Source organism: Plectropomus leopardus, chromosome 20 (genome assembly GCF_008729295.1).
Source record: "Plectropomus leopardus isolate mb chromosome 20, YSFRI_Pleo_2.0, whole genome shotgun sequence".
Classification (NCBI taxonomy): Eukaryota; Metazoa; Chordata; class Actinopteri; order Perciformes; family Serranidae; genus Plectropomus; species Plectropomus leopardus.
Window position 1 is genome coordinate 21,046,746 of NC_056482.1, and position 127,987 is coordinate 21,174,732.

The following is a 127,987-nucleotide window of genomic DNA, read 5'->3' on the forward strand; positions in this document are numbered from 1 at the left end:
CTTTTAAGACAACTTACCCCTAGACACTGGCCATTTCACTGATACTTCCACATCGCTGCAACGCCAGATATGGTCCTATGCAGCCTCAGAGATTCCTCGGCTCTGACTGGTGCACTAGGAGCACTAGGAAGAGGCAAAGAGACATCATTTTTTTTCACAGATCATCTGTCTCAAATATTATTGTCAGGATATAGTAACAATTTAAACAAACATGACAATCTTTTTTTAAAGTTTCAGACTGTAGTTTACTGTGCACTTACCCCCAAACAGCTGAAAAAAAATGCCTCTTGAATGACATGACAGTACAGAATAACTTAAGTGGAAAACAAATAAGATCATATTGACACTGAATTTCAAGGAAATACACACATTGCACTAGGGAAAAAGAGCAGACAGACACAAATTATAGATACTTCTCAAATACTTTATACAAAATTCACTAATCAGAATGTTTACATGGTGACAATTACATTTCAGAGCAGTGACAATAAAAAGAAAACACCACTGATATACTGTACTTGTTAACTATTGCAGTGATTTAGTGAAAGTGCAAGGGTTAACAAATTTAGAAAATACAGAAATAAAAAAAAAAAAATCAAAAAGTGAACACTTTGAACTTGGCACAAGGAACATGTATATTAAAGAATGGCTATGAAACATGTATTTACAAGGGATCATGTACTGTAACAAAGAGGAATCTGGTTTCTAAAGAGTGTCATCGGTTTAAAAATGTGCACACGTCGAAGTTCTCTTATTAAAGCAACATCCATCCTTCCTTAAAAGCTACATTTTAATATTCTTCCATCAGTTAGAAACAAATTCACTGGCACACATTGCACTGTATATAACTCCTCCTGTCCATAAAACATCATTTAATTGACATTATTCCTATTAAAAGACGATTTAAGGGAAACATTTACAAAACATCAGTGGACAAATAACACAAAATATAACAGACTGCAAAGAAAGCCCAGTCTAGATACAGTTACTTTTGCAATATCATCAAAGATAAAAGTAGAAAATGATAAGGAACATCACTTGGAAAACTTATTTGTATCTTTAAAACTTATGGGCAAAGAAGTGGTTAAAACCTCATTGCTGAGGGCCAAAGCAAATACAAGGATTAAAAAAAAATAAATAAAAAGAAATACACACTATGTTTTTTTATTCACCAAAGTAAGGCCACTGATAGACAAAGCAGGAAGATGTATGTAAACCATAAGTAATTCTACACTCCTTATCGACTTGGCAGCTGAGGAGCTTGAGTTCAAATGTTCAGATATATATATATTTTTTTGGAAGATAAAGTTGTTACCTGAAAGTTCAACATGTAATATTAATTTACTATAAATGAACAAAAGACAGTGATCACTACTGTCAGTCAAGGACACAACTTTGTTATTAATTTCATAACAAAATACTAGGTTGTCACTTTATACTGAGGGCGTTTATCTCATTTTATAAAGAAACTCTTCAGTTACGCTGCAGTTTATGTGTAACACGCTGCAGCAGCACCTCATTCAGACTGTGCAAATACTCAAACACACTGTTCTGGCAAACCCCGGCAGTAAACAACATTTTAAATCATGGGCTTTGAAAAGCACAGACACAAATAAATACGTATAAAAATATAAATAAAATGTCTGCACCATCATGGTTACACTATTACTTGACTTTGTACTTAATAAATATGGCCAAAACAGGTTCACCTTTCACATACATTGTCCACACTGCTGGTCCCATTTGTAATTTAAATGATATTGTTGAGTTCACCACTTGAATTATACACTGATCATATGACTGTTGTCTTTAGTAGAGAATGGAAAACTTAACATGGCAAGGCACACATTTAAATGATCATTCCTCTACATTAAGGGGCACGATTAAGGGTTATTAGTTGAAGTACCTTCCTCTGAAACATTAACTGTACATATTTCCTCAGCATCACTACTTTTTAATAATCAACAGACCTTAAAAACTAGGACTGTCTCCTAGCTACCAGCCATTCGGTCATTAAAAAGAAATGCAGTGTTTTCATATTTACTAAAACCAAACAGTGGAGCTACAGTATTCGGGCATTCAAAAGACTTTTTTTTTTTTACTTCACACATTCACAGCTCTCAGATGTAAGGCATCAAACACATGGCCACGGTTCAAAGGGGTTCAGGTGGGGTTATTGCACAACAACACTGGGGAGGTGTGGGAACTCGTTTTGGCCCTCCAGCGGGGCCTGGTGTCCTCTGTTCCCTCGAGGCTGTGGCGTGCTCACTGTGCCACTCTAGCTGATGACAAGAGTGGGAAACAGAGGTTAAATAACAGAGTAAGTGGTCAAACAGCTGGCGAGTGTGGTTGAGTGAGCCCGTGTCTGTGTGGTCGTGTGCTGTGCAGTCGCTTGGTTAATAACGTGAATGATTGAGGAACAAAAACAGTGTCCAAAATACCCAGTGTGAATGTGACAGTGTGCCGGTGATCTTTGCAAGGTGCCACCAAACAGTCGACAGCAGCTAAGAAACATCCAAGGTCTAAGAAAGAGACCATATGGCCATCTATGGAAGATATTCCCCGCTTTTTGTAAAGGCTGTGAAATCAGCAGAACCTTCCATCCTTCTGTCTCTCTCTATCCCCCTCCTGCTCTCCTCATCTGCCCTCCTCAGCTGAGCGAGTTTCTGATTTCAGCCTCACAAACTCCTTGGCCACGTCATCGTTGGAACGCTGAGAGAGAATTCGCATAGCGGTGAGGCCCGTATCGTCCATATGGATGCGTTCGCCAAGTGGGCACCAGCACGCGCAGTTGCCTCTCCCCATGATGTCTCTTAACTGTATAACGGCCAAACCGACCACTCTGTCCGCTCGGCCAAAGCAGTAATCTTTGACGCAGACCTGCAATTCGTAGCAGTCGAAGCCATCCTCTTTACCCAGAACACTGTGGGGCGAGAACACAGAGGTTTAGGCATTCAGTCATTCAACACTGCAGCAGGTTAGTCAAATTAAACCTGCACTCAGCAAGAACTTTCTTTCAAAATACACAGATATGGTAGTGTCTTAACAAAGCATCCCAACCGTGACTTACAGTGGATGTGCTAGAGTTAAGTACAGCTGCAAGTGATATACTTTCTAGGGGCGTGGAAAACAATTCATACAGCATAGTATCATAATAGTTTTTCCTGAACAAAATTGTATGAATGCATGGCTGCAAATGAAATTTTCATTACATAAATAATTAACATTGCAAATACTGATAAAACTTTGTATCCTACAGAAATAATAGAATCAATTGCTTTTTCATAACACTAGATACATTTTGCTGGAATAAAAAAAAATGTTGAGGTGAGATGAACAGACTGAAAATTTTATACAAAATGTTTATAATCATGATGATATTGTAGTGTGACCTAAGTACCGTTATAATATGGTATTGTAGGGCCTGGTGATTCCCAACCCATATTCCACATTTATTAGTCAGTCAACAATTTCATAGATTCATCTTTTAGTCTTAATATCTTTTGCACTATTTTTTTTATTGTTTCATGTATTTATTTATGTTTTAATTTGTTAGTTTATTTGACTGTGCAATGCAAATCATCATAATAGACAAGTCATATATTGCATATAGTTAGCTAAGGCTTATTTGTGACCCCTGTTCCTAGAAAAGCTTTTCACGTTATTAAAGTTGTAATATATGCAAAAAGTTGTTGTACATTTAAAAACAAAACAAAGTAAACATAAAATATTAACAAAAGTATGAGCAAAAGATGGAAAAAAAGCCATTCACAATCTACACAAAATATATTCACTTTACTGTCATACATGTCAAAGAAAAGCATTTTGATTTGAGAAGCTGAAACCAGCAAACTTGTCATTTTTGCCTAAAAAAATCTGGGGGTAAAATAGATACAGCCACTATAAAATGTATTGCTTCTGCATCGCAAAGGCACTTATTATCTTAAATATCTTTACTGTTATTTTGCATAGTTGCAGAGTAACATTCTGTCCATTGACTAATAGATTTACTGATTAATAGAAAAATCGTTTGCAGCTCTGGATTTAAGTATGAAATCCAAACCCTGAACCAGCTGCAAAACATTACACATGGGCCAGTTTTTGGGGAACATTACCATTACTGATGTTGAGTACTGAAGGTCAAACTCTTTAAATATTTGACAAGGCACACAAACAGCTGAATGTATCCTGTACACAGACATGATATAAGGACAGACAGAGCTACAGCAAATTATGCTGTTGGATAGCAAAAATAATAATGACACAAAAAATAAATATTTCAATAAAAGATTGTCAAATATTAAGTGGTCAACAACTGTAAAACTCAAAATATATATATATTTTTTTTAATTAAAAAAAAAATGCAGTACTTACAAGTGGAAGGTCTCATTAAACTTGGGAGACCAGCTGTTATTCTTGGACTTGGTCTGGAATTTGCGTTTCTTGTCGCTGAGGTGAGGCCCGATCATAGTGATCTCCACAAAGGGTCGGAACATGCCGGATGTCTGCCATTTTAAATCATTGGCTCCTATCACTAAATATGCAAAAACACATCAAAACACAGGCACACACAGACAGAGGAAGCGGAAGATGAGAACACTTAACTGAAAATTCCCCATATTTAGCATCATATTCTGAAAACTCAAACAGACCTTTGACAGTAACTTTCCGCTCCCCGTTCCCAGGGTGAGTGTGCAGCTCAGTCTGGACAGACACTTCACCTATTGGCTTGTCCACGCCTGGACCTAGTTTAACACATAGCCAGAAACATGAATGAGCTCACATTTGACCCGACAAAGGTTAAAGATAAACTTTGATTCATAATGGTGAATCAGTGTGAGAAGGGGATGCAGGTGAAAAGGTTGGATTAGGGTTGACCCACCTTAGTGGCACAGAATGACAAAATATACAAAGACAGAGCATGTGAGGAAGGAAAGGAGAGCTGACAGATGATTTCAATGGAACCTACCCCTGCTGGGCTGTATTTTTTCATTGGGAGTTAACCTAATACCCTTTCCATTGTGCACTGGCACAGAGGCAGCACAAGAGATAAAGAGAAGACAGCAGCAACTTATCATCAAATTCCAGCATTAAAAACACTTTACATAATAAAAAAATACAGGCACAAACCAAAAAGAGGGAACATTGAGAGAAAAGCTTTGCTCATCAAAAACACACATAGTGCCCTCTCCTGGTCTAAAGAGGGAAATGCATTCTTCCTATTCCCTGTTAAGATGTATCATTAGGCACCAGTCTGACCTACCTTGTGCATGTTGGGTGGTCACAAAGGTCTTGATGAGTGTGTCTGTTGTCTGAGTGTAGAGGGACAGAGCGTGGCGTAGTGAGGAGAGCTCAGGACTTTTCTCCAGGAATGCCTTCTTCAGCCCGTTGCCTCCTGCATGGAAGTATTGCTGTGGAGGAAACAGAAAGCATACAAATGACTTGAGGAGCAAACTGAAGGTTTACTATGTTTTCTTGATGTCATGAGTAAAAGGTATCTTTAATGTAAAAACATTACTATATCCTGGTAATTCCTTTTTTGAACCTACAGAGCAGAGGTAATGTTTTGTTTAGTTTTAGTTTTTTTTTGGTTTGTTTGTTTGTTTTCAGTTTAATTTTAGTTTTCACAGTGGGCTTACCTGTTTCAGATTATACTATTTTAAAATTTTAAGTTTTTTAATTAGTTTTTACAAGTTCCAGTATTGTTTTTTTTTTTCATTATTATAAAACAAGGGACAAACATTTAATCAAGGGACAAGATTTAAAAAGTTCAGAATAGGTATAACAATACATAAACAACACTTTGTGAGGGCAGCACAGTCACGTAAATGTCCCACTTAGTAAATTACAATAATATTGCTACAGAGCAAAAACTCAGAGTTAATCATTTTGTATTTTTCCAAAATGATCTAGCTCCCTTGCTAAATCCTCCTTTGTAAAAACCATTTTACATAAGCTTTCAGGGTACTTGATTCATGGATGAATAGTTGATGAAGCTAATTTGACCCTGCATCCTAATGAAACCAAAACCTGCAGTATAAACTGACCTTGATCGTGTCTAGTGCCACATCCATGACAGCACACTGCCTGGGAGACAGGCTTTTAGCCTCCCCTGCCATGTGATCCTGCACAGTCGAATGATGAGCAAAGAGATGAGTTAATTCCACAAAAATAGATTCACATTCTCAATGAGTCATTTTGTGGTAATCTTTTTCGAGTTTGGTAGCACTGAGCCCCAGCAGGGAACTTATTAGTGTGTAAAACATATGAAGGCGTTATGATACCTTGAGCTTGGAGAGCTGACCCAGTTCTTTTGCAGCTGAGAGAATCTGTGCACCCTGAAAAAAAATAGAGTTGTGCAATTTCATTTATGCTCTTAAAGGTCAAATCCCTTAACAGTATGTACAAAAGCTGATGCAAACAAGAAAATATTAGATTGATTATGTTGAACAGTGTTTAGCTTACAAAGGTGCTGCCCTGTGGCAGGACAATAGTCTTCTCCAGGCTGGTCATTACGATCCTCCATAGCTCCTTGAGCACACGCTTCAACACAGTCTTCTCACATACAGTGGCAAACAGTGTGAGCCTGCAAAATGCATACGCACAGATACATTTATACTCAAGCTGATAAGACTTAAGGACCACAGAAAGTGCCGGAGCATGTTAACTTTTACTGACCAATCCCAAGTCATGCCCCCTTTAATTACTGTTGCTAGGTTAGACAAGCTTGACAAAGAGAAATTTTGAAGCATCATTGTAGTTTTGGGGAAGTTTTGGTCTCCAGATACTGCTGAACCCTGGGTGCTCTTGAGTGTCATGCTAATCTTTGGTTATAGGGAGAGAGAGACTGCACTCTAGGCTGAAGAAGTGACACATTTACAGCTTACAGCAAGTCCATAGGATACATTCTCTGGTTTTTGTCTGATGCCTAGTATCGGCAAAAAATGTTGCACATTTACGACCCATCATTAGCGCCATTAGCTTGTATATTACATGAATGCTGCTGTCACACTGAACGTGCCGTTCAGCCTGTTAAAACTTTCAAACTTTATATATAAAACAAACTAATCATCCAATGTTTGTATTTAACAGCCAAATCTGATTCAGCTGGCATAATTCTGAGACGGATAGAGCTTTGACTGACTTTTGGTCCACTACCTCATAAGAGCCTCATTTTTGCAAAATACTGAGCATATGATTAGATAAATGAGACTTGGATGATGCTGCAAGAGTTGTGTGTGAGTTTGTAAACAGATGTATTCATATAGTTTTGTTGTAGCTGAAGGCGATCTCCTATGACTTAAATACGTCAAGAATTTCTTCAATCACCAGAGGCATGAGAGAAAAACATTTTCTTCAAAAATTCAGTGTAGCACTGGATAACTATCTGATATACTTTAATTCATCCACTCACTTTCCATCAAGGAAATCCATGAGTGGCCGTAGCATGGTGTCAGAATCGGCCTCCACCTGGTTTTTGTTGCTGGCGTTGATCTGTCCTTTGATCTGGTTAAGCAGAGATGCCATCTGCCGCATGCAATCATTGATATGGCTCTGAAAACTACAAAGAAAGAAAATTATCAATCAAGACAAATGTCTGCATCTACTTTAACTGTAAATGTAAGTATAAGCGTGTGTCTGTCTCTAGGTCAGGATTTGGCTACCTGTTCCCAAATGTACTGCTGAGATCATCCAGCACGTTGTTCAACTTCACCTGCAGGTCGTTCAGTAAGTCACTGGCCTCGGTGTCCATCTGCAGAAAGGCAAGCAGACAAAAATCAAAGGAGTGTGTTTGTTAGAACAGGATTGAGGGTGTTGCATTTAAAAAAAGTTCAAAATATGTCAACTCAACCCAAAAACTTGACAATGCAGAGAAAATATTCTTGACAGAGGATGTGTGTGCCTCTGGGGACACAGCACTCTTTAACAGCAATTCATAAAAGACTTTCATTATTCATTTTCGCAGCTTTTAGCCAAAATACTCCAAATTACCCTAAAAAGCCTCACTTCAACACAAAGGCTAGAAGCTAAGAAATGCCAGCTAAAATGTGCAAAATAACTTAAAGAATCATCTAATTACAAGAAATGCATGGCGGCATAGCCCGTCTGTCTGGCTTCATACCAAAGGGATGACAGAGAAAGGTTGTTTTGTAATGTACAGGGTTCTAAAACATTTTCATGGACAAAATTTCAAAACTTTTCCATAACTTCTCAAGGACCCATAATACGTAAAAGAAAGAGAGAGACAGAGCAAGGGGAGGAACTGAAGAAAGGAACATCATGGTAATCAAAAAGTCAAACATCAATGCATATAAGAGCATCTTTTCGTCAACAGCTACAGAAAATAAATTGGCGGCTACGATACGTCACACGAAGTTATCGAGGAAGGTCACCGTAACAATTACATTACACATGACAAAAAACGATGACATTTTCAATTGCCAATTCCTTGACTTTTCCAGGCATGGAAAATAAGATTGGGAACCTGCATGATTTTCCAGGTTTTATATGACTATGGGAACCCTTGATGTATATGCATGATGCATGATATTTGATATTTTGCTGATGTCTGATATGCCGATATATATAAACTCAATGGTCTGACAACCCATATCAATTTTGATATAACCATTTTCCCCACTTAATTTTAGTGATCATCAAGTCTCCTCTGTAGTGGAATTAACATCATATTAAGCATACTCTTATAATGAACGTGCACCAGCAGATGAAGACATGAAATACATATAAATAAGATTTTCAATGTATGTAATATTCATTAATTGCGCAAATAAGAGGAAATATTTCAACTTAGAGTCTTTGTTGTGTCAAGTTCACTTTGCCAATTACAAAAAACAAACAAAAATAAAACAGTTTATCATATCGGCAGAAATCAGCATGTTGGCTGATTTCAATATTTCATATAAAAACCGATATCTGCCTATGCCAATGGCATGCCAATATCATACATCCTTAATATTTTATGCATGATTGCACTACGTTAAGAGTTTAGAAGTCAACACATACATCCAAGTAAAACCCACCTTTCTCCCAGCAGTCTCCAACTTTGGGAGGGAACATATTGAAAAAAAAAGTTTAATACTGCAGGAGATGTTTGTCTTACAAGTCTCACAAACACAGGGTGAGGGAACAAGTAGGAAAGGGAATCATCTCCAGTATACCTAACACAGGTATACTGTGGCATCATCTAAATAAGCAGGGCCTGCAGGGGAACTAAGCCATATGGATGAAGCCATGGTTTGGCTCATGAAGTCAATGATCCAATGGCCTTTTGAATCATGGCCTGTCGGGGTCGCACAACACCATTAGTGAGGAGAGACTGAGACGTTTCTGCCAAGCAGCACAAAGGGAAGGCTTCAGGGAAGAAAAGGCAGCTAGAAATGGATTGTTTCTAACGTGTTCTGCCTGAGAATATTTTTATGAGCATAGGGATTTTAATATTCATGAGTCTGTACACTCACCCTCTTATCTTCAAATGTATTTTCAGTCTATGACAGCACAGACAGGTGGGGGGTAACACAAGACATCCTCAATTAACTGTCGTTTCCCATTTGGAAATGAACTTTTATTTATGTTATAATGACTACAGAGGATCGATTCTCATTATACAAAGTGCTGTGACTGCAGATACCAGCATGCATGTGACATACCTTCTCAACTGATTCATCCATCTTTGCATGGTGGATTTTTTTGAGAGAAATAAAAATGAAAAAACGGTTTTGTTGTATCTGTATTGCTTGAAATTAAAATGTAAATAACATCAAATAGTGCAATTTTTTTTCCAGATTAGAAAGAAAATGCTGTATTTCTAAAACAAACACCCACCTTCTCCGTTTCAGTCTATTGCAAAAAAAAAAAAAAAGAAATACAAAGAAAATACAAATTAAAGAAAAGAAACAGACAAGATGTTTGTGAATAACCTTTGTTTTAGGAAAAATGAGTGACCAGTTTGGTGGAAAGGTCAGGGGTAAATTCAAGGTAGAAATCACCACAGATGATGTGATTCAAACTTCATACAATAAACTCCACCATGACAGTGATGTTTTGTTTGAAAAGGACTGAGTATCATTTTGATGTTGCTGTGAATAGGAAACACAGGGCAGAATGACTTGGGCTTGAATGATAAAACCGCTTTAGACTGCAACAAACCTCAAACCCATTTTTCTCCCCTTCTTCCCCTTCTTCCCCTACTTCCTCCTCCTCCTCACTCTCCTCAAACTAGGAGTGGCAGTGAAAAGACAACACAACACCATTAAGCCTCATTACCACAAGCATATTCAAGAAAATTTGTACTGAAGATGATTTCTCCTCCTCCATTTCATGAAAAAAAAGTGTTGCAATATTTAATTTGCAGAGATGAACATATTCAATATATGCAGACATGCATTAAAAAACATGTTTGCATATACAGGGCACTTGCCTGCAACGCTAGCATTCTATTGTCGTGCTAGAAAAGAGAGGAAAAGCAAAATTTTGACTTCACTCTTCCAAAAAATACATTTAGTTAATTAACATTACATTCTTCAAAGGCAAAATGCAGTAAATACATATTTGGTCAAAACTGATTTAAGACCATTGCACTCACTGTCAGTGACATAACCAACTACAGAACTACAACCGAAGGGCCACATCAAGTAAAAACTACCTGGTTAGAGAGCCAGAGTTAACCTTTGCTAAAGCTACAACCAGTTTCCATGGATCGATTTTTTGCTGGTGGTCAGCTGAATCCCAGAAAGGTGGGAAAAACACTCCTGTAAGGGTAATTAGGTTAGCATAACTCAGCTACCGTCTCAACTTAGTCTCCAGTGGATTTTATGTGATCTGTTGTGGTTGAGCTACCTTTAAATCAAAATATTATACTGAGGTCATTGTAAATATTAATAGTACTTGGACAGCCAGTTTTTTTTTCTTTTTCACAAACTACTTAAAATGAATGAGAAAGCTGAAAGCAGCAATTCTAGTGGTAGATATCGCATTTCACTGTTGCCAACTTGGCGACTTTCTTGCTATATTTAGAGACTTTTCAGACTCTCTTCAGGACTTTATTTAAAAAAAAAAAAAGCCACTAGTCCGCCGCTCTTCTACCAGCAGCACATGGTCTCTCCCTCTCCTCTTGCACAGTGAGCAGGCAGTCAGTAGGTGTGTTGAAGGCAGGAGAAGAGCAGACTTTGCTCACAACAGAATTTGGAATTTAGTTTTAGTGACTTTCTATGGTCAACTTACATTGACACTCTTGCTCTCTTGGTTTGAAAGCACAAAAAAGTGGGTGCATTTAACTATGAGTGCCATAGCACTCATGCCATTCAAATGTATTGGAGGATTTTTCTATTGAATCTAATTTAGTCAAGTTAGAATGCTTCAAAACCCTAAATGCAAATGAATGTGGCGTCACCAATGTGCACTCATTCATGCTCCCCCGAGGATAAATTTGGTGATCTGCTGATGGCTCATTCAGCACCATCACCAGGTCAATATTTTCATTTGTCCAAAACTTGGTTTACAAAGAAACACTAGCAAAACAAATGGCATCCTATCCCAAAGTTACTGCACTAGAACAGTTAATCTACTGTAAATATTAAAGAGGGATCTAAAACATGCTACTATTAATGAATCTAATCTGCTATCACCCACAGCACCCACCAGAGCCTTTGCCTCCCCATCCTCAGTTATGACCTGCTGTCCGAGCCAGGGAAAGAGGAAAATAGTCAATAAAGTACATTAGTACACACCATTAAACTGATTAAACAACCAAAATACGTACTCTAATATGGACAGATATCTGCCTGTATCAGCCCTGCTCAGACAATGATTAACACATACCTCCTCCTCTCCTGCCTCCTCCTCCTCTTCCTCCTCTTCCACCAGTTCATTTTGCTTTAATGGTGAAGTGAACACACTGGTTGAAACTTTAGCTTCATCATTTAGCAGCTACAATCCAACAACTACTAAAAAAATACACTACAGCTACAATAAATAGGATCAAATTCTCCATGCAAAGGCATGGTGGGGATGGAAGCGGGTGGAGGTCACAGCTGACAGAGAAGCTATTGATCGTCTTCACTGTAGCTACACTAAGGACACTAATCGAGGACACGATTTAATTGATGTAAGTCTCATTATGCTCTAGCCTATGAGGAAGCACAGTCTCTAATCTCTGTCAGTATGGATCTATGCGTATGTTTCCAATGATAACATCACATCAGACATTGGGACCGCATATAGACCTTTTAAATAACTTTCACTTTGGTCTTGTTAGGGGTCAAGACTATGTCACACTCCAGCACTATCAGCCATCTACTTCACATGCTCTCAACTAAAACGACTGTTCATACCTGGGCTTCCTCTGTTGCAATCTGATGCACGAGAGACACAAATACAACTATTGTACAAGTAACCACCCCGAGAATATGTACTGTACTTTCCATGCTCTAGTAACAAATGTGAGTTTGTTTTTATGAACCATTAAGGCATTAACAGTGTCATACTGGTATTGTCAACCAACCAGTATGATGCCATAGCACATCATCTACTCCTTTGTCCTTTACACTTACTTGTTTGGCACCCATCGACTCAAACATCTTCTCCAGCTGGATTCTTAACTGCTGCACGTTATTCATCAGGACACAAGGCTACAAGAGAACAAAGGATATAAGATTACACACATGTAGCAGGAACTCTTCAGCGTCTTCAGCTGAGTGCAATCGCTGCTGTGTACAGTATTTAGTATTCATTTATGTAATAATTCAACTTTTGAAGAGGTGTCAAACTCCATAATGTGATTGGATTTATACAACACATTATATAGGATGTGAAGCAAAAAATGTAAATTGATAATTAACTATCACTAACCATGTCAGTGATTTAAAAATGTCTGATTTAAGTATGTAAAGCACAGATGATGGCATGCGAACAAGTGTGATGATGAAGTGTGAACAACTTACAATCTTCTCTTTGTCGATATAAGAAGGAAAACTCTTGGTCAGAATGGCACTGTACTGCAGAAGAACTTTGCCAATAGTCTGTAAAGAGAAAGGGGAAGAAACACAACTGTGTGGAACAAAATTTATAACAATTTAAAATCCAATTACTTATTTCTCATAAAACCCTTTCTTGAGGGGACTGCATTACACTTCCAGGGAGTATGCCCGAAAGATCTCTCCAAACTATGATTAGAAACATCCCCAAATGTCCAGTAATACATTCACTGGCATGCAGGAAAGCAAATCCCAAAACGCAAAACTGTGCTGTCCCTCCGTCCCCCAGGAGGGGAGTTTTATGTCCAATTTAAGATGTCTTTTTAATGAGAAAATATCAAATTCCCTTTGTAAAAGTGAATTTCCCTCCAGACAATGATGTTGCTGTTTTGCAGCTATATGATCACTGACAGTCAATTCATTATCAAATTTGGTAATTGTAGACCCAAATCCACATGCTTCATGTAGTAAAGCTACTGTGAGTTCAAAGCGACAGTTCTTTGCTGTTTTCCCAAGTCAAATCCTTTTAAAATGTGACTTTCCTGAGTGTAGGTTTTAAGGTTTCACCATACAGTGAGGTGGGTTTACCTTGGAAAAGCGGCGACTGTACTGAGCCATGACGTTAGGGTCGGGACATTCCAGTTTCTTGATGATCTCAAAGCTCTGGTTGAGCTGGGTGAAAATGTCCACCACAGAGCAGGAGAACAGAGCGTGCTCAGATGTCTGCTGGAACTGAGATGTAGTAGAGTGGCAATGGGAAAAACACCAATACATAAACAAGACTTAGTTATAAGAGTTAAAAAATACATGCTATAAAAGAACTTCCGAAGCTCATTTGCTAATATTATGTGGAAAGAAATGGATTTTGATTGCCTTACTCCGTCTTTCTTGTCTCTCTCTAAGGCTCCATGCATAAATTCCATAGATACATCCTCATTTTCATCCAACCACTGTAGCACAAATTGTAGGAACCATCTGCAAGGGAAAATAAAGACATCCTGAGTTATTTCTCTAAATTTATCTTTATTTTATTGGTATCATATCCCTAGCACTACCTTCGTTATCAGCCAATTTGATAATCAAAAAGAAGCTTTTCAAAAATGATTGAACAAGTGAAAGCACTTACGATGGGTAGTCAGGAACGACGCCTTTAAAGTTTGGCAGCTCCTTGACATATTCATTGTAAAGCCACTTGACCTTGAAGTGCAGGTTCATGTAGTCAGTGCTCTTACACAGCCTGTGCTTCTCGTGCTCTACATACACAAAGAGATGAATCGCCAGTGAGCATTCTAATGAGTCTGTGCAACTTTCATCTTCGTTTCACCCACACCAAAAATAATCCTAATTTTAAAACTATAAGATGGATTCACTTTTCTTTTAAACTATGTCTTAAAACAAAACTCACATACCCATATGTGTGTTTGTCCTCCAATGGTCCTAGACTCAAACAAAGACTTATCCTATTTTATATTTTTGCCAACAGCTTTATGTCACATCACTGTGACAAATACTCTTGTAAATTATCCTACGAGTCAGTACTTTTTGTGCTTACATATACTTTTGAGCTTTAATTGCAATGTCTACAATGAGACCATGTTTTCAAGTGAAACTTGATTTTACCTGCTGCTACTGATGCAACTGCAGCTGTTTTCATATGAGCTGAGGATACGCTCATAGGAGGTAAGTGGAAGAGTTTTGCACAAGTTTAATGAATAGCTCAAACATAACCAGGAACTCGAGTATCTTTTTAGTGACCTACTGAAAACTACTACAGCTCTTAAATTTGAAGTATGCTTTGGTATAGTGCTTCTGAGGCAAAATCTCTCAGGGCTCCATCTCTGAACACATTTTCATCCCTTTTTATATTAATGCAGATTGAAAATGAAGGGGCCACCACTTCTCTGCAGTAGTATGTGAAACAGATATTTCACAGTGATAGTCTCTGCAGAGGACTCATCTTGAGGACAGGGGCTGGGATAAAAGCTGACTGCCTCTGGGGAATGGTGCTGCTGTACAGTACAGTAGAGCTGAGAAAAATCACAGTGAGGCTCCTGGGAGACATAAGCAGCTTTCAAACCCTGCACAGTTATTATTTCATTTTTTCACTTCCTCTATGCCACTGCGTTGATTCTACCCCCAAATTTCTCTACTCTTCGGGCTATTTCTAGTTTTATCAGAGCTTCTCTTTGACTCATTTTTACCCTCTGATCCTTCAGGTTTTCCCTTCACTTCTTGCACATAAAAAATATTTATGAATACTATAACAAGTCTACGGTATTGCTCCACAGGAAACGACAGAAACACACATGTAAGTACCGGGTATGACCATACCTTCCATAGCATACTTCATGTCTTGAGCGAACAATGTCCACATGACCTCCGCTGACACCTTCCCTACGTTCAGTTCTTGAGGGAATCTGAGAGAGAGAGAGGTAACAATTTGACAATGATCAGGTGTTCTTAACATCTGGAAAGTACTAAAGACATTTCCTCCTCCCTTCAACACATTAGAAATGAAAATCAGGAAAACTGTTCAACATTTATTTAAGCTGTCTTTATATTTCCTGCAATTCCAAAAGTAGTAAGGATAAAGGGAGTGTGTGCTAATTACTAACTGGTTGAGCACTGGTGTGTAGGAGTTCCTGTCCTCCTCAATGATGGACACGATGAGCATGATGAGTTTGGGCCAGAAGTCCAAATTCTTGATGCTCGGACCCTGCTCCTCTAAGGGGAGCTCCTCTTTGTTCTGAATTGGAACAGAACACAGTCAGTCACAAAAAAGAGACTAAAACAGAATCAGTATAGTGGTTTTTCTGCTTAAGGGGACATGTAGCCACTATAATAGCTGGTAAATATGCTCGAGGTAGTTTATATAGCAGTTATAGATATTATTGTCCCCAGTTGTCTTGATTTGATTAATCGGTTTGTTTAAATGGATATTTTGGATCTTTTTAGGTCAGGTTGTATGAGCAATTTATCCATAGCCAACATATAATGTACAGTAGATGTTGGTCCACACACCCTGAGTTTGGAGAAGCAAATAGGAGTACTGACACATTGTAGACTGGGTCAGCAGTTAAATATATATTAACCACCTAAAAGAGTCCCACCTAAGAGAAAAATCAAAATCAATTTAAGTTTAGCTATATTTAGAATATTTTAGAAAAAATATTTAGAAAAACAGCAATTTACCATCACTGAACACAGGAGGTGCTGGTCTACTGGTCCTACTGCTACCTCGAACAGCTAATTAATTTGTTATTGTTTGGCTTTAGCGTTTTAAAGGGTTATTTCGGATTCACTAAGGTCATAAAAATAACTCAAACACACAAACTGATCTAGGCAGTGGTAGACCAGTATCTCCCATGTTCAGTGAGCTTAAATTACTGTTTTTGTCAATGGACTTTGGTAGTGTTGAAGAGAGCATAGATAGGGAAGTGAAGCCATTACTGGCCTTTTCATTAACAAGCATGGTCTGTAGCAAGGTAAAATGCTGAAAATATCCTAAATAGGGCATACATTTAAAGTGATATTGATATCTTAAGGTGGTTTCTGTGGTACTTCTGTCTGCTTCTCCATACATGGGGCATCCTTACAGCCATCTACTGTATGTAATACACTGAATATGGATAAGTACCTTATACAACCCCAATTCAAATGTTCTAAACTACCCCTTTAAGTGAAGAGAAGGAGACGTGAAGTATTTACTTGGCCTTGCAACACTTTTACTTCCTAATGCAGCTGCCACAGTTGAATAATTAGCATGTGACTTACCGTGTCATTAGGATGGTATTGTCTGCTGTACAGCTCGTGACAATTATTGAAGATATAGTCGTATGTGGAGTTGAGGCAGGCCTTGACACAGTCCCTCACCACCTGGCTGGCTCTAGGAGGAGACTGTAACTCCTGGACCTGAACACGAGATGGATATGGCAACATTGGAAGTAAATGAATGCTGACATTCATTTACAACTTGTACAGTACATGACAACTGGGTTACCTTTTACAAGCAAGGTAAAACATAGAATACTGTGCATCTAATTTATGAGGTGGTGAATTCCTGGCCACATCTATGGCAACATATCCCATTTAGAAATTAAAGGTAACCATTTACTGAGATTCTACAGAAAGCAACTACAATAAAAGATAAAATACACTGTTCCTACCTTCATCCTGAAGAAGGTGATGCTAGTTAGAAGGTCCACGGTGGATTTCAAATCCTGCAGGCGATCCTTGCTGCTGGCAGGAAAGTGGTTCTGCAAAGGAAAAACAAAGTTTAACTATTTAATTTATTTTACTAAATTATTTATAATCAATGACCATTAAAGACATATGGTACTTATTAACCAGGGCAGCATTCTGTTTAAGACTGCACATCTGATTTATGTTTTGTCAAGTAGCTCATGTTCACAGCTATTGACTAGACTTTCCTAGGCCATGGGAATAACATATTGGCATATTGGAATTCTTAATTCAGGTGGTGTTCCCCTTTGACGTTTGACAGCAACATCTGGCATTAATAGCAGAGCTATGTATTTAGTACAATCAGAATCTTACCCTGTATGTCGAGAGGTCAATGCGCAAGGAGTTATGGAGCTGGTCTAAAAGCTTGACAAAGCGTTCTTTCTGTACGGTGAATAAAAGAAAAAGGAAATGATGAGAGATTATATATGAGTATTAAATGGAATAAAGACTTGAAGACAAACTCCAGAGAGAAAAGAGAGAGGCTGAATGTGTTTATGTATAACTAGCAAAGAAAGCAAGAGAGACACATTTGGGTATGTGTGTGTGCTATAGAAATACAAACCCCAAAATTGGACGCAGCAAAGCGGTCGGAAGCGGACACATTGGTGGAGGCGGTTGTGTGGGCGTAGAAGGCATTGATATTGGCCAGCAGGGTGCTCATCACTGCAGGAACGCCGGGACACATGTACTTAGACGACAGACAGGCAAAGTGCCTGCAAAGATGAACACAGGGAAAGCTTCATAAAGACCCGGGCGGCGTCTTCTTACTTCCATTTTATCATATGTACAAACAAATTTTTCACTGTCACAGAGAAAAGGTTTTGTCAAAGCAATGCGGGCATACACTGGGAAGAATTGTGCCTTTATTTAGTCAGCCCCTTTAGTCCTCTCAGGGGTCTTTTTTTCCAAACTAATGAGCCCTATTAGGAATGGCCATTTCATCTGCCCATCAGTTAGCTGGCGCGCTTAGGCTGAGGGATGGCCCCATTGGAGTGTGCTTTCTGTGAATGATGGGCCAAGCTAACAGGCATCTGTATGGAGCATGACATTTCATGGAGACAAATCCATCCTCAGCCCATTTATAATTGATTTTCTTTCATTTGAAGGCCAACAGAGAACAACGCCGGCATTGAGAGGCACTTTGATGTGAGAACTAAAGGCAGAAAGGGAAGGTGAGGAACAGGAGGGGCGATGAAGAGGTAACATACATGGACAGGTAGAGAGAGAGCAAAGGAGAAAGTTCGTATGTCTCTCTTGGAAATCTCAGACTCACGTCATGGCCTGGTAGATTGCCTCTATTCCATAGCGCATCGCAAATTCGTCCACTATTTCCTGTGCCACATCATCATAGTAGACTTTCCAGGCATCGTCTCCACGAGCTTCTGGGATTTTAACCACACCTTGGCCAAGCATATCAGTGGAGTGGTGGAACAGGTTCTGTAATAGGTAGAAATATTGAGTTAATTTGAATGAACCAATAATGATGAGTATATTGAGATCTATACTCAAGGAAGAGTTTGTGAGGTTAAAACCTTTTGGCCAGTCTGATTAAGGGGTTGTCTCTGTTATAAAGAAAGGTTATATACCCTAAAACCCTCTTTTAAATTTGATTTGGATTGGTTTTTCAAGGTAAAGGTTGTTTTATATAATCTCTACAAGAGCATCTTTGTGATTTTTCAGACTTTTTCAGACCCTCCGATGACTTTACTTCTAAAAAAATAACCCACTTCCACCACGACCACAGCAGGCGCAGCCTGATGAGCTCTCATTAAGATAGAAGACGAAGCTCTCGGTATGGCTGCTAACATTTCATTCATCACCAAAATGTGGTTACCTTTAATAAGTGGAATGAGACAAAAACAAACTGGAAGGTGAGTTGTTTTCCTGCAGTGTTCAAAACCCTTTAACAGTAAGAGTTATGGCCAATGTGCCACCTACAGCTGAATTATATTCTAAATTCATTACAATCTGCAAGATTTTTTGAAGATCAAAATGCACAATGTTTTCATATTATGAGTAATCATGTTAATAATTGTGATTTTAATACTGAGCGAAATTATTCTTTTTTTATGACTTTTGCCATAGTCTAGCAGCCCTAGTTCAGGTTATAAATGGAAGCACAGCCCATGTCTTCCACACAATCAAATACCTCGTGCAAACAGGTGTACTGCACGTGATACGGAGCCACTTTTTCCTCTCCTTTGATCTCCACGTTGATTTGGAGGCGAATGGCACCCGACACGGCTGACTTGTCTGTCCTCTTCTCTGTAATTAAACACAAAAGCAGTCATGCAAAAACACATCCGTGCAAACACACACACGTACACACGCTCTTGATTCATAACTCCAATTTAAATGTGTGGCAAGGAGGCGCACAGAACCAGGTCTGCTAACACAACACTAATTACAGACTATTAACGTGGCAGTTCTATTGTAGGGGGTTCTGTTTCTGCAGTTTGATGGCAGAGCAGAGCGGGCAACGCTAATAGAAGTCCTTCAGCTGACAGAGGGGGAGACAATGGCAGTGGGCTGTATGGATCCGTGCTTGATCACTAAAGACACTTGAGCCAGAGCTTCTCTGGAGGTGGAGTGCTTGGCGGCTCACCCCTGCTATTTGCCCTGACAGGCACATCATTAGGGGTAATTTGTACATGTCGGCGGAGCAGTCGATTTCCGACTGGAGTGCAGCTTCTTGATAATCACACTTCAGGAGGAGAAAGGGTGAGAGTGGGGGGGGGGGATAGAGATGAGAGAATGTTTGAAATGGATGGGACATGTTACATGACTGACCTTTACATTTGCTTCCAATTCAAATTCCTAACCACTCCTAACCAAAGGATTATTTTGTTGATTGAATGAGCACTTTGCGTTTGTCAGTTTACCAGAAACAACAGAGGATTTATAGCCACATTCATATTGAGTGTCATGCTGCTCCATTGGATGATTTATTAATGCCACTGTGAAGTCATTTTCTGCACTTTAATCAATTAGAGACGAGATGTTTATGCTTAAGACGTGAGCGCCTCAATCTAACACACTGTAAAACATGGGTATGTAAAAGAGAAGTGCTTTAAAAGGCTAGAGATCAATGCAATATGACATGACATTTGGGGTGAGTAAATTCCTCACTTCACTCCTGGGATTAAGCTGATGTCTAGTAAAAGCTGTTTGACAACACACGAGTAATTTTAAAGGTAACAAAAAGAGATACAGAGATAGTCATTCAGAACTTAAATTCCAAACACAATTTGGTTAGTCTGCATGGTAAAAAGGGATTTTTTCTCTTTTATGTTTATTTGTGATATTCAAACGAAGATATTCAAACCCAGTGGAATAGTGCTAGGAATTATATTAAAACATGCATTTTTGTCAGAATGCACAAAGAGACTTCATGGAATAAGCTTACAAAGCACAGCCATGCCCGGGGGCCACTCCTTGCCCATGTGGAAAAACAAAAAAAGTAGCTGCAGGAAAAGGAGATGTGGCTAATAAGGTTCAAACAAACAACTGCCTGGACTTTCTGAAGCGTCACACAAACCCCAGGCTAAGGGAGCTGTAAGCCTGGAGCTTAGAAAGCTTTCACACAGGCACAATCCTGGTTACCCCTGAAAAACAACTTAACACAGGGCTTTAATTTGTCATTATAAAATGGAGCTATTGGAATTTGCACCACATTTTTCATGTCCATTCACACAACATCTTTATCACGCCATCAGTACTTGTACACAAAAGCTTGGTAACCACAATTACCCAAAACTTGAGGTACATAGCAAGCTAGAGAACCTAAACCGATAATGTGTCCAGAAAAAAATTGAAAAGGAAAAGTTTGAAATGGTCGTGGGCAGAAACGACAGTGCTCCAAAGATTGTGGTCAGAAAACTTTGTTTAAGACAAACTTTTTGGAACATGCTGTGACAGAAAAGTTTTCCACCATCTGTCTTCATGTCAGTCTTTCCTTTCTCCACTGTTTTGTCTCTTTTTGATGTTTCAGCACCACTCTCACTTGAAGCCCTGCTAATGGCAATATTTTAATATTGCCACCTTTTGTTAAAGAGTAGCCATTTATAAACGTAGAATGTAAACATTAGTCGCATGTTCCAATGGACATTTAACCTTAGGCTCGAAAAAAGTGCAGCATGAATCAACATGGTAAATAAGGAACAACTTGCCTTTTCCCATTATGCATGGGCCTGGAATAAGACATGTTTATATTGTTATCTATTCTTGATGAACTAAGGGGTTGTTTTCTCACCAATAAGCCACCAAGTGACTCTACTGCTGCTATTATTTGCTTTTCTCCAGGTGGTGCGGTCTTTTCTGTGTAGAACAAGGCTGACAATAACCAAACAGCTGATGGAGAATCTGCACCCTCTAAACATGAATTAACAAGTTTGTAAGTCTGTGATTGAGTTATCACCTAGTTCTATTACTGTAAGTGCTAAATAAAACAGACCCTGTTTCATGTTTCTCCTGGTGTACAAGAAGTATACTTCTGACTGTTTGATCATAACCAAGGAAGCATACTGACCCAGGTTGTACCAGACATCCATTTCTCCGCTCAGCGTTCGAACTTCAATTATACTCTGGCCCAGGAAATCATCAGATTCCCTCTTCAGACGCTGCTTCACCCTAGACTTGATGTCATCGTCTTCGTCCCACACACGCACTTTAATTCGGTCTGAAGAATTGTGGCACTCACTAGTAAAAAACAGGGAAAAAACATGAAAAATAAGCATGGTATAGTACAGTACAGAATTTAATAGTATAGTACCGGATAAAATTAACAGGATAGCATTTAATATAAAATAGAGTTGGACTTTGCATTTATACACACATTTTATGACAAATAAATGTTGGTGACTTACAAGTGGAACTTCTCCTCCCAGACAGGATTGAGATTGCCATAAATGGTCTTGGTTCTCTTCTTGGTCTTGCCCACCTGAACAGTGACATATGGATCACTGGATCCTGTCTTGTCCTTTGCCTGAAGTCCTTGGGCACAAACGACTATTGCGATGAGGAAGAAACAAAGACATTAGACACAACCATTATCATTGACAAGAATCACTTCTGGCACTGCTGAGGATCAAACTTTGGAGTTGAGGATGAATTCATTAACTTTCTTTCAGTGGGATCACCTGTGATGGTAATCTTGGCCGACCACTTTGAGGTTCCATCCAGTACGCTCTGCTTGATGGTCTTCATCTGCTGTGCATGGATAGCTTTGCTGATGATAAACACTTCCCTAATAAGTTCAAAGATTTCTGGTTTGTTCCTCTCCCTGATCTTCATCCTGTCCTTCATGGCCATGATGATATTCTGAGTCCGGTCTTCAGCTCCATGCTTAGAACTCTTCTCTGCAGCACCTACACATTTTAATAAAACATTGACAGATTAAAATATAATTAAAAGCACTATGTTGTTTTTACTGGTAGCAGTGCATGTAACATTTAAAGATGTTCTGGGCAGTACTCACGCTGTAGACAGTCAGCATTCAGCAGCTCTTGGCACTTCTCATGGCACTTGACCCCACACTCAGAGCAACGCATGCCTTGGCGGGCGATTCCCCACAGCAGCCCCTCACACTCATAGCAGTAAGTAGGTGTCGTGGCAGTCCACACCTCGAAGTTGTGTGGAGTAGTGCAGGATATGGGGTAGATGAGAGCCTGCAGGGTCTTCTTGTACACATGGTTTTTCTGTAATAGGAGACATCTTTTTTAAATGCGCAAAATTTTCAATTCAGTTACAGAGCTAGAGACGGCAGAAAAGAAAGAACCCAGAGCACCAGGTAACATATAGGGTCTACCTGGACCTTAGGTTTTGAGACCCAAACCAGGAATAACCACTTAAGGAGTATAAATAATTAAAGAATGAATACATGTTCAGACTTCATGATGACTTCAAAGGTAAGGAGTCAGCACTTGGCTCTTTTGTTCACCATACAGGTATATCTGATTATATTATACTTTGGTGCTCACGGTTGCCGTAAATTGAACTGAACAATCGAACTGTAAAGAATCTAACTGAGCAATGAGTGACCTAAGCCACTTAGAGTTGTTGTAAACTGGTTGCCTGCAGGTGTTACAGCAGCTTGCATCACAACAATAACAACAAAATAAGTGACTATGATATACAACTAAATAAAAATACACCTGAATAATTTACATGACATACAGTAAGATGGGTAAGAAGAGTACTGGTATTGCATTGAATGGCATTTTTAGTAGTGATTTTAATCACCAGGTTTTTCAGGTCTAAAATGTGAGGAACAGGTCAGTTGGACATACACTTAGTTTGGCCTGTAATATCTCCACCCAAAATTTGGAGAGGTCATTTTTATAAGTTTTTTGTTTTTAATTATAAGGTTCAAATGGATCTAGGGACAAATTTCCAGGGTCTATTTGGGTATCAGTCTATTATTTTGGACCTGTGAAGACTTTTAACACAATTGTGAAATGTGTTCTATTGAGACACTGTCACACCATAAAAGCAGTGAATTTTAAAATCACAATATTGGATAATATAATATATGGTAATCCTTGATTTGAAGATTCCATAATCAGCTGCTGTGTGAGGGAGCACACGTTATCCATTAATGACAAAATTAGCAGTTCAATCTAGGGCTCCACCAGTCCACTTATCAAAGTAGCTGCCACCAGTTTATAAATGTGTGTGTGAATGGGTGAATGATGCCCTCAGTGTAAAAGCGTTTTGAGTGGTTGGACGACTACAGAGGCAGTACATAAATGCAAGTAAATTTACCATAATGAGACTGAGAAAGTTTATGGTGTTTTACTAACCAGCTCCTCATCCTTGATTGAGGACCGAGCAGCCATGGCAGATGCGATCCCAGCCTTCCTGGCTTGGACGAGAGACTGAACAACAAGTGACAAAGAAGGTTTTAGCTAAGTTAGAATTTGTTATACACATAAACATCCCACAACCAAGCACACCTCAAAATATTAGTCAGTATGGTTAAAAAGGTGGTGTTGTAAGGGTGGTGAGTAGGGTTATTTTTTTCCCACTGATGAATTCTTACCAGATGATCAGAAAAACCCAAGTGAGTATTATTAGTTTTAAGCAACTAATAAAATGGAGATGATCAAAACAAAATCAAGTTAATAATAAAGTTATACCACTATCAACACTATAAAAAACACTAAAACCATTTTGGTGGATTTTTGTGGAAGTGTTAGTAGAGTATTTTACCATTGCACTTATATTATTTGTGGCTAAGCAGGTGAAGAAAAATACAAACCAAAAGGTGGGGGAATGGTTTGTTAATTGTATATTTTAATGGCAATATCAAGTAGGAAGAAAAACTACCCATGATTAAAAGGATGCATGCAAATGTTTTTTTTTTTGTATTTGTATTAAACAAAAAGTTTGCGATCAAAGAGATTTGAGGCATCTATTGCTGTATTTATCCTACTTGATATTTTTGCACTCTAGCAGGAAAGGGAGTGGCAACTGGGTTCTATTAACTTACCATAGCCTGACCAAGGAGAGTGAGTGCATTCGAGAGAGTTGGGGGGAATAGTTTCAGGTTTAAGAGAGGAGGGAGAGAGAAATTAGCAGGCGGATTTTCATATTGTCTCCATTTGTTGATAACAATCTCATCCCAAATTCGGCTCAAAGGTAAAAAAAAGAACTGTGACCTCTGTGGTGGTCTCACAAATAGAAAGTTGTGCACATACATAAAGGAATAACAAAACAAACAGAATTACATCTTACACACAGTATATATAACAAAGAAATGACAAGTTAGTACTCACCACATCGCTGACCAAGGGGATAGGTTTCTTTTTACGCAGGTCTGGCATGCTGTCAATTCCATACAGACCAGATCCGCCACTATGCATCAAGAAAAACAGCATAAAAGTGAATGTAAACTCCTGAAAGTCCTAAAAAAGTCCACAGCAGGACATTTTTACTGTAATCACAATGCTCAAATAAATAGTTATATTAGCAGGGGTCGGAATGAGTCAATGTTTTGCAAGTCACAATTAAGTCTCATGTCCTAAACTTTGAGTTTCCTAAACAACTCATAGTGCACTTTTCATTCAGTGTAATGCCCTTTTAACAACAGAGCGATTATATACTACGTGTACAAAAAAGTATGCTTTTTAAAATATAGATTTGTTTTTTAAAAATAATTTTGACTGAAATTATCGATGATAAAAGTGGCGCTGACATTGCACTTTCACAACACATTCAGTAGCACTATTATCCAGTACCTAGACAGAATTAACTTTGTATTTTTCTGTCCTGTCTTGTCAGCCTTTAACTCCTTTCATATTGGAATGTGTCTATAAATTTCTGTTCCCAAATTGGCTTGGAGGAAAGTATCAAGTATTTTCACACCAAAATGCTAAAGTCCAAGAGAGTCACTGCTGTTAAGTGGAGTTGCAAGTCTTTTTTGTTTTTATTTTGTCAAGTCTAAAGTCATCAAATTTGTAACTAGAGTCTGACCTTAGTCCAAGTCATATGACTCGAGTCCAGACCTCCGCATATTAGAATTAAAAGCAAATTTATTGCTACCTATTAATTAAAAAGTCCAAAATGGATACTTAAAACTTTGTTTAGCAAACCACACTTTGGTGTTAACTTTTTATGACTTACCCTGGTTTGACCCAGGCTTGTCGAGCATTGGGTTCTTCATCTCGAACCTAAAAGATTTCAAATGTGAGAATTTAGGCAGACTTACAAAGGCTGACACAGTGGAGTATATCATGGGAATATGGAGGTAATGGAACATGGTTGAGTTTCACCTCTCTGATGTTACAGAAAATGCAAAGGAAAAAAAGTGATGCTTTTGAAACACTGGATCAAATAGTTGTTGCTTAACTATTCATGTGTAAAAGATGCCATGTAGAATACAATAGTGGACGAACATTACCTAGATACAAAACCACAGAGTAAGGTTTATTTCACTGGCCAAGATGCAAGTAAAATCTGTTTGCCCACAGGCTGCTTTGAAGACACCCCAGAAGAAGGAGATAAAACATTTGTGAAGATTTCAAAAAACCACCAAAACTATGACTGGGGGGCTACACGTGTACACACACTTTTACTTTTTCCACAAAGGTAAAGCCTTTCATTTTTATATTCGTGTCTCAGATGACAGAAGTTAAAAGTTGAGACCCCTCTGGGGTTTACTCCCACAGTGTGAGTTTCTGAGAGCGTCTGAAAAATTTCTGTGGGAAACATAAAGCAGCTGCACAACCACTAGAACTAGAGAAAGAACTGGGGAATTGTACTCTAAAGCTACAACATGAATGAAACCAATGTTTAACTATTTATTACACAGAATAAGTAAAGTGATGAGACAAATGTCTTCTCCATAATAGCAGGATGAAGTTTTCAATAAATATTACATATCAACACTATGATAACCCATATCATTTGCATATAGTGCATTATGCTTTGAAGAGTACATTCCCTTTGGCAAGTAATGAAAAAAAAACAACAAAAAACAAACAAACAAACAAACCAAACCAAAACGAAAACACACAATTATCCCCACATCAATTGACAAAGGAAAAATGCTTAAATATGAAGCTAATTTTATCTGAATAACCTGATTATCTTCTTTCCCAAACTCTGCAAAGACAGAAAAAACACATAAGGATTAGAAATTGTGTGGAGTAGTTGTAGCTCACTAAACTATTTTGAGCATGTTCACAAAAAAAAGTGATTTAAATAGACACAACCAATAAACTAATGACTCTAAAATAAAAACATGTTGATAAATTATGCCTGTATAATGCTATTTACATCTAATATCAATACAATACACTAGCACGTACATTAAAACTATCACATGCTGTAAGGTGTGTTTTTTTTTGCTGTTATTACTGGGCTTGTCAGCAATTGAAGTCAGAGAAAATATCATTAAAAATACCTGGGATAAACTCCTCTTGAGATTGGGATCCCTGAGATCCTTGAGAACTGAAGGAACCATGAGACCCATGGGAGCCATGTGAGCCATAGGAACCATGGGACCCATGAGCAGATTTGGACATTCTGTGACGAGTTTGCCTCTTTTCCTTCAGAATGCGTTGGAAATTAGCTATACGCTCTCTGTGACTTGCATCAGTCGGCTTTCCTTGGTTTACCTCATCAGGAACATGGCTTTCCCTGATTGGACTTAAGCGCGCCTCTTCTGTACTGAGCACCGGACCCTGTGGACTCTCGCTCTGCCTTGCTGGACAATGGTCTGGTGTTAAGTCAAGGTTGGACAGTTCCCCATCTGTTGGACATTCTCCTTTCCCCTGTGAAATCTCTATAGAGTGATACTCAGTTGGGGAGCAGGGAGAGTGGCTTTCTTCATGGGGTGATGCTTGAGGGGAGCATGCAATGTCCTCACATGTCTCACCACAGTCCACATAGACTGAAGCCTCACTCTCCTCCTTTGGAGTGTCAGATTGGGTGTGATTCTCCGGCAGACTAACTTCTGCCTCTGTATACTCTGTACTGCTCTGCTCTTCTTTGGGTTCACTGGCTAGACTGACAGGGGATGGAGATGCCTCAGGCCCAGTATCATTTTTAACAGCTTCAGGGTTGGGTCCTTCCAACTTCATCAAAGCACCTTTCAAAGCTGACCTGAAAGTGAGGACAGCCTTGCTAAAAGTTGTTAAATCAAAACCTGCGTTGGGGGTCTTGGCTTCCCCACGAAGATCTATTTCAGAGGACTCTTGCGAAAAAGATTCTTGTGCTTCATCCCTGGACATACTGTGATCTGTCCACTCTCTGTCCAAACTGTCAGCAGACCCCAGATCAAGAGTGTCACCAGAAGATGGACAGTCGTCACACAGTGAATGTGGCTCCAGGTAACCATCATCACAGTCTGTCAACAGCACAGTGGAGCAACTCAAACTCCTGGAGGGCTCGCTACCCAGTTCATTTGCACATGCATCCATGGTGTGGTAACCAGAACTCCGTGAGTACGGACAATTTGCAGAACAGTCGCACTCCAAGTTTTCTTCCTCAGTTTGTAGCCTGAGGGGTCTCCAGTCCACCACACTAGAAGAACTCGAAGGGGAGTTGTAATGTTGACCAAACAGCAATGAGAGATGCTCAGAGCTGTTGTGTGAAGAATGACCTGGTGTGCTGCTTTGTGTCTCTTCTGTTGTACACCTATCCCAAACACCTAAACAGTTTTCTAGCTCTTCTCCACTATTTGTACAAGAGCAGATGTCCTCCTCACTCCAACCTCCTTCTCCACTTATACTGTGCTGCATATCAACAGAGGGCCACCTGTCATATTCTGTGTCACCAGAAAATAAGCTTGCTTCTGGATAGTTGGAACTGTGACATGATGACAAAGAGCTGGTGCTTTGGTAGTCATGGCCATCATCATGCTCCGGGTAGCAGGGGTCAGGTGTTTTAGGGCCTAGCATGAGCATGTTCGAACTCTGCTTTGAGTTTTCTGGGTCTGTTTGCTGGTTTGACTGGAGAGTGCCTTTATTAACTACCCATTGTTTGGGTGATGTATGAGATGGTATAAATCCTGAATCTTCTACACAGTCTTTGCGATCCAAAAGTGGACTCCCTTGAAGAGATATGACGGCATTCTGTCGACCCAGGCTTCCTCTCCTGATGCGGGCTGTTCCAGAAACAGGACTAGGATGAGGTGCAGCTGAGGCCCCAGAGTACAGTTCACCTATTTCACTGAGAACTGCATCCACACAACAAGAAACTTCATCCACAGAGCCTCGCACAGATGTTAGATACTCCCTTAGGTCAGAAATTTCCTCTTGGATCTTGTTGATGCCTTTCAGCTCTTTTAAGATATGTTCCACTATGTTACTAGATCCTTGCTCTGCCTCCTCATACTCCATCTCCTTTTTCTCTTCTTCATTTCTGATCCTTTCAATAAGCCTGGTTTTAGTATCCTCAATAACCCCAATGCCATCCTGGCAATCAGAGCTGCTGTTTTCCCCAGATGGAGTGAGGTCAGCTTCAGTGCAGGTAGTTTCTACTGATGACAGGTCATGAAGGGCGTTATCCTCTGGCCCCTGAAGGCACTTCTGCAGCTTTCTACGCAGGCTTCGTCTCTTTTTGGGGCTCTGTGATCTCTTCTCCTGCAGGTTTTGCCTCTTGGGCGAGAGGGTAAGTAGCTCGGATTCATAATGTCCATCCTGTCCACGGAGGTGTCCTCTGGGGAGCATCCCTGAGAAGTGGGCACTCTTGATCAGCTGTTCCCACACATGGACAAATCACTGCCTCAGTGACTCCTCCTCAGGGTGGTGTTAGTATAAGCCAACATCTTAAACTCCAAGTGACTAAGTGCCTGTACCATGACTGACAAAAAAAAATATATTATTATTATATTATTTTTTGAAAAAGCAGCAAAAACTCCCAGCACTGATCTGCATTTGCTACAGGTAATGCATTTTCTCAGTTATCAGATTAGTGTTCCTCTTTTCCATTACACTTGTAAAAGTGTAATGAAAATCCAGATAATTAGTACCATCTTACCCATTTCTTTTTTAATTTACTGGAATTCTTTGCTGAAATTTGAGGTCAAATTGGGTAATTTAACTACTACGTAAAGTAAAGAAGTAGTATATACAGTGTCTATAACTGACCTCTCAGTCAGAGTTGCAGAATGAACACCATGCAGCTGCTTACATCTCTGTAATTAGGATGCTTTAGAAAGGCAGCTCGGTAATTAGATGACAGGTCAATTCTTTCCTCTAAGGCCATGTCATTCTTTCACACCCATAGCAGCTGCACGGCTTGAAACTGTAGCGGAGACACATCCAAGACAGTGTACAAACTAAAGGGAATATTGAATACCACAAAATGCAACAGACATCTATCTGCTGGCATTACAAAACATCTAGAAATCTATGTAGTCTAAATCAAAATCCATCCCTGCCTGTGAAACATAGTCTTGAAAAAGGAAAGAAACAAGTTGAAGAATTATAAGGCTATTTCTCATATCTCCTTCCATTTAGTTATACTACGTATTAGACACAGCTCGGTGATATCATCATTTTTTGACATTTTGACTTTGACGTTTTTTAACTTGTTAACTGTTCAAAGCGCCAAGAAGGGAATCACAAATGTCTCCTGTGTTTCTTTGGATGCTTTATCTCTGTAACTAATAGTTGGGATAAAGCCTTAGCAAGGTTGCCAGCAAATATTCTCATATAAGGCTTTAATTACAGCCTGAAACAAAACATAAACACATAAGAGCATGCTTATTTAACTGCCTCATACTATGAATTAAGAAGGATGCATGCTGGTTCCTAGGTATTCTTCTAAAATGTTTGAATTAACAACTTGACTAGATTTACTTTTTTAAAAATTTTTTTACATGTATATTCACATTGTACATTACAATATAACATAATTCTATTTTTTCTTTATTCTTTCTTTCTTAACTATTATGTATTTTTGCTCTCATTTTGGTAGGTTGATCCCATATTTCATTAAATCAATGATTCCAGGGAATGTATAGTTGCCAACTACATTAACCCCACCCTCCACTAAAGGTCTCTATTAAGCACTTGAGCACTGAAGCTGTGTGTTAGCCTGATAAGAGTTTGGAGGGCAGAAAATTATTATCAAGCCAGTCATAATAGAATGTTTTCTATTGCTACTAAATCTGAGATTAAGCTGATGAGCATATCAACTAAATGACATCTGAAATAAACTGGGAGCAGTATTGCTTCACATTAAAATATGTAGAAATGTTCTGTCATTTCTGATTAATAAATATGAACAAAACTATCTGGCTTAAATACCTGTGTTGCACAACAGCGTACCTACCAAATAATAAGAATAAAAAAAAAATAGCTTTACTTCTGATCATCCATTACCTTGTATTATTTATCAAAGTGTACACAAACCTAGGACTAAGTGCATAACAGGACAAAAACATACTGTTTAATAAAATGTAAAACTTACCTCATGGGAAAATTCTAATTTAGAACAACCTGTAGATATCTTCTTGCAAGATCCATTAACTCTGCAGTAATGGTAACTTCCCTGTTTTTCTTCAAAATATATCCCAGGTGTCTACCAAACCAGCAGATTTTTAACTGACAGATGCAGAAGTGCTGAATCTGTAACTTCTACTACTTGAACGGCGAGCTCGCGTTTGTAGTAGACCACAATCACACAGCAGTTCGCACTCGGTTAAGTAGCCATCCCATCTCCCCTCCCACCCTCTTGCATGCTTTCTCTGCTCTCTCTCCTTCTGTCCTCTGGCAGTGAATTCCAGCACAAAGCTAATCTGAGGCTGTGAGACTGCCAACTCTCAGTCTCATTCACTCTTTTTCTGTGTTTCTGCATCTGCCAGTTGCTGATACTCATGATTTTTTCTCAGTCTCAGTCTCAGTTTCTATTCATAAAAAAGTGAAAACACCCCGTATCAATTATATCAGTATTATTATTTTCCCTGGACTCAGTGATTTTCTGTTACTATGTTAATGGAAAATTGTAGAGAGGAAGGAATTTCTATTTAAAAATTGCGGCTCAGTCATATCAAATATGAGTTTTGAAACTGATCTGGCAGCCAGCACCACTTCCTGCTCTACATTTGCCCATATGTGCCACTGTTACCAGAGATTTTAGAGGAAACTGTAAACACGCCACACATTTCAACTCATGCTATTATAGGGTTCCCACTCTTTTCTAGAGATAATTTTTCTGCACTTTTCCTGGACAATTTCAGTGATGATCTGCTGGTATGACAGACAGTAATTACACTATGAAATCATCTCTTACATGCTTAAGAATTATGACAAACAGTTCCTAGACCCCGGCTTCCCATTCAGTGTTATCTAACTATCTCAACAATGCCTGACACACATTTCAAACAATTGCCCCTGGCAAGAGTTAAATCACAAACCTTAAATGTTTACAGGCAAAATAAGCTAGCAAGCATGTCCACTTTAGCTACCCCGTTTCACATCAACCGTTTAAAATAAGTTTGATGAAAAAGAAACATTAATCAATAAACATAAAAAAGTTAACAACCAGTAGAAATATTTACCATTGTACAATAGTGTATTTTTCAGAGTTGTGGCCACTTAAGTTGTAACGTCATCTAACCTGCATGTGCTCCCATATGACATGACTTAAACCAAACTAGGAGAATGTTGAAACAATTTTCAAGGAGAACACAAGGTTTTCCAGGACATTTCTTTTCTCTCATTTTTTATGTGTTTTCCATGACAAAATAATTGTCCAACTGTTTTCCCAGGACATGTGAGAACGCTGTATTCTTTTAATGTAAACAAGCATGCGATGATGGTTTATACCGTTTTATTATGCCGGTCTCTGATGCTGCAAGACAGATTAACAGTCAATCCTAATTCATTATAGTCTTTACAGCATTTAGCCTTGTCTCCTAAGTGTTTCTCTTCATGCTGCAATAAATGGCACTTAGACAGCTTTCACCTTGCTTCGCATTTATATTCATGTCTTAAATCAGCCATCATTTACAGTATATGTTATTCTCAACTACCCATGCAAACCAATCATTATAATGGAGCCAATCGAGGTGAGCTACTCCTTTACTGATGTGTGCCATAAAAAGCTTAATCAAGGAGATGAACTCCAGTTAGTGCTGATATATTCTGATGTTTTCATTATGACTACCCTCTAAAGATTTCCAATTGGACTCAGATGTAGGACTAGATTGAAAATCTGTTAACGTGTGCTAAATACATTTTTTCAGATATGGTATTGGAGAGAATTGGCTCAACATGAGGCTACATTGCATGTGACACCAAAAACCATATATATTGTGAGAGAGATCAAAACAATATGATATGACTTTTTAGGAAATGTATTTTTTTTAAAAATAGAGGCTCCAAATAATACAAATTGCCACCTATAACTCAGACGTTTAATACCTTTGTCTGAAAATTATACAGTGTACACACTTGTAAAATGATTAGGGGATATGCCTCAGATGATCTCCAAATCTCCTCATCTTTTACATTACATTCTTCCCTCTCAGTGGATTATTCAAATTTTAGTACATAAACATCCCATTGTTTTTGCCACACCCAAGAGACAGGATGGTGGATAATACAAATGAGATGAAGAGAAACTTTTTCATGTGCGAGCCTCAGTCTTTTGTTGTTTGTTGTCCATGAACCATCATTTTTTGTTCATCATGCATTTCCTTGAAAAAAACACTGTTCAGATCAGATTTCGATAAAATACTCCATTATGACCTTTAGGTAAATATGACATTAAGTGACACATTTGTCAAACACTGCAGTCACTATTCATAATAGACCATGAGGTCTGCCATGAGTGAACCATCTATAAATGTACATTTTAGGTCCCTGAAGCAATGAGCGATGGACCTACAGTAAGGACGGTATTATTCAACCTAACAATCACTGCAATCTGAGGAGATAAAATGAATCAACGAACACTGAGAGAGGGAGAAGAGGCAAACACTGGGTATATAAAAGTAATAATACATGTGATATTACTTAAAAAAACAACAACTGGGAACTATCATCATCGCACTTCTCTATTTAAACAGCACACAATCAGATGTAGCACAGAGGAGCAAGCTTATGACAAGCATGCTGCAATTAAAAGATGTTGGTGGGATATACACAGGTGAGTAAAACAAAAAAGAATACACTCAACTTTAACTTCAAAATTACTTGTGGGGTGCCTTTGATGAGGTACTGAATCCCAAGTAGTTCCACTGGTGCTGCCCAGAGGCTATCAAAGTCTATCTGTATACTAATACTATACAAAACCAAATAATTAATGTCTAACCCTGAGGGTGCAAAGAAGCAAATTTGTTTTGTTGCAAAGAAAATAAAACATTGCATTACTAATGCATTCTAGTATATTTGTTGCATCATCTTCAACAATCAAAGAGGTTAAACTCAACCACTTTCAAAGAATGTTTGTATATGACTGTATATGTGTAACCTTAGTGTACTTGATAGGGTAGGAAGGAAGAGGTTAAGGAAGTCACACTTTAGAGATGATGAGACATGAGATGTGGTTCGAATTGAATTAAAACACTGCCTACCTCTCGGAGCTGAACCCTGACTTTATTGATGGCCTTCAACCAACGAACTCTGGATGGAGTAAAGGGTAATGGTGGCCCGTCATCATGGAACCTGAGTTCATGTGGATTTAGTTGTAAAGTGGCAGAAAGAGATGGAGACAACCTGTCAGCTCCTTGCATCTTCATCATAGCACATACAAAACTGTACAAAAGCAAAAACGTACCTCAGGAGTTTAGAGGACCCTCTCTCAGCTGGAGTATCGTTTTTCAGGGCCTGTCCTAATTCAGGGGAAAACCTATGTCTCTCTTTCTCAGTAACAGGAGAGTGTCCATTGGTAGTATGATGTCCATTGGTGGTTTGATGTCCATTGGTGCGTGCCTGCCCATTGGTTGAAGGGTGAAAGCTAGAACTGTGGTAAGAGTGGAAGGACTCTTCCAGTTCTGACCCTCCTGTGCTCTCCTGGCCTGTTTCACTAAGCTGGGAGCTGGTCTGGCTCAGGTTTCCTGATGACCCAAAGCGACTACTTTCCACTGGACTATAATAGTGAGAGAGGAGTGAGGAAAATATTAAATGTTAAAACACTTTTAGTGAGATCAGAACAGGGTAAAAACACTATGACATATTATTTTTGTGGGAATAAGTAAGCATTGTTATATACAACTAATTTTTAGTATTTCTTTATTCTAGAATTAGTTTGAATGTTTTTTTAAACTGAAACAATCAACACAACTAATCAGTTTTGGGCCTCTCATCTACTAAGGATTATCAATCTATGCACACACTAAATCATCCCCTAAAAAGATACCCAACCTTGAATGAAGGCTGTTGCATGTTGGAAAATAATTAAAATATGCATTATAAACTGCATACTTTTTCTACATTAGAGGTGCACTTTCAAAAAAAAAAAAAAAAGGCACATATGAGAGTATGCTCTGTTTTGTGGTATGAACTATAAAATCTTTTGCAACTGCTAGCCGTTGCTAAAATTCTAAACACAATTGCATTTGCATATTTTATTGTCAATGCTTTCCTTTGATCTGTCCACAAGACAGAATACATATTAACAGTGTACAATTGTTGGGGATGCATATGGAGATGCAGGATTAAAGTACACATGGATGTAGGTAATAAAATATGCAGAGTTCATTTGTGTGTCTGAACTTTAACCTTTTAAAAAATGGCATTTCAGTACTATCATTTTTAGGGGCAGATTGTACATAAGCTACAATTATAACCTGTGAGTTTTGGTAACTGTAAAATCATTTTCACTATACAAAATAAAACACAAAATAAATCAGAATTCCATGCAAAACTAAATTTACATTTTTCATAATGTTGCAGGCAGTCATGTTTGTATTTGATCCCATAAATATGTCTCCTCACAAACTGCAGAGGGGACAGCATTTGTTGGCAGTTGCTGGGACAATTACATTTTGCTGATGATATTACTTGTTAATTTGTTAATGTACAATAATGAGCATTGTAATCAAAATTTGAGTTTTGAAGTTCAAGTAAGCCATGAATCCATAACACTGTAGAAGACAAGAAATTGTCTCTATTCAATAAACTAATGTATGTATAAGATAATAAATATTAGTACATTGTATTATATAGTACATATTATTAGTACATTTACTTGTAAATTGCCGAAGAACATATAAATACGTAAATTTTGTTTTGGAATTCTGCTTTGGAATTACATGTACAATTATGTAGATGCTACACAAAAAATATCTAACAGAATACACACACAAAAGCACATGCACACACAAACACACAGATATGCTAAAAGCTACATATTATAAGCTAAATATTAAATCAAACTAGTGAGGATGGATTGCAGATCTGAACAGGGAATACATTTTTTTTTCCGAAATGTCAATGCATCATAAATGGGGAAGAATGCCATTTATTATGCTTCTACTAGCCTTTTTGCATTCAATAGATCCATCTTGGACTGGCTGTCCAGCTGCACTCCAGAGGTAGGACCTGCAGAGGGGTGTGTTTCTACAAGCCCTTCCTTCTCCTTTGGGTTCAGGGATGCTGGAGGATCTACTTCAGGAGTGGAGATGCAAATCTCAGGGGTTGCTATATCATCTGTGGAACCTACCGATTCAGTTTTTTGGGCGTCAGATGTTGCAACCTTTTGTACAGTATGCGTTTGACCACTTGTTGGCTTGTTGTTAGTTTGGGGTTGAGAAGTTACAACTGGGACAACTTGTGGCTTGGGTGGTTCTGCCTGCCAAGGAAAACTTATTTTTGTCCCAAATAATGAAGTGGTGGGTGCCTCTTGTTTTCCAGCAACAGGTTTTTCCTCTTGAAAGAGGCCTCCAGAAAGGGTTTTTAATCCTGAAAACAGACCACCCATTCCCTCTGTTTGAGGCATAGACGGAGCACCTGATGACACTGTTGGTGAAAATAAGGATCCAAGAGATTTTCCTGCATCACTCTGCGTTGATATAAAACCGAGGAGAGACTTAGCTTGAGGTGGCTCTACATTGTTGGGCAACTGATTAACTGGAGGAGCAGTATTACCTGTTTCTTGGGCATCAGTTGGGGCTGATGTATCACTCTCTTTACTCTCAGGTTCTCCTTTAATGATCATTGGCTTCTCATGTATTATCTCTCCCTCAACAGCTGGAGTCTCTTTCTCTGTGTTTTCTTTCTGAGGGGTAATGTCACATGTAGTTCTAATAGAATCACTTGTGACAGCAGAGGTTTCTGGGCAAGCTGTATCAGATGCTACAGCACTACTATTTGAAAGGTTGCCAGATTTTACTTGATCATTATCTGGTAGCGTTGAATCCACACTTTGATTTGTGCAAGTCTCAGTGCCAGATGAAGATACTTCTGGTGGCACACTTTCATTCTTAATCTGTACCTGTGGAATAGTGCCAGGCACTGGCTTGCGCTCAGCTGGCATTGGTTCAGAGGGCTTAGGTGGTTGTCCCATACCCCCAAATAAAGATCCGCCTATGCCCCCAAGTATTGATGCTCCAGTCTGGGATCCTGCAGTCTGAGCAGTGGCTCCTCCAAACATTCCTCCAAGTAAAGAACCACCAGGCTGTGCTGTTGATGCAGATCCTCCGAACATCCCACCCAGTAATGATCCACCAGTCTGGGGACCTGCAGACTTGGCAGCAGCTCCTCCACCAAACATCCCGCCTAATATTGACCCTCCAGTGGTGGGGGCATTGGTTTGAGGACCAGGCTGAGGAGCAGACCCCTTGAATAAACCTCCTAGTAATGATCCCCCAGTTTGGGGAGCTGCTGTCTCAGTGTTGGACCCTCCGAAAATACCTCCCAATAGTGATGTTCCACTCTGACCAGAAGCAGCTTGGGGTGCTGTTCCTCCTAGTCCAAAAAGTGAGTTCTTCTGCTGTTGCTGGGGACCTTCAGAGGGAGCAACCGCTGGTTTGAAAAGGGAGGACATAAAGCCTGTAACTGCATCTGCTGCTGCATCACCAACAGATTTCTCTGGCTCTGGAGGCTTTTGCTGTTCCTCGACTACAGTACTTGCTGACTGAGGAGTTGGTGTTTCCTCTTCTACTTTAGGAGGTTCTGTATCTTGACCTGACTGGCCAATCACAAGCTTTGGTCCTGTAGGTTGCTGTGCTTGTGCACTGGTTTCAGATTCTTTAGACTGAATATCATTAGCTGAAGTAGCTGGCTTGTCAGCATCTTGGCAATGAACTTCTTTCATAACGCTGTCATCTGTGTTGGGTAAGCTTGCCTCAAGACATTGAACTGTGCTGTCGGTTTGTTGCAGTGTTTCTGCCTGGTCTTTGCTTTTGCTATCAGTATCAATGACAGATGCTTCAGGACAAACTTGAGCAGTTTTACTGTCATCGCTGTTTTTTAACAGAACAGCTGCATCAGAAGAAGTTTCTGTGGGAACTGTAGTAGAAGTATTCTTTTCATCATTGGGTATTGGTGCAGCTGTTGTGGTGGGCATTGTTGGTGGAACAGATCTTCCAAGCACAGAAGGCACATTTTTATCAAGTGCCTCATTAGGAGCTGAACCTTTAGATAAAATGCCACCAAGAAGAGATGTACCAGTCTGTGCAGTAGCTGTTTGAGAAGATGATCCCCCCAAAATACCTCCCAATATAGAGCTACCACTTGGGGGTGCTGAAGTTTGGTTAGTAGCCCCACCAAACAATCCACCAAATGGCGCAGTATTCTGGGGTGCTGTAGTTGCTGCTGCTGATCCTCCAAAAATTCCACCCAAAATTGACCCACCTGCCTGAGATCCAGCAGCCTGGGGAGCAGATCCACCAAACAAGCCTCCAAATAAGGATGTTCCTGCCTGAGAGCCTGTTGTTGGAGGAGCAGAGCTTCCAGTCTTTGTGGGACCAGCTTGAGGAGCAGCCTGAGGGGCAGACCCTCCAAATAAACCCCCTAGCAATGACCCCCCTGTTTGAGAAGCTGCTGTTTGGGCTGTAGAGCTTCCAAACATTGCCCCTAAAAGAGAACCTCCAGGCTGAGAAGAGGGCTGAGGGGCAGAACTTCCAAGCAGAGAGAGCAGACCTTTGGCTGGTGGATCCTGGGTGCCCGATGATCCAGGTGCAGACCCAGGAGGTGGAGGACCTGTCTGGCTTGGGCTCGGTTCAGTGCTGGGCCCAGAAAATAATGAAAGCAAACCTTTTCCTGGACTGTCTGAAATGAATCCCGCTTGTGAGGATGGAGCCTGTTGGCCTGATCCACTGATCATAGACATAAGGCCAGAAAGTGGTGGTTCTTTAGAGGGAGCAGAATCTTGGGGTGTACCTTCGGTGCCTATTTTCTTTTGCACAGTGACATCTTCTGAATTTGGCTCCATAGATGCAATATTAGTGTCTTTCATTGTGGCACCCTGCGAAGTATCTACAGTAGCACTGGTGGATGAGCTAACATGCTCTTTAGTCAATATTTCATTGGCTACCGATGGGACATGGCTGCTGGAAACAGCTGACATTTGGGAGGAACCTTGTGCTGTTGGTAGCTCTTTAGAATCTGAAACAATAGTAGATGAGGCAGCAGGAGTTTGCTGTGCAGGTGACACAGCATCATTAAAAACAGAAAGTATACTCTTTGCGGGTTCTTTAGGTGCCGCAGTCCCTGGGGAAGTGGACAAATTTGCACTTCCACCAGCCCCAGGTGTTTGAGGAGAACTGGGACCACTAAACATGGAGAACAAAGTACTTTTTGGACTTTCACTAGATGTAGACAAGCCACCCAGTAATCCCCCAAGAACAGAGGTGGCTGGCTGTCCTTGTGCTTGTGGCTGTGCTTCTGGTTTAGATTGTGTCTGAGGTCCCCTTTGTGGTTGAGTTTGTGATTTGGCTACTCTTTGTTGAGACAACGATGTTGGTGGCTGAGGGTGTGGAGGACTGGGATCGCTAAACATTGAAAACAGTCCCTTCATTGGGCTTTCTGATGAAGTTGATGACCCAGGCAGAATTCCCCCTAGAAAAGATCCTGTTTGGGCTTGTTGTTGGGTGTTGGGACCACTGAAAATTGAACGGAATCCTGAATTTGGGGGATCTTTTGGAGGAACAGTGCCCTTTTGTGATACCTCGGCAGCTTGCTTGGTTTGAGGAGGAGGCTGAGGACTTGATCCTCCAAACAATGATAATAAACTTTTACCAACTGATTCTTGTTGAGGAGGTTGTGGAGCTGCATTTGGTGGATGTGCTTGAGGCAAGGGCCCAGTTTCAGTTGAGGCTGGTGGAGGGCTTGGCCCACTAAACATAGATAATATACTTTTACCAAGTGATTCTTCCTGTGGAGCTGTAGCTGATGCAGGTGATTGAGTTGTGGGTCCAGATTGGGCAGCTGGTGTTGGTCCTGCCAGCATTTCTCCAATTGAAAATCCAAACAGTCCACCAGATGGTTTAGTTCCTGTTTCTTGTTTTGTTTGTTCTGTAGGAGGCACAGTTTTCAATTGGCTCGCAGCAGGACTTGTGGAAGAACTGGGTGAAAATGCTTGGGACATACTTTTGTTTGGGGGTTGGCTCTGTGTGGGCCGAGGAGTACCACTTTGGTCCATTGTTTGTTGTCTCTGTATACCCTTTGGTCTAGATGCTGATGTAAGTGAACCCTCTGTAACACTAGGTTTCATTTGCTGTTTCTGTGGAGGAGAGGGCTCAGTACTAAATAGGCTGCTAATTGATCCAAAGAGATTTGACACCCCCGTGGCCTCTTTATTTGTAGGGGTACTGCCTGGTAAGGAAGCAGAACTGCCACTTTTGCTCTGTTCACTGGTAGATGTCTGAGAAGATTTCTGGGCATCAGGCATGGGTTCCTCTATACCCACTGTAGATTTCAGAAAGCTCATGATGCCTGCAGGTTGCTCAGATGGTTTCTCCTCTGGTACATCAATAGGTTTACCAGCTGTTAATTGTCCAGGTGGTCCAGGTTTAATAAGAGATTCCTTTAAAGGCACTGTGGCATTGGGCTGTGTTTGTGGAGCTGGTTGTTGTGACATGGTAGTCTGACGTGATAGTCTTGGTTTCTGCGAAGCTGTATGCAGTTGAATTGAGGGCTGAGTCACTTGAGCAGTTGCTTGTACTGTGGGCAAAATTCTTCCCTGTGTGTTAGCTGGCCTCTGCACTTGCTGTTTAACAGTTACATCTTGCTGAGTCACTTCAGCCGGGGAATCCTCTTTTATGATCTTTGACTTCAGACTTTGGAAACTTGATGTAAGAATGTTCTTCGAATTTTTGTCAGGGATTTTATCACAGGAGGATGTGTCAGTTTTGGTTAATTCTGCCTGTGATGTTTTGCCCACAAAAGAGGATATGAGGGAAGAAATCTTTTTGATTTGGCGATTAGGCTGTTCTTCTCCTGGAGACACTCTTTCCCTCCATTCCTTCTCAGATACATCATCAACATGCTTCACTGTTACCCCAGTGGATGAGCGCCTCCGTTGGCAAGGTTGATAACAGTTGTATAGTAACTGTTGATTGGAATTTGCAGTTGGAGTGGAGTTAAGGGATACAGCAACCTTCTGAGCAAGATATGTCTTAACTTCCTGGTTGTTCCAATAAGGGCCACTGTGGTTTCTATTATGACAGGAAAGGTCAATGACATCTTTGCATTGGTCTTCATAGATGTAACTGTGTTGTCTTGGATCTATCCTGACTTTGTTTAGTCTGTAAGTTGTGAAATCCACATCCCGTTGCCCCTGTGACATAAATGAATTTTCAAACATTTGAGAGAACTGCTCCAGATTTAAATTCATAATCTGATTTCCCTTTCTATAGGCAGCAGACAAGTCTAGGGGGGCATTAAGAAGTTGAGAATCATTGTGATCTTGACCAGGTAGCCAAAGAAGCTCATCCTCATTGTAAAGAGGAATTTTGAAGCCACACACTGAAACCATTTCACTGTCTAGCCAAGCACTGGGAAAACCATCCAATTTCTGTGCATTTCCCTGAGACTCACCTTCAGGTGCACATGCATACACATATTCGCCTGCTGCATCTGTAAGCAAGGCATAAATGTACTCATGATCTGTGTAAACAAAGTAGCCACAGTCACCATCTTCTGCTGGCCACCACATTCCTTGCTCTAAAAGGGCAAGCCACTGCTGATACCACTCAGTGTCTTCGAGGTAGAGGGAGTCTTCTGTCTCAGTTCTGGCGCTTGGAGGAAAATCTGAATCTAATGGTCTACTCAAATTAAACTGACTTTGATGGAACATACCATCAGTATGATAATTCTGTTGGTGTGCATTATCCATTCCATATTGCCAATTAGCTGAATAAGATAAGCTTGGTGCTGTCTCCTCATAATAACCTTCATGATATGAAACCCCATTTAAGCTGTAAGTGCTGCCATCATTAAATGAATGCCATTTCCCAAACTTTGCATTACTCTGTTTATTAGTTAAGTTCAGTGCACCCTCCTCATTAGATGCATATGCTATGTTTCCCAAGTCTTCATGGCTGTTCCATAATTTCCTCTTGGGATATGGATCATTATTGCTGCGTCCCTGACATTGATATGGTTGAATATGCTCTTGGCAAACAGCACTTTGCCATTGCATGGATGAGTTAAATGGCTGATATGTATTTGAGGGGCTGCAGAGAAGAGGAGATGCTTGTAATGACGGACTTTCATGGCCTTGTCTAAAGACTGGATTCTCTCCCTGGAGTTGATAATTCAGAGACTCATTCTGAAACTGCTGCCAGAGAGCACTTTCACGGATCCACTGGTTTTCATCATAAGAGGGACTTGTTCCATAGGGGGACAGCTGACCTTGGTAAAGCTTTTGCCCTGCTGCTCCATACAAAGAGGAGTTGCTTCCACTAATATAAGGCTGCATGGACATTAATGGGGAAGTTGTTCGGCTTTGTAAAAGGGAATGGATATTTCCTGTACTATAAGCGATTGGGTGAAGTGACTGAAGTGAGCCAGAATAATACAATTGGGGTAAGTTACCTGTGCTAATTGAGGAGTATGTTGCCTGACTCTGAAGAGATCTTGCAAAAGTGGCAGATGTTCTTAGGTCTAAACTCTCAGTATCAATTGAGACTGGTGGATGGATTAAAGCGTGTCTGCTTTGTCCTGGTTTTGAAGAATCTCGAACAACTCTTTGGCTTCCAAAGTCTGAGGAAGCACTTTTCAATATGCCTGAATGTAATTCCGTTAACATAGTTGCGGGTGTCTGTTCTCTAATTTGACCTGACATTTCCACTTGTTTAGGAGCACAAGGGTCCGCTGTTACATTTTTGCTAAACAGTCCAGATAAGAACCCTTGTTGGGCAGCTTGTGGAATCCTCCTCTCTTTCTCTGCATGTTCTTGTGAGGACTGTTGCATTACGTTAGTATCCAACTGTGTTTGTAGTGGGGTCTTCATTGTGGTTGTGCAATTATTGTCTTTCTGATGCAGTGATTGGCCAGTTGATGACTGGCATGTTGTCTCGATATTTTCAGATGATTTTGTTAGCTTGTTAAACAACCCTGAGAGCACTCCAGATTGGCTTGCTGTCCCCACCTGTGTTTCAGTGGTATGGCTGCTTGGCACTTTGGCTTGTTGCTGTGTCTCATAGATGCTTTTGGGCTGTTGCTGTTGAACACTTTCTGATGAGGACTTGAACAGTCCAGAAAGCAGACCACTTGCTTGAGTTGGCTTTTCTGCTGAGCTAATTTGTTGTTTATTTTGGTTGGAAATTGGGATATTCCTTGCCGTTGGTCGCTCATGGCTGGATTTACTTGGGGTAATTCCCTGCTGCAGAGCTGACTGTTGCGGTTGTGTCTTAATGTTGTCAGCTGAAGCAAATTTAAAAAGACCAGATAAAAGACCACTTTGTTGGGATGGTGGTCGCTGCAGTGGAACCGTTTGTTGTCGAGTAAAGCCTGGTTTACTGGTCTCTTGTTGAGCAAGTTGCTGACTTGGTGTTCTATTCCTGAGTTGAGGCCCTCGGGTTGGACCCTGAGTATTCTGTTGATTGACACCGTATTGATTATGTTGAACATTGCTTTGTTGTTGCTGAATTGTTTGACTGCTGGGAACATTCTCAGAGGGTGCAAATTTAAGCAAGCCAGACAACAGGCCCCTTTGCTGAGGTTGCGTTTGCTGAGCTTCATCTGAAGTCTGTTGCTGACCAGAGTAATGCCCAGGGATGTTCCTCTGCTTTTCAGCTTCAGATGGCTGTGTTTTTTGTGGTATATTTTCTGTTGATGAAAACTTCAATAGCCCTGAGACAAGGCCCCCCATCTGTGGTGCTGAAGAACCTTGTTGTGGGGGAGGGTGGTTAGGAAACTGTGGGGGATTAGTGCCTCTGGGTGGTTGATTGTTATAGGAAGCCTGGTGTGGCAAATTGCCAGATAGGTCACTGGCAGAGCCAAATTTAAGAAGTCCAGAGAGAAGTCCTCCTTGTTTGGGCTGGTTAGAGCCAATATTAGAGATGTCCTCATTCGAGGTCCCTTTAAAAAGACCTGTCAAAAAACTCTGAGATTCAGGCTGATTTGGAGCTTGGTGTTGCATTCCATGAGAGGCTGCCATTGGGTTCTGATTTGTTGTGTGTTGTGAATGTGGGCCAGATGCCACTTTGCTGTTCTGAGATTGCTGATTACCAGTAATATTCTGGTTGGAACCAGATGTAGCAGAGGTAGGGTTAAACATGTTGGAAAACCACCCTTTCCCTGTATTTTCCTTGGGTACAGCAGAATTCTGTGTAAAGGTGGTGGAGGTTGTTGAAGTTGAATCATGATATGCTTGCGCAGGATTCTGTGTGGCCATTGAGGCACTAACATCTTCACTGGATGCAAACTTTAGAAAACCAGAGAGCATACTTCCCTCTGCTTTGGCATGCTGCTGAGTGGAGACATTTTCAGAGGAGAGGAAAGGCAGTTTAAGCTTACTACTCAATGATGGGTCCTCCACTGGTTTCTCTAGTCGGGGTTCCTCTGTGGATCGAAACACTGGATAAACCGCTACAGGAGGAGCACCCTGAGGTGGAATGGGGATAGCAGGTGTGATCAATGAACTCAATGACTTCTTGAACGGGCTAAAGAATCCAGTGTTGGCTGATTGTGTTTGGCCAGTCAGCTTTTCTGGCCCTGGAGTAGGCACATTTTCCTGTTTGTAAATCATCTGACTTTGTCTGCCATATATGTTTTCATCTTGTTTTAGGTCCGAATAGTTCTCATGTGATGAACTTCTTAATTTTTCTGATTTCCTTCCTCCCTCTGTTGTCATTGGCTGTTTACATTGATGACCACGTTTCTCATCCCACTCTGCATGGCCTTGAGAATATGTGGAGTTTGGTGTCTGTTCGACTGAGTTGCCATTATCCCCTGCTGAAAAAAGCTTTAAAGGATTCAATTTCCCTAAAACTGAGTTTCCTGGCACACTTTGGGATTTGGTTAGAAACTCTGGTCCGTGTTCTTTTGTACTTGTTTGAGTCTGACTCCTTATTGGAGCATATGTTTCTTGATTATAATCGTGAGTCTTGGCATTACGTGGTAGCTGAGAAGGCAAAGAACTGAATGACTTTTCATGAGGACTCTCTACTGGAGATACAACAGCTACAGGAGCTGAACTTTTTGATTTAGGAATAAAGGAAAACAGTTTTGTTAGTCCAGATTGGTCTGAGGGTTGTGCAGACAGGACTTGTGGAGGTGGGATAGGTTGTTTGGGGCCTCCTCCAACTCTATCAGTGAGAGAACTAAATAATGAGCTCGATTGGGCTTGTGGAGACAGGACAGGCTGTTTGGGGCCTCCTCCAACTCTATCAGTGAAAGAACTAAATAATGAGCTCATGGCATTTTTTACCCCTGAAATGCCCTGATCAGAAGAAGTATGTGATTGGGTTTCTCCTCTCGGATCCTTTGAAGAAGTATTTTGGTCCTCTCCAAAAGAATCCGTTCTATAACTGCCCAGGGATGATAGCCTAGATTTGCTTGATTTAGGGAGGGAACCGTACTTGCTTATTTCCTCCTCTTTCTCAGCAAGGTATTCAGAAACTGTTTCAACTAGACACTGGAGCTCATCCATAGGGTCTACATATTCATCACTTGGTTCCTCTACAGGGGAAAGCATTGCCTCCGGAGCCCATCCTCCAATTTTAGTTTTTCCACACTTCTTCTCTCGAGGACCCTGAGAATTTTCTGTGTGACAGGAGTAAGAATACCTGTCTTTGTAATGTCTTGCATTCTCGTCTGCTATACAGGCAAGGTCATCAATATCCTCCTCTGCTCCTATGGGGTAGTGCAGGTCATCAGAGCTCTCTAAATCAAAATCAAACCGTGCCCTCATTCTAGCATCTTGCTCTTTTTTGTATGCCACATAATTCTCTAAAGTGTTGTCTAGCTCATTTTTCGCCCACATCCTTGTCTTGTAGAGAAGACCATTTTGGTATGGCCTGAGGCAAGATGTCATGCGCTCCTCCTCTTCCTGCATCTCAACTACCTGCCGCATAAACAGCTCCCCTCTCTTCTCACGGAGCAGAGCAAGGTCAGAGGGAAAATCCTCCTCTCTCATTTTGTCTGCCTCTATACTGAGCAATCCTCCTGGGTCCCTTATCTTTTTCTTTCGCCGTCGATCAATAGTGTCATAGCCCTCAGGGTAGGTGGGAGGCAGAAAACCACTGTGTTGGCTATTTTGACGGATAGAGGTGTGTGATGGCTCAGGATAGGGTCTTCCCATTCGAAGGATAACATTGTCCTCCTCGTCATCCAAGAAGTCACTCAGTTGAGGCTTGCCCTGCCCTTTGTATTTCTTTTCCCAATCTTCAACCCCCATGCCAGAATCTACAGGTATAATTCTGACCCTTCCTTTATGGTTTAATGATCTAATTTAGAGTTAAAAATGGATTTAACAACAGGAATAGAAATGGTACAGGGATAGAAAAAGAAGAAGCACAAAACAAGAAGAAAAAATGCAAACACAAGTTAAGCAGAATGATAAATAGAGAACATAAGACAAAAACAGTTTCATGCAAATGTGACGATATTCTAAGTTATCAATGTTGTAATAATATTACAACATTCTTAACAGAAATTACAGGCTAAATTAATATTTAGCCATCAAAATGATCTTGTAAGAATTGAAGACAGCTTTACTGCATTGTTATCAGAAAGCTTAGCCACCCTGAAAAAACTACAAATTACAAAAAAACCTTATTACACATTTTAATGTGCATGGGTAATCAAACTATATGTTTGAAAGTGTGTGTGCCTCCATGCTGGCATGTGCCTCTGTGAATATAGATCTTTGTTAATTCCCATAGCAACAGCCATGCTTATCAGCACTTTAACACTGAGCCTGCAAGAGCGTTCATGAGAAACACATGCTAAATGAGCACCATATGGCATGCACTTAACAAGTTTTTAATCACCAAAGAAATGAGTGTGTGTCACTGACCTACTCCCTGCATGTGTGACAAAGGGATTTCCTTGGTGATATGACCAAACCAAGTTCAGAGCCTTTCAAACTACCAGGAACTTTAACCGACACAACAGACCCTCATGACAACAAGACACATTAACAATGAGCGCTCCCTGGCTGTAATCCCATTTTTATTTCTGAAGTTGAATTATCCGGATCAACGTCCTATCAGTCCACACAGGCAGATTTGCAGCAGTCTCACTGGTACACATGTATTCCATGACAATCCACGATTGCACAAAAGTAGACTCCATGCACTGAGACCATTTGTTTTATTGACCAAAAGTGGCCTCAAAACAACTGTGTAGTGTTACAATATGTTATAACAATATATTATTATTTCTATAGCATTGGTATTGGGGGTCGTCTTTTCATCTAATATTGTATTTTTTTTCAATGTAAATATATAATTTTAGTCACCACACACACATTTGGCAATCTCAACTGCATTCTACAACTTCAGTCATAAAAAAACAAATAGTCTGATAAGCCTCCTACTGTGGAAGTTAGTGGACAATAATAATAATAGGAATTAAAAACTAGAGAAAGCCTAAATCCACTCCAGCACTTAGGCTGCGAGGACAGGGTGAGAGGGAACCTATTCTGCCTCTAGAGCACAAATCCCTCCTGGTCTACTGAAGCAGCCGAATAAACCAAATACTGGGGCACAGCAGATTCTTGGTCTGGCAAACTATCTAAAAGAAAAAAAAAATAAGAAGCCTGATAAACTTACTGCTTCTGCCACTGTAAATGTTTAAGTGGATATCTATGGCTATATATCTTATAGAAAGATTTATAGAAAGAAATTAAGAGACACTGTGAGTGAGGAAACTGTGATTGTTAGTAGAAGTCGTGAGAAAACATGGCTGTTTGTCTTGACAGTAAATTGCCGAGATAAAGATTGGCTTGACATCCAACCATGGTGAAATTTGTGTTTAACAAAGATGCCATTGCTTGTATTTTTGCATTGGCTGTCTCCTTTCAAAGTTTCATCTGGAGTGACTGAGTGAGTGGAGGTGTGTTCATGTGAGTCAGTGGATACTCTGTCTACCTGGTTCCTCTCTGGTCCCTGTAGTCCAGATCAAAACTGTGGACAGAATCTGTGCAGGAGTCTGGGTGATGCTGCTGCCGAGGCCCCATGGGATACTGGTGCATGGAGGAGTTTGGCTGAGCCGTTGTATGATAACGTGGAGGCAGACTGTTGCTCGTCTCACTGCGGTAGTCGCTATCCCGGTCATCTACAGCACTGTCCTGGTCATCCAGAGCTGCAACAGGTAATAGAGTGAGCTGAATAAATGAATTGTTCCTGACACATCAGTATATTTCGTGTTGAGGCAAGTATTTTTTTTTTGCTGCTGGCTTAGAATTAACTCATGTCAAAACTGAAGATGCATCCGTGTTCACATTTTACTCATGTGGAGAAAACTGTTAAGAGCTGAAGAAAAAACAAACGGTGGGTCAATATATGCCAGGTTAATAGGGAGGTTGAGAGGGCAATGGTCATGCACTTTTAAAATCCTATTTCTTAACACATGCAAGCTCTCCTGCTAAAGGGAAGACACTGCCCTATTATTAATCTGTATTGTCTTGTAGATACTGTCGACATCAACAATGCATAAAGAGAAATACAATTTACAGATGCAGCTACAGTTGTGACTAATTTGCAACTAATTACTACTTTTGTCTTGTTAAAAGGAAGACGGGCACAAAAAATGAGCAGAATAATTAAATGCAAATGCAACAGTTACACCTTCTTATACAAACGCAAGAACAACTTCACAGAAGTTTGATGTGTCCTGAATAGTTCTGACTTGCATTGAGTTACTGCCTCAGTTGGGGAGAGGGTATAGAAATTTAATCAGCATCTGTATACACATTAGTTTTAACAGTTGGTCTGTGTTTATAATGTGAAACTTCAAAAATTAAAATAACAGACCAGTGTTGATCATAAGAGCATCGACACAAACTACTTTTTGAAAGTGACCTTACCATCCCCGATACCAGTACCCAAAAAGACCTTTGGAAAACAAACTTTTAAGAGCTACCCTTGAGTTTGGTGTCTGCTGGAGGGGACAGCTGAGTTTATCTTTTCAAAGAGATAAAGTGAGAGGGTGAAAGATAAGATGACTCTGTTGATATTTCTTCGGAGGACAATGTATTGTCAAATGTGATGTAACTGCAATTTTCACCCCTTTTGATTTGATAAGGGTCCCTGCTGTTTGTCAGACTTTCATTCATTTCATTTTATCTCAATATCACTATTACATTCTAACAAAGTCTTTATAAAAAGATGCATGGAGTACAATTTCATAGAGAGTTGTCCTGACTTTTGTTTTTCTTAGATGTGTGCTAAACCAGTAATTTAGGATAAAGTACACATGGGTAATGGCAATTAAATGACATCAGCATAGAGCATAGAAAGATGACAAACAGCAAGAGTAGGGAAGGAAAGTACAAAGGCCAAAAAGTTTAAGGAAAACATTGCGGAAAATCAAGTGTTGGAGTGAAATTTGGAAAATAAAATGCATGGAAGCTTTATAGATCACATGTTATTGGGGAATGTGGGGCAACAGGACATGCAGAGGGCACTGAGGACTGGCCAGGGGGAGAATTTCATCAAAGTGTGCTTTACATACTCAGTGGGTCAGCCCATCCGAAATAGTTGCCTGGTGAAAGTGCAGATGTTACAAGTGAGAGGTACAGTCAGTGGAGGCAGGGGTTAAAACAAAAAAATAAATAAAAAAATAGTATCCCTGTGTTGTTACAGTGGTAGGATTAGGGAACTATCAGTGGCTCTCAGAGTGGAAAACAAACTGTCAAGAATATTTAGCATGCATATGAATCCTCAGTTAAGTTTTTAAAATATCAACAGGCTGTAGCTGAAATGAATCTTTCATCTTCAACTCTGATTAAGAGGATCCAACTACATTAGGCAGTACGTCAGGGTCAAAGAAATTATATGAGGGGAAATAATATCGAAGCCTGAAAGCTAGAAGAATGGAGAACTGGCTCCATCTAGAGGCAGAGAGCAGTATGGTCAGGCACACTCACAGCACTGGGAAGCCGCAAATGGCAGTGGGCGACTCTGAACATCATCCTGAAGAGGGTACTACAGAAGAGACAAAGAGAAAAACAGCAGGCATCAAGTATGTTTTCCATGTTGTCATAGTGCTTTTATTCACCAGAAATTCACTGGCACGACTCCATCAACATTTACAACAAAAATAAATATAGCAGCTCTGCGTCATGACCACAAGAAGTGGTAAACAGGAACATACAAGCACGCCCTTTATAACAAAGAAACTTTTTTCCTTATCTGTTTACATAACAGTGAATCGCAAACACTCAAACCAACAGGACATTGAATATGCTTATCATTTCAACACACACAGATGCATTGTAAAATCTTGTTAAATTGTACTTTACCTCATCATCGATTCTCATGGTATTGATGCGCTCCAGTTTGCCTGTCCAGTACTGTGCCTCATCATCTGGGATGTCTGGTACATAATTGTGCATAGAATAAGGAAACACACATATGAACCTGTGTTTGGAGTTGGATTATTTGAACATCTTGCTCCCTCTGATTTCAAGCTTTCGCCAAGATGCCATCATACTACATTTATGTTTAATTTCTCATGTGCCTCTTAGCAATGAGGAGATGAAAACAGATAGTTACCGTAGTAATGGCCACAAACTACTAAATGAATATTCATCCCCCAAATGACTATTTGTATATCAATAAGTCATCTCATGTTGTCACCCCTTGTCCCTTTAAAGTTAACCACTTCCATATATAAAAAATAATAATATCAAAAATAAGAAATAAGGTGCCATATCAGGCACTCTGACCATTCCCACCTTTAAGGGGCAACAATGGTGCTGCTCTGTAGACACATGCACATTAAAGGCTGCACTCACAAAGGCCAGGGCTTCAAAGCCGCACCGACCCACAGCTGTAATGAACAGCTCTGTTGGGTCTGGTGGTCATGATGGCCTCCTGCAACCTTTAAAGATCTCTTCTTAAAACAGAGACAGAAGCTCGCTCCCACTCAGTGAACTGGCACCCTGCTTTAACTTTGATGCCTTTTGATCACAAGGCTTGAGCCTGATATGATGTGTCAGTAACAGAGATACTATAGATAAAACTGTGGTCAAAGACAGTGAGCAGGAGGAGCAAAGGGCACATTTCACCCTCCAATCTTACGGAGCACTTTGTTAACAGGTGAGAAAAATAAAATTAAATAATGGGCTCATATGCAAGCTGTTTTAACATAATAGCTATATGATAATACTAATAGCTATACTGGATATATAACACAGTTATCTGTAATATCTGTAATTTTAACTAGGAGATATCCCATAATGGAAATCTAGAATGTAATTACAAATAGGAGTGGACATGAAGTCTCTTACAGTTGTGTTAGCTTCATGTTAGCAAAATATTTAAAAGCACTTGTAATGGTTTCTTAATCCTGTTGGCCACAATGGAACAATCTGGCAAAGACCAAATTGTATTAACTGAACTTAAGTTAATAAAGGAAGATCTTCCAGTGACGAGTCACTGCCCTCAATTTAAGCAAGACAGAAACTCAGAATCCCCAGTGGAGCCAGAGAGACAAAGATGAATATCTAAGAGTGTCCTTTTTCTAGCCACTAGCTCTTCAGTGTAAGTGTCCTTCTTTGCATCATGCAGTAAAATAATACTATTTTGTTGTGATTTAACTTCAAACAGGGAAAAAAAAAAGTGACATGCTTTACTCATGCATGTCATTCATATGGCTTATATTTCAGTTGAGAAATCAGTGCAGGGTATGCTTGTATAAGACAACGGGACACCAGGTTACAAGACATCAGCAATTTGTTAGACAGTGCCCAGGGCTGGATGGTTTCTCCTGTGTAGCCTCAGAAACAGACTGCTGACATTTCAGCAGGAAACACGTGTAGCCTTTGTAACTCAGTGGCTCAAGCTTTGATTTGCCCTGCGGTAACCACAATCACTATTGTACTCTGTTGTCAGAGCAGGTACTTGAGAGATGACAGCAAAAGGGAAATGTCTTACATAAGTAGCTGAGCTTAAGTGTGGTTCATTCATTCTAGATTTACCTCATTCTGGAAGTGTTAAACTACCTGAATAAGTAATACACTGTAAGTGAAAAATAGGGATTGTCAACACTGATATCTCACCAAAAGGCAGCTCGAAGCGAGTGTCCAGCAGGACTCGATGAGGCGTTGGGTTCTTGGTGCCATATATCTCATCAGCCTTCATCAGGACCTCTGCATCCAGAAAGAGCCACTCACCTGAACCCTCCTGCAATTACATATGAGTGTAAATCACAAGTTTCATTACAACGCGATCTTCTATCAGTTCTTTGGACAACAAAAGGATTTTTGCTGATATCAAAAAGTCTGCCACAATATGATACTATTCAAGGGCCTGTGATTGATATGAGACAATATCATCCTCATTGTCTTTTTCTTCACTGCTTACCACTGTCTGTCTAGCGCCAGGCCTTGGGTTCTACACCCCAGTTATATATGTGTGTTAGTATATAGCTTGGTACACAATTGTACCTTCTTTGCATCTATTCATTTATCTAGTCTATGTCATTATCATTAGCAAGACTAACATGTTTCAGGTATTATTTTTGAGAATTTGTATAATGTTCATGCTAATTAACACTAAAGCCCCAATATACCTCAGTGTATATGCAGATAAAAGAAAATACTAAAGGGAAATATGAAGTGATAAATGTGTTGGTGAAGATTCTATGTCATCCAAGTCATGGTAATTCTAAATGCTATATCGTAGGCAAGTGAACTTGCTCGAGTTTCTTAAAAACGAGGCACCTCTCACCTGACCGACTTTTTCAGTTCTCACACAAGAACAACTTAAAGAAGCCCCTCGGATGAGAGGTGAAATATCTTCAATAAACTCAGCAGGGCCTGCTGCCTATGATATCGCACTTAGAATGAACAATGAGAAACATAGTATTGTCAGTAAGGAAGAGCAAAAAGAATCCCTTTTTCCAGTCATGGATGGATTCTAGTCACTTTTTTCCCAAAATAAAAGCTGTTTCGAACCAATATGTTTGCCAATTACATCCTTTGTCCCAAGTGATGTCATACCTCCCGGTCATAGATAGCTCGCTACTAAAATGAACATCTTGTCAATGTGGTCTATCAACACCCTATGTTGCACGTTAAACACTGCAACAACAAATTTGGCTTGAGATCGCCTATCATTATATATTGGTCATGAAACAGGGCTAGTTGAAAACAGCTGGCATTAAATTTGATGTCTGATAAGTTTTTTTTTGTTTTTTTTTTACTGTGTAGTTAGAGTTAGACCCTTGGACATTCTTTGCCTGGGTAGATTTTTATGTAGAGTGGACACAGGCGCTATTTGGTGCACACTCATTGGGCCTCATTCATGTTTTTTTTATTTATTTTATGAAAATGGAACACTGCAAAGCAAATAATTTACACCACACCTGCCGTGCATGGATGCATTTTCGCACCTCATTTTCACATCAGATTAGTGAGAAATGGCCTTCAGTACAAAGTGTTTTCAGAAAAAATCTGTCTTACTGTATGTTTTTTTTTTTTCTTTTTCTAGACAATGTGACTGGTGTGTAGGTGTATTTTCTAACCTCCTCTGATTGTTGGATACTCTTTAGAGGAATCCAGGCTGTCCCCACCATGGTGTCCCAGATGAGGCCTTTGTTCCACACCTCAACAATGAGGCCGAGGTCCAGCCGGTTAATCTCACTAGGGAAAAAAAAGGTGGTATTCAGGTATCAAGTAATGTCAAGCTTCCATATCAACCCCTTTCTGATGAACAGCGTGGGAAATGTCAGTGGAGGAAAGAATGAAACAATGACCGTGTACTTTTCGGCTTTGTTATCAGAACAAAGAAAAGGAGAAAACTTTCCAAAATGTCATTCAATTCACTCTCACTGAACGAGACATGTCTCCATAATTACTGCCAGGCCCTAGCACTGGCTGAAAACAAAGGCTACTTCCTCTTTTTGTGGTGTATTAGCTGTCATAATCCATTAAAGCCTTGTTTTGTTATTCAATGTGCTATTCAAAGGGCTCAGAAACAGCTTGATGACAGCAATAAAATGGCGATCCATTTTGAAAAGAGCCGTGTGACAAGGGCATTTGCATATTCTCATCTGTGGCAGTTTACAACTATCGACAGGCCAAACAAAAGAAAGATGAGAGAAAAGATAATCAAAGAGAGTAGCTAATTGAGACAAGTGCAGGGGAGGGAGCTGAGTATCCAGGGTTTCCAGGTGCAGAGACATAGGCCCTCTGAATCGTGCTCATTCAAAATGCCACAGAAATAACACATCGAGCGAGGAATTCAAATCAAACTGACCTCATTTTAACTGAAAGATTTCTGTTTAGGATGCCATTTAGATTCTGTAATCCACTTCTGTAGATTTTTTTATTTTATCATTGTGTATCGTCCATGCCTCATCTATTAAAACAAATAAAACAAGACAGCAAATCAACTTTTATTTGAAATCTCGTAAATTCCAGTGCTTAAGCAACTATCTCTCAGCAATCCACGAGGAGCATAATGTGAAAACAAGAAAAAGGATCATGTTTTTTTTTGATTGTTTGATTTTTTTTTGTTTTTCACATTTTTTTCATGACCAGAATTACACCCTCACAGCTGTTTTCCTTCAATTTGCATTTAAAGTTTGCAGTCATGTCTTTCAAAATATGGATGCTTTACACACATTTTTCCCTCAGCAGCACTACAGTTTCAAGGTGGGCATCCAAATTTAGTTTAAACACTTTGGTATTGGACCAAATTGGCATTGAGAAATTGCCAGAAAAGTGTTTCTGCCGAAGATTATTATGCCACAGTGAAGGTGAACATTTAAACAGAAAATGTCATCACTTGTCATCACTTTATCCTATTAGACATCTGTGTGAAATTTTGTCATAATTAGCATATGAATTCTTGAGTTACTGCCAAAACCATGTTTTGTGAGGTCAAAGTGACCTTGACCTTCAACTACAAATGCTAATCAGTTAATTGTTGAGTCCATGTGGATGTCTGTGCCAAATGTGAAAAAAAATCCCTCAAGTTTTTCTTGAGACATTGCCTTCAGAAGAATGCAATGGACAAGGTCAGTGACCTTAGCCTTTCAACACAAAATTCTAAACAGCTTATCCTTAACTTAAGGTGGACATTTGTGCCAAATTTGGAGGAATTCCTTGAAGGTGTTCCTGAGATATTGCAGTCATGAGAATGGGGCGTACCACGACGTACAACGAATAAACATAATGCCTATTCAGCCAAGGCTATTCCCAGTGCAGAGGCATAAAAAGGTTCAAACTACTGCTGCAGTTACCATTAAATGATTTAACAAATACATTTTGTTGTAACAAGTGGTGCCGAGCATTCGCTGGAATTGCCAATGAATGATTATGTTTTATGTTGAATCACACCTCGCTGACAAATTATTAATGGACTGTGGAAGGATGAAGGTCTGGAAAAACAAACACTGTTGCAATGACGGAGTTCACAAAAGACAAACAATGACACATGTGACAGCGTGCTGGCTCTCTCGTCACCATAGATACCTTTCACAGGGAAAGTAGGATGAGGAAATTAAACCAATGAATTACAAGGAGGAAATGAACAGCAGCTGTTTGACTGGATACTTGTGCAGCTTGAAAAACAGACAGCTTTCCTGTAGCTCTAAGCAACTAATAGGAACTAGGGTGAGGAAACTTAAAAATACATGAAAATAGCTCTCAAGCCTTTTTCACTACTACTTTAATACTGTATGTCCAGAGGGACGCACCATGTACCATGCATGTAGATAAACAGTAAAGCAAGTCTCGTGAAGCCCACTCCATCAAGGCAGTGAAATTTTACCATATAACTAAAAACTGTGCTCTCAGCGGAGAAAGATACCCACTGGGAATGACTGCTGTGCCAATAGAGGACACAGTTCATGAAGATACCAAGCTGAAAATGCTGACAGTTTTAGTTTACAGTCTAAAATACTGCAGTAGTCAGAGTTTGCATTGAAGAGTTTGGTATAGTCTGTGCAGCCTTCGCTTCATCTACAATGAATTTGACATTTATTGCAGTTGGTGATGTATGTGATTAAAGTTGAATTGGTCCAATAAATCTTGCAGCATGATCCCGCTGTGTCTGTGTTTCACTTACAACATGAAATCCTGCTCCCAGCAGGGCTGATCTCCCCGCACTGTGATAGTCGTGCTTTTGACATTCTGCACCTTCAGCGTCACGTAGGTGTTGAACTTGTCTGAAACAAAGGAAAAGGGAGATTACACTGTAGGTTAAATTATAGACGGGAAAAATACACCGAGAACATACAAAGGGACTATATTATGGGGCAAATCATATATGACTATCAGAAAAAAAATACAAGTAAATGAATAGTCGACAAAACACAAATTATTGATAATGTACAACATCATTTAGTGGGCATGACTGAGCCGTAATACATATTTTCAAGTAAACTAACTGGGCCACTTCAACTTTGGTTTTGTGTGGTAAAAAAAGACAACATGTGAGAGTGAAAGCAGACAAGTATCCTCCCCCCAACTACGCCAAGCCAGGCCAGGCCAGGGCAGCAAACCGACCCTGTTAATCTCCACAGAGAGCCAACCCCATGCAGCAGATCTTACTACAGGATCTAACTGCCCGCTTTTCTCTCCTGCATATGAAAAACAGCTTTTTTAAAATTTTTTTATTCTATTCTTTATAACTGCCCACTAAACAAACAGTATGTAACAGAGGATGAAGGTCTGTTGATAATGTAATAGAGTGGAAGTCACTCCTGACCTGTGACTGCCTCAGAAAAGGTCTCTGTCAGCCCTGATACCATCAAGACTAAAACTGAAATTCAGTTAGGTCAAAGGTTAAGGCAGTCTTTATAAACAAAGCATAAATATGACAGCTGGTTATTTTAATAGTAAAGGCTGGAACCCTGTTGGCTTTAGAAACTGGCAGTTGAGACATGGAGTCAAGTGCCAATCTGTCTGCCTGTGCAGATAACTTTCACACCAAGTGATCTCCCCTCGGCCAGTAGTGCCGGTCAGCAGAGCCACAACAACCGTCTGCACCAGCTGTCAGCGCTGGGCGGGGTGAGGGCTGAGGGAGGTGGAGAGGGATTAGACAGCTCGTGACACAGCCACCACTTTTCATTTCCCACAGTGGGGCCGTCAACACGTGCCTGCTGATGTGCTCAGTTTCGCTCTGGTAAATACCAGCCCTGCACCACTAGTGGTGCTCCCTGTGACTCCCCCATTCTAGCGGCATAAATGTGACCCCCTACCTAGACACAAGTGCAGCTGGAGGAGCTGGAGGAACAACTGAAATGCTGATCTTAAGTATGGGTTGTAGGACTGACTGGTATGAGCAATATAGAACCCATTTTATGTAATTTCATACTCTAATATCAATGTATGTCATGATTTATTACATTACCAAGAATTTCAATTGTTCAATTGTTGTTGTTTTTTTTACTCATCCACTGTATTTAATATCCGGCAGATCAAGATACTTTATCACACTGCAGTACTGCTCACTGATTTGCAACATTGGTCGTGATGGCCAAATACATCCAGAGATATTAAAGCAACACATACTGTGGTATTAGTAAAGTAAAATGCATTTTTGCTAGAACTTTAATATTTAAAGCATTTCTGTATAAACAGCACAGGCACACTGCTCATCCATGTGTGAGAAGGTTCATGCAAAGGTGTTTAAAATATCATGGTTTTAGTCAAAATGCATTTATTTGGGAAGTAGTGAGCACATAACTGGATAAATTAGACTTAAATTACACTGCATGAGTTGTGTGAGAGTATGTTACAGATGTTTTGATGTAGATTTGCTGTTGTCCACCATGGACCACTATGACTTCCATTCATCAGAAATTTTGGACTGTGGATGGGATGAAAATAAAGGTGTGTGTGTGTCTTTTCATTGCTTAATTTATCAGACCAAGTGCAAAACCCTAAAATACTTACTTTAATGTTATGTAAGACCAAAAAGTGGCAAATCCTAACAATTGAAAAGCTAGAACTAGATAATGTTTAGTTGTTTTGCCAAATTAGTAATTTTAAAATTTTCTGGTGATATGCTAATAAATAAAGAAAATCAGTTCAGCTATATAATATTATATAATAATATTTTCATTAAATATACAAGATATGTTGATATCAATGCCCTTTTTTTAAAGCTGAAAGTACTGTCATACCAAAAGGGCAAACCCTGAGAGTAAGTCTCCATGCACAAACAGTAAAATAGGCTAATCACATGCACACACTCAAACACACTCCACTGTTTGGTCTATGGGAAATAAAAGCAAAGCATCAGCTGTTCCTTTGTAGACTGATCACCTGACCGACACTAAACAAAGATTTTCCTGGTTACCCCGGCAACATATTGAAACATTTACACTGCAAATAGCCTTTAACATAGCAGCCAGATAAGTAAACACAACTCTTGACACAATAAGACGAAACAGTTGACACAGGTGGATTCGTAAAAATTCCACTGACACACAACATTAAGATTAAACTAGTACCCAAAACATAAAGCTGTGCTGAGAAGCCCCAAGTCACCCACCTGACACAACACTTTCTGAAATGACTGTCTATCCCACAAGCTCTAAGAGTGAAAGGAGGCAGACCTTGTTAGTGTCTCAAGAGGACAGTAGGACAAAACACAGGCATTATGTCAAAAGGAGCCTGGGGGATGCTCAAGCCTTTACCTAATTAGATAGTCCATGCCTTGTGCCACATTTGGGCTGGCTCCCATGAGTAGAGGAGATGAGATAAGGAAAGAGGATGTATGGATTAGAAAAGAGCCACTTAGTGGCTGTGGGACCTTTACAGTTGGTGCTGTCCACAATACGACTGATACAATCTACACTGTTGAGGAGAAGGCAGCAAATAACTGCTTGGAAAAACAGAAAGTATACACTAGCGTACTAAAGCCTGACCCATACTGGATTTGCAAGGCCAATACCAATGTTGACTTCTTTTTTTTTGTTGTTGTTGTTTTTCCAATGTCATAAAAAAATCACCTTGACATGTAGCAGAAACAAAAACATTTTTGGGAATGATCCTTCAAATTTAACTTCATGAAGCATTGCTATTTGTGTTATTATTAAAGGGTAAGTAGCGGTTACCATAAAACAAACAAACAAAAAAGCATATCCTGGAAAATGCGTGTGAATGCTGAGAGGTCAAATAAATGGCAATGCCTTGCTGAAAATGAGGAATCTTAAAGCATAAATACACTGCACTGCACTGCTGAAACTTCTGGAATTTGAAATGCAAAAACTTGAACCGTTGCAGGCCAAAGTGTAATAAAAGAATATGAAATGAAACCTATAGCTTTAAGCAGATTTTTAGATTTGCTGCTTTGGGTTGCAATGTATAAAAAAAAAAAAAATAAATAAAAAAGCTTAATATTTTTGAAAGGAAAGTATAAATGATAGAAAATAGTTGGATATAATCATATATGTTCTTAAAGAGCTGAATATTTTGCGTTTTGAATGATTTTTATAGCCGAAAGTATGCTGATGTAGTTATTGACCGAAAAACGCATGGAAGAACAAAAAAAAAAGATTTGGAACACAAAAGTGTGAATGGTGAACCAGCATTCATACAATAATAGTAGCATTGTAGCATAATAGTAGCAAGCTATGCTGTGCATGCTGCCTATACATTTGCAATTTCTGGCTCTAAAATTCCTTTTTTTTTAACCAATGTATTCATCCTTTTTTTCAATATAAATGATAATGTTATAGCAACTGATAACGTCAGCTCTAGTGATATCCTGGAAAAGTCCAAGGCACATACACACACAAGTTAAAACCAGATAAATCAAGCCTATACCTAACCTAACCTGAGGATAAAATCTAGTTTTGTCAGACTTTCCTCACAGTGAGGAGAATCAATTCTAATTCACGTTAAAATGCATGACAACACACACATATCTGTGTGTACATATGCTCGTTCTCTCTCTCCATTACACACACTGAGCAAACACACATATAAACAGTGACATAGTACAAGCACATCAGTCAGCGTGTTGTAAATAGGAGGCATCATTTGAGGTGAACTGTGGGATGATGCAGGCTACTTATCCTGTTCAAGTACTAACTTCCTGTGAACCGCCCACTCACCCATGAGCCCATAGTCAAGCATCTTCATCCATTATTGATTGATGATGAATTTTTTTCAATAAATTAGTCAAGGAAATGCAGGCGGTTGGAAAGTTGACATTTCAAATTCAGACCATTCATCAATATTGCATGCAACAGAAGACACAAACCTATTGGAGGACTTTTCTACCATTGTTGGGACCATCTCAGGACAAGTCTGTCCAACTTCAGTATACAAAGTGCTATTCTATTTACTTTTTTTAATAAAAACAAAGCAGCTGTTGAGTAAGAAATGTCTTCACTGATTAAAGTGCAAAATAATTGAGGATTGCTGTTTGTGTAAAATAATTGACAATTATTATTTAGAATATGTTTTTTTATTAACACAATAAAGTCTAAATTCTGACAGACAGAAAATATGTGCAGGTGTTTAGCCAGAGACTGAACACACACACATACACACACACACTGCCCTTACCAATCCTCAGTATTCTGTAGCAATCAGTGGAAAGTCAGACAGCTTGCTACGGGCCCATCCAAGGGCACCTTTAGTTCTACAGATATAGTTTTCACCAGAAAACAACTTATTACAAAAGTGTTCCAAAGTAAAGCCTTAAAGTTCTCCATCTGAAGGTGTGGTGAAAGCACAGAGCAAACACACATCCCAGACCAGCCTTATGTAAACTTTGAGGGCTCTTCCAATAAATCACACGTCGCCGTATGAAGAGCAAGTTATGGTTATCATGAGCAGAGAGGAATAATAACCATATCATGTTCAATAATTCATTCCTTAAACCTCAATAAACAGACAAAGGGACAGTCCCTTACAGAGTATGTTCCTTGTTTGTATGCAGAAGGATTTGCAGCTTTCATGCACAATTGATAGTTTTTGCAAAATAGCCAAATATAGTAATCTGTCACCTCCAAACTTCCTGTGTTTTGAAAATAAAAGTAAAAATAAAGAAGTGAGGGAAAAATAAACCTGGGCGGAGTGACAAAGTGCTCAAAACTGCTTTTTTTGCAAGTTCTTGCTACAACAGGTTTCTCCTGGACCACATTTTGTCATGATAACACATACGAACAGACTCCTAAGGTGAAAACAATACCAGCCATCTGGTAATAAAAATGGCCATCTGTGCAGGTGACAAATGGGATAAAATTTGTACAATAATGGAAAAACTAGTCGATTATTCTCATATTATAATAATATAAATCATATGCAGGTTCATATCCAATATCCCTAACACACTTTTTCGTAATGCCAAACACTGTCTTCATAATTTCCGTCGCTCCACTTTCTTTACTCAGAGGATAGTTCATCAGCCTGTTGCTGCCTCAGGTGTTCCTCACAATGTGTTGTGTTTGAAAGATTTTTGCTTGGGGATATTTCCTTGAAAGACCTGATTAAGCAAGTCACTACTATTAGGGCTGTAATATCAAAATCACAATATCAATATGTACTATATGGATGATTGGAGTGATGTAGAAGTTTGTAAATTTGCAAAAAACAAACAAAAAAAAAAAAATGATGTTCAATGCCATGGGCCAAGAGAGAAGAATCTCTTTACACGCTAATAAAAAAATCACATTTCTTTTTAACCAAATACCGTGATATCAATAATTTGATTATATTGTAGGGTTGACTGTAGGTGTTTTCATAAAATATTTAGGCTACAAAATGAAATTAACTACTTGTAAAGGGAAATTATAGATCAGGAAAAATACATAATTTTACTGTAATGCAATACTCTAATATCACAATATCAATCTGATACCTATATATTGCCCAGCCTTCACACATGCACAACAAATACCTTAAGATCTAATTTTGTTTTTATTTAATAACAATTTACTTGTGATCATATCTTCATGAAACCACATGTAAGTGTATATACAAAAATAATAAATCATTACATGTGTCTAAAAAAGCTTGTTCTTACATGAGAATGCTACATTCTGCAAAATTCACGTCCAAATTTCCACATCGGAAATTAAATTTTATAGCAGATTCTGCTTATGTCTGCACTGAGTAAAACAACCATAAGCTGACATCACCAATTGACCATGGTGTAAGCGTGCCGGCATAAAGTCATTGGCAATCTCTGAAAAATGGCCTCTAATAAAAAAAGCACTGCAACAAGGCAGCCCCAGAGAGGCCCCTCATACAGACAGTGCTTACTTCATTTCACTCTACTTTAGCACATGTAAAACAAAGACATATTTGCCCTATTTTGTATATATGAACAAAACCTTTAGTATTCTAAATCTCATGCAGGACTCCCCTCAATTAATTTTTCATTGTACTCTAGCTAAAAAAAGGTGACTGATGTTTACATTTTGCCTCGGGGAGACTACAGGCTTAACTGAATTTCCCTGGTGTTTACTCTGGGACAGGTGTCACATGTGGTGTGGCCCAGGAGAGGGAGGGGAGGGCAGAGACAGACAGAGAACCAATACCTGCAACAGAGCTGCTTCTGACACAATGTAGACAATTTTTCACCAAAGGTGAAGCTACTCAAAAAATACACACTGAACAAATACAGAGACCTGCTGAGTAATTAACTTTGGCAATTATCCCCTGCAAACACTGGGTCAGTCTGGGACTCAGACTGAGAGTAAAATGTCACTAACAGATCCAAAGCCATGGTGACTTGCTGCCTGCTCTTTACAGAAACGTCACAGGGCTTAAAGGAAGGCGTTAGGCTGAACACTAGAAGGATTTGCTCAGGTGGAGAGCGAGGGGATTTGGACTTAGCAGCCAATGATCCAAGCTCACCTGTGCACAGCTTGGCATGGAAGGACACTGGATTACATAACACAAAATCGACCCTTGCTTTCAGTGACTTGCCAGGATTTGACGATTAACCTACATGAGCGAATGAGTGTGGCATATTTCCAAAAGCAATAAAGCTAACTAGGTGAGCTATATAAAGGGTCAGCTTTACATATTGCAAATGCTAGGTAAACTTTCCTAAAGCTCAGTATTTATTTATTTATTTATTAATTTATTAATTGAGAATGGATTTTGTACAGTTTAAAATACAAATGTTACCATTTGATGGGTTACCATTTGGGTTGTACAACAAGCAAGTACATAGAAAAAAACACATAAACACAAGATAAATAATAAGCACCATAGCAAAAGATATAAAGTTATATAAAGAAGGGTGAGTATTATGTCATTGAACATAAAGTATGTTTTAAAACATTAACAACCCAACAGGGCCCAGAGAACATGCTCCAAACACAAAGGAAAATGAGAACATGTTCTGCAGCTTTACAGCCTCAGTTCTCCAAACTCAATGAGGACTGCTTGTGTTAAAAATGTGAAACATTTGGACAATTGAAGAGTGTGCCACCAGACTTGACAAATGTGAAAAGGGACAGGTTTGTGAATGCAGAAGTACTCACCTGGAGGTCCTTGGAGCTTGGCTTTTTTTACTGTAACACAAAACAGAAAAGAAAATAGCGATTAGTCTAATTGGAAAACAGAATTAGGTCAGCTACTGAAAGAAAAAAACAAAAAACAATCAATTTGTTGAGTACACTCATGAAAACAAAGTCACAAATGTCCAGGCATGAGTAATGGAAAATGAACAGGATCTCATGTTATTGAAGCCTGACAAATTCATTGATATGCAGACAAGGCGTGAGCCGATGACTTGTGACTCCTGAATCACACAAACACGTCAATGGCCTCATGATGATGCTGTCAGCAAAAACAAGAACACTCTGTATGGAGCTTGTTCAAAACAGATGAGCAATGTGTTTTGGTGGGCAACGTTTTTGCCTAATTTGAATGTCTAATTGGGTGGCTTCATGGTCATCATTTATTTCATTGTCATGTAAATTGCATCCTTTCCATTTTTCCATTATATTTTAACCTTTACTCCTCCATATTAATTGTCATTGAAGAACTTATCTTAAAGCTAAGATTACAAAAAATAATATTTGCTGAATCTATATCACTTGAGACGGTACATGAGACAGATACATCTGTCAAAAAAAGTGATGTTCCTTCTCTAAGTGCATTTTCAAGAATCCACCAAGGCTGAAGGAAAACAACCAATCAGAGCCGAGGACTCCCTAACACATTTGTCTATCATTGTTTGTGATTAGGGATGGGATTCAAGAACTGATTCCAATTGAGAATCAGTTCCAAATTGGAACTGGAATCGAAATAGCACGCCACATTGCAAAATAATAATGTCTTACTCATGTGTCTATGCTTCTGGAAACTTGCAACAAGAAAGTCCAAAATGTTGCTTCATTTCACGAAGAAAAGTGGAAACAGTGATGCTTGTAATGTCTGTAAAATGATCATTTCAAGTAAGGGTGAAAACACTAGCAATATGCTGAAACACCTTTCTACAAAACATGAGCTTAAGTTCCTGGAATGATATTCTACGCACGAGTGTCACTGCTTTCCATCCAAGCAGGACACCTGTTACCAAGGGTAAATATTGCATTGTCATAATATTAGCACCACACAGACAGGCTTAGAACATTTTATCTTTGATTAAGAAAACAATTGTAAGAGAGGAGCTTTTATGCACCTGAGTCACTTGCATGGCTATTTTTCCTACTGTGTTTCTCCTCTGTGTTTAGGCTCAAATGTAATAAAACATTTGCTCTGATGCTGAAAATCTGTGAAAACACCCCCCCCCCCCCATACACATACACACACACACACACACACACACACACACAGGTACAAAAAGGGATATTTAAACCAAATATATTTGTGATTAGGATCTAGATATGATATTGAGTAAGACATTTTAAAAACATACAAGTGAAAAAATAATATACCAAAGACTGATGCCCTCATATCAGAGCTGACAAATACATTTTATTTGATTACGAAATACCAACTTTAATATTATCAAGAAGCATAAGCCCGGACAGCTGTATCACAAAACACAACAGCTGGTAAACAACACACACAAAAATAAATAAATAAATAAATAAAAAAACAATGGCAAAAGTGGGCCAGGGCAGATGAATATTAATACGACAAAAAATCCATTTCTGTCAAAAAGCGTCAAAAAATTATTTAAAAGGGGAGAAATACTCTCTGGCATACTTTGATTTATTTTTAGATCTGGCATCTTTAGCCCTTTGATGCATCTATACAATAACGTTTATGGGATTGTGAAGCGCTTTGGAGGGGATTAATTGTGATTGCTGTGGCAGGGTTATGTGTTCAGGCATATAAACTACTAAAGCTTTGGAGCCCGAGATGGCAGATGGGCAGGACGGGATGATAGACGCACAAATGAAGCTTTCATATTTTCATGTAACAGTCCTTGTCTTCTCTCTGCGCACATTAAAACAACTATGCAGGAGGGAGAAGTATTTATTTGTTTTCCATTGTGTCTGAAACATCACTCGTTATTATATAAATTAAACCAAGACATGCAACAGTGATTCCCCAAGGCTACAATTCTGGGCTCAAAAATGAAAGGATTTTTGCAGTGCTGTCTTTTAGGAAAACAATGGGAACTCTGTTATCACAAAGGAAGAAAAAAGGAAAACCTAACTCATCATTTGTTCCAAAGTGTTTCCTGTCTTGCACATACCTCCCTGGGAAGCGGAAAGGGAGTAGTGGAAATGTGGAGAGATACCAGCAGTGTGAATTTTTTCTGGCTTTCCACTAAAGCTTTTCAGCCATGTGTCCCACTCTTTGTCACTGGGGCAAATGAGCTGGCACAGTGGCCTTATGTCCTAAACTGCATGATGTTATTTAGGGCTGTGGCACACAGAGCAGAGGGTAATAAACCAGGGAGCTATTGTGGTGGAAACTGATGCTTATCATTTTCTTTAGAGGCCATTTAGCTCACTATTTGGCAGGGCTAGTTGCACATTTACCGCATCAACCTACAGCTTTTTCTTTATTCATTTTCCCGGTATTCTTATTCTTTTCTGAACATGCCTACAAATTCTTAATCTAAAATAAATTTAAGCAATTGCATGTTTTGGTTACAGTTGACTGTGGGGCACTCCTTGGTAGTTCAGTTGTAGATGTGCAGTGAATTGCATCAAGCCATAGATAGCCTTAGAGCTCTTCAAACAAACAAACAAAAAAAAGCTAAGCAAAGATTTTAGAAAAACACAATTAAACTTTTATGTAAGTACATATTTGAGTTTAGAATAATTACATTTTATGTTGCCTAACATGTTATATAACAACATTTCCCATTTTTCCTTCCAAGTTGGACAATTTGAGCTCAAAGGCCTTTTCCATTGAGGACATTTTGACATGTCACTGAAGGAAAAGCACATGATTGAAGAGTAGCTTTTTTCAAACTAGACCCTATTTTCCTATGTGTCTGTGTCTAAGAGACTAATGGGAACAACATATTATTATAATAGTTCAGTATTGACCAAGAGGGCTGCAGCCAGTAGCTGCATAACAGGCTAGAGTGTAATCAAGTCAATCTATATCCACTAAAAGTGCTCCTTTTTGCCACTGCCAGGCTCAGATTAGTAACCAAGGTGTCTGGCAGCATTATGGAAAATATCCTTCAGAGATAGACCTTTTTGTTAAAGAGTAAGAGTAAGTGGAAGATCAGGCAGAAAGCAGGAAAATAGGAGCAGGAAGTGACACCGGGATCTACTCCTGTTGCGAGCAGTGGTGTACTTCCACTTGGCACTGGCAGTTGGATCTGATCAGGTGGGGCCAGTGCAAGAGGGGAGAGAGAGAGAGAGAGAGGGAGAGAGAGCAACAGATGGCCAGGGGATTACTCCCACAATCTCTAAGCGCTGTCTCTGCCTCTTTCTCTCATAATTCCACTACTCTGCTGCTCGCTACACTCTACCACTCTGTCTGCAGTCCTGTCGATTTCAGTACTGCAGGGCCTCTGTCTCGTCTTTTATTGAATCATTTTCTTGTAAAAAACTCCTCACAGACTCAGTCAGCTGCAGAGTTAGTCAAATAAGGAGGCTCTGAACAAACAGCGCCGATGCAGTTGTGATAATTAATCCATGGCTTGAACACTTGAAGGACTGGAGAGTGTGCTGTGAACTGCTACATCATTGTTTTCACTCAGGGTGTAAAACTAATTTGACCGTATGTCGACATGAGAATCAGCATTTAAGAGGTGTGCTGATGCATGAAACAAGCTTAACATCCTGTGTGGGCACTGTTCAGCCAGCAGTAAGACCCAAGGACCAATGTAGGAAGCATGGAACCAGTCTACCCACACCAAGCAACATCTGATTTGATACTTCTGTCTGTACATCCAGTGCATTACTTACAAAGACTTCGCTTGGCAAACATTTACCTGCCATTTAGGAAATCTCATTGCTGTTATTGCTTAAATGTCCCCAATCCTACTGTAACACTCACTTCCAACTCATCAAATACCAATGCTTGGTCAGTGGCCCTCGGCATCAGACGCACCGAGGCACCCTTCAGCAACAGAATAAGACCTACCGGGCTGTGGACATAGTGCAAAGAACAATAAAGTCTGTGTAGGGTGAGAGGGGAGGTGAATGGGTCAAACAATCTGCACTTTCACCTGAGAGACTGCTGTTTGTGTCCCGTGTGAAACCAAAAGTCAAGTTGTTTTAATAGTAACATAGTGTGATAGCCATGGTTGGAAATTGGCACTAGCCAAATGATGGTAAATTATACAATCGGCTGCTAGTTTTCTTCACTTACCAGCAAAAAAAATAAGTACATAAATGTTAATTTCCCAAAGTGGTGCTAGTCTCTGATGTACACTGCATGACATATGTGATAGAAGCTGTGATGTTACTGTTACTTTTGTTGCCTCAACCTAAGGACATAAATCTGACTTGATAAATTTAACAAGCAGAATCTGTACATTTCCTGTAAATACTGAAGTTTATTTTGAAATGGAACAATGCATGGAACAAGTGTAAATTGACATGCCATCCCAAAGGGTCTAAAAACTGATGCTCGAGGGGTACCAAGGGCATTATAGTCTGATGTGTAGGGCCACTGACCAAGCATTGGTATTTGAAAATTTGGGAGGAAGAATGTGTTTTCAGTCAAACGTTGCATCCAAATATTCCAGTGACGACCTAAAGGGTATTTTCAAGCTACCCTAATCAAGGGACTGCATGACACACCTGGATATGGACAATAAATAAACTACTGACATCAACTCAGTCCTCAACAACTTCCCTCAAAAACTTGCGGGACAGCAGATGAGACCGTCAGACCAAGACCAATCGTTACCACAAAGGCTGCCATTCTGTGTATGAGCCCTCTCCTTCTGTGCTCTGTCTGTAATCTGTAGCAGCTACAACTCTCTAGTGACAGAAAACACCAGGTATTCAGTCACTACAGGGATCACGTGTCTGAATCTGTGCAACTCCAATTCTGCTGCATCATGGGGTCCATGTGAGCGTCCAGTCAGCCCTGTCCTGATCCACAGCAGGAGTCTCCCTCACATTTCCACTTATCTGTTGTGCAAAGACATCGCCATGGAGATGAAGCATCTCAACTCCCAATAAATAAGCAACATTGTCAAGCTGCGCAATCAGGGGATGAGTCACAACATCAGCTAATCACACAATCCCTTCCCCTGCACCCTTTTCTCTGTTATCTTTTGTCTGCATAACTCCTACCACCCTACATTTGCTTTAACAGTAATCAATAAATGGTCAGTGTTCAAGCTCACTATTGAAAGGTCCCATTTAGTACAATAACTCTAGATTGCCAGAGCCACTGGGTTGAACTTTCCTCAGTAAGTGAAACCAAACAGACTTGCCTCTTTGTGACCTTTTCTCTGCCGGGTGCCTTTTTCTTTCCCAGCTTGGTGTATTGATGCCTGAATCCCTTCATTGTTTTCAGGTTTTACAGGCAAATACTTTGTTTTTTTTCTTTCTTTCTTTTTAAAGGGAGCACAAAGATCAAAACTAACTTCCTTTGGAATTTCATGTTTCAACACATTCAAAAGTTGATGGCACGGATCTCTGCATTTTTCCTTTTGTGACAAGATAGTGAATTTCAGAGGAGATCTGAAACTGCCCATCTTTAATGGAATATCTGCAGTGATTTTTTGTGCCACATATATATGGGCTAATGTGCTGTCAATATTAATATAAAATTCAAATAGTTATACCAAGGTTTTCAGGAGCATTTTAGAGTGAAGGCACCACACCTATAGACTAAAAAATGGACATAGCCCCAATTGCACTATTGATTTACTATTTTTGGACAGTTAATTTGTAATGCCGTTGGAATATATGTAAGTGCTGTTCAGTTATTAAGAGCTCCGCACTCCCAGGGCACAGAGTGTACTCTGGGTACAGACGAAGCAGTAGATCTGCCGAGTTCAGTGAAACCATTTAGGATTTCATACAAAAATAGAACATTCTATTTGTTTCACAAACAACAGCACTCTCATGTCTTTTTTCTCTACAGTACTTCACATAAAATCAGCAGTGTGTCAGAAAATGTGCGACCTGCATTCCAGTGCTGGATGTAAAAGTTTGCTTTCACTCTCTTCTGCATCAGCTGCTCCTCTGATCAAATCCACTGATCTGATCAGCTCTGATCAAACCAACCACAAACTGACTGACTGATAAATTCTCCACTCTGCAACTTAACCTTAATAACATGCTGCTGGAAACTGCTGCGCTGGTTGCTGCTTGAGCACGCATGTTTATGAAATACAATATTAGGCGCATTAAGCATTAGCAAAAATGGCCTGTAGCATCACATCATAAAGTGAGGGCCATGCATTTAATGACTGAGGCAATTGTTCATACAGTTGTCTTGTAACTAAAGTCAGGACCTATCTGATTCGACTCAGCAGGCGATTGGTTGATCGATTATCACATTGTGTGTTTGATTCACAGTAATCAATCAAAGCAGCATGTCGCAGAGTTAGCAAAAAGTGGAAAAAGAAAACACCCACCCCAATCATTGACATTCAGCTGCTGGTGTGTTCTCTCCATGTCTGTATTTCTTGTGTGACAGTCATTACTCAGTTTCATGGAGAACATTTACACAGGCATTAAAGAAAGTCAAGATCATAGCAGACGGTGTTTGCTTGAGTGTGTAAACACTCATGAGAGGAGGTATCTGAAGGAGGTGTGTATGAAGCCTGAAGTCCTGACTCTATGTTCAATCAAAAATTCAAATTCAAAAGATGAGGGGGGCAGAATACTGTCAGGTACTCACTCATGCACACCAGGCACACAATTCATAATTGGAATAACAGGAACTACCTTTAGCCACAATATGGAGCTTTCAGCTCCTAAATGACAATAATTACACAAATCAGGATCAGACAGGGAATACAAAGCCTCAGTCTGCCAAACACTGGTTAGCCAGAAATGTTCAGGACTGGGAGTGTACTATTTATTCCTGACAAAACAGTGACTTATGTCTGGCTTGTGGCTGCACTTTTTGATCCAAATGGCCGATGATATTTCACATTTCATTTTTCAAAAGGATGCCTTAAATTAAACACAAAGCCTCCTATGAGACAGATGGTAATCAAACCACAACAAGAAAGGGAATAGATCTGAGATTGGACTAACAGCACTGTTATTCATATAAGAGCCTTTTTTATAATAGGGCACTAAACGTGTGTGTGTGTGTGTGTGTGTGTGTGTGTGTGTGTGTGTGTGTGTTGCAACATTTTAATGTTATTTATGTATTTACTTACTTACAGTCAGTTTATTCTGTTCATCACATGAAATACAACCAGACATATATCTGTTGCACATACTTAAAGTAACTACACAAAAAAATAATCCAGCAATCTATACTTCTATTTCTTCCCAAATAATAGATATCACATACAAAAACATAAATATTTTTAACTGGCATCTTTAGGATGGTCACCTCTGAAAAACGTTTTCTACAAGTCACACTGTGAGATACTAAGATACAGTGTATTAAAAAGGAAAAGATGAAAAGGAAAGACAAAGAAAAAAAGATTAACACTCACTTTTTAATTAGCAGAAATAGCATTTCATGGCAAACTTTATATGAGGCATGTTTGAAAAAATGACATTACATGAAGTGTAGGAGGGGTTTGCTCCATCATTACAGATGTGCTTACATGTGTGCTTTAAAGGAAAGAAGCCTTCAGCTCTGTTTTGAGCCTTTGCCCCTCCCCTATCCAAATTGCTGGTCATTGGTCTTGTTGCCACAGAATAGGATATTACATAATGTGCTTTGCAGCTGTAAAGGATGCTAGAGCAGAAAGGACTCTCCAACTTCTTTTTGATGTTCACACACTCCAGCCTGATTTACTTTATTGCTGAGTTTGCCTAGAAATGTATCAATGTAAAGGAAAAGCTACACAAACTGTCAATTTTGACCCTTTTTAAACCATATAATACACACTTTTTCCCCAATATGGACGACTGATAAAAAAATGTTGTCTATTTAGACATCAAACTGGTTCTTTTATTATCATAAACTGCACTCATCACTAAAATTAATTTGAAATCCCTGTCAGAGGTAGAGTAAAATTTAATTTTACTAACATTAACATTACATTAACATTTTTATAGCCTGTAATATGAAGAACATTAATGTATATAGCACAATCCATGTATTTAATGCAGCACAAAGGAGATAATAATAATAACATTCATGATTAAACAATACAAACAAGCAAAAATGATGACTGTTCTTTAATCCAATAAATTTATCAGTTTGCTTGCTTTCCAAATTATAGCTTTATCTGAAGTGGGATCATCCTAAACTGACAGAATATTATAGAGTACACAGTCTGCTACTGGGTTTTTTGTTTGTTGTTGTCATGTCCGAAAGTCAATACGCCATAATTTCTGTGAAAACAGCTGGTATGGAAGGCGGGGGAAAGCTCCAATTAAATTGTTAGAATATATACTATTTTGGTTTGAAAAACAACCTCAAATGTCATTTTCATTATACTTATGAAGAATCAGGGTTTTTAGAAAAGTTAAAAAAATAAATAAATCACAACAGGACAAATAGCATGCTGGTAGCCACTTTTCTACTCCCTGGAGGGGATGCAGCCTGACGGAAAACCTGTTCTGTGAGATTTCATTGACATTATCTTATTAAGTTCAACAAACTCAGGTTTTCCGAGTCAAACTAACATGACAAGTCGTTTCTAACCGTGTAAAGAAATAAAAACGTGAGGAAAACTTACCTCTGACACACAGTAACGACATGGCAAAGCGCTTCCAGCGACAGTCCAGCAGTTTGACACAGTTTGAAGAGCAGGCTTCAGCGGAGATTTACTCTGTCCGTTATCATTTTAACCGTATAAATACTTTTCAAATCGCCGATATGCTCCAAGTCGATGTTTACAGGTGGTTTTCTGGTTCAGGACTCGAGCAGAGAGCGGCAGCCCCCCGCCACGGCCACGCCATTGTTAAAACTCTCATCACAGGTTCTCAGACTGGAGAATAACCTGCGGGCACCAAGAGAGGGAAAAGGAGGGGTCGAGGCACCTGTTACTGGCGTTTGAGTTGACCAATGAGAATGCAGCACCGCGTCTGAGGGCGGTACCTTTTAGAGTAATCCCACCAATCGCTGAGAGGGACAGGTTAAAGGAAGAAACAGGTGACGCACACAGATTCAGAGCAGACCAAACACCTGTAACTTTTTATGGATCATATCTTTTAAGACTTCACAGTACTTTGGAAAAATGTAGTATTTGGCTTTCTCAATTGCCCAAGACAAGAGGACAGAATATTTTTGTATTATTAGTTTGTTATTTCATACATAAACGTAGCTTTATTTATTAAAAAAAAAAAATACTGTAGTTTTTCTGTGGGATATTGAACATTATTATTGTGCATGTATGTGATTGTATACTGGATTTTTATTTAAACACTTGTTTGTCTAACAAAAATGTATTTTTTTGTTTGTTTAGTGCAGTCCCTGGAACATCTAATAATGAAAAAAGTTAAGCCTATCAAACACATCATTATAACCCCTTATTTGGTAATTTGTCTACTATATGCACTTAAATTTCCCCCACTTTTTTTCTTTTTTACTTAATTTCAGTCTGCCACTTGTGTTTTTGAGAACATAATGTCTAACTCTAATATTTTGAGATGTTTCATGTCTCTCTTTAAAAATAGTTTGAATTCTTAACATAATAACTGTACTTTTAGCTTCATTATTATTTATTCACCCATTCAATTTGTTTGTGAACAGTTTTACAATTTAACAGCTTTTGACTTCATATCTGCAAAACACTAGATCACTGATTGCTCACTTTATGATATTTTGTTTTCTTTTTGTTTATTTTATGGTTATGATAATTATCTAATGTATTTATCAATGAATTATTTACTTTTATGTATTTATTATTATTATTTTATTTTTTTAACACAGGCTATCTGTACCCTTACTTTGACCTTTTCTGTGGTCGGGTTAAGCTATGGCGTCTGCATGCTATTCAGTAAATGAAATTAATTAATTTAATTAGATATATAAATTAAATTAAATTAAATTAACTCTGTTCTTTTTCCTTAAGTCTCACGCTATAGAGACCTTTGACAAAAACAACCACTGTTTTAAGACTTTTTTTAAATTATTATTATTTATCACTCCTTGTGCCCCATTCAAAACTACCTTTGAACAGCCATGACATAAACCAAAGAATCTTAAACCACAATAATATCAAGTAAAATTTATTAAACCTGAGTTTAGCCAACACCATACAGCTGCAGCAGAACTGAAACACAGCCAACAGCACCACCTAGTGCATTTAGTGAGTCATTACAGCCAAACAGAGCTTTTTTTTTTATTGGTAATTTGTTAATAATATCTTTATTAATATAGCTCCCATCAAAGCAACTGTTACACAGTGTTTAACACTCCAAACACGTTAAAGAAAAGGATGTAACAATCAAATACAAATTCACAGTCAACAAATATCAACCATAATAACAGATATATAGCACGCCTATATAATAACAGATGCTCTTTTGGATGACTACAGCAGCTGAAAGCGAGAAAATGCATGGACAGTATAACAAATACAGTGTATTATTTAAAGTCTAGCAAACAACAATAAGTTATTTAGCAAAAAGTAAAACTTTTATTTCCAGCCCAAAAATATATTAAAGTAGAAGTACCATGAAGTAAGTACAGAATAAGTAAACAGCACTATGGAAACATGTAACGCTAGGCCATTTTAGAGGAAAGAAGCAATAAATTATACTTATAATTCTTATACTATTATAATTAGGGTACAGTACAGAGAAACAAAGCAGTTACCTCATAAACTTATATAAACTGCCTTACCACCCAAAACATTAGTAGTAATAGTTTTTCTATCTAATTTTATTTCATAAAAACATGTAGTCCAAAGTGCTTCGCAAAGCAAAATTGACACAACACAAAAATAAAAACATATTTAAAAAACAAGAAAAACAATAATATATACAATTTCGCAGGACCAAAAAACTTACAATTAAACAATAAAATGTTAAAAATCTACGGATAATCTACTTTCAAATGAATTAAATAAAATAATTAGATTAAAAGTAAAATAATAATAGCAATACGAAGAATAAAAAGAAAGAAAGGAAGACAGACGTGAAATCTTTGACAGAAATATTTTCAGATTACATTATCGTGCAAGCGGAACCATAGCTGTTAGCTCCTTGCAGCCCGCACTGTCGGAGATTTTAACCGCTGCACCAGTGATGTAACTTTCGTTTCCTGATCGGTAAAGGGTCACACACATGACTACAGAGTTTATAGAGACTCTAGTTTATCAAGCTAAACCTTCTTTTGTACCGTCCCTGGAATAAATAGAAATGATGTTGCGGACGCTGTGTCGGACCGGCGGATTGCTGCTGCAGGTAAATTAAAGCTTTACGATCATACCGGCGTTAGCACGCGCAAACCTCCGGCGCGTTGTTCCTCAGCCGCTGGTGTCATTCAGCGAGCATCAGGGTGTTAATAACACACCAAATGTCACTCTTCATCGGGATAGAAGTACCTCTGAGTCCGTAACAAGTTAACCTGAGAGACACCTGTTTTCCTCTAACACTGACTGACATGCTGACCATTCATTCTGAGTAAAACATGAAACCTACTATTATGAAAGTGGTTTCCTGTCTATGTAGTGCATGACATAAAATATGCAAGAATACACTCATATATAATGTATTTTAAGATAAATAAGTCGTGAAGAAAAAAAAAAATCGAAACATTGCTATATTTTAACTGAGCTTATTTAGTTTTCTTGCTTAACTAAATAAAAAATGAATAGTGGTTTTGTATATTTTTTAATGTATTTTTCTATTTTTTATTGTAGTTCATACCCCCAAAATATCTGGTATGCAACAAGCCAAGTCATTATAAGCTGTAATGTGTGTGTAATGCTGCGTAATTGTTAGGGGCATTCTCTACAGTTTTCTAACTTTTATGTAAATTGAACAATCAATTCAACCATAAAGACTAAATTATAAAAATAATTATTGTTTTTAACCTTATCTATTTTCATTACAAGTGGCAATAGTACAAGAAGGATTTTGATTTAAATAAAGCATGTTTTAAAGATAGATAAATCTGAAATTCATTGTCCAAGCTAAAGTTAAAGGTAAAAATCTCTCTTTTTCTTCTTTTTTCTTCTTTTCTGACCGTGTGTCTCTGTAGCAAACTCAGCGTGCTGCGCCGAGGTTGTGGGTTACACCAGCCCAGCAGCGATGGGCGTCCAGCCTGCCGATGAACACTGTGGTCCTGTTCGTGCCCCAGCAGGAAGCCTGGGTGGTGGAGAGAATGGGTCGCTTCCACCGCATCTTAGAGCCGGTATATCAACGCTTATTCTCACAAGATTTCTTATGAAATAATGTCAGATATCACTGGGGGGGAAAAAAACAAAAGATTAGTAACACTTTTTTTTTCTCTAGGGTTTAAACTTCCTAATACCCTTACTGGACAGAATCCGTTATGTGCAGAGTCTCAAAGAAATTGTCATCGATGTCCCGGAGCAGTCTGCAGTATCTCTAGGTAAGGGATCCCGAAAGTGTCAGAATAAGTTATTAGGACATATAGTACAGAACATTAAAAACGAGTGTATCTTGTTTTTACAGATAATGTAACGCTACAGATTGATGGAGTGCTCTACTTAAGGATCCTAGACCCCTTTAAGGTACTCTGTTTTAAATGCTAGGACAACCGTCTCCTCTCTTGTGTTGTTACACTGATTAAAAGTAACATATTATTTGATCTCTTGACCTGTTATTTTCTTTTCCAGGCCAGTTACGGTGTTGAGGATCCAGAATATGCCGTGACACAGTTGGCACAGACCACCATGCGATCAGAACTGGGCAAACTCACACTGGACAAAGTGTTCAGGGTAATGACAGACAAACTATTGCTTTGTTCTGAAGGGTTGTAATTCAAAATGTCAAAGGCACTGCTAATATTAAAGGATAACTTCTGCATTTTGCAACATGGACCCATGTTTTTGTGTTCAAGTGACTAATGCGAACAACTTTTTTTTTTTCTTAAATTGGTCCAGAATTGAGCAAAAGTGCTGCAACTGCTGTGAAACAGGCTGTAATGTCACCAATTGGGCCCTTTTTAAAACGATCAATGTACATGAAAATGGCATGTTTTTGCAACTGAACGGCTCAGATTGTTATTCTTAGTGTCTTAGTCAAAGAGTAAGATCCTGTTTCTTTAACCTGAAACAGCCCTGAAATCGCTTTTGCCAAACCTACCAGACTCAATAGAAATAAATAGTAATTTAAGTATGTGTATTCAGTACTGAACAAAAAGGATCAGATTCTTTAATAAAGAGTTCTGTCTCTGTAAGAATACTTTCATTAATGTTGTCAAACAATTAGAATAACAATCTGAGCTTCAGTGTCAAAAACAAGCAGTTTTAGTGGACAGAAATTGACAGTGCCCCTAGTGGTTACATTGCAGTTTGTTTTTTCAGCTTAATAGTGGATTAATAATAAAAGCTGTTAGACACAAAAACATGGGAAAATATGGTCCAGGTTGAAAAATACCAAAGTTACCATTTAACATTTTTGACTTTTATTTATTTATTTTTTTTAAGGAAAGGGAGTCCCTCAATTCCAACATCGTCCACTCAATCAACCAAGCTTCAGACGAGTGGGGGATCCGCTGCCTCCGTTATGAAATCAAAGATATACACGTTCCACCTCGTGTCAAAGAGTCCATGCAGATGCAGGTGGGGCCAATACTATTTCTGATTGTCCTGTTTTGTTGAGGTTACCACATCCTTTTTCAATGATGCTAACTAAGCTAACTCTCTTATGTCAGTAAATGAGAGCAGTTACAGGATTGTTAACTGAGTTTGACAGAAAGATTTCAGGGTATTTTGTACAGATGGCTCAGGAGAGCTTGATTTAACTGTTGTAACAGGAGTATAAAATCAGCATTTTACTGGTGAGAGTTCCTGCAAGTTAGAGCACTGTATTAGGTGCAGAAAAAAAGTTTAAACTCAAATTTTTATTCCACTCTGTGTAGGTGGAGGCTGAGCGCAAGAAGAGAGCCACGGTGCTGGAGTCTGAAGGGACGAGGGAAGCGGCCATTAATGTCGCTGAGGGTCGTAAACAAGCTCAGATCCTGGCCTCGGAGGGTGAAAAAGCAGAGCAGATCAATAAAGCGGCTGGTGGGTGCACGTAGAGACCCTGTATAGTTGTTTTTTCTCTGGAGTTTTTAATGCAGCCTCTGTCGCTTGTTTTCACTGTTTATCTGCTGCTATTTGTTAGGTTTTAAACACATAGTTCAGATCATTTGAAGTGGGGTTGCAAGAGGTACTAATGCAAAGTCAGTGTGATACGTACAGTAGACGGTGGTCAGCACCCCCCCAGTTGGGATCAGCAACAAAACGTATTTTAGCCGCATAAAAAAAGGTCCACCTAAAAGAAAAAACAACAAAAAAACAATAGCAGCTTTACAGCAAACAGCTTGTAGAAAAATCAATTTATGAAACCCCCCTTATTGATTTATTTATTTATTACCTTTTATTCAAACGTTTGTATTTTTCTCCTTTTTTAAATTTTAAATATACTCGTTTGATTGCCTTTTTTGTTGTTGTTTCCTTGTTTTTTAATTGTCATACTTGCAGCAGCAGTGGAGCAGCAGCTCCTATGTTCAACGATGTTAAATTACTGTTTTTCTTGATGAAGTCTGGCTTTGAAATGAGCGATGAAACAGCTTTAGTTCCCCGTTGGAAATCACTGTCTGACAACAGATAAAGACATTAAACAGTGAAAACATTCTAAATTTAGTTAACACTCAAAATTATATTGATTTTTCAGTCTTTTTTTTGTTTTTGTTGGAGATGGGACTTTTTTAGTTTAGGTGGCTAAAATGTGTTTTAACTCCACTTCAAAAGATCCAAACTAGCCCTTTAAGATGAGGTTGTAACACTAAAAATATTCAAATTGCTGCTGTATTTGAGGTGATTACACAAGTTATGTCACTAATCGATGACTGTGTTCCCTCCAGGTGAGGCGCAGGCGGTCATGGCCAAAGCCGAAGCAAAAGCTAAAGCGATCCGTATGCTGTCAGATGCTCTGACCGAGCAGGTGAAGAACAGTTTGTTTTTTAATGATTCCTATGATTACAATCTTAATTGTGAAAGTAAATTTGGATTCTTTTTATCGCGCATTGTACAGAATGGAAACGCAGCAGCCTCGCTGACTTTGGCCGAGCAGTACGTGTCCGCGTTCTCCAACCTGGCTAAAGAGTCCAACACCATCCTTCTGCCCTCGAATACTGGTGACGTTACCGGAATGGTCACACAGGTATGTGCACGTGCATAACCACCAGAGAGCTTTTTGTTTATTCAGTCACGACAACGATGGTTCTCATGTCGTCTTCCTGAACATAGGCTATGACCATTTACGGCACGTTGGCAAAGGTGAGTCCAAAAGTGCCAGAAGTGGTGGTGGAGGAGAAGATTGAAGACCACGTGAACCAATCATCTCAATAGCAGAGGACTCACAGAATGAACTCAAAGCAGTAAAACAACACCGAACCAGGAGACGCAGTTTTTGTTTCTGTTATCGAGGCTCCGAGACATCGCAGCGTGATGTTCTCACACCTTCTACTGACAAGACAGGAGGAACAAAAGACCAACTTTACTAACTCCTGGGATGTTTTGCCTCGGTGTCGTGGGGAAAATTAATGTCTTTTGTAAGAGGACCTTCAATCGCTTTTTGGGAGTTATAGGCCACTGCGGCTACAAAAAATAAGCCCTCCAAGTTGTTTAGTACCTGATTTTTTTAGCATTTAAGTCATTATTTGTGGGCAATTTCTTTCATGCATCAGTTCTGTTGTGCATGGTTTGTAACATTGCATAAATGCTGATAGTTTTGTATGTAAAGGTTTTTAATTTGACTGCTCTGTTTCAAAATTTAAGTGACTATTTCAAAATTTAAATGAAACATAGCATTGTGTGGAGTATTTTCTCATTTTGCAGCCTGTTTTGTTTTCAGTTTTTTTTTTTTTTTTTTGGTTCATTTCTATTAACGCGTTAACTCCTGATCCATCTGCTTCGATATGGCTCATTTATCACTGACAATTCTTCGACTGTCTTCAGCATCACTGGGACCAGCTTCTTTAGTTTCTACATGTGATAATGTCCGGTGGGATGCCTCCAAATGATTGAAAGTTTACTATAATGTGGTTAATTTACAATTTGGCTCATGTTAGATTAAAACAGTATCTCCCTGAAAAAGCTAATCCGGTATTTGCTTTATTATTTAGACACGATTCCTTCTCTATTTCTAGTAATTACACAAATTGAGCCCTAAAAGTTGAAAGTTCATGTCCTCTGTGTATTTGTCTTCACCTCTTATGTCTTATGGAATATATTTATTCAGTTTCATTGTTCTCTGCAAATGTGTCATTTCATATGTTTCCCTCACTGGTGCTTACAGGTTTGACATTGGCACGTGGGTAATTTGAGGTTCTTATGAACAGACGTTGGTAAGTTTATGACGTGGTGGAATGGGACCCTGAAAAGCACTTTGAAAATATACAATTTTGTCAGAAGAAGAGACACAACTGGACTTTAAATGTACTGTTTGAAAGCCCTTTACTGAAGAAAAACAGTGATTCAGAAATGGATATTTTAGTTGACCTCCATTTTTTTAGGTCACTTCTTGGGTTCAGTAGTTAACCATAAAATAAACAAACAAAAAAAAAAACATTGGTTAACTAGGTCGCTGTGGCCAATAACTAGATTTTAAAATGTGCCACTCAGATATTAAAGCAGTGGAGGTATGGTACACGTGTCAGGGTTTATGACATGAAGGATAAACGAAGTAACAAAATTCAGCAGCCTTTGATTTCGTGCCATCAATTGAAAGAGTTCCAAAGTATGCCATATGCAGTTAAATATTTATAGAAACAACTCAGGAATTTTTTGGCAGCATAAGACAAAAAAGGTGATGGGACATTGATGTGACTGCAACACAAATTAAATGTATTCAATTAACAAAATATATCTGCTTTATATTTTTTTCTACAAGATGACAATCCACAGAATATTGAATATTTTTTGGGTTATCTGAAATAATGTCAGGTGTATATATATATATATATATATAATATATATATATATATATATATATATATATATATATATACACCTCATTATAAAATGTAAATGTTTACATTGCATTTATTTTATTCATTTAAAATAAAAATTATTTTCATTAAAAAAAAAAGAAGTTATCCAGTAGCCCTTATTGGGCAATTTCAGGGGTATGCTTAATTGTATAATAATAATAATAATAATAATAATAATAATAATAATAATAATAATAATTATTATTATTATTATTATTATTATTATTATTATTATTGAAACAAGTCAATATTATTATTATTATTATATTATAATAGCAATTATTAGTATTATATTATTATTATTATTATATTTATGTAGTTTATTTAATTTATTTCACACAAGAAAATAAACAAAACATAAGCCTTTCATATTTTTTTTTCCAAAATAGGACATAAGGAAATGAACAACTTAGTGAGAGATGTTCCACAAATTAGTAGATTTGGATTTTTAAACATTTTTTTTTTTAAACTAAGGTGAAAAAAATGTAGGGAAAAATAATAATTATAATTATCATTACATAATAAAAATGACTACAGAATTTGTATTTCATTTTAGTTATTTTTTATTATTAGCTTTCAGGTAAGTTTCCTATACTTTGGTAAAATCCTGTAAATTTTAAAGTAATTTCTTCTTTGTCTGCACACCGCCTTCTTCCCATATTATTGAAAGAAAGCAAGGGTGACCAATGCCTAGACATAAACATATATATATATATATATATATATATATATATATATATTTTACCTTTTTATTCAATTTTACAACGTATATTCATTTAAAGCTTTATTCCTAGATTTTGATAATACTTGTAGATGTGCCTGAAAGTTTGAACTTCGGGCAAAATTTTCTCGAGCGCACAGTGTTACATAGAAAAGCGTCCGCGATATATTTCCGCCGGGTTGCTTGCACGCTGAAGTTCCTAGCTGTCACCAGCCATCTAATCTCATCTTGTACTGGAGTCCAGATGAAGGTGAGGGTGGTGCGGCGCCGCTCTCTGTTTACCTGAGACACCTGTGCCCCTGTGTTGTTAGCACACACACTTCACGCCCGCCCTCCGGCCGAGAGAGGACGAAAACACGACTGCTACAAGGTCAGTGACAAGAGCGAGGGAAGCTAGCCGCGGCTAACAGCGTTAACCTGGATCACCTAGCTTGTTAATATTACCTGTCAAATCTTAACACGGTGCACTGTGAATTTTGGTTAAAGCGGAACTCGCGCCTTCAGTAATATATACGTTATTAGCATTAGCATCTCGTAGCAGGTGTTGCACTTTGACTTTTTGGTGTGAAACAAGTGTCTGAATTTTTGTTGCACCAGGATGAAGGGGCTCCCGGTGCTGTCCCTGCTCCTCTGGATGTGTGCGGTGTACTTTGTGGGCATCTACCTGTTTGTCGGCGGCTTCCTGCTGGTGAGGCTGGAGGTGAACCGGACCAGCACCTGCGGAGACGTCCTCCAGCCCGGAGAGGAGCCGGTGGACTTCTGCCGCGTCCAGCCGCGCTTCCGCAGGGCTGTGATCCTCATCATCGACGCCCTCAAGATCGACTTCGCCTGGTTCGACCCCAACAACACGGATCCCCGGCCCTACGAGAACAAGCTGCCCGTGCTGGAGGAGACGGTCTCATCCAGGCCTTCACACAGCCGCCTGTACCCGTTTCGTGCAGATCCGCCTACCACCACCATGCAGAGGATCAAGGGCTTCACCACTGGCTCCTTGCCCACCTTTGTGGATGTGGGGAACAACTTTGCATCCAGTGCTATACTGGAGGACAACCTCATCCACCAGTTTGGGCAAGTCGGTAAGTATTTCCACAGTTGTATCCATGCAAAACACACATTTTCTGCAGAACTCAAGAGGAACATCTACCTTCACAGTCTAACACACACAGCTGAGGTGAATTAGTGACTATCAAATCAAAACGCTGCTGCTGTTCTGACCACACCCCAGTGCCTTTCCTGTTTTTTTTGGGGGGGGGGATTTTGCATGAACTGCCAGAGCACCAAGCAGTCCAGGGTTTAAAATATGTGTAAAAAGGGAAAAAAAGTGCACTTCTGCTTCAGTATTATGAAAAAAAAATCTTGTCAATGGTACCAGTATAGGCAAAGCAAGGCAACTTTATTTGTATAGCACATTCCATACAGTGCTTTACCGAGCAATATCATATTAAAACATAATAAGGGACACAGATTTACAATAAAAGAGGAAATAAATAGGGTGTATAAGGTACAATTAATCACTAAATAATTTGAAAAAAATTAAAATAAAGAACACTACAAGAAATAGCAAAAGTGCAGACAAGAGGTGCAAAGATTAAACGATCATTTAAATGGAATAAAATCTAGTTTTAAAATAAGTTTGCAGTCATTACAGGATGGAGTAGGCAAAAAATGAACCTTTTTAGCTTTGACTTTATAGTCATAATACTAAATAATAAAAACTTAAAGGAGAAGTGTGTACAATTCTGTGCAGATTATGCAGGATATTTTTACTGGGAGTTGAATTATCCACAGTAAGGATGCAAGATATTGGATTTTTTGCTGATATTCAATATGCCAATAAGAAAAACCCAACCCATTTGGCTTATACTGCTTTTTTCCCCGCATAGTTTTAGTGATCATCAAGTCTCTTCTGCAGTGGATTTAACATCTTATTATGTATGCTCTTGTGGAAACCTGCCAGCAGAGGGAGACATAAAATCCAATGCTTTTCAATGTATGTAATATTAATTCATTGTGAATTAACTAGAGTTATATGGCCTTACAGATGTATTTTTCTTTCATTTTTACTTGCTTAATCACACTCCAAAAGTCCAGATTTTGTTCATTTGAAATGTGTGTATCCCTTTACAGGCAAACGAGTTGTGTTCATGGGCGACGACACTTGGGAGAATCTTTTTCCTAAAAAGTTCCACCGCTCCCTGCCCTTCCCCTCCTTCAATGTCAAGGATCTGCACACTGTGGACAACGGCATCCTCCAGCACCTCTACACAACTAGTATGTATTTACTTCTGTCCTTCTGCGCTCTTCTTCTGTTGTACTCGCTTCACATCTGTGCGTCTGTCACTTGCTGTTGGTTTTGACAGTGGTGGGGAATGACTGGGACGTCCTGGTTGCTCATTTCCTCGGAGTGGATCACTGCGGCCACAGGTTCGGCCCCAACCACCCGGCCATGGCTGACAAGCTTACCCAGATGGACGGAGTCATCAGGTCAGACTACAGCACAGCTGCTGAGCAACAGCAATGAGCAACTTGGGAAGAAATATACCACATTTGCAAGAAACTGGTAGATTTAGAAAATTGTTTTAAAAAAAATTTGGGAAAATGTCTAGGGAAAAAAGAAAAGCACTTTTTTTCAGGTCATATCCTTTTTAAAAAAAATTTTTTTTATTTTCTTCTTTTTTAAAATGAATTTCAGGTAATTTTTTTGTACTTTTTGCTTTTTTTTTGGTGGCCCTCTTCCTTTTTGCCATTATTTTGAAAGACATCAAGCCAATATGCTCAGGTGTCAAAGGGTTAAGGATTAAAACCACTTACACTGACTGCAACTGATTCATGATTAAACATTAAAATTTCACATGTGAGACATTGTGGATTTAAATTTGAATCCCTCTAACCCTCGTGCTCTTCCTTCAGGTCTGTGATTGACCGCCTGCAGAATGACACCCTGCTGGTGGTGATGGGAGATCACGGGATGACAGACACTGGAGATCACGGTGGAGAAAGTCAGAAGGAGACAGATGCTGCCATCTTCCTCTACAGCCCTTCTCCTCTGTTTCCCGGACCGCCGTCTCAGGTCGGTAAAGTCGTCGCCTTTTATACAGGCAGTTTGTTGACAATGATGGCGCATGTAAATTTGCAGAATGCAGAATGACAACAGAAATATGTCACATTATATCACATATAAAAAGAATAGAAGGGGATGCACGATAGTATCGGCATGTCATCGGCATCAGCAGATGCATGCTGTTTTACATGTAACATAGGTTAAAGTAGTTTGAATTTTTACATTTGGAAATCCACTGTATATTTTGTTTGCATGTGCCACTAATGGGCCATCACAATAAGGGTAGGTGTAATAATGTCATTTCACAACAGGAAAAACTCAATGTTCTCTGCACTTAGGTGGAAAAACATATGTGTATGTATCAGCATTGGTAATCAGCCAAACGAGTCAGAAAATATTGGCATATTAGATATCTGTGAAAATCCAATATCATGCATCCCTGGTATAAATGTGCTTTGACATTTTGTGGTAATCAAAATAAATTCCAGGTCCAAATGCCACATTCCAATAATAAGTAAAGGAAATGTAAATGAAATGCAGAGTGAGAGATGAGCACTGTTTTAGACTGCTGAAAGCTGACAGAACAGACTCTTTTTAATCTATTAATAATCGTCAGAATGAAACTTTGGACCCTTGCACCTTCAAAGAACATAAAATACTATCAAAGAGACAAAGAAAACAACAGATTCAGTCTAAAGATGAGCTGATAATGAACCAGAGGAAAATCATCATGTAACTATTAGCTCCTATCTGTGTTTTTATGTCTTTTTATATCAGCAGCAAATATTCACTCACATCACAATTATCTCCTCAAATCAGCAGAGTGTTTGCTGTATTCTGAGTATGAAACATCAAACCATTCAGTGCATGATCGTTTCTGTTCACGGTTGGCTGTGCAGTTCCACGAATCCACTAAATCGATGCTGGCAGGTGGTCTCCGCCTTTTCAGGGATAAAAGTGGATCTCGCACCAGTAAAGTGAACTTCACTGATGACTTCCATAATTGCTGCATAATTGGAGCGTTATATAATGGATCAGGTTACCTGAGTACACAGGAAATCCCCTACTGCAAAGAAAGGGGTTATTGTTAGACATGATGTCTTTTCTTGACAGTGAAACACTCACAAATGAGCAAATCCACCAATCTCACTGAATTACAGTTCACAAAGGCGGATCACAAAAAGCTCTCAAACTAAATAGATTTCACTTTTAGTGCTCACAGAAGAAAAATCGTCTGTTACTGAAAAAGAATTCTGTTCTTTTTTGTCTTTTATTAATTTATTGTCCTTTTAACTAGGACTGAATAACAAGCAGCCGTAAAAGAACTTTGTCTAAATACAGACAGTTATTTAATGCGAGGCTAAGTAACTTTAGCCGAACAGCAGCCGTTGTGGCCACAAGTGGTCATTGCACAATGGCACATTGGATTTCCCTTCATTTCCCAAGATTGTCTTTTGTCAGCTGCTGACAACTGTCTCATCTTACATTAAGTAATTGCACATCTTTAGTGATCACTATGACACGTTCTTCCTGTTACATATTGGACCTCTAAGAATACCATAGCAGCCCTTTAACTTTAAAGATCTCTATCTACTGGAGAAACAGATGTATGTCTGCACAAATCCCTCCTTACAAGGATGTGTTTTTTTTTTGGTTTTCAAAAATATCAAAGCAGCCCATTAAAACAAAGATAATTGGAGAAGTAATGTAACACAGCTGGGTTTTGTTTTCTCTCTTTTTTTATTTTCATGTTTGTAGAGTGAACCGCACGTGGTGCCTCAGACAGACCTGGTGCCCACCCTGGCTCTGCTGCTGGGAGTTCCCATCCCGTACAGCAGTGTGGGTCAGGTTCTCCTGCCCGTGTTTCCCCCTCATGGACAGACTGAAGGTGCAGTTGGGCGTCTCAGCCAGCTGGAGGCGCTGTGGATCAATGCAAAGCAGGTAGCCTGCTGAGTTTAGAGCTGTCACGCACAGGTTTTAGATATCTTCATACAGGAAACACTGCACACATTATGGAGCATGTATAATAATCCTGTTTTTCTGTTTTATTTCTGAAGGTCAACCGTTTCCTGGAGACGTACTCTGGCATGGCCAAAGACATCCCCCCGGAGAGCCTCTCTCAGCTGAAGCATGAATTCTCCCGCCTCTCCTCTGAGTACCTCACAACGGTCAGAGAGGGTCGGTCACCCTCCCCACAGCTGGCCGCCTCCCTGCAGGCCTACCTCACCTCCGTCAGAGACACCTGCCGAGCTACCTGGGCTCGATTCAACCCGCTGAAGATGGCGGCAGGTTTAGCCATCCTGGCATTTGCTTGCTTGACGTGTTTCATCCTGTCTGAGCTGTCCTTCATACTGATCCGGGAGAACGGACCTGGACTCAAGGCCCCGGTTCTAGTGGCACTAATGGCAGGGGTTTGTGTGGCTGCTGGTCAGCTCCTCATGCAGGGCTACGTAGAGGTAGCGTGGTGCCTGGCAGCCGCCGCCCTCAGCTCCGAACTTCTCTTCCTCTGGAGAGCTCATCGATACAGAGCGATCGCTGTGGAAAAGAACGGATCGAAAGCTCCGAAATGCACAGGCTGGCTGACCCCACGCCGCATCCTCATCCCCCCTCTGTTGGTGCCGCTCCTCCGCTGTGCCTCCCTGCTCTCAGACAGCTACGTGATCGCTGAGGGCCGCGCCGTGACCTTTCTGGTGTTCTCTCTGGCTCTCTATATTCCCATCCATCTCAACTGGGAGGGGCTGCTCGTGCCCCCCAGCTATGACCCTCTGAAGGCTGCAGGGTTCCTGCCTTCGCCAGCTGTGTCCCCGTCGATTGTGAGGAAAGAAAGCAGCACCCTCTTAGCCTGCTTAGGACTTCTTGTTGGCAGTCTCTACCTCTCCCTCTCCTTCCACGCCTGCCGGGAAGAACAGGGCTCCTGCCAGCCGTCCCTGTTTCTGTCTCCTCTTTCACGTTTGCAGAACAGCCAGCTGAAAAACCTCCACTATGTGCTCTCTGTCGTCTCCCTGGGCTTGTGGACATACCTGCTTAGGCGCTGTCTCCGCCATTACGGCAACCTCAACTCCGCAGGTGGGACGGTGTTCACGGCCCGCTGGATCCTGCCGCTGCTGTCTGTGTGCCTGGCGTTGCACTGGGCTGTTAGTGCCACTCCAGAGGACAGCTTTAGGAATCTGGCCGAGCTCATCAGCCTGGCCCAGCTGGCCCTCCCCAGGGCCGCCTTCTGTCTCCTGGGATTGGGGCTGTTCCTGATCTGGCTGGACCCCCTCACTGTGTTTGTGAAGACCAGGGCTGCAGCCTCAGCCAGAGGTCCGTCCCTACCCCCGCCCCGCTACCGAGCGAGCACGGGCATCAGCCCCCAAGCCGAGCTGCACCACCTCATCCCCCAGATCTACCAGCGAATGCGTCGTTCGCTGGACGACGGAGAGCTGAGCGGGGGCAGCGAGGTGGACAGCAGGCCCGCTGTGGAGGCCTACGGGCTGGGAACTGTGTACTCTGCCCCTTTGCTGCTGTTTTGCGGCCTGCTGGGAATCGGACTGCTGCTGTTGCACCCAGAGGGCATGGCTCTGTCTTTCCTCCTGCTGCTGCTCGAAATGGGAGCTCTGTTGCACATTCACGCTTCCTCCACAACCCTCAGTGGCCTGCAAGGAACATATTCTGGTGAGACTCAGAATCTCTGCTTTTGTGGTGTGTTTGTCCCTTACGTCACAGTCTATGTCCTATTATGGTTCCCATGGTCATGGAAAACCTGGAACAGTCATGGAATTTCACAATCACATTTTCCAAAAGTCATGGAACTAGTAAAAATAATTGAAATGTGTTGCTTATAATAAATTAAAGTACATTAATGTAACATAACAGGGAATTTATTTTCTGTAGCTGATGACTTACTCAGCTCTGATATGCATTGACGTGTGACTTTTTTTTTTTCCACCAAAATGACACCATCTATAACCGACAGAAATTGTAAAAAACAGAAATTTGGTTGGATTTTAAAATTTCTGAAGGTTTTGAAATTTTGTCCATGATGATTTGTGGGAATCCTGACCTTTCTAAAGAAAATGTCCTCCCCTTTCAGGTGGTTTTAATGTGCCCTGGACTCCGGTGGTGCTGTGGGCCCTGGCTGCCACCCAGTTCTTCCATGCCACAGGTCACCTTCCCACCTTCCCTTCCATCCAGTGGGGTGCTGCCTTTGTGGGATTCCCTGAAGGACACACAGGCACCATTCTGCCCGCCTCACTGGTTACCCTCAACACTTTTGCCTCACACATCTTGTTCGCAGGTAGTTATTCACACAGAAGCAGCAACAAATGGTTTAATGAGTTTACTGAGTTTGATGTGATGAAAAAACATGATTAAAAACACGATCCTTTAGGGAAATTAGGTTTTTGCTGCTGCAAAAATTATGGGATTCAACAGAATAAAAGACAAATTCATTAGAAACTAAGAATTATAATATTCAGTCAACAGTAGAAATGGCACCCTGGTCCACTGAAGTAGAGAAATTAAAAAGCCTGTTGATCTTTTGAGTGTTTGATCAAAGCTGATCCATCCTGTGTATTATTATTTTGAAGTAAATGAAATAACAAAATAAGTTATTCAAATTTTGTTATAACAAAACATACTCAAAAGAAGTAGATATTGTGCAGAAGAAAAAAAACTGAGAGCGAATACAATTAATTTAAAAAGAAATAAATTTAACAAAATAGCTGTATTCACATGTATATACACACACCCATGCTATAGCTCACTTGTTTCCACTTATAGCACAAACTCTTTTTTAACTTTTCTTAAATATTTTTATTTACTTATTTTATTAAGTCTTGTTTTTTTCTTATATCATTCATCTCCAAAATTTAATTATAAGTTGATCTCAAATAAAGTAACTGAGTTATACAGTTTTTAGCCCAATGCTAGAAATGAAACTGAACCTTGCTGATTAGCATTTGTGTCCATGGATTTTGTCTTCAGTGGGTTGTCCCTTGCTACTGTTCTGGCCCCTGGTGTGTGAAGTGCGCGGGAGCAGGGGAGGACGCGCTTGTGGGGACGAAGGAGAGGATGCTGTGATGGAGATGAGACTGAGAGAAAACCCCCAGCAGTTCAGCACCGCCCTTCTTCAACTCTCAACACGCTACCTCTTTATTCTCGGAGCACAGGTTCGTCCACAGATCGTGACACGCTTCAGTTCAATCTGTGTAGATTCACACATTAGAGTAACATCTGAGTGTTTGGTCACCAATCTCAAACATTTATTTAAGGATGTGTGACCGGAGCTTAAGTCTCCTTTCTGTGTTTATTTTTTTATTTTCTTTTCTTCATAAGCCTTGCCGTTCATGTGTAACGGTATCACGTCACTCCAGTCAGTATCTGTGCATCTCTTCACAGGTCTTTGCTTCAGTCTGTGCCGCTGCTATCCTCAGGAGACACCTAATGGTGTGGAAGGTTTTTGCACCCAAGTAAGTGCCTGAATGGATTTTCCAGCTCACACAAACTCACTAACAGTAAAGGCTTTTGAGAATATGGACACGGTATAAATGCCAACCACTTACTCTATCCGGGCTGTTCAGTGAATACACATTAGAAAGTGTGCGACCACTGTGAGTTCTACATATTTACATCTGCTCATCTGAAAGGGGGAATTGCTAGATTTTATTTCTTTTTAATTAATGTTATTGTGCTTTGCATTTATCAAAATTGTGAACATTTAGTTAAAAAACACAGAAAAATACAAATTTCTTTTTATAAAAATAAAAAAGTTTCTTTATAGAAGGAGGTTTGTGTTTGGTTGAAACATGTTGGCTTTTTGTAATGATTTAGCCACTATAATAAAGGCCTTTTAATGTAAATCCTCCTTGTTTTTCACATTTGCATACTTTTGGAGTGCCTGGATTTCCCTCTCGCCTTATCCTGTTTCCTTTAGAACAACATTTTCATGGTTTGAAAAAGGTGCCAAGTTGGACTTTGAATTGAAACTAAAAACTGGAATTGTTTAAACTTTTGTATCTTCCAACCATCACTTCAGAGTCTGTTGTTTTCTCTCTTTAGGTTAATGTTTGAGGCCTCAGGGTTCCTGATGAGCAGCGCGTCTCTGCTGATCGGGGTCACGTTAGTGCTGAGAGTGGACGTGGCGGTGGGCCGCTGGTTTAAGAGACTCATCCCCGATGCATCCAGGTAGCGACGGCACTGCTGCTGCTTTACCACAGAAGCCCACCAGAGCTCACTGTGCCACAGAGAAAATGGACATTGCGGTGTCACTGTAAAGTTTTTCTATGGACCTCTCACAAACAAACATCGCCATCTGTGTCTAGCATGAGGATCCCCACAAAGATCAATGTCACGTGAGGTTGCCACTTAATGTAACTCTTGTGAGGGCTATGACACAGAGGCCCAATTTCTTTTGAGCCAGAGGGACGTAAGGATGTCAAATCTCAGACTGAATTTCGAGCATCTGGAGTCACGATGAAGATGTGTTTTTTTACTGTGATGAAATGATAATCTTGCACCTCAGTCAGCTCATGAGGTTGAAGGCATTTGGGGTGTATGTGGTAAGAGAAGGAATAGCAGTTTCTGAATGTCTCTCCTAAACTGTTTTTTTTTTTTTTAACAGAGCCAGACAGTCCTGCAGATGGTTCACTTTGCCAGCAGTCAAAAAGCTTCACAAAATACATATAATAAACAATTTACACTTAACTATATGCCTGTCACAGTTGACTAGCAACAGCATTTGAAGAAAATTGGCCTTTTTTCGACTTCATAACAGAAGCTCACGTTTAATGTGGCGGGGGGGATATAAGAAATGAAAGGGCAAGCGAATGTTAAGTGTCTTACTGCAGAGGCTGAAATCTGTGACTCTTCAGCGACAGAATGACAACTTCATCCCTAAAATGTTCATTTGTGTATCAGTCACCCACACCATGTTGACATTTCATTTGTCCTAATTTTGAATGCCTCCAATGAAGAATCCCAAAACACTTATTTTAGTGTTGTTTAGTTATGGGAGTCCACGTGTAACAACAGCAAAACTATACAAAACATCTGTTTATAAACTCACACATCTGTGCAGTGTAATTCAAATCTGTTATGCTTAGTGCTTCTCAAACAGCAGCCCCGTCATAACAGGAACTGAACTGAACTGAAACTTTTTTTCAATGCCAGACCTCATTGATAAAAACTGTAATTTTACCTTGCTGAACATGGAAGCTGTTAGTCTACCACTGCCTTCAGTGTTTTCAAGGGTTAGCTCTGACTCATCAAAGTCACATAATAACACAAGCAAAGTTGCACAATAACACAAATAAACCAACTTATAAACACAGAAGCAGACCAGCAGCTCCCATGTTCAGCAAGGTAAAATTACTGTTTTTGTTAATGGTGTCTGGCTTTGACGAGACCATCAATAAGTTAAACTTTCACTTTTTTGGGCAGTGCCGAGCACAGGATTGGGTAAATAACACTTGGTTTATACTGCACAAGTCGTGTGACAGTTTTTAAATTGATGTTCTGAGTTTCGCTGTGTTAAACATGTAGCCTTATAATTTCAGATTCTTCATTTATCTTGGAGGCATGCAAGAAAAACAGAGTTCTTCTCACAAATTCAACCTAACACGAGTTGAGTAATTGATACACACATGGTCATTTGGGGGGTGAAGTATTCCTTTAACCACCAAAGCCAATCTGCCACTCAATGTCTGGGACTACTTTCTGACCGATTTGCAAACAGGTTTGGTGGAATCCATCCAAGTGCATTACACCACGTCTGTCATCTAAGTGTCTGCTGGAGGAACTTTTCCATGTTTTGTATGTTTTGTATTTTCAAGATGTTGAACTAACCAGCACATCTGGTTACTGCCAATTCACATAGTATTACTGTGCAGTTAGTTTTTTTTTACACTGTTTCGGGTTCTAAATCTGTTGTGGTCTTTTTTTTTTTTTTTTTTTTTTTTTTTACAGTCCAGATTCCTAATTCTAATGCCTATTTATAATTCAGATTTGTTTTAATTACTGATGGTACATTTTTTTTAACTCAAATAAAACTTTTGTCTTAATTAGGCCATTTACACCTTTTGCCCGGGAATAGGTGCCTAGCTTTGACCAATGCCTTTTTTTTAATGTATGATGTCATTATGTTGACAGGGTCATTCAATCCAAGACCTCCAGAAACACTGTCAGTTAATTTATTTCTGCAGGACGTCTGAGTCAGTGTCTGATGTAAGATCTGTTACTTTTGTGCAGCTGTAGTCAGCAGCTAAAGCTCATTAGCTAATGCACGATATCGAAGGAATGTTGACTCAGGATGAATTAGCTGCAATGCAATAGTACTGCATTCCTCAGGCTGTGTATGGGCGTGACTCGTCATTTGGAGCGGCTGCTGGAGTGATCAGCCCGAGTGATGGTTTGGCTTGGTTGTGTGATGATGGGGCACTTTTTTTTCCTCTGTACTAAAATGTTTAATATATAAATATCTGATTAATTAAAATGATTTTTTCATTCTGTAAAAAGAAATGTAATAAAACTTTTTTTTTTTTACATGACATCTTGGCCTCACAGTGATTTAAATATTAAGATGAAAAATATTCATGATTTATAGTGCACCCATGCTTCAACTTTAGCATTATTTATTGTTGCAATGCAAACTATTTATACACCGTATAATAGTATTTAATGTTTTGTTTATTGATCTGAGGACTTGATGGAAGGGACGGGTGGGGCCATAACTTTTTACTGCCCATCAGTCAAGGTGCTTCATTCATTATTCACCGGGGCTTTCCACATTTCCAGTTCCCATAAGTCTAAGTAGTCAAACATCTCACTTGTACAAACAGGCAAAAGGCAAACTCATATTCAAGAAATTGTCTGTTCTTGCCTCAGCCTGCCTGTAACTTGTTTTTCCCAGGAAATGAATATACTCATATTTAAGACTTCAGACCAGCTTTCAGATGTAGAAACACAATAACTGGAATTTAAATTAGTTTGTCAATTCTGTTACATATAGCTGTATTTACTATTTGAATGTAAATTACAGAATATTATTTGACCATGGACGCAGCAGATAAACTGGGCGGAGTTGTGCTCACATTGTGCATCTGAAAGAACGTTCAGTCATTTATGACTGAATCAAATCTGAGTAACAAAGGACTTGCAGCAGTGTCAGTTGATCTGTGGCACAGCTTTTGTATACAGTTAAAGACAGAATTTAAATAAATTCATCAAAAGAATGTGGGAAATTGTAAAGCACATTCTTAATGCAAGATATCAAAATACATGTTGCAACAACAGAGTCACTGGAACTGACCAACAGGTCTTTCAAGGGTGTGATGTTTTTTTTCCCCCTAATGGGATTATGTTTTTCCCCAAAACCACATGTCAATGAATATCACAAAAAAAATGTCACAAAGGACAACCCTGGAATTAAATAATAATTATATAAATCAACATTCAAACAAGTGTTTTTTTGCTTTTGTTTCCACATCTTGTCAGGTATCATTTGTGAAAGAAGAGCGTGCCAGAGTATCACTCAAACTTAGATTTTGAAGAGTATCTTAAAATGGTTCCCTTTATATTATTGCAATTCAAAACGGAACAAAGTTTGATATAGCAGGAAAAAGTCTAGATTTTCTGCTGTTGAAAATTCATGCTTAACATAGGAAAAAATGCACTCCTGTATTCCAACAATGTTATGCTTTTAATAGTACTTTTCCTTTACCTTGACTTGTCAAGCTTTATGTTATGTGTTACTATACTTTTATATTTTATATTTTTATATTTACTTTTATGTTTTTTTTAAAAAACTGAGGTCAGACATTCACTGGTTATGTTGTGTTTTTGTGTTTAGAGTACAAAAACATTTTTCAAAAAAAAGTGTTTTCATAGCAGCGTGGGCTGTTTGGCTATGTGACCAGCATGAAGAATACCGCTATAATTATCACTTTACCAATAAGTGGTTTTAGCCATAAAAAAAACTTGAAAAAACAGTCCAACTCCACAGTAACATCCAGGAAAACATCACCAGCTGCTGCTGTTTGAAGCTTTGCACCTCTTGTTTGGTGTATGAAACAACTTTATAACTGTGATGCCGCGGAGCAGATTGCCGAGCTTTCATTCAAAGCATCAGTGCCCCTCTAATTGCTCATGATTATCAGATGAACAGCCCTTTGGACAACAATCCACACATTTCTGCTTGCATCAACTATTGAAGTCAGACCAATATGTATTATGGGGATGGAAAATCATCTGGCTGCCCTCTGATGTTTGTGCTCAGAGTTCAGTGAGAAGGGTTGTATCTTTCCACAGGGGATCTGACATAAAATTGTTTTGATGATATCCATCATCACTTTCTGCGGCTCCTCCGATGAGAATGAGTAGGATGCAGAGTGTCTAGACTCAGAGTGGATTTATAGGCGAAACATTTTCATCCATTACAACACTAACTAAGGCTCAGTTATAAGATCTTTAAAGGGAAACTTTTGAGTCCACAAACGTGGCCTCTGAAAAGTGTGAATGATGTAAAAAGTTTGTTTGTTGTAGACAGGAAGCCATCATGTATGATTCTCTTACATGTTTTGTTCTCTTTGTTTACTATAAAAGTGAGACTCGGAGGAAAAATACCTTTACGAGTACAGGCCATGCATGGCTATTGTTGGAAATATCCAGACATAAATTAGATTGCACCAAAAGCAAAGTTTGACAAAAAAAAATCTTAAGGATTATAACTTTAAAAAAGAAAAGCAGATCTTTTTTCCAGGCTAGTGCTCGCAGTGTGCTAGACTGATGTCTTGCTTGATTTGCTTTTAATTAAAGAAAATAAATGAACAATGCATTTACGTGTAGCTGATAATAATTCACAAAAAAATAGATTATTAATAAACATGTTTGAAGTCAGCAGTGCACTTGAATTGTGTCATTAGGGACATAACTGTTTACTCAGTTTTAACATGAAATATTATGATGAGTCCATGGATGGGTGATTACAACACATTTCTAGACCCGCACAGAAGGATTAATCTCTACATTAATCTGCAATATTTAAGTGTGTAACATTACTCATATCAGGGGGGTAGTTATTTTGGACTTTTATTGCTTTTACAGCAAACCCTGTGTTCAGTAATCTAACTGGGCAATTCAGTTCATAAAATCAGTAATCTGTCACTTCTTTATGATGCTATGTTTACCCGCATGTCTCAGATCTCTTTTTTATTTACAAGAAAATTTTACAAAGATCAGAGCAGCCACTAAGAGTAAATTTGAGGGAGTGATACGCAATGGTGGTATCTCATGAACATCACTTTAAAAAGTCAAATGTTTATCAGTTGCACATTAGGTATGCAGTCTCAGTTCAACTATTTGATGCTTTGATCTCGTCTTTAGAATAAAAGCTGAATTGTAAATTAAAGGCGATAATATGAAAACAATTGGATGAATGCTGTTTGTAGTTTTCTTCAGCTGCTTCCAGGGAATATTTTCACGTTCTTTTGTATTCTGCCTGAGATGTACACTGCTATGAAAAAAAAAACCTCTTTAAGGAGATGTTCTACTAGGGATATCTATTTTTCAGTGGATAAAATTGATTTCTAGCCTGAGCTTGTAATGATAAGAATAAGATTAATATTTTATGCTACATTTTCATTAATACCATATCAGTATGGTCACAGAGTTGTTAAGTGAATTAGATTTAATGCACTTTGATTGGTTTAACACTCTATAAGTCTGTTTTCAGTGTAAATGAATAAATCTAGAAATGGTTATATATCAAAGTTTACCATGACAGTGGACCCACCAGAGGGCTCAGTTAGAAAATGCATGTTTTAAGTTAAAGGCTGAGTGCTACTAAAAGGGTCAAACACAGTAAGGCTTGAAATGCACAGTGAACATACAGCAGCATGGCCGTGATGTCTGGAAAGAGATATTGATGATTTTTTGGCACTTTGTGCACCACAAGTCGAGTGCCATCTAGTTCCATTATAGTGGAGAGCAGACGGACATCTGTACAGCGGGTATCTTTAACACTCTGCAACTAACTGAAATATAATTCTAATATTTGCCATAAAAAAAGTTTTAGCCCTCAAACCGTCTTTTGAAGAAGTGAAGAATAGTCAAAATGTCTGCAGTTCTAACATTAAAAGGAACACACACACACACACACACACACACACACACACACACACACACAGAAAAATTAATACTTGTATCTTCACATTTTACATTTACACTGATCCTAACAATTTTTCCCAACTGAATTATAGTACTGCCATCATTATAATTATATTTATAGCCTTTAGCACCCTTTCTTTAAAATTCAAGATTCATGAAACCTCTGTACTTTCTTCTCTCAAAAACACAGTTCACAACTTACCAGGTTATAGACCAATTCTGATATATTGCTTGAAACTTTGGAATTGGTTTCTAACCTTTCAGAAAGGACCTTTTGGAGATTAATTCAAGGAAGAATATTTCATGTCGTAACAAAACGTAATTTGTGTCATTTTCACCCAGTGACATCATAATCCGTGTACACAACAGTACAATCAAAGTGTCATACGTAAAATGTACGTTAACTGTAATTATGCGTATAAAAACTGCTCTAATGGAAAAATATACAACTGCAGAAAAGAGATTTATTTGAACACAAAGGTACACATTATTATCCACACAAACATATACTGAATGACTGTACATATACTTGCACCCTGAAATGTAGGCATATACAGCACCCACAGACATATCAAACTGGACCTATTCCAGCTGAGGTTTAATGGTTTTGACTTACTCAAAACTGGTACCTGTACACATAAACCGTACACATAAACAACTCAAAAGCACACACAGAGGAGCTATAAGACACAATGTGTTTGCACATGACTGCACTTCTGTTAGCTACGGTTCTGTGGTACCTTTTCTGTAGGTGAGATCTGCCTCAGTAAGCTGTACCGAAGCCAAGCAGAGATTCCTTTTCAGAATGATACATGTGTCTATCCATGGAGGGAGACAATTATTTGCTTGAATGCTCCGAGTTACTGGGTTTGCCTTTAGTGAGACACAGATAATTACACACTGTAAAATGTGATAGCATTGCAATCAAAGTTCTAAAGGTTGTTTAGGAAACTTCTGCTGTATATTTCACAGAGTTCAAAGGTTACACTGAAAAACAACTTTGTGGGAGAAGATGTGCTTTTAGAGGCACAGAACCAATAAGTCCTTTTTTTAGCCCAAGCTTAAGAAACAGAAGCACATATAGTACAAAAGTAATGAAAGAAACCTCAAGTTAAGAAATTCAGAGTTCTCAAAAGATGGCTTGGAAGAAGAAGAATAAGAAGAAAAAACTGGATGTCTGACAGCATTCATAATGACATATTACAAATTTTGGCATATGCAGTTCAAAAGACAATTTTTGTCTGAAGTGAAAGAGTGCACGTTCTTTGGGATAATGGCTGGTGGGACCACTGATGTGAATACTTCTGCATAATCATGTGCTAACATTTATACTTTTCAGGTCAGACTTAAATGTTTTGATTTACATCCACCAATATCACCAAAGCCACATCCAACCATAGCAGGCAGTTGGACAGTTAGCAATGAGTTGATGACAATAGCATAGTTATCATTGCAAATGACCCAGTTCCCTTTGAGAGTTCTGGATCTTTTTTTTTCTGGATCCAGTTGTTATAATATGTCAGTAGTGTGTTGACAGCTTGCTCCACTGCCCCCAAGTGGCCAAAAAGTGAAAAAATTCAATACAAAAAAAAAAAAATCAATGAACATCACTTTAAGTATGAGACCATGCTAATGTTTTATATGTCCAAGGCTCCAATAAGAGGCCAAAGCAGGGAAGCAAAGCCTGGAGTTATGATGCTACTGCAGTGTGAATGTGATGATACAGATGGTAAACACAGATGGGCAGGAGTGGAGTATAATAACCATGCTCTTCTCTTCCGCCCAGTTGGCACCAACACACACACATGCACACACACACACACGGGCACACACACACACACACACACACACTGACTGCTGCGCGAAAACAAACAATAAGAGGCTCCTCTTCAAAGTGATGAAAACCTCTGGCATTCATGCATCAAACGGGTCCTGCAAGACAGCTCCCACTGTGAGAGTTAAAGTCAAGATTGTGCATGTGTGTAATTTGAAATATTCGCTCCTCTTTGGTCAGTTATCTTTCCAAGTATTTTTATCTACAGGTCAAATATATTTTTGCATCTTTGTAGTCGTGATCGTGTATGTTTCTCTACAATAGAGCCTTGCTATAAATTGCTTTTCCCAGGAGTGTGATGTCATGTCGAACTGAAAGAAAAACAAAAACACAACAAAAGTAGACAAAAGCTTTAAAATTGGGTGAGTGGTTACGTTTCAGTCCTTGGAGCAGAAATCGCTTGTAGGCGTTTGAAGTGTTAAAAAGAGGTATTGGCTGTGATAAGATAGCGATCTCCTCCAACATTTTTTTCTGCGATAAAAGCCGGTTTCATTGCTGCTTCTGAAAGCTGGTAAAGGTTTCTGTGCTTGTGGGAAACCTCACTCTTATGTCTGCGCCCTACTTTTTAAAGGTCACAGAGCGTAGAAGATCCTACAAAGAATTCCTGAACAGCGGCTAAATGAAACGTGGTGGTGACTTTAGTTCACCACTGATACTGTGAAGTGGCAGAAAGACAAGATAGATCGGATGCAAGCACCACAGTGACCTAAAGATTTTCTATTGATCCTTCTGAGGACAAAACGTCAAAGGTCAGGGTACAGGGGTTTGAGCTCTGTCCAGCAGCTCTAACACAGTCTCCCTGTATGAGATACCAGCATGATACACAGACTGGGTTTAGTGCACATATCCCCAATATTCTGAACAGCATTGGGGAGACACTGTTTTGTAGCGTGACACTTCTTCATTCAGTGTTTTTACCAGTTTAAATCACCTTGTCTGTTTTATTTAGAAAGGAGGAGACCTCTGTGGATAATTTGGCTCCTGGTAAAACCCCCCTGGACACTGAGCACTGGAACAATTGTAACCAGGGGAAATTTCAGCTGGTTGCAATGTGCAGTCCTCGCAGATAGATGCTAGTAAATCAACTTAAAACTTTCACACTAGACCTTTGAAGTAAACACACATCTGACTTTATCTTGTAACATTAAAATAACTTCCTTTGAAGAAAAACAAAACAATTTAGCAAGGTCTGTTTTTAATCCTTTTTATGCATCACGCTTTTGCAGGGATATTTTTCATTTATAAGAACAATGCATTTCTTAACATTGTGTTTCTGCATTATTTATTTTACTCAATGACATTTAGCTCATAAGAAGCGACGTTAAATTGCATAAAATGGACTGAACAGCATTATAGAGTACATTCAACTCTCCTGTGGTCCACTTATTGCGGTATTGCACATTACCCTATTTAATTTAAAACTTGACCTGCTTATGGGAAACGTCTATTCGAGGGCCTTAGGTATGCGCCATAAAGTCAAACAGATTCAGCATCCTTGAGCTACTCCACACAAACACACATGCTGGTTCAGACAATATTCCTCGGGTGATTTTAAAGCAGCTTCCACCTCAAAACAGAATCCAATATTTGGCTGTTATGATTCAGAACGCTCTAAGGTTACTGTATCCCCTGACTTCTCACACCTTAGATGGAAGTATTGAGCGGCTTGCTTGTTTCCTTTGAAGCGGACATACATTTCTAAATTTGGACTAGAGTTGTGCTGCAGCAAGGATTAGGAGAAATTAGGAAACTGGCTGTGGATTTTATAGAAATAAATTATCTGTACTTCTGTGCATTAGGTCAATGTGATCTCAGCCTGTTATCTCAATAAATGTGTTTTTTCCCTGGGAAACAATGGCAACAACAATGATGCCTTTTCTTTAAATGCACCCTTAATGTCCTGTGCAAGAGTAGATTTAAAAAAAATATATAAATAATTGTATTTTATATTTGGTATATTGTCATGGTTTTAGTGATTTGGTTCACAGATATGAACAGTTCAGTTTGCAGTCTTTTCTGAAGTATCATGTGTCACTGCTCAGTAACACAGAGTGAGGACTCAAAGGCACGACTCACAGTCAGTGAGGTAAAGGAAAAGGTTAACGTGGTCAAAAAAAAAACAAGGTAGAGTTCAGAAACAGGGCGCACAGTCAGGACTGGCAAGTTCAAAAGGGCATAAACAAGGAGACAAAACCCCTAAAGGAGAGGCAAGGGTCAAACAACAAGAAGACCGAGCTGCAGCTTGGATATATAACCTACTGGGGAGGTGATTAGGGAATTGGAAGCAGGTGTGCTGGGAGGCTGTTGACAGCTGGGAATAGGAACACTGACGAGAATGTTGTACTGGCAGACTCAAAATAGGTCTTTTTCACTGCAGATATTTTACAGCAGGAAAGGCACAGGTGTAAATAATATATTTACTGACTTCAGGGTCCTGATAATGTGCATGCTGGCTTGCTGTCACACCATCATGATTTACTGGGACACCTGAATAGAGTGATACTTTGACAATGTTGTTAGAAACACCTGTGTTTTTACTGCTATGATAGGAAAAATGAAATCAACCAAAAAAAGGAAAAAAAGGCTAGGACAGATTAGTGATTATTGTGTGTGATGTTAACTTTTAAAATATTTGTAAGGGTAATGATATTTTGTGACAATTTCTGATAGACATTTATTTTTGCACATGCAGTATGTTTTTTCTGTCTATACTGGTTTAGTGAAATGTGTCAGACGGTAAAATCCTTGACTCTACAAACTGCTTATATTGGATGATACCCATGCTTGCTTGAAAGGGATCATATTCAATTTGAGTAAGATTGACAAAGGCTTATTAATTGTACCAACCCTATGAGTTGACTATTGAAGTGCTCTTTACCCTTGATATGATGTGAAATACCCTTGTTTTGCCAGACCTTTAAGTGGGCTGATCAAACTGAATGTCTTCCTGACTGACTGACTTCTTACTGTTGAAATGTTCATGCATGAGATGGAAGCGTGCAGCAGAGCCCAAGGCTACTTTGCCCTTCCTGTTTGATGTGGGGCTGATAGAAGAGTTTTCTATATTCTCCCTATAGTGTTTCCTATAGTCCTATTTAGCATTTCCATTAAGAGCATGAGAATATGGAGAATGCTTATGGCAGGAAAACAGGAGTGATTCTGTGGCGCTTGAATACATCAGATGTTGGAGATCATTGCCACAGTTGACGTTTTATCCAATAATGCACCATAAAGTAATAGCTCTGAAGTGGGGCTGTATCAGATGCCTATATTATATACAGTAGCTGGAAGTCGCTGCTCTCACGGTTTGCCAAAACGGATGGGGCATTCATGGGAATTTTGCCATTCGGGAATTCAATTTCTCAGATTTTTCTGACACTGCATGAACATTTTCTCTGCACGCTGAGAGTGTTTTAATGTGAAGTTTTATTTCAGTCGGATTGCGTAACTGCACTTTCTGGCCCAACCAGATGACACCGGCAACGGATGAGAAATGTCATCAAACAGGAAAAGGCTATGTGATGGCAAGGTAAGGTGATGGCAACACTCTAAATACAGCATCCACCAAGACATATTAATTTTTATAGGTAGGCCTTTTTTAAGTAGCTAAAATACATTTTGATATCAACCCCTCTATACAGCAGGGTAATGCTTACTTTAAATACTTCAAAAATCCAGAGCTATCCCTTTAAGACAAGCAGACAGAGAGAAGAAAAAAAAATATGATGTGAAGTCATAGAAACCAAACTCTTATAATACCTGTAAATATAGATATTTTCCAATATTCTATCAGTGGACAATAACTAGCTAACCTAGCTGTTTCACGGTGGATATTGATGCTGACAAGCTGCCTAAATTAATCAAAGACATCGGAGCTGACTGTTGCTGACTTCAATTTTCATCAATTAATATAACAACATTAGAAGTAGTGTTCAGACGGTGTATGACTAATGAATTATTGTCAAGGTCTTAAGATGCATATCAAGGGACAACATGTCCTCTCATACTGTATGCAGTGGATTGCACACTTTACAATACAACTCAATTCAATACAGTACTTGAGAACACTCAAACCCATGCCTTGTTTAGTTTCCTGTTCACATTCTTCTACTCTTTACTGTGGATTACAGCCATACATAAAGTTTAGCCTGTTCTGCCGACCTTTCATTAGCAGAGCGTAGTTTATTTATTCCGAAACAGTGGATGGAAACAACTCTAATTTGCATTTCTTATTTTTTTGAGTGTCATTTCAAAAGATTGCTTTAAATTAGCTTGATAATTGAATAGAAACATGGCCACTGGTCCATTAATTCAATAGACAGTGATCTAATCAACAAATCCAACAAGAATCATTTGCTGTCCGTCATGCCTCAATAACAGGACAACATCAAAGTTTGGTATTTCCACTGAGAAATACCAAAACTTTTTTTTTTTTAAGATATTTTGCTACAAGAACTTACTGCTCACTACACTAATAGATTCCATAAAAGAAATAAAAACAGGCTTCTGATTATACCAAGGACTCCATCTAAATAACTCAAGCAAAAAAGACACAGAAAAGGCAATCAGCTTTTGATCAGAAAAATATCAAATTTTTCACAGGTTTCAAAATATCGTTTTCACGTAGTCCTTGGAGGACTATAAAAGGAATGTCACCTGGCTGGTACAAATGACCCTGCTGCTGCTTTGCTTTTTTTTTTGGCAAAAACAACCTTTTACTTAATTCAGGAGCATGTTGAATGTGCTCGATTTGACTGTCTATCACGCTGGCAGGCAGAAAACTCCTGAGCTTTACAAAGTGAGAAAACATGCCCTGAAAGAAAAGTAGTCCTGTTTTTGCAACACAACCACACAAGCACACCTGCGAAATACATCAGCCCTCCTACCACCACTACACACACACACATGAATATGAATTGCAAATGAAAGCAATTACACAGCAAAACTCTTGGGTTATTTGGCATGTTACTTTTTCCCCAGCTGCCAGGTAATCTGACGAATTAGTCTCAGCTGTTCCTTCTTCTTCTCTGGGGGAATATTTTTCTTCTCCGAGGCTCCTGAGATCCCAGCCCCCCCCGCCCCCCCCAGGACAAACTCACACACACATACACGTCAGATGCCTCTTCACTGCCTGGAGCGCATAATGCAGCGATATCTCTAAACCCCAGTTTACCAGCCTGCTTTTTTTCCCCAGACCAAATACAAATATTATCATAGATTTAGATATGATGAACTGAAACTCACATGAGAGTGCTCAGGGAAGCTGTTCAAAATATTTCATCTTGCTCATATCTAAAATAATTGGTTGTATGTTCCAGCTTATCATACGGGAGGATTCTACCATACATCTGCCTACAGCTGCACAACAACCTTTGATGCTCAGCCAAGAAAAATCCTTCTCACCTCAGTGCTCCCAAAGGTGGCACACAAACAGAAAAACAGGTTCTTCATAATGAAATCCCTGAAGAGATTCTCAAATGTTTAGGCGTCCATTCCTTGGCCACATGGGCAACTTGGACGTAATGGGAGGCTAAACCTTGCTCATTATTTTCACTCATACTGTATTGTACTTTTTGGCAGCACTATCTGTTTGTGACTGAGTTGTCCTCTTGCTGTGCTTTTCAAATTTTGATTGGCGAGTCTGCAGCCATGCTAAGCACAATGGTTCTTTGAGCTAAATGCTAACGGCAGCATGCTAACATGCTCAAATGATGCCTTAGCAGGTATAATCATATTACCAAACTATGTTTACCATATTGGTTAAGTGTTTTAGCATGATAACATTTGCTTATTAATGACCGACCAAAAGACAGATATTGACTGTGTTTACATGTACAAAATAATCAGGTTTTTGCTCTTATTCCAAAAAGAGAATATTCCTATAAGCCACTTACATGGCTAATGAAAATGGATATTCAACAAATATTCTGGTTTACATACAGCTGTGCACGCAGTGCATACTAAAATGTTTATCATGTCAAAATATGTAAACATGGAATGGTTGGAGCCGCTGTTGCATTTTGCTTCTTGGCCTTTTCAAAATTTGAAAAGGTCAGTGCTGCAAAATTATGGAAATATGAGCTTTTCTTTGGCCATACATCCCAATTCAAGCCTTGCAAACTTTTGGCGAGTTGGTTTGTGTACAACACATACAGCTGGCTATTTTTAGTGAAGAGGCGGTGTGTCCAAAAACTGAAGTAAAAATCGAAGTTGCGATGCAAACTCTGAATGCACTGGATATATATTTCCAAAGAATGCTCATGAAACCAGAATGAAACTGTCATATCCCACATGTCTTAATGGCAAAATGCTTCATTCAGAATTTGGCATAATTTGAAATAGCCAAAAGGAACAAGCTGTTTACATCAAATTCAGAATGTTGACATAATCTGAATAATAGTGGAATAGTGCTGTCCATGTAAACCTAGCCATAGCAAACCCTGAAGCCACAATGCTACAAACACATAAACAGGGTTTTACAAAACAAACAAACAATTCTAACCTACTCTGCAGTACTGTATCGACATAAACAGCTACATTCCAGTCCGGTAATTATCCCTCCAATTACTGCAAAGTTTACAATAAAGTTTGAATGAAAGTTATAAAAACTCAATGACAGCAACAACATTTAAGATCCTTCTGCTGGGAATGTTTGAGAACCTTTTCTTTTGTTTTCATTGCCAGGTTTAAAACCCATGTTCATGACACTGCTGTATTTCTCCAGCTATGAACAAACAGACTTTTTGTTTTCTTGCTTAATTTTCAGAGCACTTTATCAGGCAGGATATCCATGCACGTTTGATTGCAAGATTTCCAATTAAATTAGACTGTAGTAACATTCCCGGAGCGAGCGGGATATTCTCACTGACATCATTAAATGTGTGATGTCTCTCCTATGCATGGCTAATCATCACATGTTTGCATATTTGAAAGCTGGAGCGGCGAGCTCTGGAACTTTCTGCAGCACAGACAGCTGTGAGGCATATGCTGCTGTGGGGCGGCAGCAGATGCCACTGGATGCTGTTAGATGGTAAAGACACTTTCACTAGCATATGAGCGAATGTGGAATGAGGGCCATTACTTTGTTGCAGTGGATTTGGGACACTATATTTCTGAATAAAAACTTAGCTGTGCAAAAATATAATTAACAGTTGTAAATTAGTTTTTGCTTTTTTTCCCTGTATGTGGGGGCACCTGCTTGGAAATAAGTCTGTAGCGGTAATGAATAAAACAGCTTTACACTCATTAATTTTTTCCCCCATTTTCCCATTTATTTGGGTGTGTGGCAAATATTTTTCTCATTTTGGATTCTTCTAGCACTTGAATCATGGATTTTTGTCTCCTGGTGATTACAAACTGTATTATATTTGTACAACTGTGGGCTTAGTTTTCACTTTCATAGTAATTAAAAAAAAAGGCTTAGGTATCTCATCAATTATGCAGTGACCATCACTAAACTTTATTATTTTTCACAGTTATACAAACTGTATCTTTTCTTTGGCCAAGCCATATGTCTTGGAAGAAGATCAAACCAGTGAGTGTGGAAAGGTATATCTTTGATAAGAGAGTTAAAGGATAAAGCTAAACCTGCAAAAGATATATCCACTTTGTAGGTGCAATGAGACAGCTGACTTTAGCACCTTAGTATGCTCTACTCTTTCATCTTCTTTGGGCAGGGCATTGAGAAAGGGAATGATTCAAAGGAATATGACCCATTATTGTCGGTTAGATGAGGCATATTTCACCAATACATTGCGATATTTTCTGTCTCATCTCCCCAAACACAACAGAGAGGTGAAAAGAGACGAGCCCATGACAAAGTAGTCATTGGGGCATTGAAGGGATTGGCTATTGAGAGGAAAAGAACACATTAGGCTAATGGATGAAGCCAATGGACTGCTCTTCAACCCCCACAGCCTCCAAACACCATCTACAACCCTGTGTACACTAATGTATCATCTATCCAAGGCGTGCTGGACAATTGCTATCCTCCCTAAGAGACTACATGGGATGCTTTTTGTGGATATATGCATTTAGGAAGAGAATACTTCTCCAATGGAGCTTGAGTCTGAGGTTTAAGAATGGGCACGTATCAGCCACAGACAGAAGCATTAGTGGGAAAAACAGTAAATTGCAGTGTTAGATGTCAATATGTCCGAAACAAGTCAAAACATCCAAAGAAGCTCCTCCCACATCTTTTAGAGCATCTTGTCTTTTGATCATTTTGCCTCATTTTGTGCCTCTTTTGTGTTACTGCTACATCGGAGTCAATGAGCTAAGCATCTGAATATCTGAAAAACCAATTCAAGGAATTCTTTTGAAAACCAAGGTCATTTTAGAGATGCAGTGTGTAGGATTTAGGGGGTCTCTGGGCAGAAATAGAATATAGAATTAATAATTATGTTTTCATTTGTGTATGATCACCTGAACCTAAGAGTCATTGTGGTCTGTTGACTGAGAATAAGTTGTTTTACATAGGGAACAGGTCATCCTCAGCAGTTCGAGCCCCCAAGAACATTGGCAGGGTTCAGAGACAATTTAACATAGTGGCCAGATGTGGAACTATAACTTCCGGGTCTATCACCTGATGTCATTGGGCTGGGAAAGAGTTTTTCCAACAGACTTATACGGCTAAGGAGACATTCGTAAATCAGTGGATACATATTTTTAAGCATCACAACCAACACAAAATGACGCATTTCACTATAATTGTTTTGTACATTCAAGGGGAAGGGATATTCAGTTGGTTGCCATCTGCAATCTCACCAACAGATGCCAATAAATCCCTCACACTGCACCTTTAAAAACTCAAAGGTACTCACAGATTGTTCAAATACTCTTCTTAACATCTAGGTTAATAAATATTCTTTCTGCTCCATGGTAAAAAAAAAGTAGTTTTGCTCAATATAGCTCCAAAGCTCTGAGGAGACCATAGAGCTGAGTTGTGGAGAAATAAGAGTGTCTGGACAAAAATCAGCAGTGGAAAAATGGATTAGGTGTGACATGAAGAGTTTCTATTAATTTTTTTGTTGCACTTTTGAGTTGCTCCACTGCAACTGTTGTCAATCCAAGTGGACTACAGCTGCTGTTCTTTTTGAAAGAGCAATCTAGCAACTCTTTGCAGGTGGTGTGCGTTGAAAAGATAAGCTTTTGATAAATGCATCAACACAAAAAAAATCCCCACTTTTTTATGTTTAGGGGTTTTTGATAAAACTGAAGGTACATCCCTTGAGGACAGAGTCGCCTCCCTCATAGTAAAGACAAGGACAAAGACAGCATCATGACACATACTATTTTAGAGTTGAAGTCTGACAACAAAGGCCTTCTGGGATTCTTTGAGCCGAGAAGAATTATTGATATGTGGTTAGTGATGTAGCCATAGGGAAGGTAGATTCACCTTGATTCAAGGTGGGCTGACAGTAGGCTGTGTAACAAATGCTCTACTGAAGCAGTTTCTCTCAAAAGTTGTTGATTCAACCATTAAAGTGAAAAAAGTCCTGAGTTTATTTTATGACAGCTTTCCTGTTACACCCCCCTAGTTTTGGCTAACTGGTTTGGGCAGCAGATGCAGAGAGGATAACATCCACACTGGCATACTGAAACAGGACTCTGAATCGATGATAATGCTCATCAGCTTCTACTGATGATAGGGAGGGTACATATATGTCCCACGGTTTGATGTGAGTAATTAGCAAAGCCATAATTAGAGAGAATCACACTAGGCCTTCATTGCCCAGTGTGATTAGGAGCTTGCGTCTCTTTTGTCAACGTTCCAAGTGCACATGCTTCATCCAGCTGGCAGCACTGATGCTTTTTGGCTTTTAGAGTAATGCTAGCCTTTAAGAACCACTGAGTGCCTTACACTTAAGAGTTAAAGGTTAGAAAGGTAGTGGATTGTAGCAAAGTGTTATTGCTGCTTCATAAATTACAGGTCTAGGATGAGAAGAAAATGGGTACTTAGGCCTACTCAGGCCTACTGTTACTATATCCAGACAGCTGACTGCTCGTCCTCCTTGTACTTTAGATTGGCTGTTTCCGTTCAGCCACAGTGGATTCGTTCAAACGCTGTTAGAATCACTATGAGAAGGCAGAGGAACTTTTATTTCTTCTCTTTTTTCTCATATTATCTGCCTCATGTAGGCTACTATTGTGTGGATATTGTGACAGTTTTAAAAAAAAGCCAGCCACAGCATTATTGACTCTTAAGAAGTCATGACATAGCTATATTGACAACAAAAGATTAGAAAGAACACAAATCAAAGCAGCAAGGATTTGTGTAACAACATTTGAGATTGTAATGATCAAATCTAAATGCTCTCAAATGTGGCAGTCTAGTTCAAATCCCATGAGCACAAACTCAAACTAAGAGTAGGCTTCTGCTGTTTGTTTTTACTGGGAAGTGAAAGGTCATCCTGGTAGACTCTTATTTTACATACTTTCAAAAAAAGAAGATGGAACTGTGGCATAAAAATCAAAATGCACTGACATTAAATCACCCAAATCCCATTCAGTTTGTGGGAAATTCTTGTAACTTTTACAGTTTTTAAATTGTGATTTTCTATAGCAGATTTAGGCTTTTCTTATTTCTTCTTCTTCTGTCTTTATGAAATTATTTTGGGCTGTGGCATGGCCCAATACCAATATGGACTAACTAGGTGACAGCAAAGGTGATCAGTTTGATCATTGGAATCTGGCTCAACTTCAGTCTACAGTGCAGATCCACATACCCAAAATAATTAAAATTATAGGCTGAACAAGTTCGTCAAACATGGTTGGCAAAAACCTCTTTCTCTGAAGCTGCCAAAACAGCTGGAGAACAATTAAAGAGTAGACTGAGAAACAAGTGCATGCATGGTCTATAGCACTCAGAGTTTGTTTTCAGCTTTCTCAAATATTTTGTCATCAATATATTTGCAGAGCAGATCTCAGTCTCACATACCCTCAGGGGACTCTAATCATAAAGTCTATGCACTGGGGAATAGGCCCAATGTGTCCCCAACGGTCTATCACATTCACATTATTACTGCCGATGTAAGCGGCCAACAGACAACACCGATGGATGAGAAAGAAAAACAACATGGTGGAGGCTCTCTTGCATCAGCCACTTATTTCCAGATGGAGGGAAGATCAATACAGTTAGTGAGATTTACTACAGCGAGAAGACAGATCATTTACGCTGAGAGCAGGACAGTGTTTTAGTATCTTTTTTTTGTTTTTTTCCAGTTACTTTTGTTTCGACTCTGTTCAAAATATCTCCAGTGTTTTGGACCTAGAGACAGCTTTAGCTCCTTTATTTCATTGAGATGACAATTACCACTGTTTCTAAGGTATTTTTGGGATTGATATTTTTAGCCTTTCCTTTTTTTAAATGGGATTATAAATATAAGTATGTTTTGGGATTAATAAGAAAAAAAAAATCAATTGAGAGAGAGAGAGAGAGGCTAGATACTTAAATGAATTTATTTGATCTAGTTTGCAACATATTCACGAAAAGCCGATGCTATATCTGAAGAGGCTTTAGTAACTATGAAAATATAATTTTTATTATTATTATTATCATAAACATTACATCTTCTCATGAACATTGTTGTTGGCACCCTGTTTCTCTTGTATTCCACTCAGCAATATCCTTGCAAACACTTTAAAGCTGTGTTATGTCTCAACAGCTCATCTAAGACGGTCTAAGTAGGGGGCTAGTGAAACAGAGCTTTTGAATGTTATTGCTAACACGGGGGAATATTTCTCTGACCACCTCCGGCGGTGGTTTGGATGGTCGGATTAGTCTCCTCTCTCAATGTGTCCAGAGTGCATTTACACCTTTTGGTTAAGTGCTGTCTGGTTACAATACAGACAACCAAGGTGCCCATTAATACCAGGTAAATGGGATCACAGAGTGCACCATAACACTCCTTGACTAATGGTTTAAGACAGAAATACTTTTGATGCATTCAGCATTGGGTACTTACGTGATTAGTTGCTATACTGGGAAAGAAAGCAGCTTTTGAATTTCAAACTTCTATCTGGAGTATTTAAAGATTAGATTGGATATGATAACAAAAGTCAGAGCATCAGGTATATAAAGGTGTTACAACTACTTCTATAGACTCTTTCCTCGATTATTCTGCAGGAAAACCTTTGCTTCTGTTGCACTACAGGAAGATTGATAAACTAAAAGACCATAACTATATGTCTTAAAGCTGTTCATGCAAAAACACCAAGAGGTGCAATGTCATCCTCACCATTGTTGGAGGAGTGGAAACCCAAGGATAAAAGTTGTGGGTGTCAGGTTATTGAGCACAAAATAATCAATTCTCAATCACCCTGACTGATAGCCTCTGGCTTTTATTGTCAATATCTTACCACTATCAATGGGCAAAAAAAGAAGCTCAACTCCCACTGAGACTTCGGCTTATCTACTTGTTTGGATGCTCTCTTTGATGCAAACTCACATTGGGGAAATTGTAGTCATCCACTAAGGGCTTGTGCTCGCTTGAGAGCCAGTCAGAGAGCCAGAGAGCTGAGAATTAGATAATTGTGAAATTGTACTCACTAATGGGACTGAGTAATCTTTGAATACATGCATCCACCATAATGTGAGGCTGTATTCATCTCTTTTTATTACTGCATCTGTCCTGGGGCAGTACAGATGTTTGTCTTTGCTTGTTATTACACTCACACAGTGTGCAGTCCTACATTAACAGGTGTTTAATCAAATCACCCTAAATTAAGTGACACAAAACAAACCTTTGTGGACTTTTTATGCCCTGGCGTTTGCCTACAGGGTGCTTTATCTTCCTGGTGAAAGTTGCTGGGGTTTTATGCAGCCTGAAATGAATACCTGAAGACATTTCATGGGCTGAAAAGGGTGTTGTCTACAAAGTTTATAGGATTATAAAAGACATCTAACCTTTGTGCCTTTTAACAGTTAATATTCACATAGATGTTCAAATGATTGGATCTGGGGCTTTTGAAGGCCAGGTTGAGGCTTTGAGCTCTTTGTCACATTCCTTGGGCCATCAGAAAGTGTCATTGGCGTGGATTGCGAGATGTGCTTGGTCTGCAACAATGCTTGGGTAGGTGGAGTGCACCAAATGGCATCCACATGAATGCTGCAACCACATGTTTTCCAGCAGAACATTGCATTGTAACAAAATGATCAATGTCATTCACTTCACCTGTCAGCTGTTTCAATGTGTTGGTTGAGCGGTATTAGAAAATAAAAGAAGGAAATAAAAATGACTTTAACTAGGGCCAATGTCTTAAACATAGATGTTTACATGGCCTATTATTCATCTTCTTTTAAAACTACTATAATATGTGAAGCACAATAACCAGTTTAGACATACTAGTTTGATGGCATTATATATTACGGTAGAAATATGTATACATGTATATATTTTTTCTCAACACTTCATTGTGTCCTCCACACCTCTGAAAACAAACCTACACTCTTGCTGCCATGTGTTTTCTGCTGTATGCTCTCTCCCTGATTAGTACTTAATTTGGACAAACAAAGTTATTGACCAGAGGGTAAACATAGTGGAACGTTTAGCAGCTAATGAGTTTGTAAAGACCAAAATCACAGATAAAAAAGAGCGATTATTGGACTTACATTCATCAGGTGTCCAGAAACATAACTCCAGATGAATGCAAATGTTACTTGTATATGCTGGATGTGTAAAAATGCAGAGGTGCAGTTTGTATTGGTTTAGTGGGCTCACTGAACCCCCTATTGGCTGTAGCAAAACACCATATGGGCATTCAAAATTATTTATATTTATATAACACTGAATAAATCATTTATTGTCATGCATTGCAGAAATGGTTTGAATTTATTAACACACAAAACATACAATTAACAGGTAACAATTTCATGGCTGCAACGGTTCTAGCATAAACAATGCCCATACAATCAGGAACGCAGCCTCTGATTGTTCGACACATTCAACCCAAGGCATCATGGCTGGCTAACAAGAAAAATAACAGGAAATAATGGAAAAATTGATTAAAAAAACCAACAAAAAAGGCATTCAGTGTCTGATATAACATGATGGATCAAGGCTGAATTACAATTACAATTGGTTTCTGGTACTGCTATATTTTGATTATTAATTTCCATGTAAACAAGGCCTCTGCTGTACACATTAAAATTCCTCCTGAGTTTGTTTCTGTTAACCCCCAAGCCTAAAGTTCAAACTGCACCTATGTAAAAAGGCATGGTTTAAAGGCAAAGTCAGGTATTGACAAGGCACAGAGCATGGGGGGAAATGAGGGGCCCCCAGCTAAATTTTTGCCCCAGGGCCACCTAGCAGTTGAATCTAGTCCTGCTGCTAGAACTGAGGGAAAGAACAAGAACAGGCAGACTGCCAGAGCATGCAAAGTACATCTATTTTGCAGATGTTTTTGATATTGAAAGTCATCAGTCAGAAACGGTGAGCAGGGAAAAACAATAAAAACACTGTTTTGAACAGAACTCATAATATCGTTCCTATATTCGGTTGTAGCCCTTACTTTCATTACATTACATGACATGAGCTGTCGCTTTTTTTTTTTCCTAGGGATGGATGGCTTCTTTATAAACACAATTTTCCATTTGTTCTGTTCCCAATGAATGACAAGAAAACAAAAATATATAACAGCTGTATATTTTTTTTCATTTCCATTTCTCTGCAGTCATACACAACCATCAGAGGAAGAATATAAAACCTGAATAAATAAAAGGATGGAAAAACGGTAGCTGTCTAAATTTTTGATTCTATTGAGAGTTTTATTCAAGTAGCTGTCTGTCTAACTTGCCTCCACAATCCATTTTGCAGGGTTGCGTAGAGCTGGTGGGCACGAAGATGACAGATTACGTGGAGTAGCAATAAAGCAGCTTCAATAAAGCATCAAATGAAACTTTCAGGATGAAGCAGAGAAAGATGAACAGTTCTGTGCTACCGTATAAACTCCTGCCTTAGATGACCAAGATATCACGAAATCAAAATGCCATAGGTGAAAAGATAGACCCGTCTGTGCCTGATGGCAGTTTAAATCTGTGAAAAGCCCCAAAGACACATATGTGTCTATAAAACGCCGAAAACACCATCATAGAGCATATTTCAAGTAATTTATCAACCAAAAGAGATGTGAATTTGTGAATGTAAGTGGCAAAATGTCTCTGAAGAAAAGCTGAGAGAGTGCTTTCTTTCCAGATACATGTGCATAAATCAATCAAAACAGCTGTGTTACTAATGTCTGACAATAAATTGCTATAATTTATCAGAAAAAGACATGACAGGCTTTATTATGGACAAGTGTTATGAGCGCTTCTCCTTTTTTTTAGCAAAGCACAAAGCAAACCATACTGATATAAATAAATACATTAAAAAAACACTAAAAAACAGTATGCAGACTTGGAAGTAAAAAATATTGCTCTTGTTGCCTTTTTTGACATTTTTAAGTTGAGTGATCCAGGTCAGACTGGGACAGAATAAGGAACGAACCAAATTTAAAATTCAAGACCCAGCAACATGGCGGGTACCTCACCCAGCGAGCACTCCTCTTAATCAAATAAGTGCTCAAATCTTCTTCGTATGACTTGATATGCAGCCCTATTTATAAATCCTTCTGACCACCGTGTATCCATTTTGGCAGCAGCCAGAGCAGCTTCGCTTGAGAAACAAGACATCCATAACAGTGCATCTGCAATAAGTGGCAGTCCATTTCCTTTCACATTAAGGCAAAGGGAAACGCTTTTTTTTTTTTTTTTTTTCCGACTCTCATTGTGCACAACAGCATATCTGTCTTTCATCTAACCCGGTGACTCGATCAATTATGCATGCAAGCTAAGAACGCCTTTCTTGCTGAAGCACATGAGAGCATCACGGCTGATATAACGAGGCGCCAAGGTGTTTGTGTATAATGACAGTGTGTGTCACGGTGCTTTTTTATTTTCTTTCTTGTGGTCAGACCTACTAACTCCGACTCCACAAGTGTCAAGATGAAACTTTTAAGTTTGTTTTTCTTTATACCAGAAGTGTAGCAATACAACAACTTGCAAATGCTCTTTATACTATGTCAGTTGCTCTCCCTGCCAAGTATTGCCACAGATGAGAAGAACTGGAGGTAACCAAAGGGTGCCTTTGGCTTCGATATCACATGCTCAGGGGAATGACAAAGTGGCAGCCACCCACTGCTTATCTCGATAAAACAACTCCCAATATTCACATAACAGAGTTGGATTGAAAAACATATTCATTTGCATTTTCTTTTGCCGATTTTCAGAAAACTTTGATCAAAACCTTTGCTTCATTTTAATAGAAGTCAAATCAGTGATAGAGTTTTCTATAAACACATTTTTTTTTGACAACGTTTGAGCAATTTATTCTAAACTTAAACTTTGTTATTTTAATTGGCTTTAATTTCTCACAATAGGTTTTATTTTCTCCCTCTTGGGTGTTTTTTTTTTGTTGTCCTTTCTCTCAATTAGTTTTTTTTTGTATTTTAGACATTTGTCACTGTCTCATTGGTACATGAAACAATAACACATAATCTCTCATAACTAAACTGTAATAAACACCTGAGGATAGTTTGTACGGAGCTGCAATTAACCAGCCTGCTCAGCCAACGACTCCTCTGTTTGTTTCCCTTGTAGTAGAGTTGTAGCATGAGATATTTTACTTATTAACATACCCAGTGATTTGGGGAGGCAGCTGTACTGTAATTGTGGAGGATGTGCGGAAGAAAGTAATTAGATCATTGCGATGCTGTGTTTTGCCTGCAGCTGTCTGTTTTTCATCAGTTTTTCTAAACAGGTTTGTCAGATCCCTCCCTCTCAGTCCGCGCAGAAGTCCAATTACGTTATTATTTGTGTATGATCATTCATCCAGCGTTGAATGATGGCTGTTTAATATGCATCGGATGTGCCAATGGATTTCACACAATGCCCATGGGTTGCTTTTGACTTAGTTGGCGATGATTTCAAGAAATGGAGTATGTGTCATTAAAAAGACAAACCGTAAGATGTCAGTCATTAGAGATGAATTTCACCCACCAGCAAGCTCCAAAAATCAACCACAAGTTGATAAATTTGAGTTAGTTTGTATGTTTTCTTTGTTTTTGTAGCTCACATACAGACTGCTGACCACATCCTGCTTATTGTGATCCTCCCCAGTCAGGTGCATCTGAACCATAGAGTTTCCATTACAGGAAGGGGTCCTATCAAATATTAAATTGGTGCTAAAATGCTCTTTTGGGCTGCTGCCATGGAAATATGGACTGTCATTTGTACTCTAAACATAATCTACTTCTAATTTCTGGATCATTCTCTGTTTGCAAAAGAGGGAGGGAGGTGGTTCTTATACACATAAGCTAATAGCTTTTCCTCTCATTACTGCCTGCCTCAGAGTGCACAGAAATTAAATATATTAAAATTCCGTTCCATATATTAAAAGATGGAGATGTCATCGGTGGAAATTATTCTGATGTGATGGTTTCTCCAAACAAACAAGTGAAAGAAAGCTGTATGAAAACTTCATGAGGCTCTATTCTTAGTTGAAATTGGGAACCTGAATCTGCCGGTCGTCTCTGGCGGTCTCAGATGTTGTTTCCGCTTCTGTCACTTCATGTCTAATTAATTAACCCTGCCAGGTCCTTTCAGAGCCCTCAGCAGCAGAAGCAGGTTACCTTGGTAGCCACAGATCACACTACATCTCTACATGTGGTGGTGTGGGCAGAAAGGTGATGGTGGAGTAGATCAACATCTCTTTTTTTTACAGAGAGAGTTATAGTCTTTCCAACCTATTTTTGCTAAAGTGGCACAAATAGGATGCATTCGCAGTTGCTTTATATTAGATGACATCAGTAGATTAGACATCAGTAAAATATACAGAGCAGAACATCTTTATAAATTCATTTACAGAGTGCCCTTGCAATCAGATTGCACACAGCTTCCACTTATAGCTGCCGTCTCTGATCTTATATCTGATTAGTGAACAAAATAACATCAGCAAGCTTTTGATTTTGCACTTCTTTGAGTAAATTGACACATATATATAGCCTTGGAATTTGGGTCATCCAAACAAATCCAGGCTAATCTAGATTTGGACATGAAAAGTGGATGACTAAGCACAAAGTTTTATCCTACCAAGCCCACGGGGGTAAAACCCAAGCAGCAACCTGCAGAGCCGAAAAATGAAGCCAATACAGGTAGCCCATTCTCGTCCCCAACTCGTCAAATACTGTTGCTTGATCAGTGACTTTGGTGTCAGAATGTGATGCAAAAACATACCTTTTACAGTAGCTCAATATGCTGTTGGGTGGCATAAGTAGATAATGGCACCACACAACATCAGTTTGAAATGCCGCTGGTAACAATGCAATATAAGAAGCTTAAAAGTCCTTAAAGAGCTGGTAAGTGGGTTGGTGGATGGGTCCAATAAACCCTGGACTTTCACTTGGGAGCCTGCTGTTTGCTTCCTATATGACTATAGAGCCAAACCATGATACTTTTTCTTAACCTAACCAGGTGCTTTTGTTGCACAATGAAATTAACATAAATATGAGGTGTTTTACCAATGCTATTTTTTTAAGAAGACTGTATGTACCTAATGGGCAGAATATGTACATTTCCTGTAAAAATGGAAGGGTATTTTGAAAAGACACAGTGCATGTAACAGGCATAAATTGACAAATGCCACTAACAGATGCAAGATGAAAAAAAAACAAAAAAACCCAAAACAAGATTGCAACAGCTAAAGTATGACTTCAAAACGGCGATCCACAAACCAATGGCCAATGTCATGGTAGCTGCAATGATTACTTATACAGTGTATAGTAAAAGCCCCATAAATAAAGCCAACAAAAGGTGGGTTAAAAATGAGTAGACTATAAAAAATGTTAAGGTCACGCTACTTAGTGCACTGTATAATATATAAACAAGACATGACTGATTATCAGTCCCTAAATAAATTATTCAGCCTGTATGCCTTTGGACAGATCATTTTTTTTAATCAGAGACAAAAGCTTGTCCTGCCCCTGAATCTGCTGGGCTAATGTGTACTTTTTTCAGCCTGGATTGATTATTGCTACCAGAAAATGAAGTTCATTTCATTGCAAATCCTCAGATAAATCTAATATGGATCCATAAAGTCTGCCTTCTATTTATTATTGTCTGTGCAGCTTTCTGGTAAAATTTGAAGACTTCACAAATGTGTGATGTCGCTCTGTGGAGTTTAGTTGTTTTTATTCTCAAATATTGGCTCCTGAGTTTAAAGGGATTAAAATAGCTAAATAAAGTTTTGTTTTTATATTGTTGTTTGGAGCTCACAGGTGATACTAGCATGTGTTTTTATATAACCTTTATCTTCTCTGCAACAATTTATTTCACAAGACTGGCATCTTGTTAAAGCCACAGCTCCAAGTGCTCACATTGTGAAAATATGTAGCTCTCTGTTCACAGTGAGAGATAAATGAGGTAAATTTTCTTGCTGTGCTCACAAGGAGTTACAGCCTGCCCCCTATTACTGCATCCTGGCCATAAATAGGCAGAAACCTGTGACACATTTAATTAAATTCAAAAGCTCAAGCTGTCAGACATTGTGTTTGGCCCTCCCTTTTCTTGGTCTTAATGGATGCTTGTGGTCCATAATGCCTTGGTGCCAGATCCACTCTGTCAGCTCTGGGGAGTGATGCTGAATAATGGGGCTTTGTCAGATCTGGTAATAAATCTAAATTGTCGGACAAAGACGTCAAATTGTCTGAGAAAAAGAGCACATCTCCAAATCATTAATCAACCTCCGAGGATTGAGGAAATGATTGTGTACATGCATGATTTAAATTCAATTCAGAAAACAAATAAATCCATGTGATGGGCAATTTGCTAAATCAAGAGATAAACAGTACTCAGCCTGGCAGAGCAAATCCTCTGATCCAGTTTGAAGAGGAGGAGAAAGGACAGTGGCTTTGATTTATCGGGAAAAGGCTTGAACAGCGTCAGTTGGCAGGTAGCATCTGGATAAAATCACACCAACTGTGCTTAGTCATGAGGTAAGCCACATGTCGCTGAATGAGCTCCACGATGTGACAAAGAGCAGCTGTGCTCCAGAAGTAACACCGCCACCAGATTAGTCAGTGTTCTCCTTCTCTGCTTTGTCATAGTGTTCAGGCCCGCCGATAGGGGGGGACAAACGGGTCTGCTGTCCCGGGCCCAGGGAGAGGGGGGCCCACAACTGGGCCCTCATTAAATTGTGGAATTAAAAAAATTGTCAGAATAGTGGAAAACTATTATTTCAATCACATTACAGTTTTTTATTTGTATTCTCCTAGTTGTCCTTGAGAAATAGTGATCATGAACCCTCCCACCCCAAACACAAAAATGGTTTGGCCCAGATCAAACTTTGATGTTGTTATTAATTTGAAGTTGAGAAGGCGCGCGGGTCTACAATCAAAATGTCTGGTAAGCACAAGTCCGGTGCCCAGAAAAGGAAAGAAAAGGGAAAAAGAGAAGAGGAAAACAAAGGGCTGAGAAATGCTCTAAACAAATATTTTAAAAAATGTGCCGACAGTGAAGCTGGGACGAGTGGAATAGAGCAAGGTAAGTAGTGCAGCCAACCTTATAAAGCAGCCTAACTGACCAGCTCTAATGTTAACGGCCATTAGCCTAGCTTGTACAAAAGCCTGACAAAACACGTCATCTTTGACAGAAACAGAGAGGAGGGAGAGCGAGCAGCAGTCAGGTGTCAGGAGTCAGGCTACGGGTGACGGAGAAGAGAGAGGGGGGTTGTGTCACGGTGGAGCGGAGGGGCAGAATGAGGCTACCGGTGACAGAGAAGAGACAGAGGGGCTGTGTGACTCTGGACCGAGTCCGGGGCAGCAGAGTGAGGCTACCGGTGACAGAGAAGAGAGAGAGGGGGTGTGTCACGGTGGAGCGGAGGAGCAGAGTCAGGCTGCAGGTGACAGAGAAGAGAGAGGGAGAGAGCGGGAGCTGTCCGCTGAGCAGGGATCAGAGACTGATTATCAGGCACAAAATTTCAGCGATCCTGCATTATGGCCAACTACAATGACCGACTCTGATAGAGTGAACCTCGTACGCGTGATGGCAAAACGAACGCCTTTTTCAGAGAGGGCAAAGGAATTGCCGGCAGATGCAGAGGGCAGGGAATTTCCAAACTATTTGACGTATTCCACATCCCACAATGGACGGGAAAAAATAGATAGGGACTGGTTAACATATAGCAGCTCAAAAAAGGCCTTATTTTGCCTCCCATGTTTGCTGTTCTCTTTTGAAGTAGAGAAAAAGTCAGCAAGTGCCCTAAATTCAAGAGATGGTATGGTAATATCCAATATAAAATATAGAAAGCTGTATGAGAGATTTCCAGAACACGAAAGGAACCGTGCACACAAGCACTGTTACTGGAAATGGAAGAACTTACAGCATTCTGTCCTACAGACCTCAGGAATTGACAGCCATCAACAAAAAATGATTGAGACAGAAATTAATAAAAACAAAGCACTACTCAAGCGACTACTGGACGTGACACTCTACTTAGCCTCCAGGAATCTGCCATTCAGGGGCAGTACAAGTACACTGGATCAGCCAGACAACGGAAATTTTCTCGGCATAATTGAGCTGCTGGCAAAATATGACACTATCCTAAATGACCATTTACAAAACATTAGAGAGCACCGGCAACAGGGAAAGAGAGTGCAAGCACATTACCTTTCACCTGAAAGTCAAAATGAATTTGTTGAACTTTGTGCTCAGCATGTCCTAAACACTATTTTGAGAGAAAGGCAAGAAACAACCTTCTTTTCCATTATGTGTGATGCAACCCCTGATGCATCACACTTGGAGCAAAATGTAATGTTGCTGAGGTATGTCAGTCAAACCTCCCCTGACAGCAAGTGGGAAATAAATGAACGATTCCTTGAATTTAAGGATTTTTCAAAAAAAACAGGAGAGGAAATCGCTACAATGGTGGAACAATCACTAAGTGAACATGGGATAGATATAGCTGACTGCAGGGGCCAGTGCTACGATAATGGAGCCAACATGGCAGGAAAAGTAAAAGGAGTGCAAGCTCGCATACTGAGTAAAAATCCCTTGGCCACATACTCACCGTGTGCATCTCACACATTAAACTTAGTTGGTGTCCATGCAGCCCGAGCCTGCCCAGAAATTGACATATTCTTTGGCTTCATCAATCAGCTATACAAAGTCTTCAGTGGCAGCCCTCAGCGATGGGAAATCTTACAAAGCGTTTTGGGTCGTTCTCTGCACAGATTGTCTGACACACGATGGAGTGCGCGGATAGAGGCAGTGCGCCCAGTGGCAAAACACTTACCCAGTGTGATCCAGGCATTAGACACCCTCATGACTACAGGTAACCTCACCAGTGAAGCCAAAGCTGAAGCACAGGGCCTAAAGACCTACTTTCAGTCCTTCAATGCAGTTTTGCTCCTCACGTTTTGGGTCAAGGTGTTACAGTGCATAGAGGACAGAAACCTTACCAGCCAGTCCTCTGCCATCTCACTTGATGTACAAGCTGCCAATATAAAAGAACTGGAGCAGGAGATTGTCTGCATGTGTGCATCATGGGACAGTTTGCTGACAGAGGCAACTGCTGTTGCCACATCCATGGGCATCAAATGCCAGTTAGAAATGAGACAGAGAAAGAGGAAGCATTTCTTTGATGAGTCAGAAAAGCAAGGGACAGAGGAGCAAAGCCCAGAGACCCTGTTCAGAGACAGAGTGTTTCATGTTGCAATGGACAGCATAATCTCTCAACTACATGTACGGTTCTCATCAATGCAGCAGATATGTGATGAGTTCTGCGTCCTGTGGAAATTCAGGGATATGCCAAAGGACAGCATCAGTGCATCATGCTCAAAGCTCTGTGGGAAATACAAGAATGACCTCACAGACTCCCTTGAAGACCAAATTCAGCACATAAAGAAAATATATAGTGCGACTTTTAATGACAATCTTGGACCTCTGGATCTCCTTAATGCCATATACACAATGGGACTACAGAGCATTTATGGAGACCTGTGTGTCCTGCTGCGCATTTTCCTGTCTCTGCCTGTGACTGTGGCTGGAGGTGAGCGGGCCTTCAGTAAAATGAAGACTATAAAAAACTACTTACGCTCTAACATGTCCCAGGAGAGGCTGAACGGTTTGGCAATGCTCTCCATAGAGCGTCAACTTGCCAAGAAACTGGACTTTCAAGACATTATAGATGATTTTGCCACAAGGAAAGCTAGGCGCATAGCATTTAGAGTTTAAATCTAAAAATGATGTGAGAAGAGGAGAGGAGAGGAGAGAAGAGGGAGACAGAGGAGAGGAAGACAGAGGAGAGGAAGAGCAGATGAGAAGAGAGGAAGAACAGATGAGAGAGGAAAACTGGAGAGGTGAGGAGATGATGACAGAGGAGAGGAAGAGCAGATGAGAAGAGAAGAGAGGAAGACAGCAGAGGTGAGGAGATGAAGACAGGAGAGGAAGAGCACATGAGAAGAGAGGAAGACAAGAGAGAGAGGTGAGGAGAGGAAGACAGAGGAGAAGAGAGGAACTAATGTCAGTTATGAGATGTTCATTTGGTTTTGAAGTTAGAGAACTGACAATTCTAGCATGACGTTGAACTGATAAAGTTTTCATTTAAAGTTTGATATACATGCTTATTTACTGTATTATCAGTTGACAGAGAGAAAATTCTTAAAATTAAAATGCCTAATTTATTCTTCCCTGGTCTATTTTTCCTGCATGTATAAGGATTAGAAAATGTGTATGCATAACTCTTAATAATATTAGCAGGTCCTTTGTGACAAGTATATAAATGTCATATTTAACTAAAATCTCAGCTGCCATGGAGAGCTAAGATTTTCCCCTCGTATACAATACCTTATTTATTGCATTATCACAATATATCAAACATAACTGGTGATGTTTAGTGACAAAAAAACCCGGCGGTGGTGGAGGGGAGGGCCCATCTAACATTATCTTGTCCCGGGCCCAGACAAGACTGTCAGCTGGCCTGATAGTGTTCCACAGTGATTGACAGGTAGATAAGAGATTAGCATTTGGCAGCAGTCTATCGGATTTCAGCGCATGGATGGAAATCCAATTACCACTTCATTCTATCATATCATGCAGGGGTGTGCAAGTGTGGGATAAGCTACTCCAGAGGAGAGACATTAAGAGAAGTCTTAAAGGGGACAAACACACCATTTAAAGCTACAATACGCAGTAATTTTCACATTTAAATAACAATAGCAAAACATTATGGAGCATCTTTAGCTCCCTCCTGGGTTTTTTTTTCTGAGTGATACAAATGGAGGAGCAGCATGATGTATCAAGCATGGAGTGCTTGGACAAACACAGTGATTAGGAGCTGGACAGCACACTTTGTTCAACTGACAGATCCTAAACGTCAGACAACTTTAGAACAGTATTGTAGCAATGTCTGTACGTTTTAGCCACCCATTGGCAGCTTGTTATATTTTGGAGATGGGATAAAAATAATCAACATGACCAAAGTTGTTCAAGTTTTTTTCTGTGCTGTCTTTTGGAGATAATGCTTGGAATCCTCACTCCATGTAATTATATTTGATTGGATACGTTCTTTGTCTACACCCTTGACTGCAGTATGACTCATCAGGAAAACTTTTTTTCTAAATAAAATAAAATAATAACAGGGAGATAAATATTTATAACAAGTACTTGGAAATGCTCTTTAACACATACATAATTTACATGTACGGAAAGATAGCAAAACAAGTAACACAGGGACACAGGATACACACTTATTTTTATTTCCTCGTGTAAAACTTAAGTGTTAAGTGCATTAAGTGTTTTTGGCCACTTGGGGGCAGCAGAATCAAGCTGTAAATACAATACTTATGTATTATCACCTTCTAAATTGTTATGTAGAACTTGTTGGCACAGGTCTAGCAGACAAGAACAATCGTGGATGTATAAGGAGAACTGGATACAGCATTGGGATTAAAAGAAAAAAAAAGATATTTTGTTCACTAATTTACCGGTGTGTCTTTCACAATGTCAGTCTTTGGGAAAAATGCTTATTCCAATGACATCATGTGATGACTTGGTAGCTGTAATTCCATCATTTGGACACTAAGGAAATCTACGGAAGCCTGGCTGACTTCCTGGGAACCTGTGAGCAACAATATGCTTCTCTTGGAGTCACTTTATTGGTCACCTGATGTGTCCAAGTCCAAGTTTTCTTTGAGCTCTGTTTTGGTCTCCACTAGCTCCTGAAGTAAATGTTGGACTCTGTAGTAGCTAAATGCTCTGCTATGTTCACCAGCTAGGTTCTAACTTTGTGTTTTACTGTTTGACAGGTTGTAAAGCCAAAAACAAAAAACACCATTGATCATATAAAAATATTAATTAATGCCTAATTATCCCTTGAGTCTACAGTGCAGGAAGATATGGAAACATTTCTAATGTCAGAAAACTGCTTTCAATAAAGCAGATCAATCCTAAATGGGTCCAAGAGCAAAAAAGTTCAGCATCATCACAGCTCATTTATTCCAGACTTTCTGGCTTCGTTTTTGCTTCTTCGACACATTTTGTGGCACAATGCATGCAGCAGTTTCAGATTTGCAGTTTGATGCTATATATTGTACATAATGTGATGCCTTGACCTGACCTGGTATGACTCAGAAAGTCCCAGCTGCAAGGTTTTAACAACATCTTCTGTGCAAAAACATGACAGCTGCCCAAAAGAAATTGATTTTTGTGCAGCTGCTCTCCCTTCTTAGCACAGATAATATTCATTTTGCCAATTTATGGTAATGGTCTTTTGCTGGTTAGCAGGAATCACCAATGGCACGTGCCACACTGCATTTTTAGTTTGAATTGTAGCTGTCATTCAATTTTGAGCTTTTGTAGATATCTATAAAGCATTACAAATCTGTAAAACTTAGCAAGTAACTAAAACTTAGGCTGATATAATAACCTGCATCCTTGATCTTAAGAATATGAGTGATAAAGTATGCAAATTTTTCCTGTTGGAGCAGAAGGTGTATAAAATTCACGACTTCCACCCCCTCGGATATTTGAGTACCTGCGCCAACGCTTATTGCTCATGTTGACAAGCTGTCTACCTTGAAATGGCTTTTGGTTTGTTTTTAAACAAGTCTGTGGCTTCACAGTATCTTACTGCTTACCACTTTTGTCAGAGTGGTGACAGTTTGATGATGTGAAATTCTAATGCACAAAAAGTTGCCCGTTTAAGGTCAGAATCAAGAGTTGGTAATGTGTGTCTTCATTCCATTAAAATTGCTTGTACATGTGGAATATCACCATGGTAACAAGAAATTAAAAAAACAAAATGAGATGTTCAAATTAGCATTTTTGGAGTCTTGACAGTTGGAATATGAGGTTATTTCTGCTTGCAAATGCACCCATTTTTGAAGGGATTTCAGAATGTAATTACCCAAGTTCTTTGGTGATAATTTAGCAATATATATGAGACAACAGGGAAGTCAGAACAAGTTTTCTATGACGAAGTGTGAAGGCAGGCTCTACTGCGGTGACTCAGTGTTATTTTTTGAGCCACAAAGCTGTTTAAGACCTGTTGGTGTCTGAGGGACTGATTGTGCACTCTCTGCAAAACCCTAAACTCACACTTTAAACTCTGGAAACAGAAAACAGAAAATTGGCTGAATTGTAGTGAATCTAAATCAGTTGCAAGACTGATCAGTTGCTTGGCAACAGTGTTAGTATTGGCATCATGAGGTTTTCCCAGCCTACGGTCTTTAAAAGACATGCTTTACCCAGGGAGGCTACATGAGGCAACATTATATATACAGCTGATATTTCTGAATGGAAGTTTTTTTTGTATCTGTATATTACACACTATACAATAAAAGCTAAAAGACCAAAAGTTACAAGGTATGAATAGACAGTCGAAAAACACTCAGCAAAAATAAAGTGTTTAAATTTTGTTATATCTGATGTTTATATGAAGTTCCAAACCATCCGTCCATCTCTCTTTACTTCCACATTGTCTTGTGACGCACGGCTGAGTCATCTGCAGATAATCTGATCATGAAGGAACATCAAACAAAGCTTCAAGCAACAGCCTTCACTCACGCTGATCCTAAACCTGTCCAGTCAAGATATTTCTGTAAAATGTTGAATAAATGTTTGGATAATAAAAGATTATCCATCATAAAAGATTCCTTGTCATCCTGTAAAGCAAAGAAACTAATTATTTTGCATTCACTGCTGTTACTCCCTTTGAGCAATGAGTATGCTTGACCTCTGCATCTTTGACTTTCTGTGTTTGTTTCTTTTTGTTCAGTTACGTGGGCGGAATAACGAAGGATGTTGTCCAGAATTTAATGTTTTTTGAAAAAAAGCTAAGGACTTGAAGTCACATGAATAAACATCATGGTCTGACAATGAATGATGATTAATACAAAGTGGACAGGAAAAAAAAATGTAGTTATGCTTGTCAAGCTTTATCCATTTTTGTATGGCACAAATGCAGTTTACTATGACAACAATGGTAGACTTAGAAATAATTCACAGTAATTATTATTAATGTTTTTAAAGAATAAGACCTTGCTTTCGGACAGCGATAGACAAAAGCATGCTTGGCTGAAATGACAACTTTTCCAATCAGGTTTTGTAAGCCGTACGTTATAAAAACACAGAGGCTAAAGTAAGCTAACAGTATGTTTCACAATACTCGAGAAAATGCTTTTAAGATGAGGACCAACAGTGTATATACAAATTCCACTGTTTGGCCACTATGAAATTTCAGCCAGTCCAAAGTTGTCTATACCTGCCTTTGCAGTGCTTTGGCAATACTTTTGGCAGAAGCTCCCAATACCAAAAGCCACTGTTTGCCTTGGCATGATACGCCGCTGGACAGCATCAGCTGAGAACATGGCTGGACAGAGCCATTTGTGGTGTTATTATAGATGTTTTATTTCTACACCTTACAATGTGGCCTTTTGCCTAAATCTAACCATCCGAGCCAGCATGTGCTTTTGTTGATGTCCTGGCGTTAGTGGCGTGCTTAAATTATCTAAACATAACCAATGTCAGTGTCGTCCTACCATGTGTATTTGTTGACATCACAGTAGCACCATCCTCGAACTTCAACATCAGACACAGAGGGAAACCTAGGGTGTAATATGTCAACGTTAAAGTCCACTGCAAAGCGACAATATGTGACAACTTGGGATGAGAATGTGTTGAAAATTTCCCTCAAATCCTGTCGCTGTTCCCGGGGGTGTGGTAACCCCCAAACAATGTTAACTAATTGAAAGCTTCTTGGCCTTGGAAGTAATGCTCAGTTACTACTATAGTAACTAAGATAACGCTGGGTGTGCTAATGCATGCGTCTTACAGCACATAAACACAACATCTGAACAATTCTTTCAGTTTATATACATGTTTATATCCAAGTCAAACATGTATCACACAGATATCTATATACATAACATGAAATTAAATCCTGCATATGTAGCAGCTTTATAAATATTTGGATGTAAGCTACTTTTCTTGTATTTTTTAGCCTAAATGTTTTGTTAGAAGTGATCTCTGGTCGTAAATGAAGGCTGATAACTTACAAAACCAAATACAGTGCTTGAATATGCTTAATGATCCCCTCATATTTATGCAAACACATGCAGTGTCTATGCAATCTCTTTGTTTTCTGGCATAAACAGTGTATGAAGAACCACATGAAATAGATTGGAGTACTTGCCTAAATCTCTTCAAGTGTACAACCAAAAGGAATAAAATGGTTCAGTAACTTATTCAAGCTCTTTCATGTCCTATGTGAGTGCAGAGCGACACACTGTGTAAGAAATATCATTTGAAACAATGACTGAGGTCATCGGATCAAAGACAAGTGTCTTGCTGAAGTAAAGGTTTTTTCATGAGTAAGCTATAAAAGACAAAGGCAGCTGACTGAATACAACAAGGGACAGGCAATGCTGTGAATAAATACTACAAAAAGGAAAGTATACATGCTGCATGTACATAAACCCATAGTAATTCATAAATTATTCACAAGGTGAGAGAAACAGTGTTTGGAATGAAATATGAGAATGAAAATCTATACAGGATGAAAATTTCAGCATGCAGAGAGAAATCTGAGATTAGTGAGTCAAACATGACCCATGCTGAATGAAATATGATAATAATTGAGACTGAGGGGAAATTGCAATGTCATTTTTACATGACAGTTGTGCTGATGATACAGTATATCATGAGAAATGTATTCTGGTCTTATTTGGTGACTTCACAGTTGCTGTGCATGTGTTTAGAATTTATTAGTATTTATATATTCATTAAGATTTTGCTTTGAATTCACAAGATTTAATCCAAA

At 39.2% G+C, this 127,987-nt stretch overlaps 3 protein-coding genes and 1 long non-coding RNA gene across 8 annotated transcripts; 2 read left to right on the top strand and 2 right to left on the bottom strand.

Moving 5' to 3' along the window:
- Positions 1-403: 403 nt before the first annotated feature.
- LOC121959524 (protein unc-13 homolog B-like) lies at positions 404-72,678 on the bottom strand. Of its 5 annotated transcripts, XM_042508870.1 has the most exons (41): positions 72,442-72,678; positions 63,719-63,748; positions 56,329-56,428; positions 53,780-53,897; positions 52,314-52,437; positions 50,553-50,626; positions 50,178-50,235; positions 49,763-49,792; positions 48,178-48,391; positions 34,470-34,781; positions 34,267-34,357; positions 25,860-25,906; positions 25,013-25,091; positions 24,727-24,732; positions 24,038-24,112; positions 22,714-22,933; positions 22,376-22,603; positions 22,103-22,244; positions 21,766-21,935; positions 19,387-19,502; positions 18,511-18,674; positions 17,800-17,950; positions 17,550-17,618; positions 17,159-17,248; positions 16,767-16,904; positions 15,608-15,738; positions 15,324-15,409; positions 14,119-14,245; positions 13,871-13,967; positions 13,581-13,724; positions 12,960-13,037; positions 12,570-12,647; positions 7,665-7,753; positions 7,415-7,561; positions 6,466-6,586; positions 6,285-6,338; positions 6,048-6,125; positions 5,264-5,411; positions 4,653-4,745; positions 4,375-4,534; positions 404-2,923 (listed from the first exon to the last, which is right to left on the bottom strand). In XM_042508870.1, exons 1-41 carry the CDS (start codon positions 72,461-72,463, stop codon positions 2,638-2,640), a joined length of 4,785 nt encoding a protein of 1,594 aa, XP_042364804.1. In that variant the 5' UTR covers positions 72,464-72,678; the 3' UTR covers positions 404-2,637. The 5 variants fall into 5 exon arrangements, with proteins under 5 accessions (XP_042364804.1, XP_042364806.1, XP_042364805.1 ...); XM_042508872.1 differs by lacking the exon at positions 49,763-49,792; XM_042508871.1 differs by lacking the exon at positions 24,727-24,732.
- A 2,197-nt stretch (positions 72,679-74,875) lies between these two features.
- On the top strand, positions 74,876-80,133 carry stoml2 (stomatin (EPB72)-like 2). The gene is made up of 10 exons (XM_042509113.1): positions 74,876-75,115; positions 75,915-76,067; positions 76,169-76,268; positions 76,352-76,410; positions 76,516-76,617; positions 77,329-77,463; positions 77,763-77,907; positions 78,750-78,829; positions 78,920-79,048; positions 79,135-80,133. Exons 1-10 carry the CDS (start codon positions 75,071-75,073, stop codon positions 79,234-79,236), a joined length of 1,050 nt encoding a protein of 349 aa, XP_042365047.1. The 5' UTR covers positions 74,876-75,070; the 3' UTR covers positions 79,237-80,133.
- Positions 76,040-82,332, bottom strand: LOC121959667. The gene is made up of 3 exons (XR_006106937.1): positions 82,265-82,332; positions 78,083-78,157; positions 76,040-76,120 (listed from the first exon to the last, which is right to left on the bottom strand). It is a non-coding gene; the product is annotated as an uncharacterized LOC121959667 (long non-coding RNA).
- Positions 81,794-93,114, top strand: pigo (phosphatidylinositol glycan anchor biosynthesis, class O). Its single transcript, XM_042509111.1, has 11 exons — positions 81,794-81,970; positions 82,198-82,676; positions 83,728-83,871; positions 83,961-84,084; positions 84,511-84,670; positions 86,420-86,602; positions 86,719-88,315; positions 88,734-88,937; positions 89,627-89,811; positions 90,041-90,111; positions 90,701-93,114. The coding sequence occupies exons 2-11, from the start codon at positions 82,199-82,201 to the stop codon at positions 90,828-90,830; spliced, it is 3,276 nt and encodes a 1,091-aa protein (XP_042365045.1). The 5' UTR covers positions 81,794-81,970; position 82,198; the 3' UTR covers positions 90,831-93,114.
- Positions 93,115-127,987: the final 34,873 nt, after the last annotated feature.

Bases quoted from the DNA above. Each gene is read 5' to 3' on its own strand.
- LOC121959524 (XM_042508870.1), bottom strand. From the start codon at position 72,463: ATGTCGTTACTGTGTGTCAGAG. The intron at 15,410-15,607 runs GTTAGTAATTAG...TCTCTCTCTCAG, and splicing joins TACACACCAGTGCTCAACCA to ATTCCCTCAAGAACTGAACG. The intron at 12,648-12,959 runs GTAAGTTGTTCA...GTTCTCTTGTAG, and splicing joins ATATCGACAAAGAGAAGATT to CCTTGTGTCCTGATGAATAA.
- stoml2 (XM_042509113.1), top strand. From the start codon at position 75,071: ATGATGTTGCGGACGCTGTGTCGGACCGGCGGATTGCTGCTGCAG. The intron at 76,269-76,351 runs GTAAGGGATCCC...TTGTTTTTACAG, and splicing joins GCAGTCTGCAGTATCTCTAG to ATAATGTAACGCTACAGATT. The intron at 79,049-79,134 runs GTATGTGCACGT...TCCTGAACATAG, and splicing joins TTACCGGAATGGTCACACAG to GCTATGACCATTTACGGCAC.
- pigo (XM_042509111.1), top strand. From the start codon at position 82,199: ATGAAGGGGCTCCCGGTGCTGTCCCTGCTCCTCTGGATGTGTGCGGTG. The intron at 84,085-84,510 runs GTCAGACTACAG...CTCTTCCTTCAG, and splicing joins CAGATGGACGGAGTCATCAG to GTCTGTGATTGACCGCCTGC. The intron at 84,671-86,419 runs GTCGGTAAAGTC...TCATGTTTGTAG, and splicing joins TTCCCGGACCGCCGTCTCAG to AGTGAACCGCACGTGGTGCC.